This window comes from Plutella xylostella, chromosome 7, assembly GCF_932276165.1.
Source record: "Plutella xylostella chromosome 7, ilPluXylo3.1, whole genome shotgun sequence".
Classification (NCBI taxonomy): Eukaryota; Metazoa; Arthropoda; class Insecta; order Lepidoptera; family Plutellidae; genus Plutella; species Plutella xylostella.
Genome location: NC_063987.1, coordinates 5,624,294 through 5,727,946, shown reverse-complemented (window position 1 = coordinate 5,727,946; position 103,653 = coordinate 5,624,294). Strand labels below are relative to the sequence as shown.

The 103,653-nt window shown below is 39.1% G+C and overlaps 7 protein-coding genes across 10 annotated transcripts; 4 read left to right on the top strand and 3 right to left on the bottom strand.

Moving 5' to 3' along the window:
* Positions 1 to 4,877: 4,877 nt before the first annotated feature.
* LOC105383955 (probable DNA mismatch repair protein Msh6) lies at positions 4,878 to 30,735 on the top strand. The gene is made up of 19 exons (XM_048621959.1): positions 4,878 to 5,137; positions 5,417 to 5,554; positions 5,798 to 5,930; positions 6,216 to 6,414; positions 12,561 to 12,695; positions 13,450 to 13,585; positions 13,940 to 14,070; positions 15,869 to 16,003; positions 16,461 to 16,650; positions 17,002 to 17,308; positions 17,712 to 17,867; positions 18,359 to 18,605; positions 18,973 to 19,128; positions 19,687 to 19,821; positions 20,439 to 20,660; positions 20,974 to 21,150; positions 27,597 to 27,774; positions 28,187 to 28,338; positions 29,864 to 30,735. The coding sequence occupies exons 1-19, from the start codon at positions 4,981 to 4,983 to the stop codon at positions 30,146 to 30,148; spliced, it is 3,369 nt and encodes a 1,122-aa protein (XP_048477916.1). The 5' UTR covers positions 4,878 to 4,980; the 3' UTR covers positions 30,149 to 30,735.
* Positions 22,060 to 23,858, top strand: LOC125488549. Its single transcript, XM_048621955.1, has 2 exons — positions 22,060 to 22,251; positions 22,625 to 23,858. The coding sequence occupies exons 1-2, from the start codon at positions 22,089 to 22,091 to the stop codon at positions 23,656 to 23,658; spliced, it is 1,197 nt and encodes a 398-aa protein (XP_048477912.1). The 5' UTR covers positions 22,060 to 22,088; the 3' UTR covers positions 23,659 to 23,858.
* A 168-nt stretch (positions 30,736 to 30,903) lies between the features above and the next one.
* On the bottom strand, positions 30,904 to 43,057 carry LOC105383957 (palmitoyltransferase ZDHHC20-B). Of its 4 annotated transcripts, XM_048621956.1 has the most exons (9): positions 42,803 to 43,057; positions 42,602 to 42,723; positions 42,230 to 42,336; positions 41,643 to 41,880; positions 41,296 to 41,379; positions 39,797 to 39,935; positions 38,889 to 39,015; positions 36,901 to 37,008; positions 34,852 to 35,022 (listed from the first exon to the last, which is right to left on the bottom strand). In XM_048621956.1, the coding sequence occupies exons 1-9, from the start codon at positions 42,966 to 42,968 to the stop codon at positions 34,947 to 34,949; spliced, it is 1,167 nt and encodes a 388-aa protein (XP_048477913.1). In that variant the 5' UTR covers positions 42,969 to 43,057; the 3' UTR covers positions 34,852 to 34,946. The 4 variants fall into 4 exon arrangements, with proteins under 4 accessions (XP_048477914.1, XP_048477913.1, XP_048477915.1 ...); XM_048621957.1 differs by lacking the exons at positions 34,852 to 35,022; positions 36,901 to 37,008 and adding an exon at positions 30,904 to 32,597; XM_048621958.1 differs by lacking the exon at positions 36,901 to 37,008.
* Positions 43,058 to 43,216: 159 nt separating this feature from the next.
* On the top strand, positions 43,217 to 44,389 carry LOC105383956 (dynein light chain Tctex-type 1). The gene is made up of 3 exons (XM_011554098.3): positions 43,217 to 43,378; positions 43,458 to 43,623; positions 43,820 to 44,389. Exons 1-3 carry the CDS (start codon positions 43,343 to 43,345, stop codon positions 43,966 to 43,968), a joined length of 351 nt encoding a protein of 116 aa, XP_011552400.1. The 5' UTR covers positions 43,217 to 43,342; the 3' UTR covers positions 43,969 to 44,389.
* A 1,052-nt stretch (positions 44,390 to 45,441) lies between these two features.
* On the top strand, positions 45,442 to 79,456 carry LOC105398332. Its single transcript, XM_048621962.1, has 32 exons — positions 45,442 to 45,929; positions 48,273 to 48,401; positions 49,107 to 49,787; positions 50,703 to 50,852; positions 53,143 to 53,323; positions 53,683 to 53,782; positions 55,510 to 55,633; positions 56,271 to 56,377; positions 56,777 to 56,916; positions 57,972 to 58,113; positions 58,582 to 58,675; positions 64,300 to 64,962; positions 65,281 to 65,373; positions 65,727 to 65,805; positions 66,163 to 66,348; positions 66,741 to 66,883; positions 67,456 to 67,635; positions 67,816 to 67,920; positions 68,329 to 68,442; positions 68,929 to 69,077; positions 69,722 to 69,831; positions 70,233 to 70,459; positions 70,786 to 70,945; positions 71,501 to 71,629; positions 72,459 to 72,564; positions 72,944 to 73,041; positions 73,894 to 74,044; positions 74,428 to 74,558; positions 75,174 to 75,323; positions 76,328 to 76,494; positions 77,714 to 77,834; positions 78,244 to 79,456. Exons 2-32 carry the CDS (start codon positions 48,306 to 48,308, stop codon positions 78,297 to 78,299), a joined length of 5,133 nt encoding a protein of 1,710 aa, XP_048477919.1. The 5' UTR covers positions 45,442 to 45,929; positions 48,273 to 48,305; the 3' UTR covers positions 78,300 to 79,456.
* A 3,279-nt stretch (positions 79,457 to 82,735) lies between these two features.
* Positions 82,736 to 84,883, bottom strand: LOC105383470 (distal membrane-arm assembly complex protein 2). Its single transcript, XM_038107119.2, has 2 exons — positions 84,323 to 84,883; positions 82,736 to 84,220 (listed from the first exon to the last, which is right to left on the bottom strand). The coding sequence occupies exons 1-2, from the start codon at positions 84,730 to 84,732 to the stop codon at positions 83,782 to 83,784; spliced, it is 849 nt and encodes a 282-aa protein (XP_037963047.2). The 5' UTR covers positions 84,733 to 84,883; the 3' UTR covers positions 82,736 to 83,781.
* Positions 84,884 to 99,360: 14,477 nt separating this feature from the next.
* On the bottom strand, positions 99,361 to 100,535 carry LOC125488804. Its single transcript, XM_048622289.1, has 2 exons — positions 99,681 to 100,535; positions 99,361 to 99,414 (listed from the first exon to the last, which is right to left on the bottom strand). Exons 1-2 carry the CDS (start codon positions 100,533 to 100,535, stop codon positions 99,361 to 99,363), a joined length of 909 nt encoding a protein of 302 aa, XP_048478246.1.
* Between the last annotated feature and the right edge of the window lie 3,118 nt (positions 100,536 to 103,653).

Sequence of the window (103,653 nt, the reverse complement as noted above, 5' to 3'; positions counted from 1 at the left end):
TATAATGGGTATATGAATTTACCAATAATTTATTTTTATCTCAATTTTTATTCCCAGTAAGTGACACGAAATGGGTTCATCATCTGCCTTGCTTTGGATATGAAACCTTATATTGTATGTTATATGCCACAGAAAACTTGAAATAGGAAAAATTTAAAAATTTATTGTTTTTATTAATTTTAAGATCATTTTATATGAAACAGATTCATTCTATATCTTATCTTAAATTATTAATATTTTCACATAGTAAGTACCTATATTATTAAATTTATATTAAATAAGGATTAGGAAAGAGATTTGTATCTATTTATTTTCCTTTGTTCCCAGCCAGTCACACCTCAACCAGTCACACTGTTACTCGTTGGGAATTTTATGTTCAAAATTCCCATCAGTCCACACTCTGTTACTCGTTGAAACACCCTTTTCCTTCATTCCCAACGTGTCACATACAACTGTAACACTGTAACTAGTTGGGACTATGAAAATAAAAATTCCCAACAAGTCACAGTAACTTGTTGGTATTTTCAATGAAGAATTTTCCACCATAGACCAAACCGATTATAGAATAGAATACACTTTATTTGTACACCCCAAAAGAATAATAATATATACAAGTTGTAACTTAATTTGGATGCGGAAAGCTAAATATCACATCCAGTGGCGTGTTTTGGGAGAGGCCTACGTCCAGCAGTGGACTGCTATAGGCTAAAGATGATGAACCTAATTAGGGTACAAAAGGCGGTCCAATCACTAAAAGCGATCTCTGCCAGACAACCTTTGGATGGAGCGAATAAGAGATTAAGGTAGATGGCGCTAGTGAAACCTCATCAAGTCTTTTGAGCCAATACAAGAGTCCAATGGATCTGAATTCCACCATATGCGATAACTATAACTACTACATGGCTGTTATGCAAATTAGTAATATTAAGTTTTAACTAGTTTAAGTTTTCCGAATAAAATAAATAAATAAGTGCGTAAGTACTAGATCGGTGTTGGTCCCCATAATTTTCGCCATTATTTTGAGATCATCTGCATCTTCCGTCTATGTCCGAGGCGCGCCCGCGGTGTAAGCGCCAGATCATCATTAATCTGAGGTAGTTACTTCGGAAGTACCTAATTATTTCTTCATGGTGAAGCAGAGCAGATATGAGCCGATAAGTAAATATCAAACTGCCATAAAGTCACCTCCACGCAAAATTTGGGAAATGAAAGTTTTCATTTTCTCTATTATTTTGTGGCTACTGCTGTACTACCCACCCAGTATCTATCTATCATTCATAGAAAAAAAATGATTGGATTTTACAATTCGGTTTTGATTTTATAATTTTATTGTTAACTAGTTTAATAAAACTTATTTGATTGTTCGGAATAATTATTTCTATTTTCATACTTTTTCAAGAAACGAAAATAAAAAAAATCGTAATATTAAATACTTATACAGTGTGTTGTTTTTCGGACCCGACAAACTTTAAGGGTTTCTACGAGTAATATCATCGAGAAAAAACCCCCATATGTGGGGGTCTAAGTAACTTAAATTACATTTTCTTCTTCGTTTAGAAAATCATCTCGTGATTTAAACGCCTTACGGACATGAAATAAAATGCTATTATCCGCAAAAAGTCATCTCTATTCATTTAAAATATTCACAACTGCTTAAAAGTTACATAAAAAAAGTTCAAAGCAACTTTAAAATGGCCGCCATTTCTAGAATATTGAGATTTGACCCCACATATGGGGGTTTTTCTCGATGAAATTACACGTAGAATCCACCCTTAAAGTTTGTCGGGTCCGAAAAACAACACATTGTATAAGTCACAGTACCTATCACTGGTTAGGCATCATCATCATTCATCATCACTGAACAAATCTTAACGAGTAACCGGAGAACAGTTGGGAATTTTCTAGTTTATGTTCCCATCCAGTTACAGCGGCTGGTTTGGAATTCAGAAATAAATCATTCCCAACGAGTAACACTCCCATCGAGTAACACTGTGACTAGATGGCACACTTTTCATGAAGAATTCCCAACTGTATACAGTGTGACAGGTTTGATGTGTGACTCGATGGGAACAAAGGTTTATTTTCAGTTCTTCGTTTTAAAGTGTATTTTTCTGTACATAGGAATTACTATGTCACAAATTTGGATAATATTAAAAAGTACCTAAACAATTAAAAACAGTGTGAAAAACTAAGGTACTAAGTATATATTGTTTTTGTGCTAAATATTATAAATAAACTACACTCGCGAGCAACCAAATCGACTCAAGCCTTGACGGCGCAAACATACATTAATACAAGTAAAATTATGAATAGAAATAATAAAAATGATATGTCATTTAAAAGCTTAAGATGTCAGCTTTAATTTGATATCATTATTATTGAAATCCATTCATCATTTTTGAAATAAATGATGTCTGAACGCAATTGTAGGAAAAACGGGAATTTAGGAAAAAAGGGTATGGGTATCGTATTATACAAATTAAACAAAAAATGTTAAGATAAAAATTTATTTATTTAAATCAATACTTTGTATTGCCCCCTCTTGCCCTAATTACAGCCTGCAGCCTGTTTCTCATAGACCTTATCAACTTTTTGACAGTTTCCTGAGGAATGCCGTCCCACTCCTCTAATAAAGCTGTCTTCAGCTCGTCCACGCTTGCAGGGACTGGATTCCTGGCCCGAACTCTTCTTTTGAGCTCGTCCCATAAGTGTTCGATGGGATTCAGGTCAGGACTGAGCGCAGGCCAGTCCATCGTGCGCAATTCCTTCTCTCTCAGAAACTGCCGACTGACTCGTGCCGTGTGGCAGCGGGCATTGTCGTGCATTAGCACGAAGTCTTCACCGACAAATTCTGCATAGGGCACAACATGACCGAGTAGAATGTCGGTGATGTACCGATCAGCTGTTAACCCGCCTCCTCGGCCGCCTCCAGGCACGAAAACAAGTGCGGTTTTTCCCTCTAGAGAAATACCAGCCCACATCATGCAGGAACCGCCGCCATATGCTACTGTTTCAGCGAAACAACATTGGGCAAATCGTTCCCCCGGACGCCGGTAGACCCGGCCTCTCCTGTCACTGCCATGCAGACACACTCTGCACTCATCAGTAAACAGGACCGACCGCCATTGCGCAATGCTCCAATCGAGATGCTCTCGAGCAAACTGAAGACGCGCTTGTCGGTGGCCTGCAGTCAATTTGGGGCCTGATGCAGGTCTTTTTGGTGTCAAGTTGGCTTCCTTCAAGCGTCTTCTCACTGTCCACTCGCTGACAGCCACTTGTCGTACACGTCTCAGTTCTTGCTGCACATCAACGCCCGTAAGGTGTCGATTGCGCAGCGAGGTTGAGACAATGAAGCGGTCGTCTCTCTCTGAAGTGCAGCGGTGGCGGCCCGTTCTTGGTCTTCGATTGAAGGCACCAGTCTCTTGGAACCGTCTGTATACTCGGGATACAGCAGACTGGCTCAAGTGGAGCTGGGCAGCGACTGCTCGCTGACTTAACCCTTGTTGCAGCAAGGCAACAACTTGAGCAGCTTCTTCTGGTGTGGTATCCATGGGTTTGCGAAAACAAGGAATACAATGCAACGAGATGTGTACCGGTCAACTTGCAACAAGCGACTGATAAGGTACACCGGATGTGGAAAGGTTTTATAGCGGGATCAGGTAGCGCAAGGCGTGGATTCCTAATGAGGTAATTAACACTGACGGGCAATTAAAATGCGTCATTAAATCTGCGCTTAGTTTTTTTTTATGGTATTGATCTTAATTGAAAGCCTAATTCTTCAGCTTTCGAATGACATATCACTTTTATATTTACCATTTATCGTTTTAGGAAAATCAATGTATATGTGCGCCGTGAAGGCTTGAGTCGATTTGGTTGCTCGCGAGTGTACTTTCAGCATTCCTCTAATGAAGAAAATGTTTATATTAAAAGATGGTAACATACTGCCATTTACACCAAAATTAAGCTAAGTTTAAGAGTAAATAAATTAGTGAATACCTACATTGATAATTGAAATATTTTTATGCAAATAAATGGACTGAAAACTAGTGTTGAATGTTTGACTCTTCTCCCCTAGGATACCTATTCCAAGCTGACATACAGTCGCTAGTAAAAAAAATATACTCTATGCTGACATAAAAGTCTCTGAATCTGAATGCATCTCATACCGCTAAGGGTGAGGCCTCATTGGTGCGTTGCGTTGCGTGGTCGTCGTCCGTCACAATGGAAGTAAAAAATATGTCGTATATAGCAATGAATTATACATCCACCTCATTATTCAGTAATGCTTGGTTGGGATGGTTTTTTTAATAGGAGTAATCGTGACAATTTGGTTTGTTTACACGATTGTTGGATTCTATTGTAAACGATTATAGATTAAAGTTAGTTAAAATTACTATTATTAAAGTGAGCCCTTTTCCGGTAGGTACATAGGATAGACAAGTCGGGTACCTTCGGAAGTTCACTAATAAAATTTGACTCTCTTCTCTTCTACTGTTGGCTGTTGGGTGCAAGAGGCAGGATCTATAATAGGTAAGTTGGGTCTTCTCGTTAAGCCGCGTACACACCGGGCCAACGAACGCCCAACGAACGCCAACGGTTATCCCAACGTTGGATATTTATCATACATAATACAGGGCAGATAGCAGCAACGAAGGTCAACGAAAAACGTTCGTTGGCGTTCGTTGGCCCGGTATGTACGCGGCTTTAGAGACGTTTTTATGTTATTTGCTAGAGTAAGGTGTTCTATAATGAGATATGGCTTCGCATGTTCAGAATAATAACATATATCTTTAAATCACAGATCAAAATGAGTTGTTGACAGATCAAAAAAATATTGACAGTTTTTTGACATCTGTCATGATGTCATGATTTATTTGCGCCAAAAATCTGAATTTTGCACTTTGTTTTATTTACCGCCGCACCGTCTCGGATATTTATGAAAATATATAAAGTTTTCTCTTAGAAATTATCGCCGACACTATGTCCAAACGAAATAGTTCTGGCGCATCTAATACACTATTCAACTATTTCTCTAAAACTCCGCCGGCCGGCAAGAAATCGAGACCCGCAGCGGGAAACAATGCTAGCCCAGCCCTCGATTCCTCTTTGAACAATGGAAAAGATCTCAAAGTGGAAAGTAAGTTACTGTCTTTTAAAATCACCGGCTAATAGCCATCTTGGGGGTAGCCCCACTCTTCTCAGCTCATTTATAAATTCATATTCAATAACCTCTCATTAATTTATTTTATACTCTTAAATTAAGAGAGATTCTTATGGATAGAAAAATATACTTCACTGATATTCCAATAAATGCCTTTGGCTGCCAGTTTTACATCTTCAGACCTGTAATTTAATTGCATGCCCTACTTGTAGACCTTGTAAACCTTTGTAAGTAGCCATAACAATCTCTGTTCAGCTAAAAAACGGGAAAGGCAGTCCACTTCTCCACAAAGAGAAGAAGACAGTGATGATGATGTCCCCGTGGCCACCAAGAGGAGGAAAAGGATCAGACTCAACCCCATTGATTCTGATGATTCAGACACAGAAAATAAAGGTGGGTTTCACTTTTGTGCAGATTCTGTTTATTTATTGAGGCTTATATCCAACAATTCCACATTGTTCTATGGATTTATGATACTAATGATACCAAAACAAACTGTAAAATGAAGCATATAGATGTAGGTATTTAAATTTTACAATTAGCGCCAATATAAACATGATCCTTTGTGCTTACTGCAATAAAGAATAATATCAGTAGTCACTACACAAAAATCAACTAAAAACCTTCTAATTTCAGCAGACAACACTATCAGTACACCAAAGGAGAAAGAAAAGGTCTCTTTGGAATCAAAGCTGAGTGACAGCTTTAAGTATGAACCAAATCAAACTCCAAAAGGGAGCAAAGATACAGCCAAGAGTGTTGGAAGCAGGTAATTACTTGATGGGGCCATTGTTCACAGTGCTTTTCTTTGGTTTGTTTGTTATTTAAGAAATGTAGTATATAAGAATAGTAATGATGTACTTTTCCACTTAGTTATGTATAGTCTGACAACACTTACTTTGCAACAGAAACATGTGTCAACTCAACACCAAAGAATAATAATTGAAGCCTTACTTTACTTTTTTTAGTATTGGCTCTTTTTCTGCAAAGTTCGGCAAAGTCAACATTGCTGGACTACATCAAAAGTCTCAAAAGTAATATTATTTCTTACCAGACCATCATCAACACCATCAAAGCCGGCTAAACCGGACCCTGAGCCAATAGCATCAGATGAAGGGAACTGGGTGCACTGCAAGCTGGACTGGCTGAAGCCGGCGAAGATCCGAGATGCTGAGAAGAGGAGACCCGACCACCCCGACTATGATGCTCGCACCCTCTATGTGCCACCTGAGTTTCTGAAGGCTCAGACACCTGTAAGTTCTTTAAATTTATTTCAAGTTCCTCACTACCAAGTTTTAACAAACACACAGCGCGCTTGTTGGTGCTTGACGCATAAACTGGTTCTCTGTGTAGCTAATTCTTTTGTCGTGCGCGTAGTTTTAAATATCATAATATTATTTACTATGCTGATTCTATATTGGGTGAATCGATATGGATAGCGATAAACCATGCTCGGATTTGGAGTTTTCTGACGGGTGTGTTGATAATACAAGTTTAGAGGTGAATAACAGCGGGGTTGTTTTTACACATGAATCGTTGGCGGCGGAGGCGATGACTCAGAGCGGTTGCGAAACTCGTCCCGAGAAGCGGAGTCGTGAAATGGATCCAAATGAAGTGTGGACCATTGTGGGGCGGAGAGGTAAGCGGCAAGCACGAGTAGACAGTAATGATAGCGAGTTGATTATACCACAAGAAAAGATCGAAGTAAGTATTATTTCGAAAGATAAGTTACCCAAACAAATTTCATTGGCCCGACTACTGAAAGCGGAGGGTATTACTGATGTTATGAGGGTGAAATACATTAATGCATACAAAGTTTTGATACAATTGAAGGATGATAAATGTGCTGACAAATTATTGGCCTGCCAAGCATTAATTGAGAAAGGATTCCGCTGTCAGAAAACCATGGATGTTGACAAATCTTATGGCATAATCAGGGATATAGACCTTGACCTGTCCGATGATGAGGTGCTACAAAACATTAGCTGCGATATTCCCATCTTAGGTGTTAGAAGACAAAAAAGGCGCAACTTTGAAACAAACGAGTTTGAACTGACAGAAGTGGTGCAGGTATGTTTTAGCGGCTCTTCTTTGCCAAAGTATATTAAATCCCACGACGTAAGAGTAAATGTGGAACCCTACATTTTCCCTGTTACACAATGCTCAAAGTGTTGGAAATATGGACACACGATCAGAGTATGTCCCACAAGGCTCAGATGTCCTAAGTGTGGTAAAAATCATCCGAACTGTGAAACCACAAAATTTAGGTGTGTTAATTGTGGAGGCGCCCACATGGCCTTATCACGTGCATGTCCTTTGTTTGTTAAGGAAAAAAAAATGCGTGAAATTATGGCAGAGTTTAACTGTTCATACCGAAGAGCGCTAACTATTTATGTCCCTCCATCACCCATACCTACAAATGTACGCGAAGAGGAGGAGCCTATTTCTGTGGACAAAACTCACGTTACGACTATAATGAACGGTGCTCGCACCTACGCCCAAGTCACACAACATAGTTCGCATAGATCGGTGCAACAGGCTGTAGAGGAGGCTCCGGTAGACATAACCGATAGTACGACCACCCGGGGTTTGCACCGTTCTAATACTGACGATAAGAATACGAAGAAGAGAAAATATAGAAAACGGAGTAGGAAAGAAAATGTATGGTGGGATGGCGTTGACGCCGAATTCTCATCGGCTGATTCCATCGATTCTAGCCCTCAGCGGGAGGATACGGAAAGAGTAGATAAACAATCTCGTAAGGAAGGAGGCAGCTTCGTGGACTTACTATTAAAACTTAAAAACGCTATATTCATGAGAGGCTGTACTTGGGAAGAAAAAATTAAGTTATGCATAAAACACGCCTTTGAATACATCATGTGTGCTTCCGTAGATTTTATATCAACTATACCATGGCTTAAAACTGTATTTGAAAATTCTTAATGGCTAAATTAAATGTACTTAATTTTATGCAATGGAATGCCCAAAGTTTGCGCCCGAAATTAAAAGAATTAGAACTGTTATTATCTCATGAAAAGGTTCACATCTGTATTCTATCAGAAACGTGGTTAGAGCCAGAAAGTTTCTTAAGTATTAGCGGCTATAATATATTTCGACAGGATAGAATAGACTCTTACGGTGGAGTGGCACTAGTAATTCACTCTTCTATAAAATGCCAATCTCGAACCTTTAGACCAATAAATTCTGGTATTCAGATAGTTCAAGTTAAACTGTTCAATTGCGACTTCGTTGAAAACGTAGTCTCCATCTACTGCCCGTCTACTATTCATACTACTCGCCACGATTGGGATAACATATTTTCAGAATACTCGAGTAGAAGCATAATTGCGGGAGATTTTAATGCCCACCATTCTAACTGGTCTAATAGAACGGATTCCAGAGGGACACATATATTTGATTGTCTCATTGATAATAACTTTGTTTCGCTCAATGACAGTTCCCCAACTCGCATTAAACTTGTTAATGGTCGACTTCAAAAAAGCTCTCCAGACATTACTTTTGTATCAGCAGACATAGCTCTAAAATTTAACTGGAAAGTGATGAATGAAAACTTTGGTAGTGATCACTTGATAATAAAGTTTTCGTCAAATATAGCACATACAACAAATAATTCAAGCAAGTGGAACTTTAAAAAAGCAGATTGGAAATCATATAGTTTAAAGCTTCAAGATAGTTTTTCCAACCGTTTCTGCTTAGGAAATGATATACAATTAGATTATAATAGCTTTTTAGATATTTTGGTAGAGGCTGCTGATGAAAATATTCCTAAAATCAAAATTTGTAACAGTCCCCTCCGTGTACAGGATTTTAAACCTAAGCCTTATTGGAATGCAGACATCTCGAAAGCAGTAGCGGAACGCCGTTTAGCCTTAGCTAGTTTTAGACGAAATCCTACCCCTCTTAATCTAGAACAGCTGCAACTTAAAGTCTCCTCTGCTCAACGTATGATACGTAAAGCTCGAAACAAAGCCTGGCAAGAATTTTGTAGCAGTGTTGATAAAAATATTAGTGCTAGTGAAATGTGGAGACGAATGCGTTGGCTTAAGGGATATCGTCAACCAAGAGCCCAAATTGACTTTAAAGATGCCGAGAAAATGATGCGAGGTTTATGCCCGGATTATGTTAGCCCTAGTACTCCGTCCTTTGATTCTATTAATGACATTTTAAATTCTCAGATAACACTAACCGAATTAGAACACTGCATTAAATGCAAAGACACGGCCCCAGGGGATGATGGCATCTCTTTCTCGATGATAATGAACATTCCTACGGTAGGTAAGCAAGCTTTGATCGAACTCTATAGTAAATTCCTAACACTTGGCTTTGTTCCATATCAGTGGAGGAAGGTCAAACTAGTAGCTATCCCGAAGAGTGGCGGATCTAGTACAAACCCTGCATTCAGACCCATTGCTCTTATGTCATGCCTATGTAAAATATTTCACTCTATACTTAAAAATCGTATTGAATGGTTTCTCGAACAAAAGAGCGTATTCTCCAGAAAAATGGTAGGATTCAGAAAAACTAGATCTTGCCTAGATAGTCTAGCTGAACTTGTTTCAAACATCCAATTGAGCTTCGCCAAAAATGATGTTACTGTGGCTTGTTTCATTGATATTGATAGCGCATATAACAACGTTGATATAGTTAATCTAGTGCAAACTCTGGATAGGCTCTGTCTTGGGAGAGGCATTTGTCGATACATATTTGAATTTTTAAATTTCAGAGATCTATCTATAACTACTGCAGATAGTAAATACATTTCAAGATGCACAGCAATGGGTCTGGCCCAGGGTGATCCTCTATCTCCCATCCTATTTAATATTGCTACATACAATATCTGTCACTTGATTACCAGTGTGAACATCTCACAGTATGCGGATGACTTTGTCATTTACACATCAGCCAAACATAGTCTGAATGCAGTGGATAATATTCAAACATCACTGTATACTATATCTAATCTAATATCACGACTCGGCTTAGACATATCATCTCGTAAAACATGCGTGTGTTTATTCAGTAGAGGATTCAGACGATATAATCATATAATAGAATTGAATGGTCACAATATAAAACAGGTACAATCAGTCAAATACTTAGGACTATGGCTCGACAGTTCACTAAAATGGGGTAAACACATAAACGAGATGTATGAAAAGTCTTCTGCCTTTATAAACATCTTTAAAGTACTGGGCAATACAAGATGGGGAGTCCACCCCAAACATCTCAGGAGATTATATATAGCTTTAATTCGCAGTCGCCTCGATTACGGTAGCTTCCTTTATGATACTGCAGTTAAAAACCATTTAAATAAGTTAGACAAACTCCAGAATTGCGTAATGAGAGTGATAGGAAGCTTTATAAGATCCACCCCCATATATGTAATGGAGAGTGAGCTTTCCCTGCAACCACTCATGATCCGTCGCCGCTATTTAGCTAGCAAGTATATCATAAAGGCCAGGTCCTTCCAAAACAACGCTATTTTAAACAAAATTACTGAGTTAGCTACTTTATGCGAATCTAACAGGTACTGGAGAAATAAAAAACCTATTCTATTGGTGGATGTTTATAATCATGTTAAGGATACCCCGGTTCAAGCTTGTGATATACTCGAGATGTTCACACTGGAGACTTGGGTTAGCAACATCGATTTGTCTAATATTGTGGTTCATTCAATCGAAAGTGTAGATAAATCAAAGAGAAGATACAAATCCTCTGAGCTATATGAAAAGTGTAGTGTATACCTAACCGAAAACTACCCTAATTTTTATAGGATCTTTACAGATGGCTCGAAGAGTGGTGATGGTATCGGGGCAGCATTCTTTGATAGTCAGGCTAATGTTCACGGCAAATTCAAAATTACGTCTAACCTTTCAATAATGTTTGTTGAACTACTGGCGATAGCGGAAGCCATGTCTTACTGCTTTAGTTTGGATAAAAACAAATTTGTTATCTTGACTGACTCAAAGAGTGCGCTTCAGCATGTGGCTCGATGTACCTCTAGTAGTAGAGGTTCACCGATAGGCTACACAATTTTAGATATGCTTTTAAAATTTGCAAAATCTAATAAAACCATTGTTCTTCAATGGATCCCATCACACATAGGCAAACTTGGAAATGAAGAAGCCGATCGCTTAGCGAATGTAGCCATTACAGATGGAATCCCCACACAAACCTTACCTTTTTACACGGACCTGCTACCCAAAATTAAATTAAAATGTTATGATATGTGGAAGGAATATTTCGATGAACGGTCGCAAACTTTGGGCATTTGGTACCGAACTATTCAATCACACCCTACTCACTCACCATGGTTTGATACATCAGAGTTAACAAGAAGAGATATTGTTACAGCTTTGCGATTAAGATCTGGGCATATACCGTTAAATAAGTTCGCATTCCTGATGAAAAAAGTTGACTCTCCTAATTGCACAGAGTGTGGTGTGATTGAAGACGTTTACCATATTATTGTAGAATGTGTACGTAATTGTAGTGTAAGAGAACAATTGTATATTGATAATAGTTTACAAGTAACTGGTGGCTGTAATAGCATTTTAGCACGACCAAACTCTGATAAGGCTAAAATACTGTACAAAATTGTCAATTTTGGTTTAAGTGCTAGATTTAATTCAAATAGATAAGCTTAATTAAGTGTGTGTAATAATGAGGGTGACATGGTCACTTGTGTACCAAGCCCTTTTAAATTAATAAAGATTTAAAAAAAAAAAAAAAAAAAGTTTTAACAAACAACTGAAGTGGAGAATTTCATCTGTGTGATAATAAATACAATCAACTGCTATAATTACAAAATAGTGAAAATACCTATACATATAGAATAGAATAGAATACTCTATAATAATATTTTTTATGTTGCCTATGTCTCAATCCAGCAACCATGCTCTCCTAACCTTTGAATGTCATACATAGGGCAGTAGTCATTTGATAACATAATGGCTCCAGAGATATGTCACCAATGGCTCCCATTATCTCAAGCACCTATGTCCTACACCTAGATTTACCATGCATTATCCTATATTTAGCATGTGTAAGCAGCTACCTCTTCACGCCACCACACAGTGATTTCGTTTTCATTCAGATGATTGATGATGGCCAATAGCAAAACCTTAATATGGGTGTGTGGTGCTGGACACCAAATAAAGATTTTTTGTCTTTTTATCTAATACACATGAATTTAATCTCTTATTCCCTCCATCCAAAGGTTGTATGGCAGAGATCGCTTTTAGTGATAAGACCGCCTTTTGTACCCTAATTAAGTTACATTTTGTTAATTTTATTATTCTTTTTTGGTGTACAAATAAAGTATTCTACTCGTATCTATCTATCTATGAACTGTGACCTTATTTCCTTCTCCCCGCAGGCCCACCGTCAGTGGTGGGAGATGAAGTCGTCCCACTTCGACTGCGTGCTGTTCTTCAAGGTGGGCAAGTTCTACGAGCTGTACCACATGGATGCGGCCGTGGGGGTCTCTGAGCTAGGGTTCTCATATATGAAGGTACTGTTCTGTTTGTTTATACTTTAATAGTAAAATGTACAAAAGTAATAGTGTAAGACGACCGAATGGCGTAGTGGTTAGTGACGCTGACTACTGAGCCGATGGTCCCAGGTTCGATTCCCGGCTGGGGCAGATATTTGTTAAAATACAGATATTTGTTCTCGGGTCTTGGATGTGCCCGTAAAATGGCAATAGGCCCGCCCCCTATTACATTGGGACTAACATAACACTGGCGAAAAGTGGGTGCAGCAATGCACCTCTGCCTACCCCGCAAGGGTGAGTGCGTGTTTTTTTTTTTTAATAGTGTATAATGGCCTGCACATGCACAGCAACCTGAACTCTCTTAGAGTGATATTGCTGGTAAAAGGTGGTCAGGTGGTCAGGTTTCTTTGCAGCTCTCTACAATCTATCTATCTCTATCTAATCTGCAGCTATAGGCCCTATAGCGACCATGTGTAGTATAGCGCTATCCCGGCTGAGCACTGCGGATCATCTGTTAGCATTCCTGGCCTCCATTTTGATTAAGTGACTTAGGTTTACTATTCTTTTCCTTTTTTTGATTCTTTTTTTGTACACCTTATTACCTATTTTTTGCTGTACCTCCTGCGGGTTGACTGGCAGAAAATGATTTTAGCGTTAAGTCCACCCTTTGTACTTTTATTTGTAATATTTGTACAATAAAGAGTTAAATAAATTAATTAATATAGATTTCTACTATCTTCTACCATCAAACTATTACTCATTGTCTTCACAGGGAGAGTTTGCCCACTCCGGTTTCCCTGAGAGCGCGTACGCGAGAATGAACGCTACGCTCGTGTCCAAAGGGTACAAAGTCGCCCGCGTCGAGCAGACGGAAACACCGGAAATGATGCAAGAGAGGTGTAGAAAGTGTAAGTTATAGGTTATTTGTTATACCTTCATTATACCTTATTTATAAGTTCTTCCGAAGGCACCGAACGACTTTTTATACTACTTATGCGTAAAATGTGAAAGTTTACTTTTTCTGGCATACAAAGTGGCGCCTCCAGCGAAAACTACCATGAAACTAAACTTATGTATTATTGTATAAATTCGTGAAAATGTAGTAGAGGTTAAAATTAATTTATTAACCTGAATTGTTGTATCGATGCATAAAAAATTAAGACTGTAATTCTTGACGTTATTTGTTCTATACATACCGCGACATCTATCGACAACATTCCCACAACTCTTTCTTCAACAGACCCTTTTATCCCACCCCACAGCGGGCGCGAAACAGAAGGTGGTGACCCGAGAGATCTGCAACGTGAGTCTGCGTGGGACACAAGTGTGTGGTCTACAGGACAACGGGCCTAGTTCCTCCACTGCCAACTACATGATCACTGTCGCTGAAGAGGTAAAGTCAGCCTTATTAATTGTTCAACAAGAACTATATTAAGTCAGCAGGACATTGGAGCAGCCTCCTCCACTGCTAACTACATGATCACTGTCGCTGAGGAGGTAAAGTGACACTTATTACTAGTGTAGTAGTAACTGTATTGACATAGCAAGGGACACAAGTTTGTGTGGCTACAGGAAAGGTGGCCGACTTCCTCCACTGCTAACTACATGATCACTGTCGCTGAAGAGGTAAAGTCAGCCTTGTGCAATAAAAACTACTTATATTAAGTTAGCAGGATAACGGGCCGTTCTCGTACTGCCAGCTACATGATCACTGTCGCTGAGGAGGTAAAGTTACACTTATTACTAGCGTAGTAGATGTAGTGTGACAACTTTATTGACATTGTATGGAAGCACGGGTGTACTGAATAAATGCTGTTTTATTAAGCGTCAATTCACACGTACCACAACCACACCACGTCGCAGCGACATAATGTGGTCAAGCTGTGGTTACGTGTGAATAGTGTGACAGCGGCTTTTTTCAGTTGCGTTGTGGCAGCGACAAAATGTCAAAGTGGTTGTGTTGTCGCTGTCGTTGCGATGCGGTAACCACGTGGTCGTATGCAGTTAATAGGGAGAGGAGGTGGCCGCGAGGCCGCCGCCGCGTGGCGGCGTTGCCGTTGCGATGTGGTTGTATTACACAGGTGGTCGATAACAACGGCAAAATGTGGCACGTGTGAATTGGATTATTCATTTTCAATACAAAATATACGCCCGGCCACACGGCGTGGTTGTGGTGTGGTTATGGTGTGGTTGTGGTGTGGTTGTGGTACGTCTGAATTGATCCTAACGGAAAACATTTCAATCCCAACCCTATGCAAAGCTCACGTGTCATATCTTGTAGTAAAGTATTCATCATTAACAAGCCATAAATCCCACAACACTTTCTCTTCGGCCTCCCTCATCCATCCACTCATCATATCATCAGCATATAGCAGTCCACTGCTGGACGTTGGTGTACTATACCCCTATGTATACCTACCTTATACTATGTATGTACTATGCACTATATTACTCTCATCATATAACTTTATGCTTAACCCAAATAAAGCAGTGTTTACTGGAACTTCGCTGGTTTCACTCGTCTCCCATCGCCAATCCTTACATGGCGACCGTGCAGTGAGTAACAATGGAAGAAAAAGGACTCTAATCAACGGTTTTATTGAAAGAAAAAAAAACTTTTACGTATAATGAGCAATCTCCTCCCAAACCACGCCACTGGATGAGATCTACAGATTTCCGCATCCAATCATTACCACCGGAAGGTGTCCTACGCTATTTTTGCCTAGTCAGGGTCTTACATCCACTCATCATCATATAATCATTACCAGCCACCTTTTACAAGTCGTGACCGCATCTAACCGGAAGCTGTCCTATATTACTTTTGCCTAGTCACGGTCTAACAGATGATGATATATAATATTATTAGGTATTTATGTATTGTATTATTATAGGTATAGGTTTATATATTATATATTAATATATTGTATAAGTATAAATTGTTGTAGGATATTACATTTAAGTAGTACATATTTAGTTTTCTTTGCTAAAATTGTCTTAAGTTCTTTTTTTTTTGCACTCCCATACAATTTACTCCCTGTACCTCCTGCAGGTTTACTGGTAGAAAATGCTTTTAGCATTAAGTCAACCTGATTGTACATTATTACTATAGTATATTATGCAATAAAGTATAAATAAATATTACTTTTGCCTAGTCAGGGTCTTACAGATGAAATATTATATTATAATTCCAGGAGAGCCACGGCCGCAGTAGCTACGGCGTGTGCTTCATCGACACGTCGCTCGGCCAGTTCCGCCTCGGCCAGTTCTCCGACGACAAACACTCGTCGCGGCTGCTCACCACGCTGGCGCACCACCCGCCCGCACTGGTAACTTATATCATCACTTTAAATCAAATGTATGGTATAAAAAGACGATTGAGCATCACGCATCGACGCGTCCATAGTCGAGCTGGCTTCAATGATCGTAGCTGATCACTGAAGTTAAACAACACATGGCACGGTCAGCCATTGGATGGGTGAGTTGGGTGACCGATTTGAAGTGGTTCTTTTCTGGACGCTTCCGTGCTTCGGACGGCACGTTAAACCGTGGGTACCGGTTGCCCACTTACCCGACAACTTCAGCGCATTGTTCTCATTCAAAAACGGCGACACGGCTCGCGACCTATCACGTGAGTACCAATGTACAGCGAAAAGCGGGTGATGCTCACTACCCCTTTATAATTTGATCTGGGGTTACTCTGGCTTGAATATTTTAATAAGTATAAGTATAGAGATCCGATTACCGTAGCCCCACTAACATAACTATGCCTATGAACTATTCCAGGTAATATACGACCGCAAGTCCACCTCCCCCCGCACAGTGAACCTCCTGACCACACACTGCCCCAGCGCGCGGCGCGAGGCCCTGCCGCTGTGGGCGCCGGAGAAGACCCTAAAGGTGCTAGCCGAGAAGTATTATAAGACCAATGTGGATGGCGACTGGCCTGATGGGATTAGGGAGTTTTTGCATGACGGTGGGTTATAGTTTTGTGGTATGATAAAATTATACCTGGGATAGACGAGGCTAGTTTTTCAAGGATAGCAAGCTAGTATGTACTTTTGGCTTTTTGTAGACAAAACTATTTTAATTTCTACAAAGCATGGCAGGCAAATTGAAAAACTAGATTCATGTATCCCGGGCACTAGGCGCGTCTAAAAGTGTTTATGGTGGACGTATAGTCAAGTCGATAAAGAAACAAAAAGATGAAAACGGCGAGCAGATACAGACTTATTTAAAAAATGTTTTTTATTTTTATTTTCTTCGATTGATTTACTAGGGGGAATCTTTGTGTATATTATTATGACTAATAAAAAATATGTTTTAGGTGATGCCCTCGGCCTAACACCAGCTAATAACTGCTACCTAGCCATAAAAGCACTAGGGGGCTGCGTTTCATACTTGACCGACTGTCTGCTAGACATACAAATACTAGAAATGGGGCAGTTTACTTCCTACTCGCCGCCGGACGTGCTAAACAAGACCTTGTCGCAAGAGACTAAGGTCGAAAATCGGTGGGAAGGAGGCAACACTATGGTGCTAGATGCTATAACACTAAGGAACCTGAGAATAGTGCAGGATGAGGGGTGTTTGTACGACAAATTGAACTACTGCTCCACGCCGTTTGGAAAGAGGTTAGTTTTTTTTTAAACAGTTATAATAGATATAAGGTCATGCATTGCCCATAAATAAAGGTAGAATAAAGCTCTACTCCAGTAGACCTACCTTGAACTAGCTTCGATTTTATTATTTCACAAAATACCAATGCTTAATGGTGATGGCCCAGCAAATATATAACCAGTTTGTCATATTTGTACCTATCTAGGTATTAAATTACTTTCTCATTTCCTCATATGCCAGGAAAACCTTTCAAAGCCTAAAACTAGGGTTATCAAACCTCTTGCAAAATCCCTCTAGCCATTATTACAACAATCTATTTGTGTCCTTAATTTTGATTTTGTTTCATGTAATTTTGTGGGTAATCTGGCTACAATTATGCTATTTATTAATTAAAAACCCCGTCTGCCTCTCCACCAGACTGCTCTACCAATGGGTGTGTTCCCCGAGCGCCAACATGGCCGAGATCAGCGAGCGGCAGGGCGCAGTCCGGGCCCTGTTCCACAACAACGAGCTCAGCCAGGAGGCGCAGGCCGTGCTGGCCCCCCTGCCGGACCTGGAGAGACTGCTGGCCAAGTGAGTAACAAGCTGGGGGTGCTAGCATGGCTGACAACAACCAGCTCTGTCATGAGTGCTGCCGTGCTGGCCCCCCTGCCCGACCTCGAGCGACTGCTGGCCAAGTGAGTAACTAGCCAGGAGTGCTAGCATGGAACATCGAGCTCAGCCAGGAAGCGCAGGCCGTGCTGGCCCCCCTGCCGGACTTAGAGAGACTGCTGGCCAAGTGAGTTACGAGCCATATGCAGTTGAATGAGTGCTAGCATGGCTGAAAACAACGTAAACATATGCGCAGGATTAGCCAGTCGTACCATAATGTGCTATTCCCCCTGCCGAACCTGGCACTTGCCAGTCGAAATGAAAACGGCTCAACCGGTTTATTCTACTGAAATATAGCTAAGAATATTCTGGGCAAAATCACCTTTTAGGTAATAATAAATAGTGTTTGTTTTTGTCACCCTTGTCCTTGGATATCGTTCTCAAAACCAATTAAAGATTAAATTTACTTCCAGAGTGCACGCCCTCGGCAACCTAAAGCGTTCCAAACACCATCCCGACGCGCGCGCCATATTCTACGAAGAGAAGACCTACACCAAGCGGAAAGTTCTAGACTTCATAGCGGTACTGAACGGATTCACGGCCGTGATGAAACTGCTGGACTTGTTCGAGAACACGGACTCGGAGATGTTGAACAGATTGACCAGATTGCCGCCTCATGGCAAATTTCCTGATTACCGCGAGGAGCTGGCGTTTTTTAAGGTTAGTGTTTTCAAATATTGGGAGTGATGTTGCGTAGTTATAAATCCTTTACAACTTTACAAGGCCCGGTGCACATTATGGACATCACCAGTCTTCAGTATTGTAGGTGTTAAATAGAATTATACATGAAATTCATAGCGATAAAGTAGACATTTAGATACTTCAGCATCCGACAATTTCCGACAGTGCGCTTGCAAGTATGGATGGCGAAGGATCCCTTCCCTTGCCGATAATGGCCGCCGGGACTAAGGGTCTATCTACAATTATACACTCGCGAGCAATGTAAAAGTTCCAGAGACATACGTAACGGCAATGGCAGGTGAAACTTTATCATTTCTCGTATTAACTAATGAACGTTTGTCCTCAGCAATCCTTCAACCACGCGGAAGCCGAGAAAGAAGGCCGAATGCTGCCCGGCGCCGGCATAGACTCGGAGTACGACGACAGTCTGCGAGAGATAGATAGCATCCAGGCTGAACTGCAAGAGTATTTGAAGGAACAGGAAAAGTTCTTCCGCTGCCGGGTGAGTAGATTAGTATTTATTTATTTATTAGCACAACAGAAAAATCTTAAATATATTTAACATTTTGACACAAATCCTAAAAGGTTTATTTGTGTCAGTCTGGCGTTTAACATAATGTAGGTACAGAAGAATATTACAAGCTGTTTTAGACAGAGATATATCGGTGATTCTATCACTCACAATTCCATGGGTCGGATAATCATCCGTAATGTTCGGTGCGATTCGGAGTTCCCATGCTTATTTCAATAGTAATCAGTATGTAGTCATCCCATTACTGAAAAACACGCAGTAAACCACAGAAAACCTATAGAGGTACTAGTAACTAAAATAGCTAGTAATGTAAAACTCTTTTATCCACCAACAAAGGTTGACTGGAAGAAATTACTTTTTGGCAATAAGCCCGCCCTTGTATGCTTTTTATCAAAAAAATAAATAATAATAACTAGTAAATATCGAAAAGCTGTTTATACGGCTGGAACTACTTTAGCTCAATATTTTTCCCAATACCCTGTATACTAAGGTCCTAATCCAACACTAATCTCCAATATACTCTCTCAGGTAACCTTTGTGGGCACGGACAAGAAGCGCTTCCAACTAGAAGTGGCGTCGGGGGCGGCGGCGCGCGCCACGTCACACTACCAGCTCGAGGGCACCAGGAAGGGGTATAGCAAGTTCTCCACCGCTGAGACTAAGGTTTGTACTCTATATGTACAGTATTTTTTTTTAAATAAATGAGTGCCAAAAGTTTTTTACTGCGTAATAGCAACGTTCTCCTCCTCTAATAGCAAGGTCTCCGTAACATTTTTTTTAATAAATGAGTACCAAAAGTTTTTTACTGCGTTGATATTGGTCTCCGTAACTATGACTGCGTTGCTTATTGGGCCTCACCTCGTTTATTTAAAAAAAAAATGCTATAATTTTAAAATGTTATAGATTACCAAAAGAATGCCAAGCGGGTTAGAATAAACATATATCATTCGTTATGCTGTTACCTCACTTGGCTATTCGTATTGGTGTATTCGCCAAAACTGATTGGAAACAGCCTACGGCTCAGGACTAGATCGAGCAAAAGAGTACCTACTCTATTTTTAACGTATTTTAAATTTATTAAACGATATGTTGACCCTGACGAGCGATCGTTTTTCCTATTCTAAGAAATTAAGTTATCGCAAGCTTTTAGGGCTTATAAGTAGGAGCAAGTCGTTTTGTCGACACTATTTTATCACTCTCATAACATAATGTAATAATAGGTCAAATAACCGACATTATTTTATACCGCCCAAGACTAATAGTCCATTAACTTTCCCCAGGAACTCCTCGCCCGTATGATGGCAGCCGAAGAACAGAAGGCCACCGTACTAAAGGACTTCAGTCGCCGTATATTTGAGAAGTTCTCTCAAAAGTACTCACTATGGGAGGCGGCAGTGAAGAGAGTTGCCGTGCTGGATGTTCTGTTGAGTCTGGCGCAGTTCGCGAGGCAACAGAGCGGGGACGTGTGTCTGCCCGAGGTCACTTTTGAACCGGATGTCAAGGTTAGCAGTAAGCAAGCAGTCATTATTATAGACGACAACATTATTAGGGAATGATTTGCACACAAATCAAATCGCTACACTCCTGCTGACTGAAAGTGTGCTAAAAAGCTGGGGTATGTATAAAAGCTTTTATCAGGAACCAGCAATAAGGTTCTGTCCTCGGCCTTGCTCATTCAATAATATTGTAAGTATGCTTGTTCATGTTCACCCATCTCGAAAATGCCTACCCCTAACAGTTATCGGTTTTTAGACAGATATGAACAGAATGACACTACGATAACTTAACATATTTAATAATTATATTTTGTTCCAGCCCTTCATACAAATCACCGAGGGCCGGCACCCGTGCATCCCTGTGAACGACTTTATCCCCAACGACACAGAGTTGGGAGTTGAAGAGACGAGTTTAATGCTGCTCACGGGCCCCAACATGGGCGGTAAATCCACGCTGATGCGGCAAGTCGGTCTCCTAACTGTGCTCGCGCATTTGGTAAGTATGGTTTGGATTTTAATGTGACTTTTATTTTGAAATTTTGAAGGGAAGTTTTTTTTAAATTTATTTTGAGCATCGTTACTCTTGCCATTGAGAGTCTGATATAATAAATAATTTTATTTAGACTTCTCTCCCTCCTATACTTATATTATACAGGGTGTCCCAAAAGTCAACGTCATCCCTTAAAGGGCTGATAGGTCAGCTCATGAGAGGCCAGAATATCACAATATGACCTTAGTAAAAACTCGATAATTTTCGAGATATTGACACTTTGAATTTATTAAGGGTAAGTCATGTTGGAATGAGTAAAAGTAAAACATACAGCATTACTCGATATTTTTTTTGACTGCGATCAATAGCAGGGATATACAGGGTGATGCAACACCAAACAAATTCTAATAATATAGTTTTTTGTACCGGCGGCACGCAAAAAACTGATCCAAGGTGTCGATTTTCAGCAAATTTATAAAAGTCATCCCTTTAAGGGATGACGTTGACTTTTGGGACACCCTGTATAGTACTAGCTGTTCCCGCGAGCTTCGCTTCGCCTTAAGTAGTTTTCCCGTGGGAATTCCGGGATAAAAAGTAGCCTATGTTCTTTCTCAGGGCCTAGACTATCTGTATACCAAATTTCATTCAAATCCGTTCTGCAGTTTTGGCGTGAAAGAGTAACAGACAGACAGACACAGTTACTTTCTCATTTATTATCCTGTCTTCGTCCTTCGAGATTTAATTCTTCACTATGTAGTAGCCCTGCTACGCGCTAAGCCTATCGCACAAGTTTAAGAGGTAGAAAGAAAAAATAAAACTAGGTACTTTTTCGATTAGTTAGTCTGGCCACACTAACAACAGTCTACCTGCCAAACCGCCACCCGTTTAAATTCATTCTTGTCCGTGCGCGCGCGGCGTTCGCACAGGTACTACAATATTTAAACATGTCAAAGCGAAGTCATGAAAGTGCTACGCAAGGTGAATCTCGTGAAGAGAGATGGCTAAGGAAGTTGAAGTTATATGAAGAAAAATTGAGTGCGAAAAGAAGTCGGCTTGCTGAAAATCAGCAGATATTACCTCCAGTTGAAGGAGAAGTACAAATTGAAGGTACCTACCTATAAATTTTTTACTAAATTTCCGTTGCATTCATCGGAAATGTTAATGTGATATTTATTTTTTTTGAATCCATTGAATTCTTTGGATAATCATTTGATAGTTATAACATCACCTAATGCATTCATGGGTGATGCCATTTTAATATTTCTAAATTCCCGTTGCATTCATCGGGTCATCATATTTGGGGGTATTTTTACCTTAAATCGTGTGGACAGATTTTCAAAATTCTTAATTATTTTGTTGTGCCTGTTGTATTCATCGGGCGGTAACGGTAACAAGTTATTTGAACCTACCCACCAATATTTTTTATTTGGGTTTTTATGGAAAAAAATATCTATTCGAGTTTTTTTTTTTCGTATTCCAGAACATCCCGAATATAATGAGGGTATATTGGCCGGATCTCAACAGCCCACCCATATAGAAGTTGTGTTACCAGCAGACACCGAAAGAACGGCGCCTATAGATACTGAGGCTGCTGAGTTTAGCGAAATGACGGAAACGACAGCATGTACGAGCCCTAACTGCACTACGTGCTACGTTATTGAGGAAAATATGGACGTCAGCGATTATGATCCCGATCTGTTACGAGAATTAGGAGATGAAGAAGCAGATCCCGCTGAATTCGGAGACGACTTGCAAGCGGATGTTGCCGCAAGATTCCAACGAATATTACAAGATGGTCTTAATAAAGAGGAAAAGGATGGCCTTATTAAGAAATGCCCTTATCCTAAAAATGTCCCATTAGCCAAAAGTCCAACTCTAAACCCGGAAATAAGCGTTAACTTAGCGGAGGCGTGTAAGTTAAGAGACAAGAGACTACTTTCAAAGCAAGATCAGCTTGGTAAAGCACTTTCAGCTTTGGGAAATGCATTCACAAATCTGTTAAAAAAAACACCAGATATTCCAGACGTCATACGTACTCTGAATGACGCTGGTAAATTACTGGCAGACTCACATTATGCCGAGACTGATACTCGGCGATCGGTCTTAATACCTTTGATTGACAAATCTCTGGCAGATCCATTTAAAGACAGAAAAAGAGATACTTTTCTTTTCGGAGAAAAACTTGGGGATTTAGTAAAAGACTCACAGGGCATAAAAAAGACAGGCCAGTTCATTCACCCCGCTCCATCAACGAGTTCAAATTTAAATGCAAGAGGCCCATTGTCCCGAGGAAACCGACAGCAGCGCGGCGGCCAGTCGTACCATCCACGAGCCGGTGGGCCGAGAAATGTGCCGATGGGCCCGCCATATCAGAACCGACGGCGAGCAGCTCAGTACACAGCGCAGCAACAGCCGCCCGCACGGCGCCATGTCGCGCCGCCGCCAGGCCCACCGGCGCCGGCGCGCCGTGCCCCTCCTCCACCATACCGCCCCTCGACGAGTCGTCGAGCTTAGTGGCTCAACCTCCGCAGGTACAGGTACATTCCGGACGTTTGAAATATTTTCTTCAACAGTGGCAATCTATTACAAATGATGCATTTATATTGAAAACTGTGACTGGTTATATAATCCCCTTTAGTGAAGTACCTCATCAAAATCCAATGGATTGTCCGCGACGATCTTTTGGTAGTAATGATTTGTCAGAAGTAAAAAATGAGATTATTCATTTATTAGACATTAAAGCCATAAGGAGATGTAAAGAAACATCTGGTCAATTTGTTTCAGATATTTTCTTAATACCGAAAAGCGATGGTAGTAAACGATTTATCTTGAATTTAAAAAAACTTAATAAGTATATTTACACTGAACATTTTAAGATGGAGGATGTGAGGACTGCTACCAAGCTTATGTGTAAGGACTGCTATATGATTAATATTGATATTAAAGAGGCATATTTTTTATTGCCTATACATAAGTCTCATACAAAATTTTTACGGTTTTATTTTGAAGGGAATCTATATGAGTTTCTTGCACTACCATTTGGTTTATGTTCTGCATCATATATTTTCACGAAAATTTTACAACCGGTCTTTGCCCACCTACGATCTAACGGTCTTTTATCCGTTCGTTTCTTAGATGATTTTTTGTGCTTAGGAAAGACTGCTGAAGATGGTCTTAAAAATGCTAATATTACTATACAGCTTTTGACTAGCTTAGGTTTTGTCATAAACTTTGAGAAAAGTAATTTGACTCCTCAAACTACCTGTAAATTTCTTGGTTTTTTGTTAAATTCTAACAAAATGATAATAGAATTACCAGCGTCAAAAAGACAAAAAATCTTGCAACTAATTATTACATTGACCGAGTCAACCAGAATTCGAATTCGTGATTTTGCTCGTATCCTAGGTTCTCTTACCGCAGCATGCCCCGCGATAGTTTATGGTTGGGCTCATACAAAGTCTTTAGAAAGAGCCAAATATATAGCTTTGCTGAAGAATCATGATAATTATGACGCTTTTATGACAGTTACAGATAATTTACGTGATGACCTCCATTGGTGGAAAAACAATATTTTAATTGCTGTCAATTCGATAAGAAATCAAAATTATGACATTGAAATTTATACAGACGCCTCCACAACTGGTTGGGGAGCAGCCTGTGATAAAGAGAAAACGGGTGGCCTCTGGACGACCACTGAAAGCACCAATCACATAAATTATCTGGAACTGCTTGCAGCTTATTTTGGGCTTAAATCTTTTGCGGGTCAGTACCGAAATTGTAATATTCTTTTACGAGTGGATAATACGACGGCTATTTCGTATATAAACCGAATGGGTGGTGTGCAGTATCCTCACTTAAATCAAATATCAAGAAAAATTTGGGATTGGTGCGAAGAACGCAGAATTTTTGTATTTGCATCATATATTCCTTCTTCGTTAAATACCGAGGCCGATGGCGAATCTAGAAAAAATAATGTTGACACAGAGTGGGAGTTAAGTTCTCAGGCATTTGCAAAAATTGTTCTACTATTCGGGGAACCATGTATTGATTTATTTGCTTCACGAATAAATACAAAATGTCCCTTATATGTATCTTGGAAAAAAGACCCGTTTGCATATAATATTGACGCCTTTACGGTCGATTGGTCGCAATATTACTTCTATGCTTTTCCACCTTTTGCTTTGATTTTAAAGACGTTAAATAAAATTGTTTCTGATAAAGCAACAGGGATTGTAGTTGTCCCTCTATGGCCATCTCAGCCATGGTATCCGTTTTACATGTCTTTGTGCATCAAAACAATTGAGGTATTTTCTCCTAGTAAGAATCTGTTATCATCTCCTTTCAGGTCAACACATCCGCTATCACGCCACCTTTCCCTGGTAGCGTGTGTGTTATCCGGGAAGGGTTCCGTAAACAAAACGTTCCAGAAGAAGCTTTAGAAATAATGCTTTCTTCGATATCGGATAATACTCGATCTCAATATACTACAAGTCTTAAATTATGGTGGATATATTGTCATAAAAATAATGTAGATTTTTTTAATTTTGATTTATCATTTTTATTGAAATTTCTTTCGGATTGTTTTGAAAACGGTTCATCATATGGAACTTTAAATAACCATCGCTCTGCGATATCTTTAATATCGACTACTAGTATAAGTGATGAACCGAGACTAAAGCGATTCTTTAAGGGAATATTTAGGCGAAAACCGATATTTCCACGTTATGATTACACATGGAACCCTAGCATTGTCTTAGATTATTTGGATACTTTGAATAATGATTCAATCAGTTTAGAAAAGTTAACAAGAAAACTAGTTATGTTATTAGCATTGTCAACAGGACAGAGGATGCAAACTTTATCTTATATAAAAATATCGAATATGAAAACTTTTGAAGATCGCATTATCATTACGATTAAAGACATGATTAAGACTTCCAGAGTTGGGAAAGCTCAACCAGTTTTGAATTTGCCTTTCTTCCATCCTCGCCCGGGTATTTGTCCAGCCTCTACGCTGCAGAAGTATTGCTCGGTTACTGCCTCCATACGCTCAAGCTCTGAGGATCACCTAATCCTAACATATAAGAAACCTTACAGACCAGCTACTTCGCAAAGCATGGGGCGCTGGATAAAGCAGACCTTAAGCGATAGTGGTATAGATACCTCAATTTTTAAAGCTCATAGCACAAGGCACGCATCAACATCTGCTGCTTCTAGAGCTGGCTTAAGTATTGACGTGATTAGAAAGACAGCTGGTTGGTCTGCGCAGTCAGCTGTCTTTGCTAATTTTTATAATAGACCGATTATTGATTCAAATACCAGTATACTTGATTGTTGTACCATTAATGATAATATGTGATGATTTTGTAAATAAATCTAGATTAAGATTAACCTTTTGGTTTTTTTTCTTTATCTTTTTTGCAACATTGATTATGACTTCTCTGAACATCTACATAGTGAAGAATTAAATCTCGAAGGACGAAGACAGGATAATTGAATGATCAAACGAACTTACCTAAGTGAAGTTCGATCTTAATTATCCTGTCTTCGTCGGAGAGATTTAAAGTCCCACCCTAACCCAAGGTTCAGTGATAACCCACTTTTATTCCCTTATATAATCAATGTTGTTATATGATACTCCGCCTACTTAGCTTACTCTGAAATAATGAATTTAAACGGGTGGCGGTTTGGCAGGTAGACTGTTGTTAGTGTGGCCAGACTAACTAATCGAAAAAGTACCTAGTTTTATTTTTTCTTTCTACCTCTTAAACTTGTGCGATAGGCTTAGCGCGTAGCAGGGCTACTACATAGTGAAGAATTAAATCTCGAAGGACGAAGACAGGATAATTAAGATCGAACTTCACTTAGGTAAGTTCGTTTGATCATTCAATAATATTAATATAAGTAAAGATGTATTTTGGAACTCACTCGCACCTCTATTAATATTGTGTGTAACAAGTTTTATGACTAGAACGATTGCTATACATAATACCATATAGATCAATTTATTGGGATACCTGTGGCATACATGGATACAAAACATATTCAGAAAGCGTGCCATTATAGCAGCTTTCATCAATACCATATATTCCAATGTATCAAAAATATTGTAGCAATTATAAATCGCTTCGACGACCGAATGGCGTAGTGGTTAGTGACCCTGACTACTGAGCCGATGGTCCCGGGTTCGATTCCCGGCTGGGGCAGATATTTGTTTAAACGCAGATATTTGTTCTCAGGTCTTGGATGTGCCCGTAAAATGGCAATAGGCCCGCCCCCTATTACATTGGGACTAACATAACACTCTGGCGAAAAGTGGGTGCAGCAATGCACCTCTGCCTACCCCGCAAGGGAGTACATTAGTACAAGGCGTGAGTGCGTGTTTTTTTTTTTATAAAACACTTCCAAACTACACCCTAAACCTCTAATGATAACCCCACTTTTCCACCCAGGGCAGCTACGTGCCAGCCCAGCACTGCCGTCTATCCGCCGTGGACCGCATCTTCACCCGTCTCGGCGCCAACGACGACATCTTGTCGGGACAGTCCACGTTCCTCGTCGAGATGAACGAGACCGCCGCCATAGTGGCCCATGCAACGGAGCATTCTTTGGTGTTGCTTGATGAATTAGGTAAAGTATTTCAAGTTCACAGCATTAAAAGACGGGGTCCACGAAAGGAATTTACTACTCAGATAAACTGTGGCAATATTTATGCTGTTATATCAGCGCCCGTGTACAAGACAGCCACGGATTCCCGGATGCGTCACCTAATACATAACTGCCAGAGCGATCGACGGGACTTCCAGCTGGAAGCGCTTCTTGTCCGCACCTGCGTACAGCAAGAAAATGAATGTGGCTGTTACTACCGGTCAACGCTGGCTACATAAATATTCTGGCTGCTTAGTCTCCGTAAGACCTTAGCCTGCGTTCCGTAAAATATTTTCCATAAACCTATTTAAAAACCATTTCGGTACATATCCCTTTCTCCGCCTGAAGTATATTTTTATGTATTAGCTAAAAATATTTGTTTTCCGTATCCCAGGTCGCGGCACCTCAACATACGACGGCACGGCCATCGCGTCCGGCGTCTGCGCGGAGCTGGCGGCACGGCGCTGTCGCTGCGTGTTCAGCACGCACTACCACTCGCTCGTGAGGCACCTCGCCCGTCACCCGCGCGTGCTGCTCCGGCACATGGTGAGTACATCATCAACATACATAGCGTCACTCCGGCACATGGTGAGTACATCATCAACATACATAGCGTCACTCCGGCACATGGTGAGTACATCATCAACATACATAGCGTCACTCCGGCACATGGTGAGTACATCATCAACATACATAGCGTCACTCCGGCACATGGTGAGTACATCATCAACATACATAGCGTCAATCCGGCACATGCTGAGATATATCATCAATATTCAACCCTTAAAGGCTTTAGGCTGATTCAAGGTTCTATTTCCAATGTTTAATGGGATGGAAATGTTCATAGTAAGGCAGCGTTCCCACTACGCCGGACCGGCAGATCTGCCGAAAACCGGACACCGGACAGAGTGTTCACATTACATCGGATCCCGGAAGAAATTCAGACAGTCCTCAGTTGAATTTGGACCTGCGCGCACAATGGACGACGAAATTGTTGTGTTGTGGTGGTATCTTAATAGAAGGCAAAATAAAAGAAAACATTGGGTACACCCTATTTTACGGGAAAGATTTTCCATGCTTTTCATTTTACATCCAGGGGCGAGGGGAGCACGAGCGGGGCGAGCGGGGGACAAACTCGTTCACATTACTCCGGGCCCGGTCGTTCTACCGGCAATTCGTAGGCAGCGTTCCCACTACGCCGGACCGGCAGATCTGCCGAAAACCGGACACCGGACAGAGTGTTCACATTACATCGGATCCCGGAAGAAATTCAGACAGTCCTCAGTTGAATTTGGACCTGCGCGCACAACACGACGAAATTGTTGTGTTGTGGTGGTATCTTAATAGAAGGCAAAATAAAAGAAAACATTGGGTACACCCTATTTTACGGGAAAGATTTTCCATTCTTTTCATTTTACATCAAGGGGCGAGGGGAGCACGAGCGGGGCGAGCGGGGGACAGATACCGGCACAAACTCGTTCACTTTACTCCGGGCCCGGTCGTTCTACCGGCAATTCGTAGTGACAAAACGTTCGGTAGAAATGCCGGGCTCGGCAAAAATGCCGGACCCGGGATAATGTGAATAGCTTCATATAAATTGTACAGCCACTAGCTCTTCCGGCAGATTTACCGGCGCGGCAGATCTGCCGGTCCGGCGTAGTGGGAACGCTGCCTTAGTGACAAAACGTTCGGTAGAAATGCCGGGCTCGGCAAAAATGCCGGACCCGGGATAATGTGAATAGCTTCATATAAATTGTACAGCCACTAGCTCTTCCGGCAGATTTACCGGCGCGGCAGATCTGCCGGTCCGGCGTAGTGGGAACGCTGCCTAAGCAGTGTGCGAATCACGAATATTGTCGACTCGAGTTGATAGCAATTTGTGTGACATCTTGATCAGCGCCCCTATCGGTATCGTTAGAAAGACCGTATACAAACTCCAGTGAATAGGTGGCTATCGAATAAATATGGGCTAGAGTCGTCAATATTCGTGATTCGCACTGAGGGTCATGTATTCCCTGATATTTTTTTCTTATGTGAAAATCACGTTTTACATACCTCTCCTTACCCACAGGCCTGCATGGTGGAGACAGACGAGACAACGGCTGACAACGAGGATGAGATCCCCGAAGAAACCATCACATTCCTCTACAAGCTGGCTCCCGGGGCCTGCCCCAAGTCTTACGGCTTCAACGCCGCCCGCCTCGCCGGCATCCCTAGGGAGATAACTCGCAGGGCCCAACAGATATCCAGGAACTTGGAGAAGGAGGCCACGTGTGTACGCGCCTTTAGGGATATCATGAAAATGGGGAGTAATGCGAAGGAGTTGAGGGATTTGTTGGGTAAGTTGAGCATTTGAGTTTTAGGGTTTTTGGTTGATGGTTGAGTTGTTGATACGTTTATCGTACCTTTTTGGTGATATGACAACTACAACGAGTTATAATCATTAATTATTATAATTATTTCAAGTTTCCCTAAAATGGTTGTTTTTGTCTTCGTAAAGTTAATTTGTATGCATGAATTTGTTTTGATCTTGGTTGAAGTTTAAGTAGGAATTAGCGATGCTTGCTTAGTAACTAGCATACTAATATTCTCCAAGAAAAAATATTACTTATCTTAAGATAATAGAATGTTAAGTTGCCTAAGGCTACACCAGTGAGATCTGTTAATTAATGTTTCTAATCAAGTTAATTGTTTTCGTTGTTCTACATTTTAAATTGTAGATATTGTTGCCATACCTGTGATTAATATTAATATTTGCCACATATATGATTTCGTAATTTTAATAGGACTCTTATTGCAAATACAGTATTACCTTCTGCTACTATGTATGCCAAATGTAGGCATTTCAGCCTTCATCATTCTGTGATTAAATTCTACTCAAATTTAATTTGTATCTATGTTACCACCGATATTCTTCGAATTATTAATAAATTTGTAAGTACATACTTGGCTTTGTATTGTGCCCTTCTTATTGTAATTGGATTCTATGACGATAACAGTAAAAGAATGAGAGAAAGTAAAGACCATTTGTCGAAAATCTAACACATTTTTAGACCGCTTTAAAACCATTGCTATTACAGGATTCATAAACCTAAAAATCATACAAAAATATTCGGTAATTCAATAATTTATTACACTCCTCCACACCTCTATCAATTACAAATTCCTTGAAAAAATTACTTTAAATGCTATTTGTATAATTTTGAAGGCAAAAAATACTTATGATTATTTACAATTATAAATTTTATCAGGCACGTTCATTCATACATGTTAAAATCTACATAATATATTACTTATTTAAACGATTTTAATTGCTACATCATCTCTAAACAATCTCATACAAGCATAATATTGTGATATTGGTATTTAAAAAATATATATTACTTGTACCATATTTTTATTAACGACAAAATGACTAGGGTGAGATTGCATTTTATTTTATAAGTACCATTTTGAATTATTGATAAAATTCGCATTATAAAACAGATATTTACACAATTTACACCGAGCCTTGCATACTGCTCACTTCAAAAGTAGCTCATAATACTTTTTATGTACGTATTCTGAATTGTTTACTATGACAATGGTAGCGTCTCCATAATATTGTTCAGAAACTATTAAGTAGCTGTTGTAGTATTAAGTACAACTTGTTATTTCCTAATTCGTCAGCATATTACACTGGCCGAAAGTTGGTACAGACGTCGAGTTGGCTTGAAAGCGTTGGCTTTAAGTACTTATATTTTTTATTTTACTGTCCTAAGTACACACGTAATTATATTAAAAAAAGATATAAATAAAATGCAATTGATTGGAATCACTAGTACCTGTACCTAGGTACTAATCTTATCTGTCTAGCATTTTTTCTTAGGTAAATACTATACCTACTTGGAATTCAATTAAAATTACGACGACGCTTGTTTTAAAAATAACGATTGCCATTTATCTAAAAATTGGAGTTCCTAGCAGTCTTATTTTAATTTTTAAGCACATTTACAGGTGTTCGTATAAGCTTCATAAAAGCTCAATCTTGGTAAAAGCTTTCTATATAATCTACTTTAATTAGAGAACAAACGAAATATGTTGTTGTTTTGTTATAGTACCTATAATAACATGATATTTGTAACATTTCGTTTAGATAAATAAATCTAAATCTGGATTTAGTATGAGGATCGAAGTACTATGAAAATATACAAACACTTTACTAGCTAAGAGACAGTTCACATACAAATTATGCAAAGAACGTAATATCTTTCAGGACAAAATATTATTGCGTGTTGGCCCTTAGTGTCTCGCCTACAGCCTTAAAGGCTAGACTCTCTTATTGATGTCTTCTCGTGTGACTCACGATCAAATAGCCTTTACATGATAAAATACAATATAATCAACTGTCAATTCCCACCCATCCAAACCTGTATTTCTTATCACCTCAAACACTTAAAACACAGTCCACCCCAGAAGCACCGGTGTTGAACCTTCTATAGTTCATCGTGTGAAGAACTATCCAGATGTTCTTCTAACAGTCACAGTCGCACAGCACCGGTGTTAAACCTCCATAGTTCATCTTATGAAGAACATTCTAGATGTTCTTCTAAGTCGCACAGCACCGGTTCTACACCTCCAGCTATAGTTCATCATACGAAGAACTTTCTAGACGTTCTTCCTATAGCTCATCGTACGAAGAACTTTCTAGATGTTCGTCGAAGGGCCTCGGCCGCTGCCCCCAGCGGTCCCATCGCTCGGCGCTCAGCAGCGACTCGGCGTCCTCGTCTTGTGGCGGGAGGGGAAACGCGATCCCGTCGCCGAAGCTAAACACCCAACACTCGTTTACTTGTAGGGTACATGCTGAGTCGTTGTTTACTTATAGGAGTACACTCACGAGCAATGAGAAAATTCCAGTTACAAAATGTCGACACCGAAATCAAAATATTTACGTTTTTAGTTGGTAATATTCTGATGCGCTGTTAATATTGACGGCTACATTAAAGTAGTATTTTCCGTTTAGAAGTAATTTAGTGTTATTGTCAATGGAACTTTTTCATTACTCGTGTGAGTGTAGTTTGTGTTAGCAGGTTCCGCGGCATGGCATGTTTATCCACGCAGATACACTCGTTTAATGTAGATATGTCTAATAAGATCGCTACGTATAACACTACACCGCTTGAGATATACTTAGTGTCGTTTATCGTCGATAGTGGTACCATGCCGCGGTATCTGGATTGCTTTGTGGCGGGTTCCGCTCATCTGGCATAATCTTTATTGACCAAAACTCATTTCGCATAACTCGTATGGTCTAAACTTTTTTGGCCGAACCATCACTTTGCCAAGACTTATGTGGCATAAGGCTCGTTTCGTCTAAAACTCTTTAGGCACAATCTTTAAACACCTAAGTTTCGTTTGCTCAAATTTATGTTCGTCTATACCTATGTATAATCTTGTTTCTCCTAATGTTATCTTAATAAATAATATATTAAGTATGCAGTAAATGTACTAATTGTGGTATTTTTCTCCTACATCCCGAAAATTACGATATTGTATGATCAAAAAATCGAAAGTTAACGACCAATATAATTATTACAAACCCCATGAGATCGAAACCTAAAAATAGGTGCGACGACGAGCAAAGCGAGGAGGAGCGTGTTAGGTGCACATGTTCATCAAAACCAAAGCGGAGCGCAGGGAAGCGGAGCGGAGCGTTTTCCAAACAGCGGAAACAATACAAGGCACCAGTTTGCGCTATGAAGGGAGACGCTCCGTCAAAGTTAAAGCCAAACGAATATTATTACTTTGTATAAACCTATGCCATAGCATTATTAGGCTATTCAAGATTTGGCCATACCATTATTAGTCTAAACAATGTTATGCGAAATAACTTTTTACTAAACGAGATTTATGCCATACGATTTTCGGCGTAACGAGACTTTGACCAAACGTTACTATGCAATACGAGATTAGGCAAAAAAATCTTATGCCAAAAAAGGTAGAACCCTTTGTGGCGTCATCGTGAAAAAAAAACATGCATTTTTTGAGTAGATTGTAGAATGTTGGCCTTTTTCAGCAATGGCCGAGCCTTGAATTAGAAAAATAAATAATGAGTGAATAATTTATCGATACCGACACGATGACGCTACAAATAAAATCTCGAAATACTGACACCATTTCATACTGCTAACATGTAAAATAAATGCATAAGTAAAAAGTTACTACAACTAGGTATCTCGAGTTCACTACGTAAAATAAGAGAGCGCACGTATTATTTTCTTGCAGCGAACCTTACCAATGCACCAAACGTAAAAAGTAGTAAATTTAAGTTTTAAACGTATTTTACGTAGTAAATTCAAAGGTGGATTTACGTGACAAGCTTAGTACTATTTGGCATGCATTAGACGTACTAACAACAACTGCTACTAATCTTAATTTACAAAACTCATAAAAATTACTTACAAGGGACTACAAAATCCACAAACTCTGCAGATTTTGCCGTTTTTTTTTCTTCTCTTAAAACACAGTCACATCATCATTCGCCATATTATTAACAATAGCATGGGGAGAGCGAGTTTTCACACCGTTCGAAAAGCGAGTAAACTTGAATTGGTATGGCTGGTAGCTATATCCATTGGCAACTAAGCCCTCTGGTATTAATTTGAATAAATTCTGTGTAATAATGGACTGCCATGGTACTCGTACATGGATTGGCTTATTTCTTATGCAGTTACTACATGTTTCATAATCAATTGGAGATATTATATGGAGACATCTATTAATTTATAGGCACCTTGAAACTCGTTAAATTTCTACTCTCACTCAAACACAATAAGTCTAATCATAGCAAATCTAATAAGTACACTACTGTAATACTTTACTTACTACACTCTACCTGCATCAGCAAAGCTGTCGCGAAACAATTAATCTAATCACATTAAAAAAACATTAGCATGCAAAGGGACACTTAAAAATAATCTCCAAAACCTAATTAACAATCAATGGAAAAAAGAAGTGAATGACACATAATTTTGAAATTTACCACCACATCTGACTTGCCAATGAATGAAAAGCTTCGGATGTATGTAAAGAAAATTTATTGAAAATGTAATAAAAAATATTGTGACTTGGGATTATGAACTTATAAGTATATTTATAATTATTAAATGCGTTCCTTATACTATCTGTGGGACGGTGCGACTCTTATTCGGGCAGAGAATCCACCTCTCAGAATCGCGGGCTGGCTCCATTCTAAAATGGTAATAAAACACTTATTTTTCCAGTTGGCCCTTTACCTTAGCAATTACTGAGAAAGCAATGGAAGCCACAGACAGAATTGCTATGTGTTTGAAATTAGTTATTTTAATCAATCTCCTTTCCATAACAGGATCTATCAGTATCAATATTCTTGTCCACTATGTTGTTTTACCATTTTACGATATTTTTTCTCTAAGATAAAAGTAAAAGAGAAATACATATAAACAGTAAGGACCCAAACATAGGTTACTTAACTTCATAAATGTGTTTCTAATCTGTGGCATCCATAGACTCACGTAGACGAAAGACAAAGTGAGAATGAAGAGTGAAAAGGAGAGAGAAAGACTTGAAAGAGAAGGCGAATATACATCACACAGACGTTAACTTAATCTGATTATTGTAGGTATCCGTTTGCTTGCTAATTATGTATTCAAATTCAAAGCACTCATTATTAAAACTGATACTTATGTGTGAGTGAACGAAAGCTATTTACCAAATAAAATAAAAAATAGTAGTGCTTAAAGCTGTTTCCACTGGCATTAAGCTGTGATATTGTGACTAGCTTGATGTATCCTGAAGCTTAGCGTTGTCATGACTAACAAAACGAAAATAAAACAAAAAATTAAATTAATTGACAAAATTTATTGTGCATGAAAATAAAAGACTTACAAAGTATGGACAGTTTCAAAGGTTAAAGTTACTAACTTTATCAGTCTTGTGTGGTGTATATAGCTCGGAAACAATAAATGCATTAAACAAGCATTTCGCAAATTTACCATTATACTATTAACTAATTGATAAATATATTGCATTTGCCAAATTCTTAACACATATCTTGAGTACTGCTATTACGAGTATATTAACAGAATACAATCTATTTCGTGAATTATAAATGATAATTTGAACATAATTATGTGAACCAATCGAAACAGGATTATTGTAATTAACTTCATAAATGTATAAGTAATTAAATTGAATTGTGATGAAATATTAAATTAAAAGATGCAATTTGGATTTATGAACGAAATCCTTGTAATCGTATTATCTGCTTTAAATGAATAAATATTTGAATTAATAAAGATAAGTCTTGGCAAGCTCTACTATAAAGTGAATACCTAAATGTATTATAATTTGTCATATAAAAATATACTGGGATAGTATAAAATTAAACCCCGCTAAAATCATCTTCTAAATACTTTGACTAAAATAACTACCCTACGTTAGCACATTATTCTATAAAGTAAATAACTATGTAAATGAGTAAGTAAAATTGGCATGTAAAAATCTTACGCAAGAAATTTTACCGATAAAAAATCTATAATATAAGGAAATATTATGTCTATTAAGCCATAGTTAGCTGGCTTAAAATAAATTGTTGGAGTATGTTAAATAGTTACTAGGCAAGAAAAACTATTAAGTCTTTCTGCATTTCACCGTCTATACTACAAATTTTGTAAAGCGCAAATTTGAACTTTCGCTTTCGTTGCCTCCATATACAAAACTAACTTCTAACCTCAACATAAAATATTATAATTTAAAGGCAAAAAACCCACCATAAACTTTAAAATGACTCTTCAACGCAGACCCTGTCATTGAACACGTCATTTCAACCGGGCGATGCAACTGTATCTCTGAATATCATTTCGGGCGTCAACGCGCACGGTGTCCTCAGGGTACCGTGCTGGGCCCTCCTCTTTACATAATTATAAAAAAAAACAAATTCGTCTACAACGCTATAAACAACAAGACAGTCACAGCACAACACGCGAAACGACATTCGAAACAGTTGCCTCGCTAGCACCTACGACTTGGCAGCTCAAGGTACGTGTTAAGTGGTGGTCGGGGGGTTAGGTGGGGTCGTCCCGGTCTGACCTGGAGCGGGTGGTGCCCATGGACTCGTAGCCGTGCGGCTCCTGTTGCACCGTGAACGTTTCCAGCTGGTGCTCGCTACGCACGGGGAACTCCAGCCCGTCGCCGCGGCTACAACGAACGCAACTTTACTGCATGCGACTTTTTACTCCGTTCGAGTAGTAAGTAAACGCGAATTTGTATGGCGTGGGCGAGTCGCTTAGCGGTATAAGCGCTGCTCTAGCTCCGCGCCATGCAAATTTGAGTCGGTTTTCACTGCTCGATCGGTTAAGGAAAACCTACAGTTCGCCCTCTGATGGCCGCCTGACTGGGCGTTTCAAGGAGTTTTAGGGACTTTGGGGGCTTTTTCGTTTTTGTTATTATGCTGTATTGGAACCGAGGATATAAAGGAGAATTCTGTGTTTCTACTTTGTGGGAAACATATAAAGACGCATACGCTTATGAAGTGTGTGAAATTTTAAACATTGACTGTGGTTTTATTATTATTCTCTACAGTACATACAGTGTGGATGTGAGATGATAACGCTTACTGTGTGTATACTACACAAAATTAATAACATCATGTGTTCAATACAAACTAAATAACTTGACATTTAAAACTAGTTATTTATTATGTATGAAGTGATTCGTACGGATTGATGTATAAATGTATGAATTGATATGATAATGATTACGTCGCTAGATGATAAATTAAATAACATAATTATAAAAACCCTGATTATCTTATAACGCAGTCACATGCGTGTAAGATTAACGCCACAATGCTTGCAAATACTAAAATCCCCAGTCATCTTTTGACTAACAGACAAATCGTATGTTATATCGGTGTTAGGAACAGACTAATCTCTAATTAATTTGTCATTCATTTCTTTTTCCACACATTAAAGACATGCACATATACCACACATGGTTAGAAACTTACTGATAACGTTTAACAGAACATGTCATGGTGTATTAGACACAGAATATAAGAATACATGCATCTGTTGACCGTATCACAATATACATGCCAATACCGTCGTTTTAGCTAGAACCACTGTGTTAGTAGCAAACACACCCACTCACACACACACACAATCATAGCTATGTACATAAATTACGGTGTACATAAATGTTTAGTGTTAATATTTGTTAGAAATGTTGAATACCTAATATCAGTATTGTGCGTTAAGTTTGTTTTAGTAATAATAACTTTATTCTACTAATGTATATGATTTAATTTAAAAGTATCTCAATGTTTTCAATACTAAATGTCGTGAAAAAAAAACTAATTGTGATTTATATGAGTGTTTCCTTGTCTGTTCCAACTAAAAGAATGTTTATGTATGTAGGAAAACAAAATACATGTCCCATTGTGGGCATAACACATTTTAAAGAGATCGTCAAAACTGAGTTTACACGATAATAATATGCATGGATCGAGTAACGGTTTGAATGCTAATCATATTGTGTAAATATGTCTAGGACCGAGCACACTCTAAGGCCCTATTTAAACCACAGAGCTATTGCCATCAGTGCATATTACCGCTACCCACGGCGGCAGCAGATAACTCTGCGGTTTGAATAGGCCTTTATCGTGTATAGGTCGATCCAAACAACTTGAATGTTCCTGAAGTAGGCTGCGATTACACTTTTGTGCTTTGTCAAACTAACAGATAACCTAAGGCCTAGTTTCACCATAGTCTGTTAGATCATTAACACCCCTGCTACATAGGAAGTGTCATCTATAATAAAATATCCATATTGAATTCTTGACAGATGTGTCAAAAATAAACAACTAATCCCTTATTATAATGTAATAGTGGTGTTAATGATCTAACGGAGTATGGTAAAACTGGGCCTAAATTATTTCAAAGATTGACAGAGCACAAAAATGCAATCGCAGCCAAATTCACAAGCATTCAAGTTGTTTGGACCGACCTGAAAACCCCGTTCGAACCCGTGTATAAAGTAACTGTGTATTATGTAGTATATAAAGGCTGTTTATATACCTGGTGAACACGGGCACGAGCCACAGGTGCGGGCGCGCGCCGAACACCTCCTTGAAGTTCCCGAAGCAGCCCATGGAGAAGCCGTTCTTGTCCGCGCCGCCGCGGAACATCGGCGCGCGGAACGCCTCTGGAATTGTTAACAAATACATGTTATTTAATTTAAGAGGAAACAATTTAATTACTTCATTGAGTTTAAAATACATAGGTACAAGAAAACGATGGAGAACTTTAAATTTAACGTATATGCAAAGGCAAGCCTAAATCTCTTCCAGTCAACCCTGACAACAATATGCTTGTAGGTAATGTAAGTTTGTATAAATCGCACATCCCGTAATAATCCACTGCAGGACACAAGTCTCCTCCAGGTCTAGAGGATTGAAGTAATCCCCGAGCTTGACAGGCGGGTTTGATTTATCACACAACACAAATATTTAACAATCAAATCATGCCCCGAGGACAACATATCTGATAGATTAGATATTTAAAATTTAAATAATGACTTTGAATTAATGCTTAAACAAGAGAATAATGACTGCAATTACCATAGACGATCAAGTACAATGTTCGCATGAAATTTATATGAAACGCATAAGATCCGTCGTCAGATCGTTTTAGAAGATGATCTGAAAGTAAAATGTGTCCATGTAGGTAATTGCAGCCACTATTACATTGACAACAAAATCCAACACATACGCGTCCTATTGCCATTGCTCGTTCGATGCGATTTTATCTTAGAATTAATCCGTTCGCGCAATTAGAAAATCTACTTTGGAACGATGGGATTATTCTGGAAATTACTCTCAACAGTCTAAAAAGTTTGCTGTCGAATAACAGTGATAATTATCATCGAATGCACGCAAGACCGGCAGCCGATGACAATAGGACATCACTAAGTCTAAAACCGTTACCTAAAGTGGTCCTATTATGGGAGACCAAGTAGCAGTGGTAGCCGAACAGCGACCCCAGACTGATCCCGAACATGAGGGCGACAAAGAAGGCGAACACCACGTGGTACCGCCCCGTCGCCGTCGCGCCGCCGAAGTTGCCCTGGAAATTGAAAAACAGAGGCGTAAAACAAATGAAATGTCGAAATTAATATTTTAGATGAGCTTAGGCTGTTTTAAACAACATGCGGATTTGATCACGCACGCGGGATTGCCACGCACGCGTTCATATAAGTATTCATTATAACGCGTGGAATATGGACGCGAGACGCGGGAAATTGGCGTGCCATCGTGTGTGATGCTGTTAAAAATTGCCTTAGATCCTTCATCTACCCTGTCTACCTATGGAGGTATCCTATTGGTTATTGACTCATTAAGAAGTAATTTGTAGACAGTCTTCTTCTGTTGATGGATGGTAAAAGGATTGGCCTAAGATTAGCGTCAGTCTTGCGTCAGAGGAAATAATTGAAGAAACTGATGATACCTACATATGTTGTTGTTACTTGAGGAGACTCCTTTAGTGCACCTCTTTATACAGAGTGCATAATTTTCTTGGTATCAATTTATGCAAGGGATTAAATGCGCATATAAGTAACTACCTATCTATGTATAATGAAATTAAACATAATTATTATATCCACACTGCTTGAATTAGAAACAACATATGTACTACAAGGCCACACCCACTGCTTATAAATATTTTTTTATGTTATTGAATCCAAACAATGTGGACGATAATAAGAATAATTTATTCAATACGCAACTACTATTATGTATTTTCATATAGGTACAGTGGAAGCTGTTTCTACATATTTCGCCTATTTGTATAAAATGAATGGTGAAAAATTACGCGGTTTCTATGAAAAATGTTGTACTTATGTTACTACTTTTGACCTGTGAAAACAGCTAGTGCAATAACTATTTTCTACCTACAATAAAACGAAAGTTCCGAATTAACTGTATCGATAAATTATGTTTGTGTTGGCTCATAGTAAATCGCGATAACAGCGATAGTGAAAGAGATTAACGCATGATTCACGCCCGATTTCCACACATACAGGCCCTTTGTTCCGATAAAATGTAAAACTGCTTCTTTATCAGTAGGTAAATGAGTTTTCGGGGAAATTAAATAAGAAAGAAGAAAATGAAATTTATGCAAACACTTATTTTCATTCACTTGAACAAGTTGTCTTAATTTTATGGAAATGGACTTTGCATTGAGATAACTTACTTGTTGCAAGTGTGTGTTTGTGAATATGAAATTATATTATGCACATCTACAGCTACTCATCTACCGTTTTAGTAATGAACTATGGCCTTATGTTTATTAAACAACTGATCATAAATCTGTTGCAAATGATTTCTAAACTTATCATGTTCAATACTATTATCTTGCATTTAAATTTAAAAGCAAAAGAAATGTATGCTAACACGATCAATAAGAATATTATAAAATAAATTACTTCTATTATCTCGATGCATTGTTTTGTAAAATTTCCTCTAGAAGCCATATCATGGCAGTGGGCATGCTTGTATTTCTGATATAACTGTAAAAAATAATTCGATACTAGTTTTTATATTTGATATTGTAAAAAATGCAGAATCCTAATAAGGCTCTTACAGATAACGAAAGCCAAGGAGTGTTGTGGCGATCCTTGGGAGAGGCCTTTGTCTATGCAGCAAACAGCAATAGATGATAAAGGGCTGATTATGAAGACGGGCACGTTCCGTGTGATAAAAACATGCCTAGCTCAGTATACAACTATACAAACAATAAAAATATCTTACCACATAATGTTAAAGGACTTACCTTCCAAAACTTAATAAAGAATGGCATACAAGTAGCCATAACAAACAAGCAGTACACGAGTGCATATCCGAGGAACAACATGAAGTACTTGTAGTTGTGGAAACAGACACAGTTGTTGACCCACGGACAGTGGTGGTCCATCTTGAGGACGCAGCGCGCACAGATGCTGCAGTGGTGCGCGCGGTCCGGCTTGATGATCACACAGCGGTTGCAGTACCGCACCGAGCCAGACATTGTCCTGGAAAGTTTGTTCAAGATTAACACAATTGAAATAATACAGGAAAACTGATAATTAACAAATAATTATAATATTAGTTTTATTGATTATTTATTTATAAACACCCCCAGACAAGTTAGATACAAGGGTCCCCAAGACTCTAGCTGTATTGTCATAAGTTGTATTACAATATAATACAAATAGTGTTCACAAAGGTTAAATTGACAGCAAAGGGCACTGTACAAGAGAAACAAATTGGAGTCTTATGAATAACAGTAAAAAATTCAAGTTATAAAATAAGGTAATATTGTAAAATAAGGGATTATTGTATATGTATGTGTATAATCTCTATTAACAATAATTATCATACCTTGTGAGCACAGGCAAGTCGGCTGCATATGCTTCTAAAAGGCTTCTTTGAGCATCATCTGATTCAGCACTAAGTAATTTCTCCAACTCAGAAGCCGGCAACTTAAACTGAAAACAAAAAATACTTGTGTTAGTTTTTTAATGTAAACAAATATTTATGTGCTAATTTGAAACATTAAAATATAATTATCATTGTATTTGTATACTGGCACAAGAATTTAAGTTATTAGACCAGTTGCTAAATTAGGTGTATCCAAATTAGGAAGGAATAGGTGAAAGGAATGAAAGTAGAGACTATGTATATTCTTACAGTGGTGAACCTTTCTTTTCCATAATTTTGCTGCATATGATTTTCTATGAATAATTTAGTTACCTTATCCGGGATATCCTGAAGTTGAGAGAAAATTGTCTGATAGTAAGACCATATTAGCATGATGAGAAGTATGTGGTACATCACTAGATAAGCACATTGTTGAGCCGTGCTCTCAAGGGTAGCTGCAATATAAAACGTGTATCAATCAATAACATCATTATCATAAAGTATACACTACAAAATAAATAGAATAATACAAACCAATGCACAGTTGGTAAACGTAGGCATAGTAGGACCACGATAAAATTCCAAGGATCAACAACACTGGGACCCATTTAAATGCTCTCCAACACCACATATTGAATAAACGAAGGCACAAACAAGTTTTACTTGATGCAGATTTATTATTATGTATACTCGAAGCCATTCTAAATTATAAGTCAAGGAAAATGAAAACATCCATGTTCGACGAGCAAGAGGACATCATAAAATTGACAAATGAAATCTACTGAATGAATGAAATAATGGAGAATGAACGAAGTTCTTCGAGTTGCCAGTAAAAAAAATAATGAGCATAATTTTTGGCGGTTAAATAAACGCTGTATGTGCGGTCTCCCTACAGACAGACACCATAGAGAATTAAAAAAAACATTATTGTCTGTGGAAATCAGTAATACCAACTTAACAAAACACCAAAAAAAACTGAAAAGTCAAGCAAGTTTGGGATTTTGGAAGCGTCGAAAATTTTATTGTTATCTCCAAAAACATTGCAATTCTTTATTACTTTTACCAATACTCATCATGGAAGTCAAGGAGTGTACCGATTTAAATGAAGAGGTTTGTATCTTATCTCGTGACGAAAGCCATATAAAATTCCATCCAATAGAAACTAAAATGCCGTCATGACGTGTTTCAGAATCAATTTATTGTGGACGATGTGAGCAAAATTATCAAAGAAGCTATTGAAAATTCTATCGGAGGAACAGCATATCAACACAATAAAGTTAATCAATGGACCTCTACCGTCGTTGAGTCCTGTTTAAATCAACTGACAAAACTTCAAAAGCCCTACAAATACATAGGTGAGTAATACCAATATTTTGTTTGTTTCGGTTAGCGGTTTTAATCTTTTCTAATACCAAAATAAAATATTTACTAACAAGGCTCTCTTAGGATAAAGTTTCCTTTATCGAAAGTGTTTTAAAACAACCTATCCTTTCTATCCATATTGTATGCTTTTACAATACTATGTATTCAACATGTTCAATTTGATTGCAGTGACATGCACAATAATGCAGAAGAATGGTGCGGGGCTTCACACAGCTTCCTCGTGTTTCTGGGACAACCACACAGACGGCTCATGCACCGTCCGCTGGGAGAACAAAACCATGTACTGCATTGTATCCGTCTTTGGTCTCAGCATTTAAACATATTTAACATTAACATACTTATGAATAAATCAATATAATATTGTTCATGATTATATAGCCTTATGCTTAAGTCTTTATGTTCTAATTCCTTGTTTCTAAATTCACGATTATGAATAAAGATGACAAATTATTAGTTATAACTGCAGCATGAGTAATGTTCTTCCATGAAAGAATGTTCTTTAGTTTCAGCATGTATGTGAGGATAATTTAGTTTAGTCAATAATATTATGTAGTATCATAGAATAGTACATTAATTTAAATGCTTTTTTATAAACACAATGTGTACTAACTTTGAAAACAATGTCTTAATTTTTAAAAAGCAAAATTCTGAAGCTGAAAGGTAATATCAAGAAATTGTATTGCGTCTTACTTAATTTGTAAGTAGGATTACTGAATCAATAAATTGTGCCTCAATCTATATTGTTATTTTATTATGTTGGAAATATACATTATGGTAAGTAAGATAAAGTACCTACTTATAAACCAGTTGCCACCCTATCAAATGGAAGCCGGAAAATGTGTAGTATCAAGATCCAACTATTTTCAAAGGGAAAAATTGAGGCTTATTCTTACTCTACGGATAAATGTGTTTTTTTGGCTAAGTCAATGTACTATATAAAGCTATATAAGTACTTATCACTTCCATGCTTAGAAGAAATTGATCTCATGATTGACTCGTCGATCGGTACAGTAAGATAGGTACCTACTGCCTCTTCATGTGGAATCGCTGTGGGACACCCTGTATAGACCTCTTTGTTATTAATCGGAAAATGGCGATACGGTTTGCAACTATTAGGTAGGTATACTCGTAATAAGCCATGGAAAGCGGATGCAAATGGCTAAGTAAGTAGCTCATACTCCTTTGCATATAGTTTATACCCTTATATAATTTCGTTGGAAATGAGAAGGTACGGTTACAGGCGAAGCCGAAGGCTACACGCAAGATAAAAATTGTGATCTTTCAATATAAACTGTCGGCTCACAATATTTATTGACGTGTAGCCTTCGATGGGTATTTAGAATCTAAATACCCATCCAGCCAATAATCTAAATTTTAGATTATTGGCTGGATATAAGTGATACAGGTTGGTGCCTGATAGAAATCAACGTGGACACGAAAAAATAATCCAAATAACATTATTATTGACCTCCAATATGAGATTTAATGGATCTACCCAAATAAGTGGCGTAGGCTATTGAGGAACATACTACTCCTGGCCGCCTTCTTGATTTTTAATAATCAGGAATACGTACAAGATATCATTTTAAGAAATCATGTAGAAAAACCTCGTATTTGTGTGGTAAACTCGCTACATTCAAATTTGGCGCGTCTTGGTCGCGGACTCGCCTTCGAGTAGGGCGCGACTCGGGGGTCACGTGACCGTCATCGATCCAATGGTTGAGCGCGTCTCGGGTCCATTCAACTCGTCGGGCCCGGCTGCACGGGCGGGAGGGAGCTATTCTTCCGAGATATTTATATTTCTATCTCTTTCGCACATATTGAGAAATAATGAAATGAATGGAGAATGAGCGAAATGGGAATACGTTCGAGTGGAAATTATTGAAAGCTATGGGCAAGACCAGTCGCCATGTAGAATTTTTTTGATGTGGGTGTTGTGTCGTGAGTTGAGATGTCAAATGCTTCATGATGATGATTATTTTCAAGTGGACGTTTTAGTTTTTGTGTATATCGTCATCATCTATGCAGTGTATGTGAACTTTAAAGTGCCATCGTGTGTTGTGGACGGATTCCTTTGTGCTCGAGGAGCTAGTCGCTGGCCGCAGATAAACGCCTGGAGGGGGGCTGAAAATACTACGATAGCATAGTAATCAGTGTTTTACAACCTCGACATCATAAAATACCACTTCTCGAGTGAGCGGATGAGGCGGACTTCCATTTTGTTATGAGATTTCCTTGTTTACACGAAGCGTTGTGCTCGCGACAATGGCAAAAGACGGTAAGTACCTATAATACCTACGGATAGAACCAAAATAAAGTCATCTCTGCGCATGTAGGCCGCACATCACAAAGAAAATAAACATGCAGCATAGTGAATAAGTAATGGTATTCGATTTTGTGCATTTGAGGGAGTGTGGAAGGAGCGCAGCCGTGGGATTAGTCACAAGACAACATGGACAGCGCGAGGTATGGGCCGTGTGTCGGCATGCTGTGTTGGACGGTGTTTAGTAATGAGTGTTATGTGAGGGCATGCGCCAGGCGCGGCGGCACGTATCGGCACCTCATGTGCAATCGAGTGTCGTTATCAGCTGATCACACTCACAGACTGCCAGGCTTCAACACCTACGGAGTTGATGTTTGCGCGTTCTGCCTGGTAGGACTGTCAACTGATCATATTGTAGATTGTAGATCATATGGCTATTCTATTGCTTATTCATATACATAGGTGATGAGAATGTATCTTACTACAGTATACAGCCAAAACTCCCTTCCCTTAAAGCAAAAACACCTTAGTGCTGGTTCCTACATCCAGCTTCATTGCTAAACTGCAAGGGCCATTGAATAAACCAAAATTATACTATGGGATAGATTAACTATAACTAGCGGAGTGTAGGTTTAGATTGTTTACAAAACCAACAATGTTATATAGCTCGGGGCAGCTCCTAATAAAAATAATCCCGCTCCCCTGAGCCCTATATAATTAGTATTATGAACTGTAAAACTTCTTTACTGTAAAAGTTAAAATAACTACAAGATTGTAACATTTGTTAGTTACTGTGCTCTTACATGTAATATTGTAACTAAAATATCTTGCAACCGATTTGATCTAGGAAAGCAATGTTGCTATTGAATGATAGAAGATCATATGCCTGCCTATTACTTTAATTGGCTTAGCCATAGCTGCATCAATAGATTTGCAGCTTATAAAAAAACATGTAATAGAGTCTAATCAGGTAACATTTCAACCATTGCGTAACTCTCAATGAAACATACATAATATTACTAATGTGAGTCATTATGTGATTCTATTCAAAACTAAACCCTATATACATCTTGATCTCTTCATTTTTTGCCTTTATCGAACAGGTTTAGGAGGAGGTTGTCGTCTTTAAGGTTCTCTTTGGTTTGGCTATTAGCATGAAACAAAAAATGGTTTGAATCTTGCAGTGTATCAACTTGGGTAATGCATATTTCTATGTGAACTTGTTTTAACTTGACTAGCATCTTATCATTTATGTGATAAACTCTTTTTGTGTAGGAATGTGATTATTCATATTAATTTCTAAGAAAGTATACTAGCAATAAATTGTTACAGTTAGGGAGTTAGCCATAGTTAAAAACGTTTATTTTCAATTATCTGCATATTATGAAACATACAACACTCTACTTAAGCTATTGTAAATGGATAGCACAATGTTTTACGCCTTTCTCATAAGTGGTTTTTACAAAATAAGATTATACAGACCATGATCCAATCATGATGAGAACCTTAGTTCAGTTTATGACACCATGGCTATGCCTACTTGACTATTATTTTTCAAATTGCAGTTGGTACTGAAATTAATACAAGTATGCAGATTTACAGAAACAATCTTGTTATGTATATGGCAACAGGTCATCATTTTGTATGTCTACTAATGATAATTATTATTACCTATGCCCTGTATAGATAGAACAGTTTACTGATTATACTTTCTGAGACCGACAAAATGAATCATCATCACATAGACATGATCACATCACAAGATACCTAGAATTTAGCTTTTATGCTTTGTTTGTTAGGAGAAATAATTAAAAATAATGTATGAAATATAATACAATTTGCACCTTAGCTAGACAGGATAAGGTTGGATGTGCCTAAGACAGGCCAGTAAAGGCTGGATGAGGTACCCCGAGGTCAGTGCTATGTCTCTTCTTGGAAGCCTCCATGTTCAGTAGTGAACGCAGCCTGATGATGTCATTTCCTATGTGTTTGGTTTATATGTGTGGCATTGTGTATGTATGCAATATAATTAATGGTGCACCAGAACCTACATATACTTATTAATTTTATATAGTCCTCTTCTACTTCACTTCACTTCTTCTGTACTGAGCTAACATAGTACAATAATAACGCTACTGTTTTAGCACCTTGATTTCCACCTTCATCTATCATCTATCTTCACCATTCACTATCCTTAGGTATAGATATAAAACTATGAAAAACAACAAACTATTTCCAAGATTTCAACAAAATGCTCCTTGGTATAGGATGTAGGATAGGATAATTACGAATTGGCTATTAATAGGGTAAGCTGGTGCTATTCTGGACACATTCTTCAAGTGTTACATCGTGTTGCAGGCAACAATGTGTGATTGGTAGCGGGCGGCGGTGATGCAGCGAGCGGCCGCGGGCCTCGCCCCGCACCCCCCGCACACCCTCGCCTCGTCTCACCCCCGCGCACATCCCTACACAGACATTGATGAACAGGTATGACTGTATAATCATTATGTTCTTCATTTACAGTCAAAAGCCAGAATTGTTGGGGCAGGATCATGTCCTGCAGTGGACTGTGTGTTTCTTAACTTATAATAATCAGATATAATATCAATCAGCGAAATAATATAGCTTTACAATGGTTATTTATAAGTATGTATACTTGTCGTAAAACCAAATAAAACTTTATATAAAAATGAACAGGTAAACGTGTGTGATTATTGGACGGGGAAAACCCTCACAACAATGGGTTCGTCTTACAAGTCAGTGTAATGAAATTATGACCGTTATGTGTAGCTTATATTTAATATCAAAACCTGTGGCTGCCTTTCTTTACATACACTGTAACGAACTGACATCATTACGCATTTTTATTAATACTATACAGCAAAAAACTGTATTTTCATAATATACTATTATAGTCGGCCCATGCCGGACACACACAAATGACTAAGTTAAGTATGATGCCACACAAATGAATCACTCTACACTACATTTAGGAACTACAAAAGCCTATAGTAACTACTTTAATAATAAAAATAACATTTATGGATATATTTTTCGCTAGCTGAAAACGACTAACTAAAACCACAAGCTAGTTACTAGATTACCGGATGCACCAAGCACTAATATAAGCCGTTCTCATGCTATCGCACACTTCAGTTTTATCGCCACCGCTAATTAGTCCTTCCATTGCAGATCCCCGCTTCGGTGATAAGCAGCGTGGGCACCGTCAGCGTGTCTCAGTCGAGCGGCATGGCCAACCCCACGCACCCCGGCCACGGCGGCGCCCAGCCCGGCCACGGCAGCGGCCACCCCGCCCACGGGAGCGCCCCGCCGCCGCCGCAGCCGCCGCCGCAGGCTCCCGTGCGCAATCTACCCAAGAAGCGAAAATTCGACCCGTCAGAACTAGAGGAGATCGAACGCAACTGCATCCCCGTCACCACAGCAGTGCCCATGGACTTGCAGCAATACCATGTCCCGCTGATGCAGTCGCCCCTCGTGCAGCACCCGTCCCCGTCTGTCGACGCTAAGCCCTACCTGCCTTACCCGACCATAGACCTCTCAGAGTGGCGCGAACACAGGGTGTTGGCCAAACATCGCGGCATATACATCCCCGGCGTGATCCGACAAGCGGAGGGCTGTAAAGTGTTAGTGGAGTTGGACGGGTTAGAAAGTGAACCGGTGGAGTACAGTGACGTGTTTGGTGTGAACAAGTTCGATATAATAAGTGACGCGAGCCCTCAGCTGAGCCACCTGGCGGTGGGCTCGGGCTGTGTGGTGAGGACCGCGGACGTCAGCCGGGACAGCGTGCAAAATGTCTTCCTGGAGGGCTTTGTGTTCGAAGTACTCAGCGCGCCCATCAGGATACGAGTTAGGGTAGGTCGTGTTGTCACGTGGCTATTATTATCTCAAGTGTTCTATTGTTAGCGTGAGTTCGCTAAAGTGCTTGAATACCTACTGCCTGTTAGTCGAATAGTGATTTCTAGTGCTGATTTGTTTGCGTCACTGGGTTTCCCCTGGTAGGATGTCTTTCTTTTCATGGTAGATAGATTGCAATCATGTATTGAATTAATGTGGTCCTGTCCGGTTTATGTGATGCGTCTGATCAGTTAGTGACTGTCAAGAAGCTTCATAGAATAGCTTGTATAGCAAATACGCATAAGGTACATAATGGAATGTTAGGAATTTGATACATTGTAAAGTGTGACGCCACTTTATAGCTACTTCTTATCAATAGGTAGCCAGCTATTTGAAATGATTATTTGATCTGCTTGCAATGTAGGCAGTTATTAGCGTAGGTTGTGTATATTTGTCGCATAGTGATTTGTTTTTGGAGAATCTTGCAGGATTAAACTAGATTGGCTGCAATCAAACCTATATTTTTCTATACTTACCATTGTAGTTACAGTTGTTATGGGCCCTACAAATTGACGTAACTGCGTAATTTATGTAACTGCCGTTGGCCAATTAAAGTTCATATTGGTACCACTCTGCAATGATTTTAATTAAATTTCTTCATAAATAATGCACAGTCAGACAGCCGCTATTTTAATCAATTTACGTAGTAACTATTTTACGCCCATATTACTTCCTAGTTCTTTCTATTTCTAAATTATAGACCACTAATGTATGGCAACTATGTCTCTTGGCGACGTCGCCATGGCGTCCTAGTGAGAAATGCTTCTCAATTACAAAGAAACCTGAACCCTTTTAGAGCGACATTGCTACTGAAAAATTATCAGGTTTGTCTGCAGCCCACTGTACCATTATAACCTAGTGTACCCCTATCAGGTGAGCGACGGCGACATCTACAAGGAGACGGTGGAGGCGCGGCGCGCGGACATCCGCCTGCTGCAGCCGCCCTGGGCCGACGAGCTGGAGGACGCGGGCGCGCCGCCGCCGCCCGCCCACGCGCGCCTCAAGCACGCGCCGCCCGCCCAGGTCAGAACTTACTGCTAGTGGAGTTAAGAGTTATGGTTGTGACAGTTGAGTCTAGTGAGCCGAGCGATTGTAGATAAGCCATAAGCTCAGATCAACTACAAATAGATTCGCAATCGCCGTGTGCACTATTCTCTTTCTCACTCAAACCATAGATGTTGCCGACAAAAAAATAAAACCTAAATATGGGGAAATTTAACTTATCATAATAACAAAAACAAAACTTGAGTATATCGTCGGTTGATAGGAAAAAGTCACTAAAGGCTAATTTTTCAATAGCCAGACAAAAGTTTTGCTGGGAAATAATTTTGATGCTGTTGCGTCTCAATGTTTCTCAATGTTTGTATTACCCAGATAACATTTATCTGAATATTGAAAAATCAGCCTTAGTGAGTTTTTCCTGTCAACCGACGATATAAGAAAAAAAACTTTACTCATACTTATTTGATTTCAATATAATTATTTAATATACACAAACTGAGTGGATTGTATGATTCATTGTCTTCGTCCAATTGAAACAATCCTCTTCAAAATGTGCCGAACACAATTTTTGTATGTTTCCTTGGTTCCCAATTTGTGCGACCGGTAATGTCTATCCATTTTCTTGATATATTTTTTTCTGTCGGAAACCTATGAAAGAGATAAATGGATGAGCATGAGCATTATAATCGTGGGCCAAATATGTGATGGGGTTTTTTTTAAAGGAAACACGTATTTCGTATCAATACAATAAACTTTATATTATACAGAAGAAATCACACATGGAAGAAAAAAAAAGAAACGAACGTTTCCTCACAATGAGAGGCACCTCATTTGAGAGAGGAATGACTTCTACAAAATACAATCTTCACAAAAACCGAATTCGTGCGCCCCATTTGTAAACCCAACCCGAGTCCGTTACAATTTCTAGTATTTTCTTTGCATACTATAATATTTGTGGGTAAAATAAATTTTCAATAACTTGCAACACCATGTGATTTGTTATGATATGGTACCTCGTAATTTTTACTTAAAACTGATACTAAAAGACCTTACAGTATTAAAATTAGTATCGTTTTATATTAAAATCGAGCCAATAGATAGTACTATGATGAATGTAAGCTTGTTAACCTTGATAGTATCTACTTACATGTGAAAATATATCTCATCCATCATTCCATCGTGTTTTCGTTCATTATGCTCTATACAACCGAACAAAATCCACCCACCCATGTCACACACTCGTTAAGTGATGATAATAGTCTAATAAACTTAATAAACACCCACAAATCACTAGCAAATCAAAAATAAATAGCATTTAGAAAATTTTGTTGTAACTGTCAGCCTTTGTTTGGCACAGATTTTTCATTTGTTTCATTGTTTGGCACAGAGAACTGACGTAAACAGGCGCCTCAGCAAAAAGGACAAAAAACATTTACAGCTTAACGTTTCTTTCTTACGCTTAATGTAGCTAAGCGTCTCTTTTTCGCAATGTCAGAACTGTCACGATTATACCCCTGTGGCCATAAGCCTTTTCCATTTTGCATACTGGCAAAAGTGAGTGAGCAATACGCGAGTTTTATGATACTGAGTGATCATTTAATTACCTACAAATTACACATTTTCATAACAAACCTATGATACTGATCATACCTATTGGTTACCCAATAGAAAAAGTTAAAATAAATCATGAAACCCAATTCAAATTAGGCAAAAAATTTGCTGAAAATTTATGCCGGTCTACTGAAAATTCAATGTCAGTATTTTCCTCATTTATATTAATTGGCCCTTAGAGATTGTCAAAGGACTCGCCTTATCAATATTGGAACGGAGCTGTTGAATTAAAAAGGGCCACTTGAGATATTTGCCGCGATCCGCCGCCGTTTCCGTAAATATTTACTGAGTTTACGGGTCCCTGAATACTGCGCATTTTGTAAGGAATTTTAATATTGACGAAACCTTATTATGGAGTTGGATAAATAAATTATACATAAATTTCCCAACTTGGTAAAGGTGGGAAGAGTTAATTGAGAGTTTGTTGAATGGAGAAGACATTGTTAAGTAGTTTATAATATTGTATTGGTACTTTAAATGTTACTGTGTGTATGTGTATTTCGGTGTTAGTGATTTTATTATGCTTATTACAAGAACCGTTTTCACCTCTATTCAATTATCAGGACATAGTCGTCCTCTGATAAATTAAACATAGGTAGGTACTTACTGCTTTTACAAGAAGCGTCACAACTACATACATTCCAACGTATAAACCACAGATGTATCTACATCATGATTATCACGTGATTATTTCCCTCAGCTATCCAACGAGCACTTCTACACCTCCTCCCCGATAGCGGGCGCGGGCGCGGTGGCGGTGGGCGCGCTGTCCAACGGATCCATGGACGAGTTGCGGAAGCGAGCGTTTGATGACTACGGAGAGAGCGATGATGACCTGCGCAGGGAGGACATCATGTTCCCTACTGACGCTTCTCATATCGGTGAGTGGAGAAAGAAGCTGATGACGTAATATATGCCCCGTATAATTCAATAAACGATGAAAAGCTGTGTGATTTAAAAATACCATCGTTATTCGTCCAGACCTCTTCCTCAAGGACCTCGAAATCACTCTGTCTTTCATTCTATCGTTACCGTCTTCCCTCTAAGCTTTGCAGGGCGTCCCATGTCACGTTTTCCTGTTAGTGGTCTCCACTCGAGAACTCGTCTACCCCAACGGTTCTTCGTCATAATGTGACCCGTCCACTACCACTTTAGCTTACAGATTTTATGAGCTACTCATATATTACTTACCTTAGATTTCTGACGAATAACCACGCTAATCATATGTTATTCCTGACAGATTGCAGCAACAGCAAGCGCAGCAGCCTGCAGAGCCGCGGCAGCACGTCCAGCCTGCTGGAGCGGAGCCTCACGCCACGCTCGCAGCCGCCCACACCCAGGTGATGTGACAAACTTATAGCACCTCATGTTGTGTAGCGGGGAAGTAGGGTCATTGTTTAATATGCCGTTTGTACGCGTTCATTAACGGTCTTATTATTCCTGCTAAAGCCTCCGATCTATGCTAAAATAGTCAAACTCCTATAAACGCGTAAAAATAACAAATAATCATACTTCCTCCCTTCTCCATTTTGAAAAAATTCGTATAGATTCCTACGTGTATTGATAGCCGTACAGGAAAATGAGAAAGATGTAATGTCGTAAACATTGTGTGATGGCTTCTCCAACGGATGGATGTAACTTGTAACTGCTTAAGAGTTAGTTGTTTTTTTTTTATAAAACAGTGCCTGACGTCTGGTTGCATATGTTAGAATACGCTGTAGGTTTTTACATTTGCACAGCTCATTAGTGAAAGCACAAGTTGAAGTCTCTCTCTTGGCTAAGTACCTCAAGCCACGACCGCCACTTGTCTATATACGTTGGTTGTAATAATTCATTCTTTTGTTTCTGCTCCTCTTTTCTCTTACATACATTTGTTCTGGGTCTTACTAGTAAATGTATGTACCTAACTATAAATATGTATTAATCCATGTAGTCAGCTTTCTAAATTATATACCAAATTTCATGGAAATCCATTTGGTAGTTTTGAAGTGAAAGAGTAACAAACTTACATACACGAACAATTATAAACTTTCGTCTTTAAAACATCACTGTAATGTGGCTGTGCGAATACGTATTTTATACGCTTTCCTACAATATAAGAACCTACATGGAATGTTTTGAAAAAGTGTAAGAGATGTTTGTAAAGTTACGTTAATAGTGACTATTAAGCGAACTAACGACTATTAAAAGCAATTGTACTTTTACTAACACACATGATTCTCATGATCAAAGATTTTTCGTTATCAAACATTTTATAAGTTATTTTTCATAAATAATAAGCTGTAATACTCAACTACTACTAATCAATTTTAATTAAATACAGACCCGCATATCTCATAAAGTATTTAACATTAACCTTGGCTACCTCGTGACATATAAATACAGGTAAATAAATAAAGTTTTAAAGGTCGGAGAAAGTAGATAAAAATAACAAAAATATGTAACAGTTATTGCTGTTTATCAGGCATTTTATGTCTTCGTAATCTAATTTATTGGTAGGTAACAATAGTATAGGTACATTGTAGAACGATGTGAACGTGTTCGAGTAAATGTTTTTGTTTATGTTTTGATATAAGATTGGTTAAAGTCGAAGAAAGTTGCCAAATCATGTGTCGAACGAAATTATAGATAAGTACAAAGTTTTTTGGAACACAGACTTAGGTTAGATTTTGACAGTACTGCCTAAAAACATTTAAAAACAAAGAAAAGATGTATCCAGGCAGTCTAATGCGATGCAGCAACACGTGGCATATCCAGGACACAAATTAACCGTGCATATCTGGGTGCACCTTAAAAGAGACATCCTCAAACATTTACACATCACCCACCTACCTACATGATCAGTCAAATGTGACCTATAAAGGTGGACTGACCAAAGTTACGGACTATAATGTAACATTCCCAGCGAGCATGTTACGCAACGCGTTCTAAAATCCCACGTAACACTACGTACTGACTGCACGAATACTCGCTGTGTAACATGTAACATTACACCTCGTAACGTTGGTCAGTACTTACCTTAAAACTACTCTGCAGCACTATTCTAACCATACCTTCCACCCGCCAGATCTCAAGCGGCGACCCCGCACAAGTACAAGAAGGGCGACGTGGTGTCCACGCCCACCGGCATCCGCAAGAAGTTCAACGGCAAGCAGTGGCGCCGGCTGTGCAGCAAGGACGGCTGCTGCAAGGTCTCTGATGATGAAAATCAAAGTCAATGATGTACATAATGGGGAGAAAAACTAAAAGCTAATTACCTACACATGGCGCTTTAGGCGACTGCCTAGTTCCCCAGTTCCCCGGTTCAGTCGCCAGTTTTTCTCCCCAACACTGTAATTGGTCAGAAACTGAAAGGCACACTCGCTGGTGCTGCCAAAGTTTCACTTGTTTTTCTTCCCCATTGAATTTTTTTATAATCTAATTGAAATAATTTTAATGTTTTTAATTTTGAATTCTTTAAAATTCTATTGTAATAATAATGATGAAAATATTAATTCGATGGGTAGAATGGCATTGTGTCTATAATGTGCTGTGCAACATCTTACTGTAACATGTTATTTATTGCAATAAGGGCCACTTGCACCAAGATATTAAATCTAGATTTTGTGTTAAATCTCGATTTATGCCATACATTTATATGGACTGACGTTTCTTAAATCGAGATTAGACACTAAGGGCCACTTGCACCAACATATTAAAACTGGATTTAGTGTTTTATGTAGTGATTTAATTCTAAAGCTAGATTTAATATGTTGGTGCAAGTGGCCCTAAATCTAGATTTAACACTTTGGTGCATGTCACCCTAAATATATTTGTTGTACTCTGTAGGAGAGCCAGCGCCGCGGGTTCTGCTCGCGGCACCTGTCGCTGCGGGGCGCGCCGCGCGGGAGCCACACGCCGCTGCACCACGCCTCCGCCACCACGCCGCTGCAGAGGTCAGTTCCTTATGAGCTATAGTGGCGCGGGTAGTCCATTCTTTGTATGAAACAATTGTCATGCTTTTTTATCCGACGGTTGTCTGCGAGCGGCATTTGACAAGACAGACGGTTTAAAGAGTGGTATCAACCGACGGTGAAGATAAACATGAGGAAACGTGTTCATCTAGATTCTACATGTGTACTCAAAGTGCATTGTATTCATAAAAAAAACGGCGATACGGCTCGCGACCTATCACGTGAGTACAAAATATATACAGCGAAAAGCAGAAGCCTCAGCAAGGAGATCAACTATAATGTATATCATTCTGTGCAATCAATAGGTTTTATATTTTATCAAAACACCTGATGTCTACTACATTCCACCAACCTAACTCTTTATTTAACCTCTCCCCACAGAAGCAGCAGCAAGTCCCTGTCCTCATCCGGCACGGGCGTAGAAGGAGACGAGACGTCACGAGAGTCGGACACGACGCCGCCGCACTACCGGGTCACCGGCCGCTTCGACCCGGACGAGACCGAGGCCGCCAACATGCTCGGTAAGAGACGCTACACTAAGCAAGTCGCTATCATCATCCGGCCCGGGTGTAGTCGGACACGACGCCGCCGCACTACCGGGTCACCGGCCGCTTCGACCCGGACGAGACCGAGGCCGCCAACATGCTCGGTAAGAGACGCTACACTAAGCAAGTCGCTATCATCATCCGGCCCGGGTGTAGTCGGACACGACGCCGCCGCACTACCGCGTCACCGGCCGCTTCGACCCGGACGAGACCGAGGCCGCCAACATGCTCGGTAAGAGACGCTACACTAAGCAAGTCGCTATCATCATCCGGCCCGGGTGTAGTCGGACACGACGCCGCCGCACTACCGCGTCACCGGCCGCTTCGACCCGGACGAGACCGAGGCCGCCAACATGCTCGGTAAGAGACGCTACACTAAGCAAGTCGCTATCATCATCCGGCCCGGGTGTAGTAGGACACGACGCCGCCGCACTACCGCGTCACCGGCCGCTTCGACCCGGACGAGACCGAGGCCGCCAATATGCTCGGTAAGAGACGCTACACTAAGCAAGTCGCTATCATCATCCGGCCCGGGTGTAGTCGGACACGACGCCGCCGCACTACCGCGTCACCGGCCGCTTCGACCCGGACGAGACCGAGGCCGCCAACATGCTCGGTAAGAGATGCTATCCTAGTACATCTTGACACTTGACACAATATGTATACCTTTTATTTGGTGAATGAATGAATTATTCTCCTTCGACACAAGAGTATACCGCACTGTAAGTTCGACTTTAGACGACGTTGATTATAATCGATTTTACCACCAGGTTTGCCAATTAATGCTGCGACAGCCTATGCGATTTTTTATGTAACCTTTTTGGACCTATCAGTGTATCTGTATCTGGAGAAATGTGTTGAATCTAACATTTGACTTCATGATACGCCAGTGCAAATAGCCTTCGTTACTCGTAAATATTAAATAGTACCTAATTCCTCGGAAAAAAGGTATACCTATTTATATACCTAAATAAAATTTCTTCTTTGTTCTTTTTGTATGAAATTAATCATTTTTCTCTCCTCCCCCTCAGTGTCCCTGGGCAGCTCCCGCTCGGGCAGCCCGGGCGCGTCCCCCCCCGAGGCGGCGGGCGCGTCCCCCCCCGCGCTGCGCAACAACGTGTTCGTGCCCATCTCCTCGCCGCAGCCCGTGCCCAACACGCACCACCTCATCAGGTACTGAGTTGCGTTGTGATAAAGTAGTTTTTTGCCTGCTTGAGGTCTCCACTGGAGAAGTCAACAGCCGGTGCTGCCCCTCTGCTAGACCCCGGTCTTTCTGACTCTCCTAAAGAGCGCTACAATGATCTAACCCCGGCTGCCTCCTGCAGACACTATCGGCTATATGTGATGGTCGTTGGTCCAGCAAGCCTGGGGGCGGCCTACGTTACACTTGGACTCGCCGCCACATGACAACTATCGATATCTACCACACATTTTCATGGGAAGATATGAACGGCCCACAGTTAGCTAAGCTAGCAGATCTATGCTATGTCCGTTACTGTAGTTTTATGACGAATTTATTTATTCTGATGCGAATCTCCAGGCATTGCTAGAATGCCCTCTAGGCGATTTATGTCTAAATTTAAACCTTATTGTGTCTTAAAAAGAACTTGATTACTAATTTGATGATGACTTTATTTACAGGCCTGAGTTGGTGCGTCCGGGGCGCATGAGTCCCGTCAGCAGCGTGGCCACCAGCGTCATCCGGGTCTCTCCCGCGCCCACTTATCACTATCAGGTATGTTTCCTCTTCCCCCCGGACCTCACTAGTGAGCTGACGTGTTTAAACGATTGACCGATTTTTAACCAAAATAATAAAAGATTTATCAAATTAAATCATTTCATAATATTAGGAGTGCATAACCGAGAAGGAGCTCTGTGCGCAACACGGGTGAGTGCGACACACAACGTACTCACAAGTGCGTCATCACGCGGCGAAGCACACGAGTACCAGGGTGGTATAAACTCGTAGCAGTCAGTCCGAAAACAAGTTTCTCAAGCAGCAGATGTAACCATAAGATGAGTAAATTCGCACGGAACTTGTAAGCACTCAGTAGTACACCCGCTAAGGTGTCGGCTTCGTAAACTGATGGTCGTGGGTTCGAGCCTCAAGAAAGTCATAAAGGATATAAATCTCTTTTTACATTTTACTTGATCACTGACAGTTATAAAAGTCTGGTCACTGGTTCGAGTCTCAAGGAAGTCAAACAATATAAGATTTTTTTTTTTTTTTCAAGAAAAAAAAAAAAATATATATATATATAAAAAATAAGAATACACTAAAAGATGAATGTTTCGATGGATAGGTCACTCTCAGACCCAAATCTTAATCTTGGAGGAGACAGTAATACTACTCCGCCAAGCTTTATATCGCAACGATACAAGAGAAAGAGAGATAATGATATAGATGAACAATTGAATACATTTAAAGAGGAGATGAAGCAAATGTTACAATCTATGATGATATCACAAGCTAACGAGATTAATAAAATCACTCCCACACTCAAGGAAATTCAACTAACTAACATAAATATTGAGAACTCAATTTCCTTTCTCACTAGCCAAAATGAAGACTTTAAAAGAAAAATTGAACAATATGAGATACAGGCAAAGAAGGATAGAGAATATATTGCCCTTTTGGAAGAAAAAGTGGAAGATATGCAAAGAGGAAGTAGAAAGATGAACTTTGAGATAAAAAATGTTCCCAAAACCAGCAACGAAACTAAAGAAAGTCTGGTCAACATGGTGATAAATCTATCAAAAGCAATTGAATATAACTTGGAAAAAACTGACATTACAGACATATACCGAGTGAGAAGCAACAATAAGGATGGCAAAAATAATACTCCGATCGTAGTTGAGACATCAAGCACCTTCATAAAAAATGACATAATAAAGCTATCTAAAGCATACAATGTCAAGCGTAAAGATAAACTATGTGCTAGGCACTTAGGTTTTACCAAAAATGAAGACACACCTGTATACGTCTCTGAACAGCTTACAGCTAAAGGTTCTCGCTTGTATTTCCTTGCACGTGACCTTAGTAAGTCTAAAGGATACAAGTTCACATGGACCAGCTATGGAAGAGTTTATGTAAGGAAGGACGAAAACTCTCATATTATTCCAATAAAAAGTGAAGCCCAGGTGCAACACCTTATGTGTGCAGCATGACTAAGCACCAACTTACTTATGATAATAATTATTAATTGTTATATTTTAAAATGTATTTTAACACACAATTTGTACACAGAAGTTTATCAAATCACATTCACTCACACCCTTACACATACACAACTATTCAATCTCAAACATGCTACAATAATTTACAACGCCAATAACGCTTATAGCATACTGTTACATAGTCTACTTATAAATAAAAGCCATTTTAGTAAAATAACATCCTCATACTGTAAACCTGATCTAAATGGATAGTTCTCTAACTACTATAAATGACATTGATAATTTAGAAATCGCACATGCTATTCAGTGTGACACGGAAGATCTCACTAAGTACATTTGTAAAAAGAGTTCCGATCTAACTATTATAACCCAGAATATAAGAAGCGTTTATACTAACTTGGATGATTTTGAAATTACTATGGCGCAATTAAAATTTGACATTGACGTAATAATCCTAACTGAGTGTCGCTTAGTTTCCGATAAACCAATTCCCTTCATGACAAGATACAATGAATTTGCTACCTCCAATCACTTAAATCAAAATGACGGAGTAGTCGCATACGTTAAAAATAATTTACAATTTACATTTAATGAAATCATTTTAAACGAAGCATCTTGTCTGCAATTGGTGATAGAGAATAATATTGTAATACTTGGCATATACCGCTCTCCATCAAATAAAAACGCTGAAAACTTCATAAAATCTTTAAGCACACATTTAAATACTCTGAAGAACTACAAGAGCATAGTAGTCACTGGAGATATTAATATTAATACTATCCCTAATAATAACGAGCAAGGTTTTGAACGTAAAAATAGATTAGATTATTTAAATATGCTTTCGATGCATGGACTACTCCCAGGTCACGATCTTCCAACTAGATTATTAAACTGTCTTGATCATTGCAATCTCAAACTGAACAAAAATACTAACACGGCATTTATTGCAGTTTTAAACACAACTGTTACAGACCACCTGTCCGTTCTAATAAACATATCAGCTGTTGTTTCAAAGAAAGCATATTATAATAAACAAAAAACTACCGTAGACTACAATAACGCTCTTATTAGCTTACAAGAGAAAAATGTTTCACTTTTGTTAGAAAATAATAACCCCAATGAAGTAACGAATAACTTAATAAAAATCATACAGGAATCGTTAGAAGAAAATACAATTATCAAGCAAATACCCAATAACAAACGCACAAGCAAGCCGTGGATCAGTTCCGGCATACTGCGGTGCATTAAAAACCGGAATAAACTGCAACAAAAACTACGTAAAACCCCAAACGATGAGATACTAAAAATAACGTACAGAAGATATAGAAATTATATAAATAACCTAATTAAAAAACTAAGACGTCAATATGAAAGAGAACTACTTAATCAATCTAATAAAAACCCTAAGTCACTTTGGAACTGTATTAACAAAATAACTAATTTTAAAGGCAAGAAAAAAGGTAATGACCACTTACTAGGTGTAGCAAGCTCTGACTACCATTCACTTAATTTTGTAAATGAATATTTCTCGAACGTAGGCCAATCACTAGCTGAGGAAATAGTTGTCAATCGATTAGCTGGGAATGTCGATAGCAGTAAAAACTACCTCAAAGTACGAAGCAACCAAATTCTTTCGTTCTTCTTGAAAGTGATCATAAGGAAGTGTTCGACGTCTTAATGAACCTTAAATCTAATAGTGCCCCCGGATGGGATAACGTCACCCCAGCTTTTTTAAAGCTAGCTCACAATATATTGGTTCCAGTTATCTGTCATTTGGTCAACCTTTGTTTTGAACAAGGTACATTCCCCCGAGCTTTAAAACAATCTATAATAACCCCCGTGTACAAGGGTGGCGATAGTAGGGAAGTGAGCAATTACCGTCCCATTTCAGTATTAACATCCATTTCAAAAATCTTAGAGAAACTCATAAACATAAGACTAGTAAATTATTTAGATAAATTTAAAATTCTCTCCAAATCACAGTATGGTTTTAGACACGGTATATCGACAGAAGATGCTGCGATAGCACTAACCTCACTAATTGTTGAACAAGTTGATAAGGGTAAAAAATGTATATCCGTGTTTTTAGACTTGAAAAAGGCCTTTGACACAGTGTCTGTCCCCATCCTTGTGCAAAGGCTGGAAGACATTGGAATAAGAGGTATACCTCTTCAATTACTGCAGGACTATCTGACTAATCGTACACAACGCGTTAAAATAGCTAACCAAAATAGTGACCTCGTAAACATATCCTACGGAGTCCCACAAGGGAGTATACTCGGACCTACCTTATTTCTCACATACATAAATGAGCTGTGTAATCTTAAACTGACCAACGCTAGTATAACACTATATGCTCCAACTAAGTTTTTGCGTAATCCGTCTTTGTTCTATGTACCCCTTGTTGCAAGTAATTATAGGCAAAATTCATTTTTCTGGCGTGTACCACAGGTAGTTAATGATATGTTGTGTGATTATAACGATATTGACATTTTCACCAACAGTTTACCTTCAATATGCAACCGGTTGGCTCGTGGCTATTTTGTTTCTCAAACCCGTGTACTAGTTTAAGTTTTAGTTTAAAGTTTGTCAATTATAACCATTTTTTTAAAAATAAGTATTCTATAAGTAACTAATTGTTAAAAAAACCGTTACGTACGTAAAATATGTTAATAATGTTTTACCTAAAGGTGGAAACTTGTTAGACCTAAGTTATCTTTAGTTTATTTTTAGATTATTATATTTACTTAGTTAAGTTTTCCTAAAAAAATAAAATAAAAATAAAAATAAATAAATAAAATATTTTCATATGCTGACGATACAGCTATAGTATTCACAGCAAATACGTGGGAGGAAGTGTGTAGCATAGCTGAGCAAGGTCTTTCGACTGTAGCAGAGTGGCTTGTTTCGAATTTATTGACTCTTAATCTAACGAAAACCAACTATATCTGCTTCTCAATCGACAAACGCACCCAACCGGATCCAAGTTTCAGATTAAAAATTCATAAATGTTTGTCACCACCAAATGTAACTTGCCTCTGCTCTCCCATTGAAAAAGTGTCATCAACTAAATATTTGGGTATAATTATTGATGAAAGACTATCTTGGCATGCACATATAGAAAAAGTCATGGGTAGAGTCAGAAAACTTATATGGATTTTTATGAAACTTAGACATGTAGCCAGCAATGAACTACTGGAGACAATATATAAGGCGTTGGTTCAGTCCGTGATATGCTATTGTCTCCCAGTTTGGGGTGGAGCTACGAAAACTAAAATGTTAGAGCTGGAACGGGCACAAAGGTCACTGTTGAAGGTCATGTATTTTCTACCATTTAGATTCCCCACAGATGAGCTCTATAAATTTGGCAACCTTCTAACAGTCAGACAATTATATGTCTTATGCTCCACACTCAAATTGCATAAATCGGTCAATTATCAACCACAACTGACAAATAAAAGAAGGAAAGATAAAGTGCTTTCAGTTCCATTTGTGGCCACGTCTTTTGCCTCAAGACAATTTGAAACAATCGATTTACATATACAATAAAATCAACAGGCAACTTAATATCTACAGTCTTACTTATAACGAGTGCAAAAAAGCTGTGACTAACTGGCTTTACGGCCTTAGCTATGATGAGACTGAAAAATTGTACACACGCACACACACACACACACACACACACACACACACACACACACACACACACAAACACATACTTAAGCATATTAAATCTTTTAGTTTTTTAGTTTTTAAATGTTATTTTCTGTAACTAAGTACCTACCTACATCATTTAAATTTATTGAATGTAACTTACTACGTACAGTGGTCCAGGAAGAGCGGGGTCTCCTAATACAGGTATTTTTTTACTTAATAGGAGAGCCCCAACAATGTTTTGTTATACATAGACTAAGTTACTGAAAATAAATATTTTGTATTTTTTTTTTTTTGTATTTTTATTAATTATATTATTTACTAATTTAATTGATCCAAAATTAATCCATGATAATTTTGTGTCTGCGAGATTCAGGGTGACTTGTGAACAATAAAAAATATTTCCTGTGGAACTCTTATCTAAAGTCGTTTAGGTTGCTTCAAGTTCCTATCTATCTCTACCTTCTGTCAACAACCTTGTCATTTTCTATTGCATTCGCCTTACCCAATGTATTTTTGCATTCAAAGGTGGACAACCGTAACGGTGGCGGCATCCAGTTCCAATCGACCAATCACAGCGTGCAATCCAACGTCATGAGCGTGCAAAACTCGCTCAACATACAAACGTCGACACTCCAAGCCAGTCTCAACGCGCCGACCAGTCTCCACTCAAACATGAGCCTCCCGTCTAGTCTCACACTGAACAGCATCAACCAATCACTGCAGACCAGCATAGCCAACAGCATACGGAACGCCAAAATGGACGAGATACCTCACAACCTAGTGGTACACCGCCCGAACGGGCTAGAAAACGATTACCGTCCGCAGTTGCATCTACGCAACGGTAACGACTACAGACGAGACACAGACATGTCCCCTTTACACATGAATCACGATAATTTTTTACCCCGAAGAGCGGACTTCGATGAAGAAGACCACTCGGTGCCGCAACGGGAGAACCTTCAAAGGTTAATGGACACACGGCCTCAAGAGATAAGTGAGATGGTCGAGGCTCGTCTAGACGACAGTAACAGGATAGTGAAGCCGGCGCCTCTGCAGGCGAGGTTTGTGTCGCTGGTGGACCCTGACTCCAAGGATGTCATGAAGAGGCCCACGTTCTACGTGATACCACAGAATAGCATTGACAAGAAGATTGTGCTCATCAAGAATGAGCCACAGGAGACTTTGCAGGTTAGTTATTGTTGTTATTTAATTTTATAAGTCTTATGACTGCCTTATATACCTATCGGCTCATAATACTCTGTCCGCAGTTTTCTTTATTGCGTCCCTCGCCTTGGTTTGCCTCTTTGTGATGATCACTCCAGAATTGACCAAGATACAGGAGAGAGGCTGTCTAGCAGTAAATGTTAGTTGGCTAATGAAATAACCATCCATTCAGGAATATGGTTCGTCCATAACATGGAAAATTCGTACATTAATTACATTGAATATTTTAAGTTCTATTTAAAAAGCTAAAAAGTAAATATTAATCTCAAGTAATTTGTATAGTTATCTGTGCAGATCCAGGAGAAGTCGCACCAGTTCGCTCACAACGCCGGACACGAGGGGAATGACCACCGCCCACATGATAATGGCGACCATGTGAGTAACATTTGTTCTGATCCGCAGAATATAAGAGATCTTTTTACCGAATAGGGTCTATCATCATGGCGAGCTGAATTTTCCGCATTTAGCCTCATACCTCTGGGGTGTAGCTATTAAGCCACCCAAGCTCTTGCAGAAAGCCAGTAGACAACCTAGGTTGCTTATGACTTTCCGGTGGGACCCCGGAGATCCGAGGGTTTTTGATCGTAGGGTCTCCACGCCTTTGCAATGTAACAAGACATTTCCCGAATAGGGTAGGGGGTAGCAGTATATTTTTACTTTCGATAGGATTTAAGTCATTTTACAAAGAACAATAAACATAAGTTATTACTTACTAATTTTATTTGCAGGTGAACAACATAAACAGCAGTGCAGTGATCGTCCGCCCCAGCCAACTGTTGCCGGTTCTGCCTTCGCCAACTATTATTGGTAAGTTATTTATAAATTTTGCATCCAACTATAACTTTAGATAGTGTTTTTGTAATAATGTTTATTGGGAGGACCTGTGACGAGCTGTTGACAATTTTATTATTGGCTGATGATGATGGTACATATGAATTTAATTAATGAAATTAAAAGTGATGCAAGGTACACACCGAGGCAACCCACGAAAATCAATGACCAATAGGTCATATCAAGTCTAGATAGTTTGTTCAATATCATTAGGTGTTATGGACTAGTATCCACTAGTTCCGGATACATTCCTTCGTGGCTCGTTCTTTTCGAAGTCTATACCCACCCTAAAAACTGACCTATAACTTTTCTAATAAACCATTAAACTTCCAGTATCAACAACCGGCGTGTCCAACAACGTGTTTCCCTGGCAGTCTCTAGTACCCATACTAGCGGGCGCGTCCCCGCCCCCCGCCCCGCCGTCCCCGCGCACCCCGCGCACCCCGCAGACCCCGCATACGCCTCATACCCCGCTCACGCCTCATACGCCCGCGGAGAGGACGCAGGGGGGGAGTAATGGTGAGTTTATTCTTATTACCTCTTCGATGATAAAGTATCAAATTCGCTGAATTATATGTTCCTAGAATGTAAGGTACACTATCGTTGTGCATCCGAAGTGATTAATGGTTTTGTTCGTTGAGTTCACTCAGATAGAGAGACCAGTACAAACGCACCACCAGCCCATGATAGGAGCCTCCCATAATGACATGTCAACTGTACCGTGGGTGACAGTATGGTGCAGTGCAGTGTTTAGTAACTCTGACTGCTGTGGTGGGGGTACCGACCGAGATAAAGACAGATTTTCGTTCTTAGGTCATTATCATAAAGATGGAAACACGGTCATAAAGTCATCATTTACTCGTCCGTCGTGTAAAACAGTTCCAACACTAACTATTCACGTACAATTCTAGGCACTGACACATCAGCCCCGATGTGCGCCGAAGAAGACGACGACGTGTTCGAGAGCGAGGACGCGCCGCCGGCCGCCGACGCCGACGACAGCAACAAGCGCCGCACGCAGAGCCTGTCCGCGCTCCACCAGCCCGCCGACAAGGTACATACACTCGTATTGTTGAGTGAGTAGGACACATATTGTAGTGTTCGAGAGCGAGGACGCGCCGCCGGCCGCCGACAAGGTACATACAGCTTCATAAGTAGCTATACACTTTTGTACCTTGTCATAATCACATTTACTGGCTATTCACACATTGGCAGTTGGTTATGTAGGTAGTCTGACAAACGGTACTTAGGCAGCTGACCTTACATATACTAGTATGTGGATAGGACAGATATTCCACTAAAGACATAGCAGATGCTATGAATTATGATCCGAATGCACTTGTTTTTGCTACATGCATACGACAGAATATTCTACAGACATCACAGATACTATCATCAGCTGCTGGACAAAGGTGACTCAAGGCGCTCATTACTATGGGCTTTGTGGGGTTTCCATTTCCAAGCCCCATGTTACGTTTCTGTAATCGTAGTATCCATTTTATTCGTTAATCCATCTCTTACTAATTATCCTGCCTGCCTAATTATATCCCGGAAGTTTACCTACCTTAGCTAGCTAAGCTAAGTTATTCCACAAGTAATATATTAACCCATCATCTGTTTCAACAGAAGGAGCACCGTGTGCGGCGTCCAATGAACGCGTTCATGATATTCTCCAAACGCCACCGCCAGACCGTCCACCAGAGATACCCCAACCAGGACAACCGGACCGTGAGCAAGATCCTGGGCGAGTGGTGGTACGCACTGCCGCCCGGGGAGAAGCACCAGTACCACGAGCTGGCTAGCGAGGTATGTCACATCATTGTGTGATAGCATAGTGTAGACGTCACTGGTACCTCCAAGGGGATCTATAAAGTGTAGTCTGAACATTAGCTGTACGTAAGACAACAGTGCCTGCTATTCTTAATTAATATAGAAAAAAACGTTTTTTTAAATAAATTAGTAAACTTTAATTTGTTTGCGTTCCAGGTGAAAGAAGCTCACTTCAAGGCTCACCCGGAGTGGAAATGGTGTAATAAGGACCGCAGAAAATCATCATCCAGCAGCCGCGACCCTCCTGGTTCTATGCCACAGGTATTTTTTTTTTATTTGCCTGTTTGAACTTTGTAAAAAGTCTGGGTGGCTTTAACGATTAAGGAAATCATTGTGAATCAACCTGTACGTCTCAATTATATTTAAATTAATATAATCAGATACGCAACCTATTATCACAATGTGTACAGTGTACACGATTCACCTTTCACATCTGCCTACCCCTGATCGTCAGCCTATGCAAACACTGATTTTAAGGGTTCAGTTTTACTCCAGAGTCAAAATATTGAGGGCCTTACCACAAAAACTGACAGTATTTAACAGAAGTTTAGCGCTGTCAAAAGCCTAATTAATACATCTGTCAAATTTCTGCTTAAATACTGTTTAAAGTATTTTGTGTTAGTACAGTGAAGGTTTACCTCGAATACAAGTTGTAATATTCCACTTCAGAGTCCCCGTACCCCGCTAGACGGCGGCGCCACCGCGGCGGCCATCAGCTGCGCGGACGGGGCCTCCTTCCACCGCGCCTCGCCAACAAGCGACGACGACCAGATGGTCATGCAGGTATGTCATACTTATACCCTATGTACACTGTACAGTGTACAGTCAGCTGCATAAGTAGTTATACACTTTTGGGCCTTGTCAATCTGAATCCGCCTATCAATTCATTGAAACATTGACGGTTCGTCAGTTCGACAAGGTACAGAAATGTATAGCTACTTATGCAGCTGACCGTACAGTATCAGTCTTGACCAAAATGGCGGCCATTTTTGTATTTAGTCGAAAGATTCGGGGCGTGCCTTTGCAAAGGCGACATAACTCGCACATTTTATACGTAGTAGTAGTACTAGCTTGCGAGTCACCTCTGACTACCCCTTTGAGGATTATAGTCGTGAGCTATATAATGTATTTATGTAGTAGTAGTTTAGCTTTATTGTACAAATTTAGTCTTATAACTAAAAAACGCAACACAAGATGTCTGAACCAGACATTCTGGAATACCCATTACTTACTTTCCTTTAACCTCAAACAACACCATTCCGCCCACAGATACCGCCGCACATAGCCTCCGAGCAATCCCAGTTGGACATAGACCTCAAGTGCGGGGAGAAAGTAACAGACTCCGACTCGGAGAGCCAGGCGGAGCCGCGTGACTTCAACCCGGACCAGACGCGCCGGCCGAAGCCTATCAAAGCCAGGTATGTGCCCCAGATGGGTAGATAGAGAGTGTGGGTTTGCACCGGTCTATGAGGTTACATGGATCGGTGAATATAATAATAATATGTGGGGACATCTTCACACACGGCCATCCAACCCCAAGCTAGGCAGAGCCTGTGTTATGGGTATCGGACAGCTGATATATCTACACAAATACATAGATAGATACATATTAAATATAAATATCAACACCCAAGACCCGAGTACAAATATTTGTCTTTAAACAAATATCTGCCCCAGCCGGGAATCGAACCCGGGACCTTCGGCGTAGCAGTCAGGGTCACTAACCATTCGACCGTCAATATTTAAACTGAGTGTACATAATATGAGGCAATTTTATTATAAGTAGATGCCTTACTCACGTGAGTGGACACGTGAATTAACGCGCAAAGTGACTAGAGTAAAAATATTTGACACTACAAATGCACTGAATGTATGACTGTATAGTCGATCGCACGTTGACTACGTCGTCACTTACTAGTGCGGTTCAAGTCTATTAAATTCTAACAATCTAGAAAAAACTGTGAAAAACCTTTCAGGTACTTACTTGACATATCACTTCTTCATGCATAGAGGTAAATGCTCATGGCTATCTGCAGCTCTCATTCCATACGTTGTTTCACAGAGCGGGCTCGTCGGACAATCTCCTCGGCGGCATCACGGCTTCGAGTCCCGGCGGGTCCAAGGTGTTCCAGCCGACCGGCGGCGCCTTCAAGTCCACACACGCCGATACTGGTCAGTTACTTCTCTATTACTATATTTTACAGATGTGTAACTTTTGCAAATAAACAATTTTTAGGGCGTCTTGCACAACAAAGTAAAATAAAATTAAATAGTGTAATAGAGGTCATAGATTAAATTTTATTTAACTTTGTTGTGCAAGACGCCCTAAGTGTGTGTAAGACGAATGATTTGGCAGATAGCGAATCCTTATCTCTTGATTAGGAAGGTTTTGAAGCAACTAGTCATTTGACGCAAATGGTATCATAAGCGTTTTTAAGAAGCCTGAAGTATGGTGATGGCAGTCGTCATTCTACTGAGAGCCGATCGATCGAAATAATCTTTCTTAAATGTTATTTAAACTAAAAGCCAATCAAACACGACAAATCACCTAACATCAACTCTTAATTCCCCAGGTGAAAACCACCGGCAATGGACGGCGTTCACCTCCATCAACAAGTCGGGCCACAACCAGGTGCCGCACTCGCCTCACTCGTCCATCGCCCAGTCTCTGTCCACGACCCAGAGCCTCACCAACAGTGTGCAGGGCATATCGCTGAGTACACCCAACTTGAGCACTCAGGCGGCGTTGGATAATGCTATTGCGTCGATTATGAACTCGCCCACTATACCGCAGACTCAGGTTAGTAGATAAATACAAGGTTTGTTTGATAGCAAAGCATTGTAATCAGGTACCCATGGCCATATATTTGCACTTTACTTGCTGTGCTGTTGCACTTTTTATTATTATTTTATTATGAATTCGCAATAATATATTCCAAAGATATATTCCTAAGCCAACATGATGTCAGGAATACCAGTACACTATTTGAATTGAACCTACCAAATTTTATCGTTACGTAAATTTAATCACTGTCTTTAGACATAGTCGACCTTGCACCGAAATAAATATACTTTAAATGATCTACAAATAAATCTACAGTATAACAAATGACATTCTCCCCACAGGTGATATCGTCAGGCAGTCAGACGCAGCTAAGCCACAGTCAGCTCAGCTACAGCCAGAGTCAGGGGCTGAGTCAGCCGCAGACGCCCACGTCCACGGCGCTCAGTAACGCACTCATCAGGAGCGTCACCCTTGTCAAGAGGACTGTGGAGAATTCTAATGGTGAGCGTCTTTTACTTGGTCATCATGGTACAAGCCCTGAAGAAGTGGAAGTCCTAGTAATTTTAACCCCAAGATCAGATAGCGAAAGTAGTCAGTTAGAATTATTACTTATCTATTTTAATAATAATTAAAGAGTGCGAGCCCCACGGAATGTAAGCCAACTATAATCCGGCTTGTCTGCAAGCGGGTTACTATGCCTTGTTTCACTATTCAGTGTTCTTGCTTGACAGCTCTCGTTCGTTCGTTTTTCATAAGCTTCAGTGACCTACCTGATAACGAACGAACAAGAGCTGTCACGCAATCGGTACGGTTAATGCAATAGGATAAAGTAATGATTAGCTCAGCAGTTTTGTTATTCCGAAGCTTCGGAGTGCTGCGCTAACCACGACCCTATAGAGTTGTATTAGACTTACCGATTGCATGGCAGCTATTTTGGTAGTGACCCTCTTGGGCATTACGTTCGTCCGTTCCTATATATGGGTGTCTAGCCTGAAATAAATGTCTATTTATTTTTTTTATATACACTCTACACATAAACGCATATCTTACCCGCAGGTCCGATGCCGCTGACGCTGTCGCTCGTGTCGGACGCGTGCGGCAACCTGATGATCAAGACGAGCCAGGCGGACGACGCGCCGCTGCAGTACGTGCGCGTGCAGGGCGCCTACGTGCCGTGTCGGCCAGGTATACCGCCGTTACTATTCTATTCTATTCTATTCTATTCTTTGTAGACAAAAAATGCACGGTCGCTAATCATCATCATCATTATCAGCCCGTATCTGCCCACTGCTGGGTATAAGCCTCGGTCGCTAAGCACAGCGAAAAACGGGCATTGAACTTTTTATATTTGTCTCTGTCGCACGCGCACAGTAATAGAGCCCTCACGCCCGCACTAACCGCACCTTGATGACCGGCGGCAGAAATTGGGATTTGTTGTAGATGCAAAGGTCAACGTTCGATTTTAGAAAGAAAGAAAGAAAATACATTTATTTCACACACACACGGAAACAACACAATAATAAATAATAAAGATGTTTAAATAAAGGAAAATGAGCAAGGGTGTTGCTTCCCGGTGCAGAAACGGTTCTAGCTCAGCTTGGTGCTATGATAAACCATAGCGCTGGTTTTCAGCTAGAACCCTGGGTATTTTAGCCATCACATCGCGGACATTTATTAACGGCGATAATGGTGCCGTGTAGACAGCATTGATCGTTTATTGCTAGACATAGACCTCTACCAACGAGCTTCAACAACAATGTTCTCGGCATTCCTCATTCAGCCACTACCGGCTATCTTTCATAGGTCGTCAGACCAGCGGGCCGATGGGCGTCGAACATTACGATCGAGTGTCTATTAATTCTATTATACCTACTCTCTTATAAATAACACGATCAACTAAAGGTATCCGCCCCGAGTGACGTATAAAATTACCATAAATATACGTCCAGCGCGCCCTGGTCCTTGACTGACTAATCTGACTGGCTCATACTAAAATTAACCTTTTCTTTTACAGAAGTAGACAACAACAAGAACGTGGTGAACCAACAAGGCGGTCAGTCGGTTATCGTGTCTCAAAGCAACAACACTACCACCAACAACACTACCACCAACAAGCCAGCGTAAGTTTTGTTTTTGTTGTTTTATACTCTTTCATTAAAAAGTATTAACGTAGTTATAAGCTGCGAATATAGAATTCATTCCCACTTAATCACGCGCTATTAGGCGATTCACACACTTGACTGCGCACGGCCGCGGTGGGCGGATTATCATTGTATGCAAACATGGGAGTTTATATAGGGTGTTGCAAAGAGGGTATACTAAGCCGAAACCTACATGTGCAGCATGGTATATCTAAGCCACCCTGTACAGAAAAACCGCTTGCCCTTTCATGTTAAATCAGCAATCCGCGCGGTAAGGCGGTGAAGTATGTGAACCGCGACAGCATTCTGACAAATACTTATCAACCTTTAAATAAAATACTGATGGTATTCCACACAGGTCGTGGGACGCCCCCGCGGAGGAGGCGCGGCCGTTCCCGCTGGCGCCGACGCCCGCGCAGCTCGGCCGCGCGCCGCTGCAGAAACGACTTAGTAGAGGTATATATACAGGGTGTTGCAAAAAGGGTATATTAAGCCGAAACCTACATGTGCAGCATGGTATATCTAAGCCTGAAACTGATTTCAGAATTTGGAAATTCGCGAAAAAAAATATTAATTTTCCATAGACACTATGTAGGTCACGTGACTTTTTACTATGGAGAATGAATATTTTTTTTTACGAATTTCCAAATTCTGATTTCAGTTTTGGGCTTAGATATACCATGCTGCACATGTAGGTTTCGGCTTAGTATACCAATTTTGCAACACCCTGTATATATTATTATCGTAAGGAAATCATTATCTACTGCTGCATCCCGAGAACATTCTGGTGTGGAGGTAGCTATGTCATCGTCATCAGAAAATTTCAAGTACTTAACCGACGTAGGTCTCTCCCTAGGGCAGTAAATCCATTATCATCTATTGATGATTTACTAATCTAATATTCGAAATAGCTATAGCTGGCCTAGGCCTCTCTAAAGGACGCTATAACAAGTATACTCTGCTTTCGGCCTCCCTCAGTTTATATTACAGACATACAAACTTAATAACATTCTTGGGTCTTACATGGATTCAATATATTTTTGGTCTCATTGGGACAAACATTATACACTTTCTAAAAGTTGTAGCAAAATGCGCCTCTGCCTATCCCTAGAGGAGTACTTACTTTCAGGGTATGAGTATCTGTATGTGTTGTCAAAAACTGATATAATTCCCAGTCATTCCTCCACCCAAAGGATGAGATCACCACAATATTGAATCATTTTCCTTTGTGTAACATTGTTATTTTGTGTTCTGTGAAATTAATAAATTAGTATTTTATCATAAATTTATATAATTCTCTACCCCCAGGAGCGTCAACGGGCTCACAGAACAGCAACGACTGCGGCGGCGCGCGCTCGGACAGCGGCCCCCCCACCCCGCTGGAGGGGGACCCCCTCCCCTCGCCCAAGCCGGACCAGAAGAGCCTGTTCAAGCACCGCACTGAGGATACTAGGGACAAGTTAGTACTTTAGTTATACTGCTGCTGCTGGGTGTTATAATCCCCATTCACCCTAGGGCGCACAGAACAGGCCCAGAGGCAGACAGAGTTCGTTATAACGAGACGTGGATAAACTCGTTGATGCACTTTTCACCAATCATTGCGCCGTATTTATGGCGAATCGCCATAAATACAGCGCTGGCGATAAATATAGCGATATAGTGACGTTAATTTACAAGCAACACGTCCGTTACCGACGTCGATAAACTCGTTTCACCAGTCACAGCGCAGAATTCATGACAAATCATCATAAAAACAGACACAACTTATACCCCAAGTAACCTTATTCAATTCCCTACAAAGCGCCTTAAACCATAAGTAACCCTATTCAATTTCCCCCACAGAGTGCTAGAGACGGTGAACTTCTCCCAGAAGTTCACGAACCTGCCGCAGTTCAAGCCGGACGCGTACTCGCCCAGCGCCGTCGTCGTGCCCAAGAGCCCGCAGCTCTGCTTCCGCAAGAAGATCATGAAGGGTAATTACTCATTATCTACTCTACAGGTGTTACAAAAAGGGTATAATAAGCCGAAACCTACATAAAAAGCATATAAAGCATGTAAGGCCAAATCAAGTACACTTGTCCAAAATTAATAATGCACATGCAGATCTTCACAACCGAATCATTAAATCGTAAGAGCCTTAAAAAAACAGTTGCATTTTGCACCTTGTTCGAAAGAAATAGGAGTCAATATCATGTGTCACATAATCGAAAACAACCGATCTGTCAAAGATTTCTATGCGCATTATCAATTTTGGAGCACTGTAATAACAGATTTGTTCCCAAGTGACTCGTATTAAGTTTTTTTTTTCGCATGTATCATATTGTTGTAGCCAAAAAATAAAATTAATGAAATACCTACTTAAAAAAAGGAATATAGGTATATCCAGAAACTAAATCCGTCCCTAATCGTACCGGGCCCAAGAGTTCCCATCACGCTTGTTCAAAATAATAGTTAAAATGACAAGCTAAGTCACCTCTTTTCGTTTTATTTTTCACACGGTTATAATTTTACGTTTGAGATTAATAAATATGCTTGCTCATAAATATCCTAATCACCTTATTCTAAAACCTCTTTATATTCCCCAACAGAAGAAGACACGCCAGTAGCGACACCGCTCAAAGAGCCGGAGCTGTGCCACGCGCCGGCCACGCCCAGCGCGTACGCCACGCCGCACACCACCACCAAGCTGGTGGGCAACACGTTCTTCGGACCCGACTTCAACATCGACACCTTCCGAGGTTAGTGACGTCATTCGCACTGGCATTAACTGACGCGCAGATAAAACTAATCGTCCGTACTGACCTACCGAACGTTAGTAAGCACGTAACTCGATCAAAGTAAACGAATGATACCTGAAAGAGGAATCAGAGCCTATAGGGACCAAGCGGCGTAGCGAACGGACTTCAAAACAAGCAAGCTCGTGGGCAACCGGTTCTTCGGATCCGATTTCAACATCGACACCTTCCGAGGTGAGTGACTTTTGTAGGTTGGTGGACTTTTGAAGAAGACAGCAAGAAGAAATTAACTAAACGTAGGTACGTTAGAAAGCACGTAACTCGATCAAAGTAAACTAATGTGTAAACTAAAGTAAACAAATATCTGCCCCAGGCGGGAATCGAACCCGGGACCTTCGGCTCAGTAGTCAGGGTCACTAACCACTACGCCATTCGGTCGCCTGTCGTCATTAATTTTATGACGGTCGAATGGCGTAGTGGTTAGTGGCCCTGACTGCTATGCCGAAGGTCCCGGGTTCGATTCCCGGCTGGGGCAGATATTTGTTTAAAGACAGATATTTGTACTCGGGTCTTGGGTGTTGATATTTATATTTAGTATCTATCTATCTATGTATTTGTGTAGATATATCAGCTGTCCGACAACCATAACACAGGTTCTGCCTAGCTTGGGGTCGGATGGCCGTGTGTGAGATGTCCCCACATATTTATTTATTTATTTTATTTATTCATTAATTTATCTGAATTCATCAACTTTGTCTCGAAAACTTCCCCCAAAAGCCATCACAATTTCTTACTTTTCTAACCAACCTCAACCTCACAGTTTCAGAGTCCCTCGAGGACATGTTGCCACGCACACCAGTCTCCACCGCCGCGTGCTCGAGTGTTATTTCTGACTTCTATTACTCAATGAATGCACTAACTTCATAAAACGTATAACCTTTACTCGCCAAAAAACCCCATTTACTGCCATCACAATTTCTATGTCTTCTCACCAACCTCACCCCCAGTTTCAGAGTCCCTCGAGGACATGTCCCCGCGCACGCCTGTCTCGGCGGGAGGCGCGCGGGGCGAGGCCGGCCACCGCCGCCTGCTGGAGCAGCGCCGGCAGCTCGTGCTCAAGCTGTTCCAGCAGCACGGCATGTTTCCCACCACGCAGGCTACTACGGACTTTCAGGTGAGTTAAATAGGCCAATAATCTCGCAATAAGAGTAGTAAAACACTGGAGGAAGTTAGCTTAGTGCATTTATACGATAGAAGAAGGTGAGTAAAACAAAAATTGTTTATTGCTTTAACTATTTTTCTTGACAGCTTGAAGCCTGTGCCACCAGGCAACCACTGACTTTCAGGTGAACGGTGTAACGGGCATAGACACGCCGCGCCGCCAATTATGCCAAAATTAGAGTAGTAGTATCTACGTATGAATTAACTGAGCACCTGACTGACAAAAAACAGATATCATATTAGCTAGCTTTGGCATACCCGGCGTAACCACTTCTTCTTGTTGGTTCTTGTTGGCCAGGTGCACAATTAATTCTTACGAGTATTAAGGATTTATTGCACCGACAGAATAACGATGCGATTGTGGATCCCCACGCAATACATGGTGCACCAGCTCCAAGGACCACTGTATCCAAATACATGTAGGAAGGCATTGGCTGAGGCTAAAACTGCTGCTATTGCAGTGGCCTCTACTATAGGGCATCTGTGCGGGGTGCACCTATTCTGGTTGAGGGAAGTACGGCGGGCAGGGATCAGGAATGAAAGACTTCTATTCTGTTCACCAGTCAGGAAGTGAGAGAGCTAGAGCTGTTGCTTTGCTTGTTCTTCTTCTTGTTCTTTCTTCGCTGTTTGCTTATTAACTGAATTCCTATGTTGGAACTGTTTTGTTCTCTGTTTACTATTAAACTGATTGCTATTTTCTGTTTGAACTGTTCTGTTCACTATTTACTATTAGACTGACTGACTGTGAGGCGCAAGCGTCGCCTTTTATACCATTCTCTACGGAAGATAGAGTATTCCAGAAAGCTCTAGAAAAGACTTAATGTTCTACTTCTTAGTAGAACATTAAGTCTTTTCATTCTTTCTTTTAAATGTTCTACTTCTTAGTCGAACATTCTAGTTTGCGTGCTGCCATCTGTTGTCCACTAGATGAACTACATAGTTACGCTACTTCCTACTAGATGGCGCTAGTTTCCTCACTTCCAGAGACATATGTATTTATTTATTATTAACGAGATATAAATATTCTCCTATTCTTGTCCCGAACAGCATCCATGATATCAATCAATTGGTATAATAATAAGAAATCCAGTGGAGACTCGATTGCATGAGAACGTTATTATATAATATTTATGTTTTGTAAAGTAACCATAAACCGTATTTCTAATCCGCAGACAATGCACATGGACGTGTTCCCGAACAAGACGTCCCTGCAGCTGAAGATCCGCGAGGTGCGGCAGAAGCTGATGGCGCAGTCCAACCTGACGCCGCACTCGGAACTCAACACGCCCACTAGTGAGTCACAACATCATCATCATCATCATCATCACGATCCCACAGCTTGGGCACGGTCCCCTTAGGCCGCGGCTACGAAACTTGTGACGGGCGAAGCGACGGCGGCGATGTAATCAAATGCATTAAAAACATAGCTTTTATGTACGAAACGCGCGACGGCGGAGCGACACGCCTGTCGAAAGTTTCGTACCCGCGGCCTTACATTGAAGGTAGGGTTTTTAGGCCTAGTCCACCACGAACATTCATACATTTGTAATATTGGTAAGATTTGTAGGATAACATTACTGTCATTGCGTCTGAGGACTATTCGTAGAAGCTCTATCTACTCTGACAGACACCACCGTTTAAGCACATAATAATTAAATTTGTTTTCGCTCAAAAACTACAACAATTTATTGTTCTTCCCCAGATGTGAATTCCCCGATAGTGTCAAGCGCTCTGCAGCCGACGTCCACCGCCAGTTAGCGATGCGGATACACCGTCTTCATCGTCGTGCAGGAGTAGACGCCATAGACTAGACTGAGCGCACTCTACTCTATGGTCAATACAAAATGGACGCCTTACTGTAACGGTTGATGCTCGCAACATTTCAATATTTTTTTTGAAAAAACTATATTTTTCAATTACGCAAATAAATCAGCTGGTCTAATATTGTAAGCAGTGGTGAGCATCAATTGATATAGTAAATGAGTCTTTTTATCTACCCACATGCATGATGTGAAGAAGTATGGGTGAAAACATAATTATGATTGTGAGATGTAAATGTAATCATGGTGCAAAAGGATGATTGAAATGCATTTAAGTTTTCCATGTGAAATCGAGGGGCAATGATTGAGATTGAACATTATATTTAAACACTAAAAAACAATTAAAAATGAAAATCGTAAAAAAATACTATCACATTAATTGGTGAATGGGTTGAGTGTTGTGGATATGCCAATAAAAAATGCATTAAATTTCAAACTCTGATGGGGTTGAATGAAATAGTAAAAATCTGTCTTATTGAGAAAAAAGTAGCGCATTAATCTTTAATGTAGATTATGTAATGTCATGTATGACTCGTAAAAATCGTAATGAGATTTTTAAAGTATATTTCCCTATTTTATTTTCAACATGGCAGATATCATTCATATACATGATTTTAATAATTCCCCAACATTTCATGTAAGTATAAGACTAGGTTGTCGGCGTGATCTCATTACAGTTCTATTAATATGTGTGTATTCGTATTAATATTATGTGTGTCCTACATCAGTTGCAACGGTTAGCTAAACATTATTAATTACTTATATTATAGCTTTATTTTAATAATTAAGTTACGTTAAGGTTACCTGTAAGTAAGCGAAACATTGACTAGCACTTTCGAACTGATAGAAACGAAAACGAAACCTCTTCGCGACGTTAGAAGGTCTTTTCATTCTTGCATTTTCTTAAAAACTCAGTGATTTGCTGTAGCTGATCGAAAAAAAACATATATGTAGTTGTCCTAGGTGAGGACTGAACGATTGACCGAGTGTTAGTTTCAGTTTGATTTGGAAATCAATGTAAGAATATAAAACACTTTACGAACGACATACGACTTCCACAATTACATACTTCACTCGAATCGTATACAGTGAGTAAAGCTATAGCTTGACAACTTCGTGCGCGACCCTCCTTGCGGGGTGAGAGACGTGGCGGGGGCGAGGTAGAACGACATGCTACACACGTAGAAAAGTGTGCCCGGATTAATCTCGCGATAGCTTGTAACTATTTCTGACGTAATGTAAGAGTAAGTAAAATTTTATTCTATGAGTGTTCCCGTAAATGTCATATTTAGCTTAAAATTTATAGTTTGGCAGAATTAAAATTAGGATGTCTACCTTCAGAATATCTACCAGGATTTTCAGGATTTTAATCCGGGTGGTATGGGGGTAGGCGAAGCACGATATGACCATTTTCTTTCAAAATTTCATCAATTTTGTATTTTTTCTCTGTGTTTTGCTCATCAATTAGTTTCATTAAATCGCATTTACGCATAGAGCTATCATGCTGAATACACCGGCGTTCTAGCCACTGCAGCATGTCACTTTTCAGGGAACTCATTGTAGGCTTCTTGTCGATTTGAGTGCTATGGTAAGCTGCGTTATCCATAACAATAACAGAATTTGGAGGAATGTTTGGTGTAAGTTTTTCATCAATCCACTTTCGAAAATTTGTGGCATTCATGTCACCATGATAATCACCGGTCTTCGAGTGTGATTTGAACATGAGTAAAGCATTATGTACAAAGCCATTGCGGCTGCCAGCGTGTACAATTATTATCCGAGGTCCTTAACCGATGTTTTTCATAGCCCCACATTCCGTATTAGACTGCCAGATTTTTGTGTCGAACAATGTCTTTTTGTGTTCCACAACTTCGATTTCACCAGAATCATTCAGTAATTATTAGTGACTTCCATTTTCTTTAATGAAGAAGATTATCATCTTACACCTTCAATTTTGGTCGCTTTCCCAGTTACAAGAACTGACAACTGACGCACTGTCTTATGGACTCTTCATCTTTGTTGTTTACTTTTTCGTATCTGACTGCGCCGCACCAACCTTTAGCCGCGTAGTAGGACTGATCCGGTACGCTGTTCTACAAGAAGCCCCTTAATTTGAGAAATTATACGATTTGTTGTTTTTAACGTTGTTTTGTTGACGAATTATAGATACCTAATAATAATATAATGATAATATTAAAAAGATACCTAAATATTCCAACGATTGTGGAGGCTCCAGCCTCAATACTCATCTTAAGACTAATGTTCTCAGGATCAGTGGTCTCATGTGCGTCGAACTCAGATTATGACAGATTTTACAACACATGTGGCCGCCTCGACTGCTCGGCCGAGACTGCCGTAATAATGACGTGCAGTGCACGCGTTGCCCTTCCCCGCTCCCCTCCCGCTACCCGCTGTCGTCTTGGATACCTCGTCCCCTCCGTGTCTGTCACCCCGCAAGGAGGGTCGCGCACGAAGTTGTCGAGCTATAATAATGGTGCAAACAAATATCTTTAATTGTTCATAAATTTATCATAACATCATACATATTATTTTGTATATTTATATTTATTTTGTGATCTTTGTCTTCCACAAATTATTGATTTTCTTTTTTTTAACTATAGATGAATATCTATTTAAAATTTTCTTATTTCGCATTTTGTGTACAGATATATTTTACTTTTAGTGGTTATTTTGATTTTTGATTATTTTATTACGGCTTAATCCTTATCGTTGTGTTTGATGGAAATATTCTAGATATTGTATATTGCGCATTGTGATCTTCGAGAAATTAAATACATATGTTGGTTGATTCACGCTACAAAATACGTTGATGTCTCTGCTAGTTGCAGTATTGATGATCAGCCAACACTCATCCACTGCTGGACATAGGTCTTCCTAGTGACAATGCGTGATAGCAATTACATAATAAATAATATGAAGTGGTCTACAGAACAGCTCAATACATTAACGACACTAGATAAATCAATATAATAGGTAATTATTTCAATGTAAATATTAGATTTATATTAAAACTAGTGCTAAGCGTTCCTGGCTCTCAAAGTAATTTAGTTTTTTATTTATAGAAATGTGAATTATTAATAGATAAAAATAAAAAATATACAATTTATACTCTTTAAACTTTCGGCCAATACAAAATGTTGATATCAAAATTGTATTTTTGAAATGATCTCTTTGGCGTTAATAGTTTGTAGACAATTGCTTTTTGAGTCCGGAAATATTGAATTTATTACAAATATAAAATAGTGAGAGATATTTTCGCACTGTTAAATCTATCTCTGAGTAGTCAATTGGTCATAATCATTGTTATCGTAAAGCCACAGAATAGAGATGTTACCATAACGTTAACGTAAGCAGAACATTGGAGATTATTGCACAAATTAACGTTGTAACGTAGTGTCATTTCTTACTCATTTATACATGAGGAGCCGTGATGGCTTCTAACAAGTTTTAAATAGTCAATAGTCTAATTTCTGTCTAATCTTGAACATTTTATATAATTCATTAATATATCGTTACTTTTTAAACAGTTTCAAGTAGGTATCATGTTTAAAAAATAATAACGTAACAAATAAATTATAATCCATAGCATATTTTATATATGGGTGATTAGTCAAATAAAAGTTGCTGTTTTACTTGTTGACATCGTGTTTACATACGTTGTTGTTTTAACATTATTAATTTCTTAAGCACCATAAGTTTTAGCTACACTTCCAAATTTTAATTATTGCAATAAACACATAATTATGTCTTAACAAATCATTAGTGTGTAAGTTTGATTTGTGTCAAGTTTGTACTAAATGGTTTCAGTATATTTATGTTAGACTGCGTGTATGGATTGAGAGATCATAATTATGCTTTGAATAAGTTAAGGTAATGTAGCTCTAACATTTACTCATAACATTTCTATCTATTTCTGTTTTCGCACGCAGTTAATCTGTCCGATTAAGTTTGCCCTTTGTTGTGGTTGTTATTTTGACCGATTATAACGTTGATTTTTGAATGAATGTCTTTTCACGAGTGTTAATAATTGTAAGGAAAAGTATAACAGATCTTCATTACGGCCGAACTTTAACGTCTGCGTTTTATACACGTATGTTGGCAATTTAAATAATATAAATTACATCCCTCCTCAGCCTATAAAGACTCTTGTGAACGGCATGTTTTCCTTACATTCTAGATCCATAATAGAAGATATTTATGTCGTTAACAAAGGCCTTTATAATTTCTAAGGCATGTAAGAAACTTATGTTTGCATTAACATAGACTTGAACGTTCTGCCTTGAATGAATGCTGCCTTTAACTTGTATTTTTTTGATGTACAAAACGAAAAAAATCTAATTGAATTTAATGGGGGAAATGGAAAATAGTTTTGACCATCAAGAAAATCAAGCAAAAGAGAGTTCTATTACTAGACTGAATAAAACTGTGTTGCATATAACATTTTAAACGTTTTAAATAAGAAATATATAATTCAAAGGTCATTTTAAATGAAGGCATTTCATATTCGTTATTTATTTCTTGTATTCTAAGGCATTAGTCTAATTGTTTAGTCAAACAGTGGAAGTGTAAATATCATCTTTAGAATGTTTATTTAGTAGAGTCCAATTTACTATTTATTAGACAAATCATGCAAGGAAATGACAGTAATCACATTCAATTATCGATTGAGATTTTTATAAACGTTTGTGAATCCGATTTATGGACCAAATGGCATCTTAATTAGACATTCAGCTTAGGAATGGCCCCCGGGTAGTATAGATCACCCTTTCACAACTCCAAGGAAAATGCTACCCTTATGAATAAGGCAATAATGTTTACAGACTTAGGTACTTACATTATAATAGTAATTCTTATTATATTCAAAGTAATATCCCAGTTACTCGAGGGGCCTGACAATCCAGGATACTGTTATCAACTAGCCATATTCTGAACCGGGTTTTGCGGATGAGTTTCTAACGTATTGGATCATTGTACGAACTTATGTTAAACTATGAAAATAAAAATTCGAAAATATTGGATGTGTTTTTTGTAATATTTATACCTTTTTATTCATCGCCACTACCAGACTATCGGATGATAGAAAAACTTAGATTTCTGATAAATCGTAAAGCAAATAATTATTTCATTTTGATTAATTAAGAGTTCTTACAGTCATTGTTTATTTGCATTTTGTACTTTGCCTGGCCAAAATTCCTTCTTTTTAAAAAACGGAAACAGCGCATTAGTTTTGAGACTTGTTTGTAAGGGCAATGATGGCCTAACTGTAGAGTAGTCAAACAAAAATATATTCTAATATCCTATACAAAGTTGCAAACTTGTGGATTTCAAACAAAAGAATGTGTAGTAATAAATCACAACTATATTTCATAACATTTTAAACATACATACTATTAAATACATTACTTAGCTAAAAGTGGTTCAGGTTCAATAGCATTTATAACTAAATCTGGCTTCTCCTGCTCGAGAATAGAGAGTGCAGCTTGAACCGCAATGTTCTCCCCGGGGTCGGTGACCACCAGCATCTTCAGCTCTGGCATGCGAGCGAGCGCATGCACCCCGCCCACACACAGCCTGCACCCGCTGATGTCCAGGAACTCCAACGACTTAGCAAGCCCAGCTACTCTATCCAAACACCATACATCTATATAAACATTATTCTTCAAAGAAAGCCATTTCAGAAAACTTAAATCAGCTATATTGGCCAACCCTTCGTATCTGATTCCAGATTTGATGAATTGGGAGCAGTCTATGGCTTCAACAAAGTAGCCATCTTTAAACTTTTCTGGCAGTTTCATTTCTTCCTCAGGCCCTGACAGCCATGCCTTCTGACCCTTAAATCTGTAAACAATATTTATTTTGGTAAATAATTAATATTGTGTGTAAATAGTTTTTGAGACTAGTGGCTAATAGACACTATACTTTTTAATAATGATGTATTACCTTATCCCTGCCCCTCTGAATGTGAAGAAGTGAGCTGCAGCCAAGTTTGACCCGAGGATTTCATTTCTTTCTGATGAGTACTTTTGGTTTTCTACTTCCTGTAAGTCTTTCATTTCTGCCCACCAATCTTTAACTTTTTCCATGGTCATGTAAGGCAAATTTTGCATGGCATTAAGAATATCTGGACTGGGATTCTTCTCAGTGAAGACAGATAATTTAGGGAGGACCTCTCCCTTTCTCTGCAACCAAGGTTTCCGCCATTCTGGATACGGTTTCCCATAGATGCTGCGCTCTTGCGGCCCTTCTTCGTCTCTCTGATAGACCGATTTTTCCTCATTTTTGTTGCTAAACCAGCGAGAGGTTATGTATAAGTTACGGAAAACCTTGCCTTGTTTCAAACATAGCGCCATTATTAAAGCAGAAGGGTTATGACATTATTTGGAGTAGGCTACAAAAAGTTTTGGTTTAGTTTAATAACCAAACACGGTGTAATAAATTAAATTTTAAAATAAATTCAACATAACATAACACTGCTGAATTATTTTGCTTGACTGTCAACTGTCAATCAAGTGTCAAATGAAGCTTACAGCTGCCAACTGTCACTGTCAAAGCAACATGTCACTTCTTATTGCAGAGCTGATATTCTTCTGAGATTTATGTCTAAGCGATTTTAAGAAAAACAAAACGCGTTTATAGCGATTTAAAGTGTTGTAGCGAAAATTTTACGTGCGCTTTTTTCCAAAACTGCCACATTTTAGGCCCTCTTCATAGTAATTTATATTTTTAGGACCTACCTCCCAAACCGAGTAAGTAAGTAGGTACCTATGTACTTATGTCATGTGGATTGTAAATTGTAATGAATGAAGAGAACGCCATAAAAATTATGATGAATAAAATAATAAACGCTAAAGTTAGGTAGGTAAGGAAGCCATGTGGCTTCAAGTAGGTGACTCAGCTAAACCCGGTAAGTAAACTTTATTTCAGTAGACGGACAGGATCACAAGTCTGAAAAGTACTTAGGTAACTACCTAACTACGATTATAATCAAGGTAGTTAGATAACCATCTCTAATACTCGTCAACAGGCCTTCGTTAACAGGAGGGTATTTTTCAAACCTTATACAGGTTGTTGCAAAAAGGGTATACTAAGCTGAAACCAGCATGTGCAGCATGTTATATATCTAAGCCCGAAACTGAAATCAGAATTTCAAAATTCGTGATTTTTTATTTTATTTTACATAGAAACTTAGTTGGTCACGTGACTTTTTTACAGTGGAGAATGGTTTTATTTTCGCGAATTTTAAAATGTTGATTTTAGATTCGGGCTTAGATATAACATGCTGCTCATGCTGGTTTCGGCTTAGTATACCCTTTTTGCAACACCCTGTATATGATCGTCCTTCTATGGCGAGCATGAAAACCTCAATTTTGCCCATGTCGAAGTTCACCCACACATACACTACATACACTCAACCACTGAGTAAATACTGTTGGTCATTTCAGCTAACCATTCCTTTATTCCAGTGGAGAGGCATTGCAAATATTGCAATCTCGTCGTTGAAAATAATGCACGGGCATAAAGCTTTATGTTCAGTTCGTAGTGGAATAATTAAATCTAACCACAGTGTCGGGCGGACGAAATAAAAAAAACTACTAGATGGGTTGTAGCTATACGCGAATGAAAATTAAATTAATGACGTAAAAAGGAGCGCTTTAAATAGTTCACAGGATTTAAATGGATGGCTACAGTGAGATTCCGCTGCACGGTACTCTATCGTTAGCGTTTAAATATACATAGGTACATAGAGTTAACATTATCAACATCATCAATTATTGATAAGTAAATCCACTGGTGGACAAGTGGGCATAGACTTCTCCCAAGGAGCGCCTAATCGTCGTCGGTCCAGCGGAAGACGTTGCCAAAATATTTAAAAAATCAAAATTTATTTTAGAATGTAGGTAGAATAAAAACAACCGTGGCGTCGGTCACTTAGCTATAAATATACTGACTGAAGGACCTCAGTTGGACGTTGAGGCTAGATAAAACATAATTTTACACAGGCGAACTTGATTCTAGTACCTTTTTGTCTACCAGTTAACAAGTTAAGTTGTAGTGTTGTGTTGTGGAGAAAGGCATTTTACTGAATTTTTTAAGTGTTCTACTACGACTACGATAGACCTACAGGACAGAAGTTGAAAAGGTTTGTGCACATTTATTATTATATATTCATTATTAACAAAAAAAACTTGTTAAGGTAGCTAGATAGTTTATTAACTATCTTATTTAAACTTAGTTTTAACGGAGATAGCTTGGCGGGGCTTAGTTCAGCTTTAACTTTAATTTGATCCAAGATGGCGAAATGACTTACTGTTCCACGTGTTCAAGTATAGCCTACATACTAGTTGCAACGTCGTTACCGCAAGCCTACTCGTATAATGTTTAAGAATCTCGGCTTTATTCGACTTTGGAATGACATCACCTGATTAATAAATGGAATTAGCTAAGAACAGGCGCTGGGAATTGGTTTAGCACAGAGGAAATGCAGCATGCCCCGGCTTTCTTGGGATAATCAGGTGTGACGCGCCGCGGCGGCGGTAATCTTGTTTTAGCACCACGTTAGACACCGGCTCAGGTTAATTTAATACATATTATAGTTGTCGTACTATGCTGCCGTTTGTCAGGTTAGGGTTATTTTAAGATTTTAGTATTGCTTAATTCATAAAATACCTATACATTTGTAGCTACCCAGTGCTTGTCGTTACAGTAAACATGTAGGCACTGGCATTAGGTATCACCGTATCAGCTTTATTAGTGTTGTGGCACTTTTGTACTTTGTCAAACTCGTAAAGCCCTATTCATTCATTTCAACATCCGTTTGTTATTTTGACAAGGTACAAAAGTGTATAGCTGCTAATGCCGAAGTTGACCGCTCTATAGAAAGAGGATTAATTTTTGCTTCCAACCTTTATTGATAACTTTCGAGCAACGTTATTAAATTTATGTCACTTTATTACAAATTTGTAGTTTACCAAGCCATTAAAAAGTGACAGAAACTATCTAAAGTTAGAAAGGAAGGGGTACATTTCGGGCGCAAACTTACGAACCTCGGTCACAGTGACGCCGAACTTGTGAGGATTTCCAACTGCTACAAACTACGGTTGACGCGCGATGCGACCTCCTTGCTCTCAAATGCAACCTTGTTGTTGTGTGACAAGTTAGAAAATAGCTCGAAGGAGGTGGTGTAAGCTACCGACCTCCATGTCGGCTCTCGCGGCACGCTCGGCGCGACAAATAAACTGTCTCATGTTTGGATTAACATAGTTATTTGAAGACGGAAGCCACCGGAAGTTATTTCGTGATGGTGCGGCTCTTACATAACTACTTACATACTAATCTAACTATTTATGCTATTAAATGTCTGAATCCAGATAATTTTATAGTTAGATAAGCTAGGCTAAGTACATAACTATACGTCCTAATGTATCTTGGCTATATCTATGTTTTCCACAGCGGGTACGTACTTACATAGTTTATCGGAACTCGAGTTCGCAAATTAAACAGAAACGATTGTGAAAACTTAACAATAGCCACAGACGGAGATAAATAAATTACGATTCTCGTCGCCTATCCATAGCTATTGTGTCAACAAACTATAAAATAAAACCCAGTTTCACGATTCACATCACATTGATTGGTTTTTCTAAATCGGCAACGCAAATACACAAATTGATCCTCGGCCTGGCTCGCACAGCGTTTATTATTCCGAGTCGCACGCCGTGTTCTGAGCTCTTATTGACAAAAACTTTTCAATCAAGCATGTTCATCTGCTTTATTTGGTCGTGTGCGTGTTTTTTGACCGTACACAATGCAACTGATTGTATGACTGTATATCATCTGTATTACACTCCCGTGCAAAGAAACAGTTCCACTCACAAAAAGCCGAAACCAAACGACCCCAATTTTTTCAAACAATTATTTTAAAATTTGAACAAAATATACCGTTTTTAGTTGGTAATATCCTGATGCTCTGATAAATGTACATCAATGTGGCAGAAGGCGTCATTAAACTAGCCTTTTCCATCTAGCGTTTAGGAGGAATTTGTAGTTTTTCTTGGTGGAACCTTTTAATTGCCCGTGAGTGTATATGCCATTTGATTGGTATTGAAAACTTCAGAAGTTTATTTATAAGTAGTAACGTTGTTGCGAAGCCGTTAAATAAGTAAATCTAAATAAACCTAGTTATCAATATAATACATTGTAATCGGAAAATGTGGACAGGAAAGAGAGATAAAATACAGGGTGTTGCAAAATTGGTATACTAAGCCGAAACCTACATGTGCAGCATGGTATATCTAAGCCCGAAACTGAAATCAGAATTTGGAAATTCGAGAAAAAAAAAAATTCATTTTTCATAGTAAAAAGTCACGTGACAAACAAAGTTTCTATGAAAAATAAATAATTTTTTTCGCGAATTTTGAAATTCTGATTTCAGTTTCGGGCTTAGATATACCATGCTGCACATGCTGGTGTCGGCTTAGTATACCCTTTTTGCACCCACAACACCCTGTATAGTTTTTATAGTTTAGCATAGTTTAGTAATATAATATAAAAAGTTCAATAGTTATAATCTGTACGTAAGATTAACTTACCATTTGCATACCATAGAATATTCACCTACAAGCTCATAAACTATTTTCGAAAATTAATTGACCGTCATCAGTTTGTAAATTTATTCAATATCGTCTACTCTACACTAAACGACATTTATTTACGGCGGCATTGTTAGCAACCTATATAATATTCGTCTGGTTTCCGTTTCGTTTGCCCGGAGACACATGGATGTTATTAACCGGGCATTATTGTGTCTTGCCGCCATATTTCCCGACTTAGCCAGTCCTTGGACCGTCGCCAGATGCCACACAGACCCGCACTCGCATTACTCTATCTATAATATCATCGACCAACGAAATCTATACAGGATGTTGAAAAGGGAATAATATGTTAAAGCCAAATATTTGGAACACTACAGGGTGCAAAAATAAGTTAGGCCCAAGAGAGAAACTACCTCAAATCGAGTTAGAATCTCTATGTTGGCTCATAATAATAATAAAGCAAATTAGTTGACACTGCAGTTACTTGACACTGCGAAATCCACACTAGGCTACCTTTATCGTAAAAAGTTATAATTTTAAACGCAAGTACTTAAATGTTTCTTTACCTTATAAATCCGTGATAAGACCAGCAAATAACTGACCAGATACGGCCCTGCCTGCTCGTGATGTATTCTGGCATAACTTCCGCACTATTAATCATGATTCAATGATGGAACGTTCGATAACTGACCAGTCTATGGCATGGAAAATCGTACTTGTAGTATCTACGTCATAAGTTTTCTCGGAAATTGCATGAATATGTATTTAACATCTATCGATGATACTGAACAACTATTGAATAGATGTATAAAATAGTGCTCCAAAAGTAAATGATGGACTGTCAAATAAACTTACTGTAGCACAAACAGCACAAACCGTGTTTATTTATTACGGGGAACAACATGAAATCGCGGTAATCTCCTATAATTAACTAAGTATATACTCAACCAAATGTATGGAACAACTTTTTTCTACGCGATTTCTGTGTATTCTGTTAATAACAGTTGCCAGCCAGTATTTAAAACTTTACACATTTCAATGAAAAAATCCTTTTCCCCAAACATCCAATTTATTCCCCTCAACATATTCCCCGAACTAGACTAAAGCCCGGAGAAGTCAACACTAGCGGGTTGCAAAAATTCAATTCTTTACTGACACAGCGTGAAGATTTCCTATCAAAGTTTAAAATCTCGACGAAATCTAATTCTGGCACTCAGGGCGGGCGGGAAATTTAAACTAGCCATCTTGCCGCTTGTCGCAGATTTCCCCGGAGCGGTACCGTCCGGGAAACACCTCATACATGGCAGATGGAAATTGACTACCGGTCGCCTAACTACCTTACTGCTACCGACACATCCCTGGCTCACTGTTACTATGGCGTCCCGATCGTACTTCAGAATAGGTTGGTTTTCAGTTATGGTTATGGTAGATGGATTGGAATTTTCACATTTTATTGTCCCAAAGGCTGAGAAGAAACTTGAGGCTTCCAATATAATTTAAATAGAGGGAAGTCAATGCACCTGACTCAACTGTTACATACCTACTTAATAATATGATGAAGAAAAACAGGCTATAAATAATGGCAATTAAACGCAATAGCACCCCTATACAAGTAAAATTAAACCATAGATCTCATAGTCGGTAGCAACTAGCACATAATAATAATATATATTTACTACTTAGGTATATGGTGACCGTTATGAAAAACTATTTCAACGGTAGGTAAAGTACAGTACAGACACACAATATTTGTAAGAGCACTGCTGCCGAATCAAATCGCGGTCTCAACTCAATCGAAGTGCACCGAACTTCGCCGGGTTACCTCGCATGTGTATTGGAGGTACAGACTTCTCACAAATCGGATCTCCAAAGTTTTTGCAAAGTTTATTTATCTTGTTTTGCAGCTAGTGCATAAACCATAGCTAAGTCACACGTACCTGTTACATGTTTCAATGTTTTATTAATATTGCTTACAGTAAGTAGTAGTATTAATTAAATGAATTAAAAACAAAATTGATTATTTTTAACTTAAACAAAAAAATTGTAACGTAACTAGGTAATTAAAAACAAAAACATATTATTTATAGAATCGATACGACGAACCCCACTGGCGTCGCCGCGTTGTCGTCAAAGCTTTCAGGAATTATACGACTTTCATAACATTGCACTAATATTTTCAGTTTTACACGACAATAACGTCGCGGTCGGAACTTTTTCAATAAATGAAAGTTTATAATTGGCTATGGTCGGTTTAATTTTTTATTGGCTGCCGGAACATGTTTATTACTGGCGCGTGTAGCTCCGTTATTGTTAGCTTTTCATGTCTTTTCTGCGTATTAAAATGATTGGAGTGTTGTAAGGCGAGCAAGTTGTAATGCATTTTCAGCTTACGTAAAAGTTGGATCAACATAATTATGAATAGGCTACACAGGAGTGGAACAGGATATAAAATTCTGTCTAGTTTTTCGTTCGGAAACTGTCACCGAATTAGACATTCACGACTTTAGGAAGTTGCCAGCTCCGCCGCGGCGCCGACACAACAGCAGTTTATTTAATTTTCATTTAAGGATTACGGGCAACCGCGGGACTAAGTTTCGTTTACACATCCAGCGTAAGCTGAGCCCTGCAGTGACGGCTTTCTATTCTGAGCTCCTTTACGATGACGTTGGGAGGCACGGGAGCCGGGGGTCAGGGTATGCCGGCGGGGCATCCTGCAGAAGCCACTCCCGGTCTGACCTGGATGTAGTTCAGCCTCGATCACTTTGTAAACTACCGTACAAGTAGTTTAGACTCTCACATATCGGATATCGGTAAATAAATCCTTCTATAAAAGTGTATGCGTCTAAGTAATACCTGCGTACAGGAAATTACTTCTAACTGTAAGATATATTTATATCTACATAATACTCGTATATCTATGGTACAGTAATATTATTCTCGTGAAGAGGAATTTAAGGTAAGATTGTTTGTATTGAACAGGTTTATCATAATATAAACAACTAAATCGATATAATATAAGGTATACTGCTACATTGTTTACAGGCTATTTAGGCTTTTTACCGAAGAATTCCTAGAAGCCTTTATAAAACGCGTTGCGAAATGAGGACCGAAAAGCTAGTTAATAGATATTTTTATACATAATCATCGTAAATACCTGCACTATTACTCGATCGGAACCACCACAGAAACACCAAACACCTAAATACAATCGTGATACCAAGTCTCAAAGTATATCTAGATACACATACCTCTATACCTACTAAGATCAGGACAACTCCAGGGTCCAAGCTCTAGGTCGGCCGGGACCATCCCCAGTGGCTCTGTAAGCCATAACGTGACACTTCCTACACAATAACACTTACGCCCCTCGGCGTACAATGTTAACTCCCGACTTCGTCGCCAGGTGTCGCTAAAACAAACACTGGAATATTTAATTTTTATTCTAGCATCTTGTTGGAGCTAGTTAGCTTCACAAAGTTTTCGCCACCAAATAAAACTATGTTATGTTGGACTTTGGGTTTGTTTACTTTAATCCTGCAGAGAGGGGTTTATCAATAAAGCATACTGACATGTAAAAGAATATCAATTCCATTGAAATATATGTATACCTATTAGTTTTGTACTTACGATGTATTTGGCTACGAATTGCTACGCATATTCCTTATACATAAAACGGAAGGCTACGAGAGCTACGCGCTACGCTACGATTTTTTGTAGCGATACATATTTACTTGTTGAGAGTTGTCCAGAAAACAAACACTCGTTTCATAACTACTAAAAACTAGCAAAACGCTCCCATCGCCATATTTAACGAATAACTCCTGAACCGGCTACAAACTATTTTATAATATAAATAAATGTTTAACCAGTTCGCAAGCATAATATACGCGTCACGGGGCACTGGTTTCGCGCCATCAAAAGCAAAATGGCGAAACCCAATTTTAAACCGATGCAGCACTGAGGCTTTTGGCGGCAAACACTATCATTTGTTATTGTTAATTACTAATCTTCGAATGAGTAATAGTCGTAGCTTGCCACGGATAATTGCCGAATTATTTAAATGATTTACGACCACTGTAGCTCGGACCGTGCTGTAAATCTGAATGATATTGTCAAGTAAATAGTCGTGTTGTTTACTTCTAGTCGTACCTATTTCAACTGGGATGTGCTCAATAAACCTGTCATGTATTTAGGTTGTCAAGAATGATGTTCCGTATTTTGGACGTTCACACAGATTTGGCTTTATCTGTGTTAATATTCCAACCTACACGTGCATAATATTACTTAATACTCAATACTCAATACTCAATCTTTTTAGGTACCTACATAATAATTCATATGATGTCCTTAAAAAAAGTCATCAGTCAGAATTAATTAATGGACGTACGTCTAACGTCCATTAATTAAGTTGCTATTTTTAACCGACTTTGAAATAGAGAGGAGGTTCTCAATTTGTCTGTGTGTATTTTTTATGTTAGGTATGTGAAATACCACACTGTACTCCGCCACTCTCATAAAAGACGTAGGTGCACATAGGTACTGACAAAATTTTTTGAAAGCATAAATTAATTTTGGTGTTTGGCCTCTAGATAGGTCTTTCGTTATTTTGGTGTTTACGCGAAGGAACAAAGTGGCACGCACAGTATTGCCTCTACGTATTTTAGAGGTCATGCGTGCGGCGGACTCACAGAGTATAGGGAGCAAAGACCCTTCGCTAAAAAATCAACACGAACGCAAATTTTAAACGAATGCTGATCCTCCACATTCTCCGCGGATAAAATGAAAATGCTACGTTAAAACATGTACAAAAGAAGCAAACGGGCCGGTTTTTTTATATGTTGATGATTTGAGGTTTGTATACTTACTTATAATTTTTAAATAAGTATTTAATTTTTAGTATAACCCTGAAAACATCGCCATATTTAATGAAAATTGGCCTCTACAATGCCCCAATATTCTGACGGTCGAATGGCGTAGTGGTAAGTGGCCCTGACTGCTGCCTGGCCTCTGCCTAGCTTGGGGTCGGATGGCCGTGTGTGAGATGTCCCCACATATTATTATTATTATTATTATTACTATTGAATAAGGTACAATTTGCGTAGCTATCGTAGCCCTAGGCTTAACTTACATAGGACATGCGTAGTAGTTCGTAGTAGATAAAATTAACTCATTTTTACAAGACTTCCTTTTTAACTACTTTTTTCTAGTACAATTGGTGGTCATGTAACTACTGTGATAGTAAATATAAGAGGTACTTATTTATTTTCCGGATCTATAAACAGGGTAAAGAATTGGTTCGTAAGCTGGCAATATCTGGACTAAGCTCGAAGCTAGAACGAACGGCGCGATGATAGAACAATAAATGGATCCGTCCTATTGATGGAGTGTGCTTCTTCGGCTTAAAGGGCCAGTTCTGCTATACCATTAGATATATCTATAATACAACTACACCACATACAAGTTGACACACTTAATAACCCTTGTGACCCTTCCCATGATAGAATAGAAGTGACACACATAACCAAAGTGAAACCCCGATGATATAATTATATTTTTAAGAGCCTATTCTTTTTTGTATGAATTAATTTATCTAAACTTAACTTAAATGTGTCTTCTATACCTATTTATCCTTCTTTAGCTTGTTCGTACCTTCAATCACTACTTTTGTATTTAAGAGTATATGGGGGCCTAATGTAACCTAAGCAGGGTGATTAGTATGTAGATATTCCTTTAGATAGACGACTGAATGGCGTAGTGGTTAATGACCCTGACTACTAAGCCGAATTTCCCGGGTTCGATTCCCGGCTGGGGCAGATATTTATTTAAACACGATATTTGTTCTCGGGTCTTGGATGTGCCCGTAAAATGTCAATAGGCCCGCCCCCCATTGGGGGCAGCAATGCACCTCTGCCTACCCCGCAAGGGAGTACATTAGTACAAGGTGTGAGTGTGTAATGTAATATTCCTTTAAATCGGTTGTAAAAGAAATCATTGGCAGTCTTAGTAACCGCTTTTCAAAAATACGAGCTTATTCAAAAAACAAAAAAAATTCCAGTTGTAAACTTCCTCTAGACGCATAGCTAGACTGACTAGTAATGAATAATATCTTGTATGGAATTGTAAGAAAGGAGCTGTATTTATTGGGTCTACTAAATCATAGGCCACGTCGGGCCATAACGTATCGGCCTTCGCCGTCGTGGCTGCAGCTTGGACTCGTTCGACTGTGTGATTTGAACATATTCGTTAAACTACTCGTGACATAAATAACCTAACCTAACCAACGTTACGAGTAAAACCCCCGACATTCAACACTAAAAGTCGCATAACTTGTGAACGGCTAAGCCGATTGTGATAAAATATGGCTAAGAACACTAGGGGTAACTACCACCACAGAAAAATTGTTTTTTTGATACTTTGACTTTCTTTTGGTTACTAGGTAATTTATGTTAAGGGTCAAGTAAGGCGAGTGCATCGGGTACACTCAAACTCAAACTCAAACTCAAATTTTTTTATTCATCGTACAAATATAAAATTTTCTGATGAACGTCAATTTTTACAAATTACTCTCCGTTCGGATAAGGGGGGGCTCTTTCTGTCTAAGGAGAAGAACGGAGGCAAGAAACTCCTGAGCCATCTTTTCAAAAAAAGACTTAAAACTAGTTGGTATACAATACATATAAGCTTAATAATTATTATTATAATAATATAAGCAGAGCAAACTACTTATCACAGCCATGCATTAACGTCCTCTAAGTAATCATCAATTTTATAATAAGCTTTTTTACTGAGTTTCTCTTTAATGTAACACTTAAACTTATTCTCTGGCATTTGAGCAACTTCTGCTGGAAGCTTATTATAAAATCTAATACAGTACCCTAAAAACGATTTATTAACTTTCGCCAGACGCATCGCTGGAAAAGCCAGCTTATGCTTGTTCCTAGTATTAATGTCATGATTACTGCCAATTGTATCAAAAGTTGAAATATTCTTTCGTACATACATTAAATTGGAAAAAATGAACTGACATGGAACTGTAAGGATGTTAATTTCTTTAAATAGTTCTCTCAATGAATCCCTGGAACCAAGTTTGTATATAGAGCGGATGGCTCTTTTCTGTAATACAAATATAGTTTCAATATCAGCTGCTCTACCCCAAAGCAAAATGCCATACGATAATAAGCTGTGGAAATAACTAAAGTAAACTAATCTGGCGGTTTCAACGTCGGTCAGCTGTCTAATTTTCCGTACAGCAAAAGCTGCGGAGCTCAACCTTCCAGACAATTTTTCAATGTGAGGTCCCCACTGTAACTTTGAATCTATAGTCATCCCAAGAAAGACAGTATCATTAACTAGGTCCAATTTATTCCCATCTAGAATAATGTTAGTATCGCATTGTCTAACATTCGGCAGTGTAAATTTAATACATTTCGTTTTCTTAGAATTCAATAGAAGATTATTAACGGTAAACCAATCGTGTATGTCAGATAGAATTGAATTAATTTCATTAAAATTATTTTCTCTTCTTTTAACTTTAAAAAGCAAAGAAGTATCGTCAGCAAATAAAACTATATTAGTCAATTTTTCAACCATAAAAGGCAAGTCATTAATATAAATGAGGAATAAAAATGGTCCTAGAATAGATCCTTGAGGGACGCCTATTTTTACATGAGCCCCCTGTGATTTAGTATTGTTAATATCGACCCTTTGTTGTCTCTTGTCTAAATATGAAGATATCAAATCTAAAGCCTTTCCTCCTATTCCATAGTATCTAAGTTTCGAAATTAAAGTCTGATGGTCTACACAATCAAACGCCTTCGACAGATCACAGAAGACTCCAATAGCATCGTGATGGTCTTCCCAGGCGTCAAATATGTGCTTAATCAACGCAGTACCGGCATCGGCTGTTGATTTGCCTTTTGTAAAACCATACTGCTGGCTATAAAACAATCGAGCATCATTGAAATGCAAAAGCATCTGACTGAGTATGACCCTCTCAAATATTTTACTCAAAACTGGAAGAACCGAGACAGGCCTGAAATTTGCAGGGTCCTCCATATCCCCACTTTTGAACAGAGGTATAATTTTACTAAATTTCATAAGATCTGGGAACACACCTTCAGCGATACATTTATTAAAGATGTTAGCCAAAATTGGGGCGATTTTATTAATAATAGAAAGAACAAATTTAACTGACATTCCCCACAAGTCTTCAGTTTTCTTCATATTTAATGACTTAAATGTTTTTATAATAGTTAATGTATTAATATATCTGAATTTAAATTCCTTATCGGTTGAAGGTGCGTTCTCCTTCGTCAGGGTTTCAGCTGCTGCAGCCGAAGAATCCAGGTTACACGTAGTCTCTAAAGGAATGTTCGTAAAAAACTCTTCAAAGACCCTCGCCACCGCATCATTCGATGTTATAATGTCATTGCCTACCTTCAAAGATAAATTTGTCTCGCGTGTTCGATTCTTCCCCGTTTCGTTATTAATAATAGTCCAAACGGCCTTAGATTTGTTAGCAGAGTCTTTAATCTTGTTATTAATAAAAATTGTCTTCGCACAGTGACAGACACATTTATACATCTTGCTATATTTCTTCACATAAGATTGAAAGTCAGGTCGGAGTATGAATGTTTTCATCTCATACAGATCATATAATGTCGCCCTGCTTTTGCGAATACCCTCTGTAGCCCAGTCACAAAATTTAATTTTATTGTCAATCAAAACTTCCTTCGTTTCAAAATTACTCTCAAACTCATCAGCTATTATCTTAAACAAGTTACTATACATCTCATTAGAATTGCAATCTAATTTAACATTCGGAAGTTTTTCGTCTAGTTTCTTCAAGTAATTGTCAATTTTCTTTGTAGTAATCGGTCTGCATCTCACCTTAGTTTTATTTGTCTTGTCAGTGTTTACTAAGGTAATGGTCTGCCCACTGTGGTCTGACCTCAGACAATTTATCACACTACTGTCTTTAAACTCACAGTTACAGAATATGTTATCTAGACAAGTGGCTGACGTGGGTGTAATTCTAGTTGGTTCCAGAAAAACATTAAAAAGATTAAATGATTTAAAAAGTAACAACAATTTCGACCTATTAGGAGAGTCACCTAATAGGTCAACATTAAAGTCACCACACACTATTACTTCCTTTTTACTATTGGAAGCTAACCTTAGAACATCCTCCATGACAGTCTCAAAGGTAATAAAATCACCAGTAGGTGGCCTGTAGGTACATACTATTATATACTTATTAAGCTCTGCACATGAAATTTCTATATGGTGTTTAACAGAAAGAGCAACTATATCCTTTCGTTCTTTACATTTACAATTTTCTTTAAGAAATATAAGTGACCCACCATGCTCGTTGATATTTCTGTTAAAACAGCTTATAAGTTTGTAATTTTTTAATTGGAACATCATTTTATTCTCGTCTAACCAATGTTCTGTGATACATAAACAATCAATGTTAAATTTTTCCGAAAATAGTTCTATTTCTAACAATTTAGAAGAAATACTCTGAATATTCTGATGTACCAATTTAAATTCATTCTTAAATGTCTTGTCCTTCGATAGTTTTGAGCCGAGAGAGCAGTGAACTGAATCAATCTTTATATCAACGCTATGATGCTCTCCCGTTGTCTGAAAATCTAATTTAAATCTACTGTACTATTTTCAGTATTACTACTGACGGTGTCAATAGGGACACAAGTTTTCTTCGTTATAATGCTTATAACTGAGTTAATAAGAGGAGCTACTTTTGTAGCTAAACGTCGTTTCTGATTTAAGGACAGAAATAAACTGTCCCAGGTCAACTTAAAATTATCTACATACAAATTAGTATCAAAGAAATTGATACAGTCAGATTTATAACACGCATTGTACATATTTTTATTTAGGCTACATGTCATATAATTGTATTTGTCAGGCAGTGTGCAAGAATAAGGAAATGCACAAACAAATATATGTTTTGCAGGAATGCTTTCTAATATAGCAAAACTTCTATTTATATCAGAATTTGACACACCTAAACTATTTCCCACCATAATTAATATAGTAGTTTTTTCGGTGTACGACCTCTCTGAAATCAGTTGTACTATTTGTGCGAATGAAAGTTCTGGGTAACAATGATTAACAACATTTCCAGTTACATGATTACCCAACATGTGCCCGAAATCCTTGCCAAGCCTATCGGAGTATACTACTGTGCTGTAATCCTTGGCTGAACTGCTACTACTTGTATCAGTAGTAAGCCTTGTCAAGTAAGTGGGTGACATCTTAGGTAACTGCTTATTACCTACTATTCTTTTAGCTGCCTGAGCATAGGTGGGTATCCTATGTAATTTATTATTGGAGGTCGGAAAAACATCTGCTGTAGCCGATTTACTCTGGATGACCCTTGAGGATGGCGTGGCCGTCGGGAGGCTGGTGGTGGCCCTCGGGAGGATGGTGGTGGCCCTCGGGAGGATGGTGGTGGTCCCCGAGAGTCTGGTGGTGATCCCCGAGAGTCCAGTGGTGGCCAACGGGATGCTGTTTGTGGCCTCCGAGGTGGTGGTGGCCCTCGGGAGGATGGTGGTGGTCCCCGAGAGTCCAGTGGTGGCCAGCGGGATGCTGTTTTTTGCCTCCGAGGTGGTGGTGGCCCTCGGGAGGATGGTGGTGGTCCCCGAGAGTCCAGTGGTGGCCAGCGGGATGCTGTTTGTGGCCTCCGAGGTGGTGGTGGTGGCCTCCGGAGATGCGGTGGTGGCTTCAGCAGGTGAAGACTTCTCCGGCAGCATCTCAACCCGAACTAAGCCCACACTACTCAGCACCAGCAGCTGGTTTTCGTATTCCAGAGTTCTCTGTTCTAGGGCAGACTTCAGTGTGGCCAGCCTAGACTGTAGCATGGCAATGTTGAACTCGCACTCCTGGTTGTTGTCTGCGAGCTTCTGGTTGTAGTCTGACATCTCTTGTTCATATTTATTCACCAGTAGTTGAAGTCTCACTCTATCCTTTGTCAATGGAAGGTGCGTCTTATGCTTTTTCAATGCTCGCTCAGACTTCCTGATATATTTCTTTATTTTAATATATTTTTTAAGCCTGTTTGCACCTGTGATATTGGTTGATTTTCTTGGAGTTGTGAGGTCTATTGTTGGCATAGGGGTGGGGTGTAGGGTGACTAATTCATCGTACAATGCCATTGTCTTATCTGTTTCCTCGCTTGCATGTGCTTCATTTATTTGCTGGATCTCTGCGTGTGCTTCAGCCAATTGCTGCTCTAGGCTATAGATCTTAGACAAGGCAGCTTCATGTAAATCCTGACACTCTTTGTATGATCTAAGTACAATCTGTAGCTCATCACATTTGCCTTGCAAGTCTTGGTATTGGATGTCCATTTCAGCTATGTCATTTTTTAAGTCCGAGTTCTTTTTTAAAAGGGAATCAAATTCCTTTTCATTGTCCTCCCGCTCTGCCATCAGTTGGCTTGAGAGGTCACGAGATGCCTTGAGATCCTCCAAAGCTGTCCTCAGCTGGATCTCCAGGTCACGGCTCTGCACCTTCCGGGTCGTCATCCTCGACATGTCTGAAACCACCCGGGGTTACCCGTTAGTATGTTGATAGGTAGAATTGAGAGGATGTTTATCCAAGATATATACAAAATAACCCTCTTTAGGTATAAATTAATCAAACCAATCAAAACTTGATATATTGTAAGTCTATGTAAAAATGATCAAAAGGTAACTTATTTGTTAGTTTTTTTTTTTTTTTTTTAACTTTGTTTATTTAATATATATAAATCATTACATAATATTATACATAACCATGCGCTGAAACCAACAGATTTAAGTGCGACATGGTGAGATCGCTGAAGCATTCGACGGTAAGTCGTATCATATCATATACAATGTAGTCATGAACACAAACTATGGGTGGGGAGGGAGTAATATGCATAATATGTTACTTAAATGAATAGGTACTCAGTGGTATTATTGACTTAGAATTATGTAAACTTTAAGCCAAAAAAACAATCACTTGATCATTATTCAATGAAGTACTAATACTAATAGCAATTAAGTAGGTGGAGACTATGGTATAGTAATAATAGGGAATAAGGGATACAAAAGCTAATAGAAAGTTTGAAAATTAGAAATGAAAACAACAGAGTTTGAAAATGACAAAGTCTAAAAGTGGGTTAAGGAAGTGTGAAAAACATTTCACGTCTGCAGCAAACTAATGAATAATGATTAAATAATTTAGTGATTATGATTTTAAATGAGTAATACTAGTAAAAATATGTAATTTTAACAATACTCCCCTGATAGATATCCGTTGGCAAATTCGAACTTTGACAGGTGCCGCTGCTTCAAATATCCGAGTCCCGTGAGTGTTTTATTTCAGGGTTTGAAGGCTTGTCTTCATTTGCACAGCTGTATAACACTATATTCTTTAAGTTAACACTAGTTTTAAACGTAATTACACATTAAATTTAGTAATATTAAAATAAATTAAATCAGCTGGTTTTTTTGACACCCGGTTCGTAGGGTTGCCAGGGAAGAAAAAAGATATATAGAATACACGGGCTTGTATAAGTGAGCGGACGGAACCCACAGTTCATACAGCTTATAATTTACGGGACGATATTTTTGCGACTACCCGTGAATCTGCACTGATTTCACTACGGAACCCCAAGGCTTTTAAACTCAGGGTCTTGGGTTTTTTTTACAATACGGACCCGGTGTCCATTAAAAAGTTAAGAAAATGCCTTTCGATATCTTTTGATCTTTTGATTTACGATTATTTATAAATATGTATATATTGTAAGTAAATAGATTTATACATACTGGATACAAAGATAATCATAATAGAAATACTGAATTGTCAACGGTGAAGGTAAAAATGAAAGACTTCAGTCATAATTTCACGCTTTTCTACCTTCAGTTGGAAAACGCTGATACGTCAATCAATCAATCGGATTTTCCTTTCAATAGCCTTATAAAGAATACACCAGCCATACAAATGATGAAATCATGTTAAAATCTTCTAACATTTTATTTCTGAGCATTTCCCGGTTCCCTTCACAATACCTTCCATAAAATAATGTAGTTCGAGCTAACTGAAAACCCACTGAAACATCTTTCAGGAACCGATGCAATCTATGAATTTCATGGTAGATATTGATGGTACATTAGTAGTGGTAGGTAGTGCTATATTGGGCCTCGCTGAGACCTAGCACACTGGTTGCAGGTGTCTGGACTTCAGCCGGTAATCGGTATGCTAAGGGATGTAGAAACTGCGGGTGTATTCACCGGAAAGTGCGTATTAAAAAGCACTTCACTTTTGCCAAAGTTATTTTATAGCTATCTAAAAAGTCACTGCCAAAGATAGTTTCCATTACTATCAATTAGACAGTCTCCAAATGGGATTGGGGTTCCCGTTCAAACCGAGAAGCTATCTTATTAATTAGTCATTATAAACTCGATAAACGGCGTATCTCGCACGGATTAATCCTGTTTTAACTGAAATAAAAGAGCCTTTGTTCATAATTTACTTCTCGACTGCTTCGTTTAAGCTTCGGTTTAATGTAGCTGATTAAAAGTGAGAGTTTTTGATGGATTTAGGGAAATTAGTCGTATACAATGTTTAATCATTTACAATAGGTTTTTTTCATTTACCTACCTGGTACTTTAAAAGTGGATGTCCTTACTATATAATATGTAGTACTAGGTAATTTATCTACTCCATAATATTTATCTATTCAATACTAGAATTTATAAAGAAACCCATTTCTTACTTCTAAAACTTAACATGAAAGTTCAGCGCGGTAACAGGATTATGTGAAAGTCACTTAGCTCTTACATTAACTACTAAGTGTACCTGGTGTAGCTCAGTCTAGTCTGGATCTAGACCGAACTTCAGGATACCTAGTTGGATAAATCCTAAGTTATCTCGGAAATAGTTTGTGAAGCACATCTGTAGTGGATGGAAATTATATTTAGTTGAGACATTAACCCCATCAGACGCATTATTACAGTCTCGTTTATAATTTATAATTTCTAGTTTTTGTATTTGGTATTTTATGTGGCAAATTATTATTACTTTCAATTTATTATTAGTGTGGTAATTTATTTATTTAAACGTAAACATATTATAACATAATTATTATTACTAATTAAATAATTAAATATAAACTAAAAAAAATATATAATTACTTATGAAATTATAGTATTTTGTTTCCAGCTTTCTTTCTGTTTACGGCCTCAGACTGTTTTCGAAAGTGTCGAGTGTAACAATATTTTAGTACCTACTGAAAACACCAATTAAACTGGATAAACTAAACTTGACCTCCCAAGACCCGGCCCCCTCTCCAAGTGTGCAATACCCCCCCCCCCCCTTCCTCTCCTTCCCCGCCCATCTCTGTGCTCATCCATCTTCCCTTCATTAGGCCGATTATAAGTGTATCGAGTTACGAAGACCTGTCCAGTCCAAGGTCATGGAAATACGGCATGGAGGCTGTCTTATATGCTCCTGACACATTAATACACACAATAAAAATAAATTCAATTATATTTTTATCCAATATTTTTTTTAGTTTTTTTTTTAATTTTAATAACATTGATCCACTTTTAGGGCTTGTTAAAAAAACTGCGACAATTTTGACAGTTTTTCAGCGCAAAAGCTTGATTACTGTCGCAGTTTTCT

Excerpts from the sequence above, each read along its gene's own strand:
- LOC125488804 (XM_048622289.1), bottom strand. The coding sequence starts at position 100,535 with ATGTCGAGGATGACGACCCGGAAGGTGCAGAGCCGTGACCTGGAGATC. Across the intron at positions 99,415-99,680 it reads CCACCACCACCACCTCGGAG|GGCCACCACCAGCCTCCCGA; the intron begins GCCACAAACAGC and ends CATCCTCCCGAG.
- LOC125488549 (XM_048621955.1), top strand. The coding sequence starts at position 22,089 with ATGTCAAAGCGAAGTCATGAAAGTGCTACGCAAGGTGAATCTCGTGAA. Across the intron at positions 22,252-22,624 it reads AGGAGAAGTACAAATTGAAG|AACATCCCGAATATAATGAG; the intron begins GTACCTACCTAT and ends TTCGTATTCCAG.
- LOC105383470 (XM_038107119.2), bottom strand. The coding sequence starts at position 84,732 with ATGGCGCTATGTTTGAAACAAGGCAAGGTTTTCCGTAACTTATACATA. Across the intron at positions 84,221-84,322 it reads TTCAGAGGGGCAGGGATAAG|ATTTAAGGGTCAGAAGGCAT; the intron begins GTAATACATCAT and ends TATTGTTTACAG.
- LOC105398332 (XM_048621962.1), top strand. The coding sequence starts at position 48,306 with ATGCAGCGAGCGGCCGCGGGCCTCGCCCCGCACCCCCCGCACACCCTC. Across the intron at positions 53,324-53,682 it reads TACTGACGCTTCTCATATCG|ATTGCAGCAACAGCAAGCGC; the intron begins GTGAGTGGAGAA and ends TATTCCTGACAG. Across the intron at positions 72,565-72,943 it reads ACTACCACCAACAAGCCAGC|GTCGTGGGACGCCCCCGCGG; the intron begins GTAAGTTTTGTT and ends TATTCCACACAG.
- LOC105383957 (XM_048621956.1), bottom strand. The coding sequence starts at position 42,968 with ATGGCTTCGAGTATACATAATAATAAATCTGCATCAAGTAAAACTTGT. Across the intron at positions 42,724-42,802 it reads CGTTTACCAACTGTGCATTG|CTACCCTTGAGAGCACGGCT; the intron begins GTTTGTATTATT and ends TTTATATTGCAG. Across the intron at positions 41,881-42,229 it reads GACTTGCCTGTGCTCACAAG|GACAATGTCTGGCTCGGTGC; the intron begins GTATGATAATTA and ends CAAACTTTCCAG.
- LOC105383956 (XM_011554098.3), top strand. The coding sequence starts at position 43,343 with ATGGAAGTCAAGGAGTGTACCGATTTAAATGAAGAG. Across the intron at positions 43,379-43,457 it reads GTACCGATTTAAATGAAGAG|AATCAATTTATTGTGGACGA; the intron begins GTTTGTATCTTA and ends GACGTGTTTCAG. Across the intron at positions 43,624-43,819 it reads AAAGCCCTACAAATACATAG|TGACATGCACAATAATGCAG; the intron begins GTGAGTAATACC and ends ATTTGATTGCAG.
- LOC105383955 (XM_048621959.1), top strand. The coding sequence starts at position 4,981 with ATGTCCAAACGAAATAGTTCTGGCGCATCTAATACACTATTCAACTAT. Across the intron at positions 5,931-6,215 it reads GCCAAGAGTGTTGGAAGCAG|ACCATCATCAACACCATCAA; the intron begins GTAATTACTTGA and ends ATTTCTTACCAG. Across the intron at positions 21,151-27,596 it reads TAACTGTGCTCGCGCATTTG|GGCAGCTACGTGCCAGCCCA; the intron begins GTAAGTATGGTT and ends TTTTCCACCCAG.